The following is a 120,884-nucleotide window of genomic DNA, read 5'->3' as shown; positions in this document are numbered from 1 at the left end:
GGTCAGATAGCTCCCCAAAGACTGCAGGTAGGTGGTCACTGACATCTACAAGCTCAGAGATGGATATAAAGGAATCCACAAAAAGCTGAAGGTAATACATTCTACCCTAATGGCCACTATTAAGAAATTTAAGGCTATCAGTATAGTGGAAGCCATGCCAAGAAAGGAATCCATGTCTCTTTTGCCACAATGAGCTGTCAGACAACCTTCTTACCAGGCAACTGTCCATACAAAGTGCCCAAAAGAATCATTAAAAGTTGCGTGCATGAATGGTGTATTCACTGCTGGGGTGCAAGGAAGAAGCCTCTTTTGAAGGGAGAAGCTACTTGCATTTGCCAAAATAAACTCCAAAGGCAAAAAGAATGAAAATTGAAAATTGAAATAAATGAAAATTGATCTTTTTGGACATGCTCATCAGATTTGTTTGGCATAAAAAGGTAAATCTTGGGGCATGTGACTAGCTCCTCCCAAGTGCAGGCTGAGGCCTATGGCCCAGCTTTAAGGCCATCTGTGTGATTAGCCTGCAATGACCGGGAGCCCACACTGGCAGGACAATTTGGCTTTAAGTAGGAGTGAGTCTGTAGGTTTTGGGTAGCCATGGGTTTGTCAACAGGGCCTCCTCTTGCAGCTCTCTGGCAGCTTGCAACTCTTCAGCCTCCAATGAGGCACTGACATGACATCAGTGGAGACACGCCTATCCTCCAATCTCCATTTGCTGCACTGCGGTGCACTGTGAGACTAGTTGTTGCATGAATGTGGGTGTATCGGAGGATTGCTGAATGAACAGAGGTGGTTGCAGTGTGAAAGGTCTAATATCCAACTAGCAATTCCAAACTGGGAGTGTAAAAAAGCGGAAAGGAAGAAAAGACATTAAAAAGGCGACACAAAAGGCGAGTTTCTGAGTAGCTCAGTGGTTAAGGCGTTCACCTGAGGATCAAGTTGAGCTCTATGGCTCTTGAGCCCAGCTGTGTCATTTAATGATGGCTGGGAGCCCACAGCGGCAGAAACAAATGGACTTTTCTGTGCTGGAGAGAAGGACGGGTAGATTGGCTTGCATGCTCTCAGGCACCCTGCAGCTCATCAGACAGCATTGAGATATTTGCATGAAGTCAGCACCTATCCTCCAGAAAGTTGCTGCACTGCTGTAGTGCATTGTGTGTAGAGCAGTTTGAAAAATATCCGTTTGCTGCTTGCCAGTGTATTGGTGTATGAAGGAGAAGCCATCACCTGTTCCCAGAAACCATTTGTGTAATGTTTGGTTGTGTAATCATTTCTTTATTCATTATTTATTTCTACCGTCTTCCATTTCACATCCAGGTAGCTGTGTAGTATAGTGGTAAGGAGCAGGGCTTATAACCCAAAGGTTGCTGGTTTGATTCCCTGCCGGGGCACTACTGCTGTACCCTTGGGCAAGGCACTTAACCCAGAATTGCCTCTGTAAATATCCAGCTGTATAAGTGGATAACATGTAAAAAGTGTAAACCATGTAAGTTGCTCTGGATAAATGACATAAATGCATCTGCTAAATGACAATAATGTTATGTAACATCCTGCTGAATACCTGATCTGAGCCTTATTGTCTTTGTCTTGTCTTGTCATTCTCTTGAACCAGCTAATTGGTTCATTGGCACTACCTGCTTAATTAGAAGAGTTATATACAGGTGTGTGGGTTTTGTGCAATTTTTTTCCGTCTGTTTGTTTTATGTGTGGTGTATCGGCTAGCATTGTTCGTCCTGCCTTAGCACTCCTACACAAGTGTAGAGGTTGTTTATAGTAATATGTGTCTAACACACTATTGCTGATTCTAAAATAGGGTTGCATTAAGAGGAACAATGTTTAAAAAAGGTGAAGCTTATGCTGAGAATTCATTTCCACTGTGAAATATTGTGGAGAGTTTATTATGTTTTGGGATTGTTTTGTATCCATGTGTCCCGGAGCCCTTGTTAGGATAGAGGGAGTTATGAACTCCAACGCATACCAGGACATTTTGGCCAAAAACCTTGTTTTTATCTGCCAAGAAGGTCAATCTTGGCTGAAAATGAACATTCCAGTATGACAATGATCCAAAGAAATGGTTAACTTAGCACAAAATAGACTTTCTCAACTGATCATCTCACTCTCCAGACCTCAGTCCTGTCGAACATTTGTGGTTCAAATTCAAGAAAGCAGCTCACAAACAGTAAAGGTAAAAGATCTGAAGGACCTAGAGCAATTCTGCCAGGGGGAATGGTTAGAAATCCCACTCAGAAGTGTACACACTGCGCGCCTGCGCAACATTACCATGAGTGAATTCATAAAACACAAATTACAGGGATGTGAATAAATGTGACCTTTATTTTTTGTAAGAAAATCCATTATTTGTGAATGACAAGTCTTTACTCTGTGCCATCCTTGTAAGATTGAAGTACAACCTTTTAAAAACATTTATAAGCAGAAAAAAATTACCCAAGATCCACATCCACATATTCATGTCATGTTTTTGTTGCCGCTTAGTTAGGGGTATGAACAACTGTTGATAGCACTGTATATATATATGGCTGTGTATGCAAGTATGTAAATGTATAAGTGATAGCTCATTAACTTGAAATAGCAAAGGCCACAGACCTATATTTAAAGTCCAAATTGTCCATTTGCAGCTATATGTAATGACCTATTTTTGATATTATCATGTGATTAACAAATGATGCTGGTTTAACTAAGTCACCGCTTTTTAATAGAGATGACCTACCTGACCTTTGAGACTTCCCCCATGTAAATTTAAATTTTAACAATAAATTGATTGGTATAAAATCAAGACTGATCTCCAGTGTCTTTCTTATAATGGAAATGATTTGGTGTAACCCCAGTGTCTTCACAGGGTGTTGTTTCAGACTTGATCCTGCAAGGTTTTAATAGTATTCAAGTAGTATATCAGCTATAATGACAGCTCGTGGTTGGATGCTTTACAACACCAAATGGACAGCAGTTCCTTTTTGCCAGCGATCCCGCTCTCTTATAACGAGCCTTTGCTGCCCACATACCTCAGACATGCTGTCATCCCATGCATAGTGTCTCAGGCAAAAACATCTCAAGTTCTCAATCTATTAGGTAAATCAAATGTTCAGGTGAAGGGTACTCTGTGCTTTTTGTTTACACACCCCAAATGTACTCAGTTTTTCACCCCCGTTCTGTTTCCTTGATAATTACTCCAGACGCAACCAGTGGGCTGACAGCAGAGGAAATCTGAAGGCAGAATATTCTCTGGTTGTGTTTAACACTGAGGCTGTGGTCTTGGGAAGAGAGATCAAATCAAAGCTGTCATGGCGTTTCCCGCTCGCCTGATGCAATAATTCATGCTTGTGGATTTAATTAGTCACTCCCCATGTGATGTCTCTGCTCAAAGGAACTCTTTCCTCAAATGATCTTCTCACTTGAGCTCCGCACAGTCGGTCGACATGTCAAGGCCATGTCGGTGAAGCAAACCTAAAATCACTCCAGATCTCAGCAGATTTTTTCACTCAGTGTTAAACAGACTCAAGCTGATTTTGCTGATCTCTTTGCTGATCAATTACAGGACGAGTGTACGATATGGAGGGATTTCTCTCAGCTGGGAGCTAGAGAAGGACAGATACACGTCCCAGCTATCCAACCCCGCCCCCTTCTGTTTTCCATCAGTCCGGTGGGGTGTCACGAGCTGCCGAGGGCAGAGAATCGGTCCGCAGACGGTGAGATGTCAGGCAGGTCAGAGGTCAAACAGTGGCAAACGAGAAAGCACTGAGGGCAGTGTCCTTGCCAAATCTCCTCCTGTCACCTCCGCCGTTTGCTTCAGGGCCAGTGAGAGACGCTTCAGAGGCTACTTTCAAAATGATCATTTTTATCAGTACAAATTACTCCAGCTTCTATATCTTTATATCTCTTTATATCTCTTTATCTCTCTATATCTTTGATATTTGAGACATTTGATACACTTTTTTGACTTTCCAAATTAATGCTCACAAGTTCTACGGGAGATTTAAGTTAAACCTTGGAAGCAGACAATAAAGTATAGTAAATTAGGATTATTTAAAAATTGTTGTAGTCCACATTCTCTGAATTTTGATGCTTAGGTGCTGAGAACAAGAACACTGTGAAAGATTGCAGCCGCAATAACCATGTCACCATAGCATAAAATGAGTTTTTGAAGGAAAGGTACAGTGTATTGAGTTATCGAGCTTCTGAGCTTTCAAGTGAGGAACACACTTCTCCACCTCAAAAGAACAAAACTACTATTTCAAGGGCTTTCCATGGCAGCTTGGTGAGATACTTTATCATTTATCCCACATAAAACATAAATAATTGGTTTTCACCTGCTATGAGGGAACAGCTCCCCAGGTGTTAGGACAGCTGTGAGAGAAAAAAAAAAAGATTGACTGGGTCTTCACTGAAAATGCATAACCTGCATGGGTTCGATGTCTTTTATTGACTCATCCACACAAAAGCATCAAATCCTGTCCATTAAAATGCTTAAACTGAGCATTGTAAAACCATCTCAGTCAACCAGAGAGAGAGAGAGGGGAAGAGATAGAGGCACACTTCCTGTCTTGTTAAAACGAAAAGGGGCAGCCAAACACATCCTTCCCGAAACACCCACTACAGGGTTATCATGCTCGGCGGCAAGTTGCTGGGATATTGCGCGAGACTCCTGTTAAATATTTAATGCGCTCGCCGACGCATGGGGCCTGTGATAAAAACGGGAATCAATGGGCCTGATATATGGACTATCAGAGGAGGCCTGCCGTAGCTGTGGCAGGCTCATGCTCACTCCCAGAGAAAAATTAGCATTCTTTTCATGTTCTCGCAAAAAAAAAAAAAAAAATTACCTGCCAGCTGAACTCAAACTGCTGTGGCGTGATGTTTGAGGTAGTAGGACAGGGAGGGGGGGATAGGGCTGCTTGTGGTTGAGGGGAGAGGGGGGGGTGTCACTGACTTCCTGGCTTGGCATTCCAAAGACGTTCCAAACAAGACGAATGAATTAATAAGACCGTTTAAGAGAGCAGTGGGGACACGTCTGTGTGGGAGGAAGTGACAGGTGTTGCAACTTCCTTTTGACGTGGAGAGGGGCAAGCGGGCACAGGAAGTGCTTGTGTTGTTCTGCTGTTGGGTGCCCTGGCTGTTGGGCTCGCTGAGAGGATCTTCCCCCTGCCACTGCTGGCTGTCGGCCTTGTTCTGGATGACCCTGCCCCTTTATGAATGTCATCTGTCCCCCTAATGCTCACCACCTCCACTAGGGTGTGTGATATCCATCTCACAATGGCGGACACCTTTGCACCTTTGCAAACGAGCATGTTGGTAGTGCTTGGGTCAAATATTGCATTGAGGAAAGGACCTGTTTCTCTAGGGGCATCAGAACTCAGGTACTCACCATGTCATTCTGTATAGGTATCTTATGAAAAAAGCTTGTGAGATACACACAGCTGGATATTTACTGAAGCAATTCAGTTTGAGTACCTTGCAAAGGGTACAAATGGAGTGTGGTGAAGGTGTGTAAAATTTTGTAAGGGTCCAATCATTTTGATTTTGAATGAAGACGTCTGGTATGCAACTTTCATCAATACATTATTAGTAAGGTAACAGTTGCATTAATGATGGGGTAGCTCATATATTATTTGTGTTATTCTTTCAGATAACTTCTCTGTTCCTTGAGACAGCAGTCCAAACACATGTACGCTCTCTTGCTATTGTGTTAGTGTTTCACCACAGTGCATTCAATCCCATACTGTTTCAATTCTAAGATTGTTTTACAGAACTGTTTACACAACTTCTATCCTGAATGTAGCCCAGCTGTGCCATGCAAAGGACTCAAACTTGCAAACTACTGGTTATAAGTCTCGCTCCCTAACCACTGTCCCATGCTGCCACAGTGCATATGATTGGCATGTGTGGTCCTCCAGGTTGGACCTGTGGTCACTAAAATTGGACCGATCATCCCTGGCACTGACACCCCATCGTGTTCATCGGGCTAGGAAGAGGACAAAAACACAGGCATTCTCACACACACATAGGCACACACATGCACATGAAGACACACGCACAAATTGACATTCCTCAAGGTCAACACACAAACATGTTCTCATAGTCAAGAAACAGCCTTGACTGCTGCTGTTTGGTTCAAATGGGGTTTGTGTGATTGTAAGCGACGTTGGGTATTCGCTTCTTTGAATGTGCTCCATGGTTCATGCAGGAATGCTTTTGTCTCAGATGAGAACCATTCCAGGCACAATGTTGTTTTTTTCTATGGTCCCTCAGCAGCTGGTCATGGATGGTCACAGGAAGACAACACTTACTGTAAGTAAAGAAATACAAAAGCGACCATATATTCTTCAACGTACTGTGCAGTGTTGTGTGGCTTTTTTGCTGTCATTTACATTAAAAATTCTGAAAAAATGCAGGTAGAATAATGCTGAGCTTCAGTAGTCTTGGACAATGCATGAGTACTCCCTCTTGAAAAACACCTTAAATGGTTCATCTGATTAAGTGGAGGTTAATTGGATTTTAATTTAAATTTAACACCAATGAAAGCAATTAAAAAGAACCCCTCTACAACAGTCACTCCTTGTTTCAGGGTTAAGGACGTCAACATTCATTGTTGGAAGTCTACCAACAACTATCTTCTGTTTAAGCACTGCTCAGTGTAAGCTGCTGGCCTCTTGCAGCTTAAAGGTAAATTTGAAATTAGACCTGAATGAAAACAATTGAAGGGTTCTGTAGGTTCACGGAAAGTAATGCCTTTTTAAACAAGATTGCTGCCGACAGGGGACTGAAATGGAGTGTGACTCCTACTTCGTCACATCCTCAATGTGTTCATCTTTGACTGTGGTCACCAGGTTCCCTTAAGAAATGAAAACAGAGATCACATTGTCTTCAGAATACAGGAGCTGCAGGGATATGGTAAATACTGGGAATCGGGGAGGGGGGAATCTATTCACCAGCCAACGAAGGAATAGGTCAAGGATGAAAAAGACAATAACCTTTTTCATACAGTTCTTTGGAGCTTGCACCCAAAAACTTACAACGTACAATGGCCACACCAACAGAGATCTATTTTGAATAGAAAGCCACTTATTTCCACAGCCCACAGAGCTTTCCTTGCCACTGGATACTTAATGAAAAAAAAAAACCTGCCTTTTTCCTTGAGTGTGAGCTTGGAGAATTCAAAACGAATCAGACCTCGACAGGACACAGGAAGAATTGCCCTTTTCCTCCTAGGGAATAATTGCATTTTGGGACATTGTGGAGAACATAACTCCAATAGGAGAAGGGCAGATATATGGAGGATAGGAGAAGGAGTCTATAGATTGGAGGGGGGGGGGGGTATGGTCAGGTGACAGAGGGTGAAAGGAGGGAGGCGTGAATCTGTGCCGCTTCTTTTGAAGAAAGAGCAAAAGAGGGGCATTACTGCCACAGTGCATCTGAGTGGGTATTCTAGTGGCAGTAACAAGTGGAGGGTTTTCAAATGGCTGTCTATTCATCACATTCTCAGCCTTTTTCGATATAGTTAACCGCCAAGAAAAACATACCTTTTCCTCCATTGTGTAGATTAACAAATGGAAAAAACAAACAGCTTGTCTTCACAAAGGAGTGCTGAGAGGACTGTGATAATCATGCTAATAAGCTGATAATTAGATGCATTTGGTCCTCTCATTATGTCCGTCCATGTTCTTTGACAAAGATATGCAAATGTCATTAGTCACAGATAGACTTGTGCTTTACATTGTAAATACCTTTAATCTCTGGAGTATATACCGTATCATAAATTTAAGCAACCTATTTTTCGCATCTCTTGTGTGAACATTTTTTTTAAGTGTAGAGAGCATCTAAGGTTGTGTTCCAATATACATCTGTTAGTTTGTGGACTGTACAGTGATTGTGGCCTTCACCATCAACAATGATACATCACGTATATTTGCAATCTCTATATATGTATGTATATGTATATACAAGTATGTACGTATATGTATGTGTGTATGTATACTGTATGTGTATATGTATATATATCATGGGCATTGGCTGTGATTGCAAATTATTTGAATGCAATTTTAAAAAGCGGATTCCACTGCAACAGGGATATTGGTCCAGTGTAACGTGGAAGTGGTCGGGGGCAGGGCCATGGTCGGGAGTCCTGTCTTCTGACTCAACACGCAGAATGTGGAGCAGCAGTCAGCATGGGCTCTCCAACCGGCCAGCAGCTCAGATACTGAGAGTGTGAGCCTGAGCAGGAAGTCCATCACCCCGGGTTCAGCAGGAAGTGCACACACTAATTTAATTCGGGGTGCCGGTCGGATAGCATTACATCTGCGGTTATGTTTGCTCTGCCTCATCACTTTATTAGATTAATCAACAGCAAATGTTTGTACTGACAAAAAAGGGAGAAATTATGGTAATGGTCAATGGGAGACCATTTATGGAAGTGTCACAGAGCCACCTCTCTCCCTGATATATTTGTGTTGTCTACTGTGTTGCCTGTTCCTTCTTCTCAGGCATAGTCAGAATGCTCACAAAGGAAGCTGTCATTGGCATGTGATATGGGTCATCTCAAGCGGTATTAAAATGCTACTCAACTTCCACTGACGTGCCAGAGCTGTGACTTACTGACCAGCTGCTGTCAGCACAACGGAATCTATGCTGAAGCATCCTTCAGCTCCTGCTAAAGACAATGACGGATGGCTGCAGGTGATGTGGATACCTCTGTTTTAATTTCAAAATTAATTGTATTTTTTTCATGGCAGATTGTTTGTAATGTCAACAAAATCAGCTGATGTCTATGCTTTACCCAGCTGAGAAAAAGAGAACAATTTTATGGCGTTTACAGTTGTGGCCAGAACTCTACACAGGATACTCCACAGGAAGTCATTTGAAGCATAACACAGAGACTGAGGCGCATCAAATAATTTTGATTATAACAAACGAGACTGTGGATAAGATCCTTTTCACTTAAAATGTTTCCTTATGACTAAAATGATTTAATGTGAAGCACTCGTAGGCAGAGCTACCAGCATTAGATGTAATCAAGAAAAAGGAGTCAGCTGCCAGAAGATGACCCTCATTTAAATAGGCATGCTGGTAAATTGTGCAAACCAATAAATAGCAGATTAGGGACTAGGGATTAGTTGCCAGTCAACAGTGTGGCCTATTGTAGTTGAGATAGCCTGTATGAGGTGTAACTAAATTCCAGTACACATTAAAAGCCATTAAATTTTCATACTAAAGTACCCTTTAGCATTTCAGACACTTGACAGTGATCATTTTCCTTGGATGTCCTGTTGAACACAGAATTAATATGGCTTTAAAGAAGCAAGGCCTCAAAGAAATATCAAAAAGTATCCTCAGTTTACCTTGCTAAACAGTTTACCCTAGTCATCATTGCACCGGTATATCTGATTGGAGCTTGGTATATTAGCAGTGTAACCTAGCATGGAAAACATGATCAGCTAACCGCTAAAATGACTTCAGTTGTGAAGCGCAAAGCATGGGCCGAGTCTGTCATGTGATGTCACTCGCAGATTTCTTGTGGACCAGACGCACAATGCTGCGAGGCTTGTTTTGACCTGCTCGTCCCCTGAGCTCATCCAGGCAAAAGTTTTTCCTGCTGTGTGAAGACAACAATAATACTTATGCCCCTGTTACAGGGTGTGGGTCTCCTTCATTAACATTGTAGGAGAGATGATGACATGACCGCATGTACAGTGTGTGTTTTTGAGTGCCAAAATTACTGTTTTCATTTTGCTAAGTCATGGTGTTTTCAAAACACCCCCCCCCTCCGCAAAAAACCCTGTATTGATTCTGACATCTGAGATATCTGTGAATTCTGCAGCCCAGCAAAGTCTGTAACCACCAGACTCAAACGGGTTTATTTATTTGAAAAGAAAGAGTGATTTTCTGAAAAAGAGTAATTATTTTTTCCTTGTATAATCATGACCAATGCCAATCACAACAGGTGGTGTTCAGACACTGTGTCATGTCAATCTAACTTGCATGAAAACATCGAATCTGTAAATCAAGAAAGCATTTCATGAAGAATTATTTCAAATATTTCATGACATCTTACCATTCTGTGTCAGTTACCTATCTGAACATGTTGAAGAATGGAAAAGGAGCACGAAAGCCAGCGAGAGAATGAATTCTTGAAACTACTGAACATTCCTCAACTTATTTTTTCATATGTTAAACTTCCTTCCTTCCTAGACCCATCATTCAACCAGTCCAGACGTTTAAAAAGCAAACCGCCACAGTGACTTCAGCACTACGGCTAAGACGTGTGACGCGACAACCTGAGCAGAGAGAGACTGAGCCGGGGAGAGTTGGTCTGTGAGGCTGCAGAATGCCTGCGAAGACCGCAAAGTAACACCGTGACATTAGCAGCAGCTTCTAAACTCTGGCCAGGATCGCCCTGGAGGAGGAGGACTTCATTCTTGAGAAACTGCCTCCCAACGAATCCCGTCTGTTGTATAAACAGAGAGAGACCCTGTTTTATATTCCTTGACAGACATAATATTTTTCTGTATTCTGTGTCTGTCTTCCAAGAAAAAAAATCCAACACAGATTACCTTAAAAAAAGGGTTGTTGTGACTGTGCTGCACTTGGTAGTGGCTTTGTGCTGGTAAGCCATTGATATAAAAGCTTGAGTGTGAGCTTTCTGGATGGGGTCCTCACAGCACGCTACAAGTTCTCTTATAGCCCTTCATTTTGGTTAGGACGGATGACTCACGTCGTGATTCCACCTGCAGACTTGTGAGGAAGAGGCTGGAGGCAGTGTCTCCCTTTGACACAAGAAATGCCTGGATCCCGTTGATATTAAAAGGTTCCAAGCATTCTGAGCATTCAGATAACTGTCACTTTTTCACAAAAGCACAGAAAGCTTTAGTGAACAAGGGACGCAGGCACACTGAGTGCTAACAGTACGGTAAATGTTTCATACAGCATCGCGCTGGCTGGCTGGCTGGCTGGCTGGCTGGCGGTGGCAGTTTTCATCTCTAGCTGGATGTTACTATCAGTATTCATTGGTCTTTTGGATAGACCGTCTGCCTTGACCGCGGGAGGTTGGAGGTTCAATTCTCAGCCAAGTCACACCAAAGACTGTAAAAATGGAACCATTGCCTCTCTGCTTGGCACTCAGTGTTGAAAGAGATGCATTGTGGGTAATGGGCCTGCAATAGCCAGGGGGTGTGCTTGTATATCAGCTGCTTCGTGCCACAGAAATCGTGGCCAAACCTATGAGCCACCCATACTTGGACACGGCTCCTTACTTATGCCTGCTGTTGTTGATATTAAACCTGTAATCGACCGTTGGTAAACTTGTAAATGAGTCACTGGTTGGCTGCAGTGTGTATATCTAAGGTTTTATCTGTGGAAATTTAGCCCCAACGCTGTACTAATACTCACAGCAGAAAAGGAGAGATTAAATCTAAATCTATCATTGTAAATAAAAACTGATTCCTTCTTGTAACATGACAATGAGGTACAGAATACAGAGGCAAGACTATAACTTTAACTTTTCAAAAACTCTGGCTTCAACATATTGAAAACAACCTGTTATGTACGATATTTGCATAACTAAAAAAAAAAAAGCATGGAGGCTCGAAGAAAAACGCTCTGCCAAACTCTAATCTAAAGGATTTGGTGTCCCTTAGTGTCTTCCCAGATTTGTTATCCCTTGCTGGAATGCAACACAAATCCAGTCACAGCGCGGTCTTCAACCAGCATGCCTTGCCTCAGAGAAGACAGAGCCTGCTGCTGGAAATTCTAAACTGGCACAGCTCAATTTATTCCAAATTCTATTATGCTATCCTATCACTTAACTCAAATAGCCCATGTTTCTTCGCTCTGTGTCGACAAATTCTCACAGCACCGAACAAAAGAGTCCCTCAGATCTTTAGAAACTATAATTACACTCTCACCAGGAACAGAAAAATAAAGGAAATTTAGGGGTGTCAGTCACCGCTTAATTAAAATAATTCTTAAAAAAGTGCACTCTGATCATAGCAGCCTTGTGCGATTCAGCTCCAAAGCGGCACTGAATCTCGGAATGCGTTAATGGGCAGGCTAATGCATTAGTCTAAGTTATGATGTTTCTGGTGAAAGTGATCCTGATTTCATTCCGGTGCAGTGAATCCCGGGTCACTTTTTCAAATGAAGGTTTTGCAGAAAATTTCTGTTTAAATCATGCAGGTGCAGACAACACCATCACACACAGCTTAGTTCCAGTTTTATGTTTATATTCGAAATAAAGCATTTTTGTCTAGTCATATTTCAATGAACACAGAGTACGGTGATGAAATTTTGAGGTGAGCTGGAGGTATATTGTTTTCATTTGTTTGCCCTCTCAGACAATGTACTGGTAATTTTCATTCTGGATGTTTTTTCAGTCAGAAACTAAATCAGGAACCAGGCAAATGGCCAGAACACTCAACACAAATATCTGAGAGATCATTGCTTTACCTGTGGCTCATGTTTAACAGAGGAAGATGGTACGATACATTATAAACCAGTTCAATTAAATAACCCAAGTGGCCTGCCTGACGGATCTTAAATATTTGAAGAGCTGTTCAATTAGTAAATGGACACAGCAGTCAAGAAGAAAAAAAACAGGTCCCAAAAGCTGCTTATGCCACTCGGAGTATTGGTAAAGCCAGATCATGTTCTCGTATTTTAAAAAGCACCTTTGCTTGATGTGTGGAAAACTGTCAAACTTGGATCATGCCTACCAAAATTTAGCTTAGCATTGATCTTAAATTCTCGGTAGAAAAACAATGCACATTTGAAAATGAAATCCAGGGACAGTGTTTGGTTGAATGTATTAACCACACACCCAGTAAACAGATGGTCCTTGAAAGGGTTTCTGATAAACGCTTGATATGTGAGAACAAATGCTATCTTTTAGCTTATACGTTTTCAAGAAACCTCTGAAAGACATGCAGTGGAGCTGAGGGCCAAACATTTCTGGCCTCCTTAGCCAGTTGAAATCTACTGGATTGTGACATATGTGAAAATTAGATATAATCAACCAATCAGACCTGCAGGTCTTTTAAAAGGAAACCACAGCATGCACAAAGGGGTGAACATGCTGAGACAGAGCTACAGGTATCATCAAGGTGTGTGGCACTGTTACCACACCTCCATGCTTTCCAGTCTAAACTCCTTATGTAATTATTATTTTAGAGAGAACCAGCAGTATGGATCACATGGAGGGTCTGAAATAAAAGGTTGTCCAGTGAAAGCAGGCATTTATGCAAGGTGAAGTCTATTAAAATGAAGGTTCCTTAGTTAGTCTTGACATTATGATTGATCACTGACTAGCGCCCCTATTGCTGTGGGGTGGGCCAGAGTCAATTTCCCCCGCGCTGTCCTCCTTTCATTCGATGAAACAGACTCCTGAGACAAACCTTGCCCACAGCATCGACCTGACGCGGTGAAATCACTGCATTGCAACTATAGAATTCCTTACTGTAGCATTCCTTTGAGAGGGAGGGATGGATTCAGAGCCAGCAAAAAGACCCACGAAGCAGCGAGGAAGACTCCCTCAAGCCGGCTCCTGCCCCCACCAGCTGTGCTAAGTCTGGGACGCGGGGTGGGGGGGGGGCATAGAGATGGGGACGGTCGTCCGCTGGGACTGGGTGGAGGAGGACGTCCAAGGGCGGGGCCACGGCAGTGAGGATGTAGGCAGGAAGCTGACGTGATGTCACTGCGACCGGCTGACCCGCGGCTGCCCTCCTGACTGACGGCTCTGGCTTCCTGCACATCTTCCCAGCGCCGCTCCGCTCCCAGCCACAGGAATGCCAACAAACAGAGGGAGCAGGCCAACGTCAACACCACCCACCAGCCAGCCACCACTGGGCCCTGCTCCGGCGGGGGGACCAGGCAAACAATGGCCCCTCGCCGATGTTGACCGAGAGGAAGACGATTACTCTGTCAATGAACTCAACGCGGACAGGAACCCGGGGTGACCCTGCGCACGTACTACGAGCCCCCCGGGTTCACTTCCTCAACATGTCCACAGGGTGGCGCCTTTTCAAATGGCAGCTGAAACCCTGTCACATGACCTAGACATGGTGGGAGTGACCCAGACTCTTACCTTTAACTCAGAGCTTACTATTATGAAAGCTTAATTACCAAACTTTGGGAGAACAGGAAATGCCTATACCCACGCCTACTCTCCCCAAAGCAATCCAAACAGGCAAATGATGTATATAAACCGCCTACTAACCTCTCTTTCCTGTTGCACCAGCTATTTGTGTTCCCCGCCTCCTCCACTCTTATTTGTGTTCCCCACCTCCTCCCCTCTCTGCCTTTTGCTCCTCTCCTCCTACCTGCTGGCCTTCATTCCAGGCAGTGTTCCAGGGTCTGGCTTTGACCCTCTCCCCGCTTGGATCCAGGGTTCCACTGTCCCGTGGGCAGGACTAGTTCCCCCTGATACAGAGGGCCCAATGGGGCGGCCTCTCATTGCCATTCTGCGGCCAGAATGCGGCTGACATGTTTACCTCTCTCCAGGACTGAACTCCAGCAGTCCAGCCAAAGATCCCAGCAAACCTGCTCCACATTCATTTTAATGCTTTACCTTTCAACTAATAATTACCCTTAAATTAAGTTCAGTTGTTCTGGAATGTCTTGACCCACTGAACTACTTGCTTTGTGTGTGAGAGACCCGTCACAGAGGCATAGAGTGTTCAACAATAAGTGATGTCACTTTTCACATGCTTTCTGGAAACTGTTATATCACTGTATGGGCAGCCTGGTGACCCATTAGCGCACTGAGCTCACTAAGACCACAACTGACCCATTTACACACTGGGACATTCCAAAGCACTTGGTTTATCTCACAGTACTAAAATGTTCTAAATTCAGCATGGCCAGGAATTTATGGACATAGACGGCAGTCCCATTTAACACGTCTCCCAAAGTAATGTCCACATGCTGCCAATGAGAATGGCGACTATCATCAGTCCCTCATAGCAGCAACTATCACGTTTTAATGTGGACAGGCAGTAGACATTTTTAGATCTTATTCTTTCTTAACGTCATATTCTTTGTACCAATTAAATGAGAACAAGATGCACATATGACTCTCCTTACAGGTCATCATTTGCATTTAAAGGAGACATAATTCACCTGGTGCTAATAACATGCATCAGCATACATCAGTAGCCTCAGCCCATATTAGGTAGAAAAATACAATGGAATACGCAATAGTTAGACTTTGTTGTAAAAATATTCTGGAAGCTTTCAGACCCAGCCTTTATTTACATTGGTTATAGCTGAGAGCAAAATGAGTAAATGAGTACAATAAGTCTGATCACATATTTTTGACGCACAATTAAGATCCTCTGGCAAGTAGTCTCACACCTTATTGATGTGGACTCTCTTAAAAGTCAAGTAAATTGATTCTTCTTGTTCTAATCAATTGTGATTAAAATTCAGTGAGCATATCAGATAGGCATTATTCCATACATGCAATTAGAGCTCAATCACTGCAGGCAGCCTGCTTTTGTGTTTGCTGAGGAAACAGACAAGCGTGCCTCCTGTGACTGTAAGTGTGTGTGTGCGTGTGTGTGTGTGTATGTGTGTGCGCGCCCGCGTGCATGTACATGGGCTGTGTCACAGAGGGTGTGTGCGTGTGTGTGTGTGCGTGTGTGCGTGCGTGTGTGTGTTTGTGTGTGTGTGCATGTGTGCATGTGCCTGAGTTTGTGTGTGTGTGTGTGTGTGTGTGTGTGTGTGTGCATGGGCTGTGCGAGTGCATGTGTGTGTGTATATGTGTGTGCACGCATGCGTGTGCGTGGGCTGTGTGTGTGCCCGTTGCCTTGTCCCAGTGAACTGGCAGATTGGGCCTCAGTGGGATGCCGCAGCTCTGGCCAAGAGGATCAGCCCCTGATATCTGAGCGCTCCGGCTGCAGCCCCTTTGGCTTACAATGGGCACAAGCAGAAAACAGTCCTCCTTCCACGCTCTGTGGCATGACGGCCTGCAGATTCTGCCCGGCCCTGGCACTCGTTTGGCCCTGGCCAGCGCGCTCTGCCGATGCCCATCCGGAGGAACCCAGGGTGTACCGGGGGCGAAGAGGATGAAGAATCTGTGAGGAAGGAAGCTGGGCACTTCGGCCTGCGTCCTGCTGTAGCAGGGAGAGGCAGAGGCGCTCCAGCTTTAGCCAGAAGAGCTCTCAACAAAAATAAGAGGCTTTACTCCGTCTAATACTGTCAGAATGTATCAGGGAAGTACAGAGAATACCGGCACCCAGCTCTTTTTGTTAATTACTGTGCACCAGACATGTTCGATGAAGCACAGCCTTTTTCCTGGACTTCCTGGTAGACATGTAAAAGCCAGGAAACAAACCCAAGTCATGTGACCATAAGCATGAAAATGACTCATTTGTTTTAAAAAAAAACTCCTGAGTTTGAGGGTATGCATTACATGTATTTAAACCAGCTAATTGCTTTGACTGTGGAATTTTTGTCATGCTAATTATTTATCTGGTTGAGAATGACGTGGACTGAAAATGAAAAATGATCTGTGGGTAACTAACACACTGTCAGCCAATATTTCTGCTTTCTTTGTTTAATGCTGTCATTAGTTAGTGCAATAATTGAGCAGTGATTTCTGTGTATTCCATGCATTGGATTTCCATATCGTGACAGATTATTAATGACTGAGTAAATATTGCACATAAAATCTTTTATAGTTGCTATTTGTAATGTACATGCATACATACATACCAATCCCATAAATGTGTACATGTGCAGATCACTGCTAAAATCTGGATCAGCTTCTCAGCGTCTGGATCAAGTCTCTGAGAAAAATTTTATTTGCATGTATAAAACAAAAACTGCTTTTTTCAGTATTGTATTCTCTGACAAGGTAATTTTTAAGGTATCAGGCAAGTGAATTATTATCTCTTTACAACTCAGTAGTCATCTAACTAGCTAACTAATAAATCAGCTGGCTGGTTAGCTAGCTAGCTATCCTCTTCAAACTAACTCAGTCTCAGAAACCTCAAAGAAATCTGTCATTTTCACCCTCTCTGTGTGGTACAGAATATAATGTTTGTGTGGATACAGGTATTTCTATGGTACAAGCCTCACACCAGCTCTGACTGACTGGAGAAATGCCATGCATGATTGTGTCTTCTACAGTATTCACCACCAGCCATTGACTTTAAATTCAAGAGGGTCATTATATAGGTGTATATAACATTATGCAGTGTGCAGTACAGGAGAACAGGGCAGATAAGTATGGCAACAGCTATACTGGAGTTAATTGGTAAAACCAGCTTGCTGCTGAAAGTGGTGTTGGTGGACAGCTCTCTGCATGGACCAAACAGAAGTTGACCAAACATGTCCCCATGCGGCATTAGGAACATTGCCCTGCTTTGGGTGATTTATTAAATTAAGTTTCTGACTCAATGTGTTTTGTAAAGATTCCATGGCCCTCTAAAGCATTTTGGAATCCTTGAAAGTTGATATCTACTTAGGGATATAAATCCATAATTATTAGTAGAAATACAGATCAGTAGACACCATTGTGGTCACTTAAGAGACTAACAAGCTGGTTTGTTCCAAGCAATTTAAATCCCCAGTGTGACACTGGGCCGCTAAACTTTGGCTCTCATTGACATTTGATCTGAATAAAAGTGTCTTTGTCACTACAAATATCTCATTATTGTGAAAAAAAGAGAAAGAAACAAAACATCTGGTTCGCAAGGTCATCGCTTCGTTACTGTGGCAATTAAAGCCGAATCGGAAGGGTCGGTGGAACCCTGCTGATCTCGCTTTACGCAAGGATTAAGTTGTTCCAGTTAATTAATCCAAAGGTGCATTATTCATGTTTCTGATTTTCGCAACTCACTTCCGGTCGGGCTTTTAAGCCGCCACTTGTTAACAGGCCGCTGTCTGGCGCAAAGTGAGATTTGCAGCTAATTAACACTTGCACACACTACCACCTAATGAAATAAATAACCCTGACCTTGTCGTCATGGCCGCTCTGGCTGCATTGAAAAACACACACAACACTGCTGATTACATCCAGTGCTTAGAGCTCCAGTCATGCTTAAGTTTTTCAGACGTTAGTTCCTTTGTGGACTGAAGTGTTGGAAATCAGCAGAAATTTTGTGCTGTAGATTCAGTCTTGTCGTGTCAGACTACATGTCCCATAATGCAGCAAGTATCATGAGATGTGCACCCACTGAGCAAGAAAAAAGGCTGCTAAAGTTACCCCTAAATGGTGTCGGTCTCCCTTACTACCAGCACAAGTTTATGCTCATTCCAGTATCCAACACATAAACCTTTCAGGCTGTTAGAGGTTGTTGGATCTCATTTTGGCTGTCAGGTCACAGTTATCCAATCCAAATGTAACAGTCTGGCTCCAATTGAAAGCATAGGGGCCAGTGCAAATGCATTATTCTGACGGGGCAGAGCACCTGGTGTGGATAGTGGTGCCAGTGGGAAGTCGGCTGGGAAAAAAGCAACTTTTCAATGAGTTGGAGGTGTGAGGAATGCATGATGGTGTTCTGTCCGATCAGCATGTACAAAACAATCGTTCTAGCACCATGGCGCAATTAACGGATAAATGTGCCCGAGTTCCACGCAAGGAGATTCGTGTCTGGCTCGCTCCAACTCTGCCTTGCCTCCTCATCAAACCACAGTCCTCTCCAGGCTCCTGACTGACGGAAAAAGAAGAGAGCAGTACATGAAAAACAAGAGGAATGAGCCAATTGTTGAATGTCTGTTGTTAATGAAAGGCATGAAATAAGGGATTATACTGAGTTGCATGCTCTGTTGAGATGAAAAAGGTACTTACGATTATGCATGCGAGCGCAGTCGATAGCACCAGGGACGTCAGGGAGACCTTACACATTCAGAAACTCGTGCTCCATCTGTTCTTGGATGCTTGGAGGCAAAGGAAAGCAAACATGCTCATTTCTGTGCCTAACGAAGGCTGATGGGACCTCACACAGAGCAGAACAGACTGCTGTTTGGGAAATATTGGCAGTCCACCCCATGGTGTGCTAGAGTGACCCGGTGTCATGGAGGAACAAGGCCTCAGCCATCTTTTCAGCAACAGGTAGAGAGCTGGGACATTGGGAATGAGTTTGAACATCCAGCACCAGCGCATAGCAGCTCTTTCGCCAGTCCGTAAATCACACTTGTTTCTACTTGTTTGGTGCATGTACTACCATTCCTCTTCTTTCTTTCCCTCTCTGCGATAGCAAGGCAGGTCTGCTGGAGACATATTAACATTGCGCGCGGCTGTCAGCGTTTTAATAATTGACCAACAAAGACAATTTGCTAGACTGATTACTGACGTTCACACAGAAAATTGCAATCTCGGGAACTGTTGTCACTCTTGCCAACTGCACTGATTTCAAATGACCAAAAAGTGCCGCTTAATGCCAATAGTGCCTCTTTTTTAAGCCTCCAAAATTGTGTTCAATATAAGTGTGCAGCTGGACACATTCTTCCCCGGTGTTTATAAATCTGCCATGTGTGAACCAATGACTTGGCAATGTGAGCTTGGTACTGTACACCCAGATTTCCCCAGGAGTTCATTTTCACTTTTATGGGAGTTCATTTTTTGGGTACCTGCTATTTTGAGAAAACTTTTCCCCCACCGGTAAGAGCTGCTCTCATAAGATGCAAAGCGCTTTGCCTCCAGTGCTCCTTCATCAGTGGAACTCATAGAGCAGATTGTAATGCGTTCTTAGCTCTGACAAGAAAACAGTAAATGGGGCAAGGCCGTTTCCCGGAACAGTTTTCGCGCGAATGGGCATTTTAGATACCTTTCACACTCGCCTTGTTTTCAGCGTTTTCACGTAGAACACCTTGGAGGTGAGGTGGGTGTTCAAGTCCTATGTGTGAACAGGGTATTTTTGGATGGGAATAAACTAGTTGCGATCAATTGAAAAGCATACCTATTGTCTGAAGTTTTGTTTTTTGTCACTTGTGTCTCCTCTGCAACATTGTGATAAACAATACTATAAAATTCAAAGATATAACAAGTGCACAGTCATCATAGAGCGAATGGAAAACATTCCATGCCAGAGCTTCAGTTAGAACCATGAGCACTGAGTATATGAGGAAGAATGCTAAGTAAGATGGAGAGGATGCTGATAGACTATAATTGGATTTTCTCAAGCTGCAACCAATTGTAAATTTAGATAGAAAATAAGATTGTTTCCAAGCTCATTCACAAGCAACTTGCACCGTCAATGTGTTTTGAGGAATATAGATCAACTGTAAAAAAGACAGTGAGACCAAAATAATTGTGTTTTTGCTTCACTTGTATGTTGGTTATTAAAGGAAAGGAGGAGGGCTATGTAACACATCAGTTTTCTTGGTATTACCCTCAAATCATGTTCTCGAAAAGAGAACAGCACAGGTAGGACTCACACAACAGATATTCAGTGCTTTTACACCAGTGATATGGACTTGCAGGGCATCGTACCAGCATTAAATCAGTTGTGTTGCTAAGAGAAGAGGCCTCAGTGAATCTGTGCTTGTTCCCAACCAAGAATAGCGCGTTAAGGCGCGTCGCCTGTTGGTTGTGCCGTCGGTCACCTCGTCTCTGAGCCGCGGCCACCACTCTGCTATTGAATCCCGGAGCACGTTTGCGAAGCGCGGGCTCCTTGCCCGCCGCTGAGACTCGTGCGCTTCCACAGGCCCGTGTCTCCTGCACCAGCGAAACACAGGGACAGATGGACTGGTACACCTGACGGACCAGGCTGCTGCCAGATGGACCGGACCGGTGCCAAGCTCGGCATCTGTTAGCTGCACAATCAAAAAAACCCACGCTGCAAAAAAGGCACGGCCAGGCTCCTCCAGAAGAAGCTGATTTTATTCATTGAGGGAGAGCGCGAAGTCCAGCCCAGGCCTTTCAATCCAGGGCCAGGCCGTGATCTTATAGTTTTGCAAGAGGACAATTCATTCCTCCTTGGATTTCTCCTTGCCATAGAGATGAGTTGTGGAGCACACTGATATTGCAAATCAAAACTAGGGTCTTCACATGAGCAACCCCAGGCACATCTCCAGCCATATGCATCAGAACACTACATAACAGGTGTTACACCTGTTCAGCTCCAGGGAGACTCCCTAGCTCCTGAGCTGAGGTAGCTGTGGGACAATCATTACACATAAGCTTGTCATCTCTATGAAATCTGATTGCCATGCAAATCTGAAGATACAGAAATAGAAATAAGAAATTGTGTAATGGGAGAATCTCATCTAAACAGCTGAAATCATAATGTCTGGAGTCATGTGTCCGTATAATAACCATCTTAGCATATGTGTGATTGTGTCTTGTGAGTACACCTTTACCAAGAACATTACATTTGTGAATACTAAGAACCATACTGTAAGTATTTGGTCTGTTGTTGTATTGGAGAAAAGAATCAAGCAATACCAACAGCCTGTCCTTGCCAGCATCCGGGACAGCAGATATAAGCCTGCGATAAATTAACCTGAGCTTTCTGTACACCTGGAATCTGTCCAGCCCTCAGGGGTCAGCAGGGACCAGGCCGTCTCAGCGAAGGGCCGGTCGTGGCTCAGGTGTTGGATGAGCCCAAATCGACAGCTGGATATGCCATACCACCCCTCAGCGCTGCGCAAACCAGACTGAGGCTGAAAACAGCTCTGACCCCTGGGTCACGCTGCCACGCCACTCCTCTTCCTGGTCCCAGCAATCCTAGCCTGGCTGGAGGAGCAGACGCAGGTCCGGGTCCGGTACTGACCCCAATCCAGATGCACACACTTCCAGTGTGGGACTCAGCGGCGGCATTGCTTGGGTGTGTCGAATGGTTCCCAAACAAAAGTTTGATTGCCATAATGCATTTATGACAAAAAATTGTTATTTCAAGGCGTGATCGTGGGGTTGATCCATGCAAGCTTTTCATAATGACCAATCACAAAAATCAAAGTGCCAACATATTTCCACATTGCATATGTCTGTGTATTGTGAATTCCATGTGTTGTGGCCATGTATGTGGAAGTGTGCATGTTTAAGCTGGCGAGTTTTAAACAAGCCAAGCAAAATGCAGCATGTTTGTGCTTAGGCCACACATAAAATCTGTATTCTGTATAATACCTCCGTGCTGGAGTAAGATCACTGATAGAGTGAATTTGGAGTTTTGTTTTATAGCTCTTTGATTAATGATAACCTCGTGTGCTGTAGAGTGCTATATTCTCCACCGTGTAATCACTTGCACATTAATGCCGGTTCTCCTGGGGCTTAATAGATGCAGGTAGGCCTTCCTAACACACTTTCCATTTGAGGAACCAAGCACATATCGTTCCCATCCAGCAGGCCTTCCCAGGAAAAAACATTGTTTGTCCACAGCATTCCAGGGGACCTCAAGCAAACAGACGCAAACATTTGAGGCTTTAACCGCGTTTAAGCGAGGGATGGGTAATATTGTCGCCGTGCCTGAAGGACAGTGCGTGGTATGGAAGGAAAACCAGCAATGCTGGAGTCTTCAAGGAATAAACCAGGCACAACAGCGTAAGACAACGGACGAACAGATTTACTGCAGCCGCAGCGCGGGGGATTGTACGTGCGAGCGGAAAGCTGCTCTTTCTCCGGTGACTGCTTGTCACTCGGGGCTCGGGGACTTCATGTTCCATGAGTTACGGTGCCGTGACTGACATCCAAACGCAAGGGGACCATTAAACAGAAGGAGAAGAACACATGGATCAACTCAGTGATGGGTTATTCTGCTGCCTGCCCGCCTGATGCTCCCACTCTTACACGCTGAGCGCAGTTGCTCCTATCTGCCCCCACTCCACTTTCCCAGCAGGGGGCCATGCTCCACAGACGCTGTACACCGCTCCTGAAAGATTGAGATTTACCAGCTTTCCTCAGCGGTGCCTAGGAACAATGCGGACCTGCTCCAGTGAAATGGACAGGATTACATAAGTGAATGTCTGTTTAATCACTGTTTAAATTTAGCTCTCTCTTTCAAACTCGAATTATACTGGGCATCATGTTACTAGCATATACTAGTGACAAGTAAACCATTCTCCCGGGAGCTGTACAGCAGCAGTGATGTAGGCAAAATCAGACTTTTTCCTTTTTTAAAGTATGTCACGCTGTTGGAAAAGACGTATCAGAGAGAATCCAAAGCTGTCGCAGCTTCAATTGGGCGAAAATGAAAACCTTGACTGTAGTAGCTCAGAAGTTACAGTTTTGCATGTTATGTAATTGAGAAGACCAGAAGACAAAGGGTTTGTGTTTGTATTGTTCATCGGAGTGTGGCTCAGAGACTTTGGTGTGTAGCCTGCACGTGTGATGGAAATTTACCTGCGCTGCGGTAGGGATTAGGTCGCAGGGAAAAGATCTGAGGTACACTGTTGCTTTAAAAAAAGGACACAGTTGTTAGCACAACTGCTGTAATTTTACATGTTGATATGTGCAATGGCTAAGTTCGATTCGATGTTGACATCTGCAGTGATTTCTGTGCTGTTGCTGTCGTTCGATAATTAGCAGTTGGCCGTTGTGCAACTTGTGCTGCGAATGAGTGTGAGTGGGTGGTATGCACAGCCAAACGCACTAACTGCTTTCTTTCTCTCCGGTCTCTCAAGCACTGTTATTATTTTAGCAGAACAATGCTGGCCCCGCGTATGTACATCATAAGATAATGAAATGGCAAAGAGGAGGGTGGAGATGGGGGCGAAGGGTGGGTCAGAAACAGCTGACTTGAGTGGATGGAGTTTTGTGGGATAATCATACAAGGTAGGGCCTCCCTTATTTGATTAAAACCCTTATAATCTTCCATGTGTTTCACCTGAACTGTAGAAAGCCAGATTGGAAACTGTAGCATTTCTCATTCACTTACTCACTCATGCAGCATCCCCTCAGTGTAAGGTCAGTTCCTCGTTTCACCACTAGATGGTCAAAGGATTGGTAAATGTTATAGCCTGTTCAGTTCTTGTTTTTCCTTCTCTCATCACATGGTTGGGGTTCCTCCTCGAAAGAGGAGTGACCTTGGCATAGGGGCGCATCATTTGTGATTAGCAGGCTGTTCACAGTTCTGATTCAATCAAGTTCATGTATTTCAATGGCACCAAACGCTTTGAGCACATCATTCTGAATACCATCTGCATGTCATTAATGTAATTTGCTGTACCTATCAATGTTATTCACATTCATTAATATGCTTTTTAACAATAGTATGTCCAAGTGAAAACTCACTGTAAATGTGTGAGAACACAGTTGTTGAGCACCATGTAATTGAACTGATTAGAATACATAACAATGCAAGCATTCAGGCTGGTTTCTTTGAGCAATATCTAAATTGCAACACCTCTGTGTTAGGATCCAGCTCTTGGTACTAGCTTTTTGTCCACTCCCCATTGAAATGATACTGTATTCCTTTTCATGACCTTTTTATACATGAATACAAAACCGATTCTGTCTTTATTAAACTTCCTGTAATTCCTTTCATGTAAATTAAATAAATCCATAATTATAAACATCAATAGGGAAAATGACACTATCTAGCCAGAACTGCATACATACATTACCCCCTGGGGGTTTAGCTCTTCCAAATTCAGTTCCATGTTATTACAAAGCTCCCACCATTCTTGTTACTAGGAAAGGTCTTTTTCACCCAGCCACTCTGACACCTGCTGGTGTTTGCAAGCTTCCAGCCATGTGGAAATATGTCAGAATGACACTGGAGCCTGATAAAACAAAGGCCACAGCGAAAGGGGGCCGGCCTTCCCCTCTCTTCCCCGCCTCCTCTTTGTTTCACAGAGGCACGACGCCCCCCACCTATCGCCGCATGCAGACCGGCTCCTCCGTCTTCCTCCTCGCGAAATCCCAGCCCGTCCGATTAAGCGCTGTAATAAGCTCTGATTGATTCTGCGCCAGCGGCGGGCAGCGCGGGCCAGGCAGGACACAGGCAGCGGCGCGGCGGCGGACGAGCGTGGCACAATGCAAACAAACCGATTCATTAAGCACTGAATAAGGGAGCGTAGCCGGCTGAGGGAGGCCCGCCGTGACCATGCGGCTGCTGCTGCTGCTGCTACTGCTGCTACTGCTGCTGCTGCTACTGCACAGGGGAGACAGGCCCTCCTCTGATTGGAGGGATGGAGGGCTTGTTCGGCAGGAAGGGTGTTACAGACACCATGAGTCCAGCAGGTGGGGAATGACTGGAGGAAGATGAGGGATTTTAACACACCTCAGTGCAGGCTGTCATGGGCAAGGGGGCACCTCGCAGGCCAAGGAGAAACAGCCCCCCCCCCGGCGCATGAAAGCAATGCCCAAAAGCATGTGCAGCAGCAGCTAGCGCAAGAGGCCCCCATTCCCCCTTTGCCGAATGCCCAAACCGAACTGAAGAGGCGTTATGCGTTTAAGGCTCTCGGGGAGAGAGCGGTGACTTGCTGAGTAGTGTAAGAACAAACAGGAATACAGCACAGAGAGATGGGGAGCGCTGTACCTGAGGCAGCGTTCACAGCACCCCTGATCAAAGACCCCCCGCCGGTGCTGCCTTACTTCCTCGTGTCGCCATTGGTGAGTGTTCAAGCTTGGCGTGCGAGGACTCCTGAAGTACAATAGCGTCTTGGAACCTGCTCTCTCAAACACTGCACAATTTCCCCCCCTCGGGGCAGGGGTGGCAAAATAACACCAGGGCTGTTTCCACAGCAAAACCGCCCTCCCTCCAGCTATTGTGCCTCTGAAACGACTCACCCTCCTGTTGACAGTGTCTCAGCATGCGTGAGGTAGCGGGAATCTGCGTGTGCACTGAACGAGGGCACTCCCACTGCACAGCGATGGGCTGACAGGCTCTTGCCCCGTGTGGCAGGACAGAGAGAAGGCATTTGGAATTCAGCTGTGTAATTAATATGGGGTCTATGATTCCAGGAGGGCGGGCAGGGTCGGGGAGTGAGGGGGACTCATATCTTCAGATGAATGAAATAAAGATAGAAAGAGGAGAAGTTACCCCCCCCCCCCCCCACTCCAATGGAATAGATACTCATGAATATGCAAGACTGAGCTGACACTAAACTTCAGCTTGGTGTACCTGCCAGTGGCAATGTCAGCCTGTGGCAACAATGGCAACACTGAAGGATGTGTGATTATAGCTAGATAGATAGATAGATAGATAGATAGATTGGTTGATTGTTTGATTGATAGAGTGGAGTTCCTTTAGATACAGGATACAGGATCTCATTCTTCATTATTACAGCTGTTTGCATCACTTCACATTGAGAGTTAATTTATTGCAAAATGAAAGCTTGTCTTTAGCTCTGAACCAGCCTTGAGGGCTTCAATAATACCTGATCCCACTGAGCTTCCCATCTTCCCTGAACACCCTGATACTCCACACAGGGTGGTGAGCTGAGGAGGGTTTTCTTACGAAAAAGTCTGAATGGGTTATATAAGATACCATTCTGGAAATCCTTACAGTTTTAATATCAGTCCACTGCTGAAAATCCGTATATGGACCAGGGAAAAAATGTAGAGTGAAAAATCTCCATAGTGATAAATGGTTTCTCAGATCTTTCTACCTATGTTAGGAGGAGGTTTGAAGTGTCACTACTTGTGACACTCCTACCTTAGCTGTGCTACTACTTTCACACTATGCCTGATCTGATCAGCATGGGATATTATTCTGAGGATATGCAGACATGACTGTAAGATCACAGGTTCTCATTCTGGGTAGAGCACTGCTGTTCTACTGTGGAACATGGTACTAAACCTCAATTGCCTCAGTAAATATCCAGATGTGCAAATTGGCAAGGGTGATGGCCAGGCAGATAAATCTACTTAAAAAGGTATGAGAAAGAGGAGCTGGGCCTCTGGCCTCCTGGTTCTCGCTCTGTAAACACAGCAGAAATGCTCTCGCTGCACTTTTTTTAATACTCCGCCGTGCAGGAGGAAGCTCTCATTTATGACGCCTGCGTCTGGATTTGGCTTTAACTCGAGGAGGGTTAAACTTTGAACCCAGCTCAGACTATATAGCTCCACACCTCATTCCCTCTCCGTCTTGTCGCCTTCGCCGTTTCCCTTGGCAATTGTGTCACCCGAGCCACCTGTCAGGTAGAGCAGGTACAGTGGCTTTCAGCTCTCGCCGGAGCGATTTGAATAATTTAGAGGAAGCGGTTTGACAGCAGCAGCAGCAGCAGCAGCGGCGGAGGCCAGGGAGGGCGGGGCAGGAATCTGAGACTGAGGGAAAAGTCACGGGCGTGGTGAGGCCAGGGAGCTGCGGCGACAACATGGTGGGAGACACGGACGAGGAAGATGGGGCTTTCACCAACATCTCTCTGGCCGACGAGTCAGGTAAGGCATGCGTTCCAGGGCCCACACACACCGGCGGACCTAAAAGACATCCTTGTGAAACGGGAAAGGGCGAGTTTAGAAGTGGCTGTCTCATTGTCAGGTCTTTACACTCAGGCACCTGGCCAAGGTTCCAAACCCAGAGAAAGGTTTTCCTTCTTCAAGGGACAGCGGAGAGAGCAGGAGAAAAAGACCGCAGAGATCTTTTATCATTACTGAGACTGTGCACACTGGATTACTTCCTGTTATGGCTGAGGAGATCCGAAGTGTATTCAAATCATTGAAGCGAGCAGTTCCCATGATGGAACTTTCTGTTCAATAATTAAGCTACCAAACTTTCATTGGGGAGGTTGTAAAGATAGCCTGACATCTTTCTTGCTACTAATACAGTCATCTTGGCTGATCTTTTTTTTATATTTCATAAAAAAATCCAACCACCACATTCTCTTCACAATTTGCGTTGTGAGTTTTGACGGTAGTACTGAAAGAGAATGAAGAATATTAATAGCATTAGGTAAACATTTTAATGTGAGTGAAACTTCACTGTATATAAACAGATAACACATGCTATACAAGTTATTGTGGTCCAATATTCGTTCTAAAAAATGGATGACTTTATCATAAACCCGTACGCTCAGTGCTTAGTCTTTGTAACATCCAGAGCACTGCACACGAGGCCTTTATTTAGCTATAAACAGGACCAGCAGTGTGGCATAGTGGTAAGGAGCAGGGCTTGTAGCTGAAAGTTTGCTGGTTTGATTCCCCGCTGGGACGCTGCTGTTGTACCCACAGGCAAGGCACTTAACCCAGAATTGCCTCAGAAGATATCCAGCTGTATAAATACGTAACATGTGAGAACTGGAACCTATGTAAGTCGCTCTGGATAAGTGCGTCTGCTAAGCAACTAAATGTAAATGTAAACAGCATAACTGTCAGCAGGATACAGTCCATATTTTGGCTCCGCGCCCCTCAGTCAGGCCTCCTGTGCACTCCTGTGCTTGTGGTCCACAGCCATCCATTCTCGGAGCGGGAGCCCGCGAAACCGGCGGTGGCAGCCCGGCGGAGAGTCACGCTGAGGCGGCCTACATACCTCCACAAATGCCATCCTAACATAATGACATTCTCCTCCGCCGCAAAATAAGGCCTCCCCCGGGCCAATCTGAATTGTAATTGGAAAAAGACAGCGTGAGGCTGAACGTGATCCATTGTGGCTCTCATTAGGGCTCGGAGAGGGGGAGGATTAACGGCTAATATCGTAAGTGGCGCGTCTGCGGAGAGGAGCGGGGCGCTTGCGAGCACAGGGGCGGGGAGACATGCTCGTGAGGAGGGGAGAGGCGGCAGAGAGCATTTCTGTGAAGATGACGTCAGCGTAGGCCTTTCTCCATCAAAACCATTAACAAAAAGCACAGTGCATGTGATAGCACTTACGGCTTCTTCACACCACTTGCGTATTGGGTAATGGAAACATTTTGCACAATATTCAAGCTCTGTCACTGTCTTTAAAAAAGGGATAAATCTGGCAACTTGGCATTTCAATCTTTTCAATAGCTAAAGGATCTCCTTACCAGGACCAGGAAATAACACAGAGTGTATTGTCTCTATTCTGATACACAGTCTCTGCTGTAATTCCCCAATGGCAGCTTAACAAAGCACAGCATTACCTGCAATGGTGAGCACTAAGAATCAGTGGAAATTGGGGGACATTTCAGCACTGTTATGTGCAGGGACACAAGCAGACTTTTACTTTGCCTGATCCTGGTCTCTAATGGGTCTAAAACGTAGAGTCAAAATGGGCCACAGTGACTCTGTGGCCTCCCTGAAGCCAGAGTTATTAGAGAGCTGACAAGTGATTCTGCTGGGGGAATCCCTTTACAAACGGCTCCAGAGATAAAGATACTGTGCATGAGATCACTCAGTACAAATACAAACGTGTAAGATTCTGCCCTCTTTGTCTGACCAGAGTCCTCCAAAAACTGGGAGGTTTGCTCATAATAACGTCCCCGAATGCACTAAATTCTCTCATAGGCATAATCAAACCACTGCATTAAATATGATTTGTTACATGACAACAATATCCTGCTTTGTAAAGAAATACACTCTTTAGAGTCTTCTTTGAATAAACTGTCAAGCTAAAAAAAACTTCATCAAGCTTTTGAGCACAAAATTAGTCTAATTGTGTCCAAACAGACAAACCTTGACATGTGGATTTTAAAGCTATTTCAGAATGATTTGAAATTTTGAATGGCTCACGGCAGTCATTTTGTCCAGTGCTGAAACGACCTGTTAAGAACTGTCAAAGAGGAGCCTCCGATGAACAAATTCATGAGAGTTGCGTGTCAAACACCTCCAGCAGCCTAGCATGTCAGTATGTGGTCATGAGAGCTGTTGTAAACTGCTGTGTGCTTTTGTGTATTGTTTTTTTGTCACCGCCTTGGCACTCATTACGCTGTTTGAAGTTGTTGAAGTTGAAGTTGCTGTTTGAAGTTTGAAGGTGTATCTTATTAGTTGCCCTATACCCTGTAGTTGTACAAATTGGATAGTACTGTCCAAAACAGACCTTGCTCTCAGCTGAGAACTACTGTCTCATTGTGGAACTGTACACATCCTGTCCCCGTACTGTCGCTATACTTACTGTATGCACTTTTGTATGTCGCTTTGGATAAAAGCATCTGCTAAATAAATAATTGTAAATGTAAACGTAAAGGAGAGCCTCAGACTGACAGACGCTGAGGGTCATGGGTTTGAATCCATGAGGCCGTGCTTTTTTACCTTGCGGTGCCGTGCTTTACCTCAAAGGCCATATGTACACTGTAGGAAAAGGGGAAACGAAGAGATGCAAGGTTCATACAACGACAGCGTTAGAAGTTACTCTGGAAAAAGTGGCTCACAGAGGAGATGAATAATAACTAAATGACAATAAACATGGCATGGGCCAATGAAGAGCCTTAGGCTACTCCATCCTGACCCGTCGGAGGTCCCACCAGAGGCCCGCAGTGAGTCACCCCCTGCACACAGGATCCCAGACAATGAGAATTAATGAGACGGGCCGCGGATACCCGGAGGCAGGGGGGCTGGTACACACAGATCAGACATTAGGACAGGCTCCTCTTCCTGTGTGATTAGGGAGGCCTTGATTCTACCGGTAGCTCCGCATACTTTATGCTGCCCACAATTAAGCGCGCTAATTTGGAATACGTTATGCAATCAGCTCCTTCTCCGCGGCGTGATTAGCGCCAGCTTCCTGTATTTAGGCGGATACACCCAGCCCTACCTGTGCCGCGGCTGAGGCGATCTCATTGCCACCTCTCCCAGGTGATGTTTCGTCTGTGTCTGTGCAGACCCCCCCAGGGACAGTGTGTCTGGGAGCCTATAGGATTTTGCAGGCTTCCTCAGGGCAAACAACTGATGATACCACACTCTTGCTCTGTTTAGTCACTCTGACAGCTCCGGCATCCTGTCTTGCTGTAGACCTGAGTACAGCTTGACCAGATCTCACAGTGTTTGGACTGTATTCTCAAGCATGTGGTCTTGTGGACTTTTTTGGCATTGACTTTGAGTGTTAGGATTAGAACATTCAAGAGGAAGATAGGCTTTCTAATTAGTGATCTACCCTCTCAGAGAGCATCGCATTTTAAAATGGGTCAAAACTGGCGTCGACAAAGGAAGTGTTCAGTATGGAGACATTTTCTCTACTAGCTAGCTTGTACCTTGTCTGGCCAGCTATTGAAACTTGGTTATGCATCACTTCTAATATTGTTGACTCATACTTGCTTGTGTTGTACTCTGCCTCACCTGTAAGTTGCTTTGGATATAAGCATCTGCCAAATGAATAAATGTAAATGTAAAAGAGGGTCAGCAGAACGTTCTCCACCAGATACGAGGCCGTTGTGAACAAACTGCTCAGCAGTGGTCCACCAGCAAATGACTGAAAATATGAGGCCTACATTTCATCCAATTCCATACCTTTATTTAACAGCACTGGGGGCTGTTCTCTGAATATGTTCCATTAGTTTACCAGTTATCATTTGCCTGCATATTTAATTGGACCTTGAAATTAATTTCCAGGTTTCTGGAGAAAAAATCGGTAAGTATAGTATTTCAAAATATCCTCAAGGAAAGTGTTTAGTTGGACATGCCAAACACACAATGGGCCTTATAGCTGATTTATAATTGCTAGATACATTCAAATCAATATTTCCCTGAGTTCTATATTTTCACAGAACATCTTATGGTGGCTTCACAGTTGGTCTCCCCTGAATTCCCATGGTTCCCTGGGTCTGAAAATGACCGTGGCCCTCACAGTGCAGCCAGTGGTCATCTCAGTTTCTCCACTTACCCTGAAAGGAAATCAAATCTGGAATCACAATAATCACATTCAAGTCTCAGTCCAATGGAGATTAAATACCCTCAGATTATGTCTGGGCTAAATGGAACTCCAGGAAAATGACATCTGGCTGATATTGAAAGAAAGCAACAACGTCCACTTACAATTCATGTCAGGCTATGTGCACTGCGGTACTGCGCAATGTCTTAAAAGAGCAGGCAATATTAGCAATTTATTCGAGTCATCATGGACATCATAGACATCATAAAAATATGAACTCACATGCTTCACAGGAGAAGGATAGGAGTTTGTCTGCGGTGCATTTCCCAGTGCATATCTGGTATGCATGTTCCAAATTTCCCACACACAATGCTATGTAAAGGATTTTTTTTTTATCTAATATGAAACTCTCTCCCTTGCTCAAATTCACATACATGGAACTGGTTTCAGTGCTTCAATATTTCACAGCTGAAAGCAGACTGGTTCTCTCCAGTTCTGAACATCTGGCATTCTGCAATTCATTTTCAACAAGTGGCAGCGAGGAAAAGCACTCAAGTCGCACGATGCTCCATAAGAGGTTTTAAGAGAGAGGCCTTATAAAGTGCGACCAGGCGTGTCCGCCACGTGGGTACATGTGCGGCAGGAGAGAGAGACATGAACCCTCACAACCGCAAACAGAAAAGACAGAACCGTTTGAAAACAACATACAAAAAAATTCACAGAATGGTAAACAGCTACCGCAGCGTAAACCATGGTGGCCGCCGAAGCAGAAAATGAAATCAAATTTGGCTGCTATCACTAACGGCCAGGTGTCATTCTGTGGGTGTGGTGTTTAGTTGTGTTGCCCCTCAAACTGCTACAGACAAAATCATTAAAGGAGGCACCTCAAAAAACTAATTTCATGTGCTGTTTCTTACCCGTTCAAGTGTAGGCATTATTTTTATGATATTGCACATGGTACCCCAGAACTGGATTACAGTATCCTTGTTCCTACACAAGTCAAATATGAAGGAGCTCTTCAGAGCAGTATATTAATAGAATTTTCTGACCCTTGAAATTGATTCATAAAATAAGAGAATGGATACTTGTGATATTCCAGGGGAGGAGGAACACGCAGTGTTAAAAGTGGTTCTCGTCTATAACAGCAAGTTAATGCATGCTTTGTTGCCCTCTATCTGCAAACTGAGTAACAGCAACAGAAGGCTGAAAATGGAATCTCGGTTCTAGTTAATCCAGTTTCATAGCAATGTTCTTTTTGCGTTATTATTTGTTCAGTATAATTTGAAAGGAGCTGAAAATAAAAACAGAAAATTACAAGATTAGTGTTAACCATGCATTCATGCATATTTCAAAGAGTCCACCTTTTCATGGAAGTCAATAGAAGAGAATTTATGACCTCTTATATCAAGCCAGAGTAAAACTATAACTCAAAATCATGTTCATGTGCTGTGTATGTTATTTAAAAAGCACAAACAGGTAAATTGATAAAGCAGGTAGAAAGAAAGGGAAAAGTAGCCAGAGCCAGTTTGCCAAAAATCAGCATTCCCCAGATAACCCACCAGAGGGCAGCGGACAAAGATCACATGCACAGTGAAATAGTGTGTGTGTTTCAATGCATGTGTGTGTATGTGTTTATGTATATGTGTGTATATGTATGTGTGAGTGTAATCAGTCAGAAAGTTGGATGGCAGTATTTGAACTGGTTAGTCTGGTTAGTCCTTGTAACTTTACAAGGAAACACTATGCTTTGTCAGGGAAAAAATAAGGCTTGGTGCTGAAGAACTCACTACATGGATTTTCCACTCCAAGAAAGGAGGACTTAAAGAAAGAAAGAAAAGGCCCTCAAAAGATCAAATCCAGCTAGGGTCGTCTTAGTTGCATGTTCAAATCTGAAAACCCTGAGAAAAAAAATGTGCCACAAACCTAAGATGTGCGTCATTCTAACATCACATTTTAAAGAGTTTCATCTTCGCTGAAATGAACCAATTTCCCTCAGTCTCCAACAGGTAGCGTGAGATGCTTTCCCCCTCCCTGTAAATGACTTGATGCTATTACCCAGGCGCAGCGTATTACCTGCCTGCATGACGGCAAGCCTGCTGTCGGCGAAATGGAATTACGCGAATCCTCGGGGTTCTGGTCTGACACCGCCGCAGCCTGCTCTCACCGAGAGCGGCATATGGGATTCTCAAAGCGGCATAACGGCACCGTCGCACCCGTGCGCCGAGCCTTCCGCACCACTTAATCTGGTGCCACCAACTGCCGCTGAAATATGTTTTGCCAGGGGAGCGGAGCCAGCATCTGCCCGGCGCTGCGTTGCGGCGCGCTGGCCGCGGGGCCGGCGGTGTCCGCGGCACCTACGATACGCGGCGCCAGTGACCCTCCGTGTGTGCAACATGTGTATACATGCCTCTTTTTTTCAACCGTCGACGAGGGGGTACCGCGTGTGTAATATTGTCCTGCACCAGGGAGCGCTGTTGTTGCCATCTGTTATCTGAGGGCGTAATCTCACCATGGTCTGAAATTAGACCACCCCTGGACAGCACGTTCTGCCCGTTCCGCCCCCACCTCTCCCTCCCCCCTAACAGCACGGGAGGCGCGAAGAGACATGGCACTTGAAACGAACATAAGGTGTCCAGAAGGGTCAAAGTGCACAAAGCTGCAGCATCTCTGTGAGACCTTTATTAGACCAGCACAGGGTCTTTGGTCTGCCTGCTCGTCTCCTGCAGACACAACCTCATGTGAGGTATCTTTATTGCCACAAGGCTTCTGCCTAGACATGCAGTCAACTGTATTTTTGGTCTTTCCTGTGAATATAGGATTGGAATTTATATTTTATTGTTCAACCCTACCATGACCACCTACTGGTTTGCAATGTGGTTGCTTTGGTTGAAAGGGACATGTACTTACTAAATGTCAAAAACAGAAGTGCTGCATTGCATTATACATTCACAAAGAATTCTGAGTTATCCATTCAGATATTAAGATTAATTTGGGGAGGGCATACTTAATCATTGAAAGTATGAACAGTTAAGCGGATGATCCCTTTTCAGTGCTCACATTTACTATTCTTTACAGATTATTCTGTCTCAAATATTAAGACATAAAAATAATGTGACAACAGAGATTATGAACCTCTCTGTCATGATTTTCTTGTCTAACCACTGATTGCTCAACGCACATCCTGGTCACTGAACGTCTCTGAGAACTGAAGATAATTTTCCACCAGGTGGTGCTGTTGAGAGTGTAACCAAGGAAAAGGGTGTCGCATGACAATGCGCCCTAGTCTGTCCACTGTGATTGAGGATGATTAGGATTCCTCCTGTTAAATACACAATCTGACTGGCAGCAAAAAGCCACACCAGAGAGGAACCGTGAGGCATAATAGTTGTGCTGTGATACAGACACTGAGAACATAAAACATCCACTTGTGTCCGTCACAAGTTGTTCAGAAAGTGTCCCCTTTGTGAAGGGCATCACGAGCAGAATTCCAACCTTGTAAAGACATTGGCGAATGCGTTTATTCGGTGTCAGCTGTCCCGTGAGCAAGTGAAAGAAAATTATTTCGGACGTCAGTGTTCTTTTCAGACAAATGTATGCCAATTAAAATGGAAAATGAATTCACTGAGCATCATATCTGTCGAAAAAAAAACTGTTTAACATAACGCTCCTGTCAACAACCGCAGATGTGTGCTTACAGATACTGCGTGTATCATCAAATTTTCTTACATAATTCAACAAAATAGGCAACATTCCGGCCGGCCGTGAGCGTGTGTTGATGTGTGATGCAGGGGCTGAAAGCTATGTCGTCATTGTTTGGAGACAGGATTTATCCGACTGCGATTGCGTGTGTTGCTCTCTGCCGCCCCCTGCCGGAGAGATCGGTACCGATCCGATCAGACAGTGGGAAGCGCCTGTGAGATTCAGGGATATCCGCAGTGTTTGGGCTTGTCAGAAATTTCGCTCGACTCAACCAAACCGTTAATTTATCATTTCCTTGATTGTTGAGGGTAAGTGGCTGATTTTTTTTTGAGGAAAGTAACATGAGTTTAATGAGTTAAGTTCGCTGGATTCGTTCGATTGTGAAAATCGTGTGGATTTTCAGCTAATGTTAGCCAGCTAGCTCGTTAGCTTAGGTAAATTGGCAGTAAAATGCCTTTTGCTGTTACAGTAATGCGTAGCTAGCTGATTAGCTAATAATATTGGAACCAGGTAAAGATAGCCTGTTGACTAGCAAAGGGTTTCTCGCTGGTTAGCGGTTTTTTTACTGCCAGGTTTGTTAGCTGTCTTAGATAACATTAATTCAGCTATAGCTGCCGATTTTTTATGGCAAAATATAGCTAATAGTTAGCTCAACTACCAAACAAGCTTGTCAGAATCGGGCACGTAGCTAGGCCTCCTATGGACAGGAAACTGGTGTAGATGTTTTGTTTTGTACTGTCTTTTCGTTTACGAGCCTCCATTACATGATTCAAATTGAAACAGTTAAAACAGCACAACGTGGGCACAGTAAAAATACGGGTTTAACAAAAAAGCACTGAGCTAGTTAGCAAATTCACTAATGTGTCAGTGAGCTAAGATGCCGTTAGATCTAACGTTAGCTAACATTAGCAGGCAGGCTATCATAGCAAACATAACAGCAAACAAGCTAGCGTCAGTCGTCCCGATGTGTGGGCTGGGAAATATTTTCATTTCATTATATTATCAGCCTAATTAACGTTAGCTAAGCAATGTTCCAACCCGAACAAATTGGCTGATTAAATTCCAGTTCGTTTGGCTGGCAGGCTAGCGATCAGTTCAGTCAAAGCAGAGCAGTTTAGCTAACGCCCGGTGGGCGAAGGGCTTGGTACATCACCGGCGTCACAGCTGAGGACTGCAATATCATCAGACAGCTAACGTAAGCTAGCTGCCTACTAACGCCAGTGAGCCTTCATCACCGATTTGAACCGTGGATGTGATAGAGCTAGCTGGCTTAAGTGTTATATCTACAGACTGGTTTATCTTAATCACAATTCAGTGTCGCTTGGTAGCTAATTGGACCGATGTGAGATGCTCTCTGGAACTTCTGTTGCCCTGTCTAATGCTTTACTATTAGGATTAACGGCTCACGGATGTAGCACTGGAAAGGAGTCAGTTTAACCTTAGTTTTTAAATAATTGGACACATTTGGCTGTTTCAGTGATGCTCTATAGAGAACTGTGTTTGATTAAAAACTGGCAAGCAAACAAAACTTGATCAGAACATTGAAGAGCCACACCATCAAGGTCTTGTTTACATGAAAAAATGCCATAGTCTGTCAGCTGACTTAGAGTGACTTGTCAGGGTTATGGAGTGATGGTTAAGGCAACGTTTTTATAAAATGTAGGAACTGTTTTGGTTTTGAAGTCTCATTGTCATTCCCCTGTTCCCCCACAGTGGACAGTGGAACTGCAACCCTGCATTCGAAAAAGGAGGACGAGTATTTCGCCATGAACTGCGACATGGACGGTAATTGGCTAGACATCCTCAGTAGTTGTGCTGACTGAGCTAATGCATGTTATATACGTATTCCTGATGCAGCCTGAAGCAGACTGATCCGTAGTGTTTACTGAGAGCACTGGTGGACATCCTCTGTTATGACATGCTTGTGCTTGTTGTGCAGGTGATGTGGAGAACCAGGTGGAGCTTGAGGAGAAGACCAGGCTCATAAACCAGGTCCTGGAGCTGCAGCACACGCTGGAAGGTGAGAGAGTGCTCTCAGACACACATATAGAACTAACCCCTGATCTCCACCTTGCTGTGATTAGACTCTTTCCTGTGCCCCTCAGACCCCTTTTCAGATATTCCTTGTTACTGTTTACCTAATATTATGTATCATATTACAGTCCAAATGTGGTAATGCAGTTAGTGTAGCAGTGATCAATTAATGTTCATGTACAGCACTGGATTTAGGAATCAGGTATTAAAGAGTACCACATGCTCTGCTTTGAAAATATTAAAACTCCGGGAAAGAGTTTGCACAATCATACGATGCATATTACATTACATTATTGTCCTGTAGCATGTAGCCTGTAATTACACGTTACAATTGTGTCCGTTCATACAGCTGGGTATTTACTGAGGCAATTGTGGGTGAAGCCCCTGCCCGAGGATATAGCACCAGCCCCCAGCAGGGAATCGAACCAGCAGCCTTTCAGTTATCAGCCCTGCTCCTTACCACTGTGTTACACAGCTGCTAGTATTTTTCTCAGTAAGGAGTCTGTGGGAAGTTAAAAACCTAAAGAGGGACTTGCCTGCTCTGTTTGCCTGCTCACTCTTCCTCTCTCACCATTTTCCGGCCGTCCCAGACCTGTCGGCGCGGGTGGACGCGGTGAAGGAGGAGAACCTCAAGCTGAAGTCCGAGAACCAAGTGCTGGGACAGTACATCGAGAACCTCATGTCGGCCTCCAGCGTGTTCCAGACCACCGACACCAAGAGCAAACGAAAGTAAGGGACTGCCTCCCTCCCTCCCTCCCACCCGCCTGCCCACCCCCCCGGTCCTGTCCACGGCCGGCCCGGTCTGCATCGTCTCACCCTCATTAGGCACATGCACATGAAGCTTCCTAAAGCTTTACTTTGGACTATTTGTTATGTTAACATGTCGTCATTGTTTTGGCTAGTTTTTCAGGTGCTGTGAATTTAAAGCATTGTTTTTTTGAGTCATCCCTTTAACAACATGTATGTACAAATTTCCCCCGGGGGCAGACTTTTTACAGGGGACTTTTTTTAGACTGTACAATTTAAAAAAGTTAACCTTCTTACAAACCTTGCAGGAGCAAGCTTAGCCTTCACACTTCACGGCATGTCAAATTCTGTCATACCTTTTGTAGCTGCACTGGTTTACTCTGGAATGGAAAAGACTGTTTTCAGGCAGCAGGCAAACCAAGTGGCAGAACAGCGTAAGGGGAAAAAAAAGTTCTGCAAAGGTACGCAGTGTAATGTACTAATGCACTTTGCATCTGTTCTAAAGTGCTCAGCGTCAGCCGCTATGTCTGAGCACGGTATGGCTAGAGTGAGATATCACTCTCCTTCTCCTCGGTTTGACTGCGTTACAGTGTTCAACAGCTGTTTTAGCTGATCATAGATTTTACAGACCCGTGAGAAATTATGTTCTGTTCAGAAATTATTGATGTTACTGCCTCATACTTGATTTTGTAATTTTGTGTTAGTTCTGTAAAAAAAAGTGCAGGTGGATACACAGAAAAGCACAGAAATTTGCTCTGAGTTCTGTTAATGGATTCATCCCGTTTCCTGCTGTGGGCAGTGTCCGTTTGAGAGTGTAACAGTGTGGGCGGATGTAGAAATAGCATGAGCACAACAGCACCTGTGTCAGCTGCACATGACGAGTGGATACGGCCTCCAAAGTCATAATGGAAAAGCGTCTGTTTTGCCTAGTGTCAGTAAGAGGCGAATTTTCAGCTCGACAAGCAGCTTGTAAGTACAACATCTAGAGTGTCGAGGGAGGAAGAGGGGGCGATGTACTGAAGTGCTGAACCTCAAATGAGAACTGAATTAGTTTGTCTCTGGACACCACTCTATCCCAAGTTACCAGAAGTGCTCATTTAGAGTCAGGGATTCAATGAAATCTAATGGGGAAAACTTTGCTGTTTCTGTAAAACAGTCAGTTCCATTTCAGATGTTCAAATTCAACTCAAGAATGCCAATTTCAGTGAATACCCACATCATTAGTGATTTCTCTGATCGCTAATCAGTTGCCACTGATTGCTTATGAATGCAGACCCCTCTACTCTGAAGTAACTGTCATCGATGACAGGTTAATAGCATGTGATGGACAGTGGATAAAGCAGTGCCAAGAGTCGATTTCTAAAAAATATTATATAATAATATTTATCAACCACTGAAGTTGTAATTCAACGTGTCTCTCAAATTGGACATTAACATAAAAATATCTAAATGAAATAAGTACATGTAAAATTAAAATTAGGCAAAGTGTTCCGTAGAAGGTACTAAGTGCTCACCAAGTAAGCAACAGACACACCTTCATGTGTGTTGGTGAGGGTTTGCTGTGTCTGAAAACACGCACTCCCTGGGCTCAGTTTCTCCAGAAGGCTGTGCCCTTGGTGGTGGAGAATGCAGAACTCTGCTGAAGCGGGCTGCCGGGAGGATGAGAGCTCCTGTCACTGCTCTCCGGTCTGCCCGGCATCGACCACGAACAGAAAAAAAAATGCAGAGCGTCAAGTGATATTGATCGGTGCTAGCGTTTCAGAGCGTTCTGTGCATTAACATAGATTTAGCCAGCGGAAACGGCGGCACACAGGCTCCATTTACTGCGGTGGAGGGATATGGGTCTCGCAACGCCCTCAGTTATTGCTCACCTTTCAAAAACAAGTCTGGACAGTGTGGAGAGGGACGGCATATCTGCGTTACAGTATTGGCGCTGTGGTTTTCTTCTCTGTAGGAGAGGGAATCGTGGGATGGACTCATAACACTAGTGAGATCTTGTAATTTATTTTGTTTGTGTACTCATCATTTAGTATTATTATGGTAGGTTTTTTTTTTCTCTGTGAACATGTAAAGTATGCTTACACATCCCAAAACATGACTGCCTCCTGTGTAGATTGTGTAAATTTTATGACTGTGTTGCCTTTTAACAGTTTTGTTTAAATAAAAACATTTTTGGTTTTGCGTGAGTCAGTGAGTCTGCGTCATTCTTCACTGGTTGACCCTCAAGCGAGTGACCTCTGGGCTCACAGTGTAGCCCTTGAAAGAAGAAATCATTTCTCCTCAGCATGAACAACGGTTGCCTCTGTCAAATAAATCTGCCATGAACTATGTCCAGTACCAAATGAGGGCAAGTTTGGTACACACTGAATCAATTGTAAAAAATATATGCAGGAAAACAAAAATTTGCTGCAAATCATAATTAAAGGACAAAGTTCATTGTAGTTAGATTGAAAGTGATTAGCCTGCATCAGTAAACCTATACCCCTCCAGTCACAAATGAAATGTTATGCTGTCACAGTACACCAGCAGAGTGTGTAGATAGGGTAGGATTTAAAGTAAGTGTCCTAAAATCACTTTTGGACATCAAATTTTGGACTGTGAAGACCATGAAAAACCCTGCATGTTAAGTTTTTTCACCTTTGTGGTACGTTCTGTGCCTCCTTCAATTTATAGCACATGGGTGGTTTGCATTTATAGTTTTGGCGGAAATCTAGCTTGGCATTGATGTTAATGCTGTTGAAAGCCACAAAATTCTAACAAAAACATTTTCAGATGATTGCTTCCATGCTCAGGGAACAGGACATATAATGAGACGTAATTGTCCTGTCAATTTTCTTCAAGCAGTTCACTCAGGCCAAAAAAATCCAAAGAATCCTTTTGAGCAAGGGCAAGTATGCTCATTTTGGTACATAATATTTTAGTATGCTGCTTGCCTTAAGTTACCTGTTGGGGGGGGGGGTGATATTGACCAATGAAAACTACGTTTACCCCTGCTAATCAGAGAACCTTTTTGAGATTTTGAGGTTCCAGTTCCTCAGTGAATACAGAATTGTGTGCACATCAAACTGTATCATACTACAACTAACAGGCTAAATGTACTAGTGTTAAAATTAATCATTAGGAATTATGAGACATTTCATTTACAAGTGTTGACTGTAGGTACCAGACAGGAATCAAAAGAAAATATTTGTATTAAATATTTTATTTCCAAGAGCAATGTACAATTTGCAAACATTTGTAAACAGGGGTCTGCCATAACCTGGCAACATTAAAACTATAAAAGCTGGAAAATCGTGGGCTGAACACCACACTTTGTAAATGCAGAAAGATGCTCCGCCTTTAGAGATGAAGTACTAGTTTCAGAAATTCCCTAGAAACGGCCGTCTGTGAGCTTAAGGTTTCAATGCAGATGCTTCCTCCTGCAGGGGTACCCTTGGCTCACAAACAAGCAAACAGTGGTAACTACACATGTAAAACTCCCTAAAATTCATTCAAACTGCATAATTAAGAAAAACAAACAAAAAAATCTAGAATAAGAACAATATATTACAGACTCAGTGCATTTTCGCTCTTCAGTGCAGAACCAGACCTAAGATCATTTTAAAAACACTGAACTAACATTGACTTTATTTATAAGTTACTAAAGCAACATTTTGAATCTCTAGAGGTAAAAGTTAATCTGCTTGCAGGCTTTTACAGCTGCAAATGTCCTTTGTCTCTGTACACGGTATAAAACTGCGCCCTTTCAAACGTCCTGGCCAGTCTGCGTTACTGAGTACACCTTGGGAGGGTGTGTTCGACGTTTACAACTGGAGTTTGCTCAATTTGAATAAAAACATTCCGAGGGTACCAGTAAATGAACTACGTCCGGAGAGGAAGACTGATCGGCAGTGGGGTGGAGTTAGGGCGGTGTCGGGGTAAGCCACTGGGAGGAGCTGGAGGGCGAGGGGGGGAGTGGTGGATGGGAGCCAGGTCGGCCATGTCGGGCACTGGCTGGAGAGCCTGCATGCTGTGGAGCGTGCCGCGGAGGGGCGGCCGCAGCGGGGCGGGGCCAGAGGGACCACTCGGCTGCTGGGCGGCCCCTCAGTCCTTCCGTACCCGCCTCTTTCTCACCGCCTGTTTGGGGCCCTCCGCGGTGCTCTGGCTGCCCTCGTCCGCGTCCTTCATCTGCAGCCACACGCGAGAAGCGCCATGCGGTTCACTCTCAACAAACGGCCGTTTAACAGTCTCCCTAGTTGTTGTTGCAGGTACCATTCAAGTTTCAGTTAATACAATGACTCGAAACTGTCCTCTCTAGCTTGTTACTGCAGCTGTTCTGTTCATGGGAAAGGTTACGTTTGATATACTGAAATAAATCGGGATCATTTCTGCAATAGGAAATCCCAATAGGAAATCATTTTCCCAAAAGGAAATCATTTGACTAATGATTCCTGAACGGTTGGCATAACGTTAGACATAAGCTCTGTCATTTAGTCTGTGAAACAAGCTACATGTTGGACATAAACGTGTGTACCTGCTATATCTGGACGGTGGATGACCTTACCTCATCCTCAGACGCAGTCTCATTGGACTTGCTTACATCCTCCTCCTCCTCCTCCTCCTCCTCCTCTCCCTCCTCTTCCTCATCCTCATCCTCCTGACTGTTGTCCCCAGCGCCTCCGCTGATCTCCGCCTCCAAAGGCTTACCTTCCCCGTCTTCTAAAAACCGCGGGAGAGAAAAATGACCTATGAACGTACATTCCTACAACCCACAAAAAAACCAAAGGAGGATTTGATCTCATGCCGCTCCTCGTCTACTGTGAAACAGGTAGGGCTGCAGGTCCTACTGGACAAGGCGCATCGGAGGGAGAGTACAGTACTAGTTAGCGAAATAAGCTTCTAAACAGAGAGTTGCAGGTTTGAATCCCCGTGAGTGCTGCTGTTGTACTCATGAATGAAGCATTTGTAGTGAACAGCTTCAGTGAGTATCAAGGTGTGTACATGAATGACATGTAAGCCTGATGTCAACTGGGCATGGTAATGGGTCTGCATAACAGATGCTGTAAAATAATGTAGTGATGTTAAATTGCTTTTGAAGGAACCTTCACCATGTCCCATGTCCTCTGGCACTTTGGCCTCGGCCTCTTGCTCGCCCCTCTCCTCCTGCTCATCTTCCTCGTCTTCGTCCTCTTCCTCCTCCTGGGCTGTCTCTGGAGGTTTGTCTATCTTCTTGTATGTGTAGTCGTCATCTGATTTCTAGAACGCACAGACCCGACAGTGCATGTTGTACGGCACAGCTATGATAGGTCCAACACTGCAAACTCAACATCGTTTCCTCACAGTATATGTACATTGTGTAGAGCCGTGTTTCATTCTCAGTTCATCACAGCTACATTGTGAATTCGCACAAACTTTAAATCACAATCATCTGAATTGAATTTAAATAAATACATTACATAATGTAGCAGCATATCAGGAGCCTATGCAATTCTGTGGACAAGGACAAAGATTGCAGAAACAAACAAGCATCATTTTGAAACACTTGGTACTGCACCACAGAGATGAGCTTCCACTCTTTATCATGCTTATCATGAAAACATTTTTGCCATTTCTGTGAGAACTTCCAAAATTGGATCTGGTGCCAGTACAAATATCAGTTGCCAAAAGTATCTCTAAAAAGGTCTATGCTCACAGTACAAATATTCTATTTTAAACTACTTTGTTGCTCCAACTTCCTTCATGTTCTTATCACGAGAACAGGAAGACCGTGTCATAAACTGCCTGTGCTGGGAACGAATGACACCGAAGCCTGGAGGGTATGCAAACGAATGGTGAGGACTATGAGCAGGGGGTTGCTGATAACTGGCCTCCTGTCCACCAGGGGTCACTGTCTCACCTTTGGCCAGCAGAAGAGCACCACCAGGCCCACTGGCAGGCCAACCGTGAGGATGTAGATGATCCACAGCCAGGGCCGCTCCTCCGCTGCCAGCATCAGCTGACTGATCACTCCAGGCTGCAGCACGAGCACAGAGGCTTACGATGACATGACCTTTAAAGCCATACATTTCAAGGGATTTTACCCCACCCACGCATAACCAGGAAAAAGCCCTGAAGTAACCAGTCACCTACACACAACTGAGACTCCCATCCAATAACCAAGCAGAACATTTTTTAAATTATCCTTATGTGATGCGTGTGACAGTGAAATTTTGAATGAGTCAATCTCCTTTCAGGGAGAGGGTAGAGGGTTTCACTGTCCAGAAGACAGGCTATACAAAGAGAGAGGCCAGGGAAAAACTGCTTCAGTGAGAAAGCAGTTTTACAGAAGCTGTTCCTTTTCATCATCCACCCTGAACCTCAGACTGAGTGCTAGGGAGGAGCATTTTGATTCATGTGGGCGGCAGTGTAGCATAGTAGTTCAGGAGCAGGACTCGTAACCGAAAGGTTGCCAGTTCGATTCCCGCTGGGACATTGCTGCTGTACCATTGGGCAAGGTATTTAACCCACGATAGCCTCAGTAAATACCCAGCTGTATAAATGGATAACATTGTAAAGAATTGTAACCTATGTAAGTCGCTTTGGATAAAAGTGTCTGCCAAATGAATACATGTAAATGTGATTTTTCACAACCTATGTAACCCAAGATTGAACAGTCATATAATCAGTCAAACTTTTTCTACCCCCTTATCGCTTAACGAAACAGGAAAGGAATCTGCATCCGCTCCATTTCTCAGATTTTGTAAGTAATGCTATCAAAATGGGGGATCTGTACCTCGTTGGCACTGGCCACCAGCTTCTTCAGCCCCCAGCTGTCCGAGGCCCAGCGGTCAGCCACCTCCTTGTCCTGGGTGATGATGAAGTTGTCGAAGTAGATATCGGAGGTCATGGACCACAGCTCCAGCCCCACCGCACTGAACGGAGTCATTTTGAAAGGGTGGAGGTCCTCAAAGTAATCCGGGTTGGCGATCTTCCGCGGTCGCCACACCCCCTGAGAGGAAGACAGACACAGTCTCCTGAAGGTCGGTATCAACACAGAACAGCTGCAACTCCTGCACTGGATATTAAAGGCACAAGACTGTGATCATCCATATATTGAAACCAGGAGCATGTGCAACACTAGTGATGAAAGAGTGATGCGTCAGAATAGGTGGAGCCAATCATAGGTTACCAGTGATTCACTGATTTGAACCAATCAAAGTGTTCTGCTTTAGAGAACACAGGCTTCTGATTGGTTAATACATGTTAGTGATAGAGAGCACCTGCCTGGTGCACCATAGATGGGGTTCATAAGCCCTGGCATTACCAACCCTAAAGAACACAGACCTCTGTACTCTACCTGGTAGTTGGGGTTGTCAATGAGCGGGGCCTTCCACTTTCCCTTGTACGTGGGGTTGCTGATCATGGGTGGCTTCCACTCTCCGCAGCCCGGGGCGGTCTCACATGCAGGGTTCGGCACCTGGGGAGCCTCCCACTCCCCATCCATCTCCTCATCCCTGTCACATGGCGAGGTGACCCCATCAACCATTCAGAACCTACAGCCTTCAGCCAGTCAGAAACTCCCTCCCACCCGGAATCTCAGTCTTTAACGGAAGACACTGTCCAATTCTACACCATCCAATAAACTAAGATGCCCAATTAACAATGTTAAAAACAAGATGACTTTAAATGTCTTCCTGTGGGTTCATGGTAAATTTTTCCCCATAATACTGTATTCTGACTTGCTAACATTTGAAATACTGTATTTCCAACAGTCACTGCAGTATCTATCACTACAAAGGAACTTTTCAATGGGCACTGTTTGTGTGTAACAGTTTTGTTAAAAGGTTTCTCTGGGGCAGATGTGCTTGTGCAGAGTACCAGTCTTCTGGTTTCTCAGCACTGGGGTCAGAAACAAATTCTGGCTCCTCGTCCAGCCAGCCCTCGGGTTTGGAGGCTTCAGGGTCTTCTACCTTGGCTGGAGCGTCTTCGTCCCTGCATGGCAGAAACAGGAGTTACTGCTTCATCCTCCATACCCCCCGCTTTGCATTACTTTCCACGTGTTCAGTGGCAAAAACAACTCAGATAAGCTTCAGTTAAAGTGTCTGTGGACAAAAGTTAGAAAAGATCCAAATGTACTTCATCCGACACTACAATATTTTGGTAATTCAGAGCGCTCACTGCCTCACTACAGAAAACAGCTCCAAAATGGCAAATTACACTGCTCATATGCTTAAAGATCCCCCACCTTATAATACAATTAAAAAAAGGTGACCAGTAATTTAACATGCAGCTAAATTATAATTAAGGAATAAGTGTGTTTGAAGATTAAGTATGAGGAAAGTGTCTGACTGAACATACCAGGTAGAGCACTACTCATTCAGCAAGTTACAATAAATCATTCCCATGCCTACGGTGCATACGAAAACTTCCTACGCATTTTACTTTCTCCAGAAATTATTTGACGAGTACAAAAAATTCACTGTATAGAACATTTCGAGGGGAGTTTGACATGAGCAGATGAGCCACAGCTTGTGTCAGAGAAGGAGCTGACCAGTCGTCGGGTTTGACGGCCTCAGGGTCCGGGATCTTGGCCCGCTCGTCCCAGTCCTCCGGCTTCGCGTCGTTGGGGTCGTCGATCTCTTTCAGGGGGTTCACCGGGGGGACCACGTCTGTCAGCAGACTCCCCTTGCTCACCCTCGACTGGTCGATGAAGATCTCGTAGGTGTTGTCTGGGCTTAGCACTGAAGCATAGGAGACACATGCCACATCAGACATTTGAAAAGAACAGCGATCTCCTATTTTTAACTATTTTGAAATACTCCTTAAACCAGGCTATAATGACAATCATAACAATACACTAAATAATGACTATATGCTGATAAAATGGGTAAGAACATGGCTTTTAACAATAAAAGCAACAAAGGCAAAACCAGCATCCTTTTTTGGCTCCTTCTGTAAATTAGCAAGTTGTCTCAAATGTTTATCACTGCTTATTTGCCAGATGAAAAATGAAAGAGCTTTCCTTCTGCTGAAAACAACATTGTTGTACAGTCAGCAGGTAGGTAATCTCGTGTTGCAAATACTGAAGATGTGTTTTGTGTCTGTACCCAGGGTGTAGAGGTGGGTCTTCTTGTCAGTGTAGAACTTTTTCAGGTCCACATCCGGCCGCTTGGCGTGCTTCTCCTCCAGGTCCCCATTCAGGGGGTTCTTGTGTCTGAAGATGAAGTGCAGCTTATAGTCCTCTCCACACTTGTCTGGGCCAAACATGATGGTGTACGGAGTGCGGTCGTGGAACTGTTCCTGGAAAAACACCACCTCCATAGTGAGCGTCTACAGTAAGCACTGAAAATGGGCTTATGTCTAGGGCCCTGCCCTCACCCCAGGAGGTTGTGGGTTCAAACCCTTGTTGAGTGATACCAAAGATATTAGAAATGGTACTCACTCCCTTTCTGTGTGATATTCAGCATTAAAAGAGAAGGAATGTGGGTAATGACACTGTGATAGGCTGTCCTTTGTGTCTGTGTGTGTGTGGGGGGTGTACTTAAAGGCTACATAAGGTTACATCATGCCACAGAAATCTAGATAAGCAAGCAGTGTGTGAGCCATCCCAGATCAGACAAGGATTCCTTTATGAGTGAAAGTGTGCTTGTTCACAGCACACATATACAACAGTCTGATATGAATGAAAATTGCCTGCAGAGGAGGAAAAATGCAAATACAATTTGAAAATTTCATGACAAGTCACCACATACCAGATCCAAGTCTTTTGCTGAAGAGAGAAGTTTAATGTATGCCCCACCACAGTCAATTCCATCTTGAAAGTTGACCTCGTACCTGAAATAAAACATCAAGCCGCAGACATGTGGTTTGGGTTACCAGCCTCGCTAGTCTACTAAAACTTGTAAACTAAGAAAAATGAACTAGGAAACATCTCATGTAGTTGTGTGGTGCAAAAAATGGTCCAATGCCCTTCTTTCCACTTTTATTTGTAGACTTGTGGTTTGATGTTGGTAAAACTACAAACATGCTGCATGCCAACATAAGTTAGTGTCACCTATGTTGGCTACTGCAGATGAAAGGGTAAGCAATGAAACTATACTTCTACAGCTAAAGCAGAGAGGACACACTCACTGAAGGACCAGGGGTTTGTCCTGAAAGATGAAGGGTTTGTCCAGCAGGGCGGCGATGGCGTGGTGCTTGGCTCTGGATTTGAGCACCAACCCCATATCCCCAGGGACTCTGTTCTCTTTCAGGGGTTCAACCTCCCACTTGCCTGGATAAAGGAGTCACAAGTCACACAACATACACATACTCAGGGGTCACAGCATTTCAATGAAATTATACTGTAAGGCTATTCTTTTTTGAAAAGATGTGCCAATAGCAGTGTGGTATAGTGATAAGGCTCAGGGCTCACAAAGGTCGCTGGTTCTAATCCCAGGTTGGGCACTGCTACTGAATTGTCAGTATAAAGACCTTACAATTACAGCTCTGGATAAGAGCATCTGCTAAACTAAATATAATGAAATAATAATAATGTATAGTTACTGTTTTTTTAATGTAAAATCACTACTGACCATCATATTTTGCAATGTCATCGTCCGCATCTTCTTTCATTGTTTTTGACACCTGCCACCTGGGGGTAAAGATTACAACATCAGTTTTGCCTGAAGTGCACGTTGGCTGTCCATTTCCATGGTTTTAGATCTGGCAGGACACATACCCATCGAGTGAGCCTTCATCAAAGGTCGCGGAGAAGTGGACCTCACCTGTGGGGACCGGAGTCTTGTATGTTACCTGCAGGTTTCAGAAACAAGAACCAAACAACCTCCTGGCAAATCAAATGCAGAAAAACGCACAGCACATACAGGAACCTCTGACAATCTTTGACACTCATAAGCGTGTGAAGTAAAATGTACACATTATAACTACCATGCGAGTAAATATCAGGTAAAATTTCAGCTAAATTTCTAAAGATGTCAAAGTCTGCAATCAGCTATCAAAGTGCATTACCACACAAGATTGCTCCTGCTCTCATTATTATTCAGATTGAGCTGATGCAACCCTGACCTAGATGGGACTTCCAATGTACACACCACATCCCATAATTACATCCCTTTTATCCTTACATCTTTAGAACTGAGTAACAAAAATTTAACATTTCCTATACATACAGTCTGGTTATTTCTCATTTGTGTTCTAATGAAGAAATTAGTTTGCATGTCCTTGCTGTTTGAATTGTTTTTTTGTGACAAAAAATCCCTACCACATATGCCAAACCCCGATTTCAGTCCAAAACACCAATGGTAATGTGACCTGTAGGGTGCGCTGCTCATCACGTCAATAGAGGGCGGGCCCTTGAGACAGCCCAGCACCACACACTCTCTGCCGCACACTGACCTGGAAGGATACGTCACTGTCGGGAACAGGCTCGTCTCCCTCGGCCTCCTCAGAGTCCTCCTCCACCAGCGCCTCGTCTGCCTCATTATCCTCCAGGTCTTCCTCCTGGGCCCAGACCGCTGTGGCCACAGAGAGCAGCAGCAGACCCGTCCATCCCCACCGTAGCTTCATCCTCGCCGCGTTCTCTGATCACACACACACACACGCGCACACCCGCACACACACACACACACACACACACACACACACACACACACACACACACTCATTCAATTATGAAGCAGCCATTCGGCGCTCCTCTGCGGTAATAATCAGGGGCTGTCAGGGTAAGCTTTCTCAAAACAGTGAAGTGATGCACTGCTCCCATAGATACTGCCATAATTTCATGCACAAGGAAATAATAAAGACTTGGTGAACTGCCCGGCAGATCCTATCATCTTTTACAGCTCCTAATAGTGTATCTCACAGTGCATCTTCCCTCAACATCCTGTGTGGGCATGATGCAAGAGCCTTAATATCCTGCAAAGCCTGAGGAAATGACTTTCCCTCAAACGGAGGAAAACTGTAACATTAGAGCCCCATGCATTATAAATGAGTGTAGACTGAACTTTCATGGGAGTAACAGTTATATAAAACAAGTCAAAACTGCATATAACTAACCAGCGGAGAAAGCATTTGTTTTTAGAGCAAGGACATTTGTTGAATCTTTCTATCTGTCTACTTTACCAGCCTCTGCAGCAACCATGTTAAATGGTAAACTAAGAACAACATTCTCCAGGTGGCAAGTGGAAAGCTTCACAACAATAATTATTCAACAGGATATGCTAAACCCACAAATTATGGGGCAGAAATAATTATAAGATCGAACAGGTTTTCTTAACAGTTCTGTCTGTAATATCATGTTATGGTGTGCATTTCGTATTCGCTAGGCGACGTCTCACTATCATCAACGGTTGTTATCTACTATGAACACTGTGTACTGTTAAAATGGTAGATGTATCGTATCGTACCCCGGCGCAGCTGTCAAGGAAAGAAACCAATATCCGTACACCTGACTCTATCAACCACGTATTGTCATCACTATTGATCTGACCATCTGGCGCACACAAATGGCCTTTCTCCTGTAATGGAAATTTTTTTTAACTGCTAGCTGGCGAAAGCTCAAACGTAAAACCAACTGGGGGCTAGTGCGTATTTCTCAACGGTGACCGCCGACTAATTCCCAGCAGGCTGACAACTTTGATCAGCACGATGGTATCGCCAGGAGAGAGAGTGATGCCCGGGCAAAGGGAAGAGAGGGGCCTGGATGCCATCTTACAAAATAGCGATTAGTCAGCACAAATATATCAAGGAGCAGACAATACTCTAAAGGAGCTCATAAACAAAGCTCGGGCAAGCTACCCCTTGGGCTTCCCCGTGATGCATTCTTCCACGGGGGATAGGACAAGATTAGCAACCAAGGCCTCCCCAGCGGAGAATATTCTAGCAATGTGCACCTCGCTACCTATTCTACCAGGCGACCCCCTTGTTAGCCCGTGAGTCGGCTAGCTACATATCCACCCCCTCTTGCAATGTCACTGATCTCGCTAGTGAAGCCACCCCGTTAATGAGGGAGACGCTGCTGCAAAGAAAACGAGGGACGCTACTGTATCAGTACCAAATCGACTGGTCAATTAAATAGCTACGCTAAGTGACGACGTTACCTCAAAACGTGCAATATCTACCGGCTTGCCGATTACCAACATGTGGGTCCTTTCATACCGTTTGGTGGATCCGTTAAAGCCATAGCTACGCAGCTCGCAACCAAGGCCAGCCTGATGGATTGACTGCATTGTGAGATCTGCGAATTTGGCCGTCTTAGCAACGGAAACAAACACAGCGAGCTCGTAGCACGGTACAGGAGCTAGCAAGATAGCAAAACGTACAACGATCAGAAACAGCCACTGCGCTACCCCTAGCTGCAGGAATAATGAATGAGGAGCAGTGACAAGCAAGATGTCCATCTACTAACCTTGGCTTGCAGGTGGACAAAAAAAATCACAATATCCCGGTCTTTCTGTCACGACTATCTACAATCTACCTTCCTTTCGCTGGCTGCTGCCGACTCCACCGTGTCCGAGGGAGGTGAGGGGAAAATGAAGACGTATCAAAGCCCCTCTTTGCTGCTGGAATGGCTAGCAGGCTAATAATCAGAGGTGTCCAACTTCACATTATCGTCGCTGTTACCGCGCATGCGCAAGTGGCCCCCCACATAGACCTGCCAGTGTCTATTACAATGCCCGCCTCCTCCAAATATTCAATTTTACATTTTACGTGTAAATATGAAAACTTCTCACTAGGCTGCATAAAAATTTTGAATGTAAAGCCAAAAACTATCTCTACATGTCGATATCGCTTTCCACTTGCTGCCTTTGAACTGCACTACAGTAGGCCTGTATTATTATTGGGCAGATAACGTTCTTTTATAATTTACAAACGTGGCCGCGCACAGCACTCTGGGGGCGCGCGCGCGCGGTTGACGAACAAAATGAATAAAATAGCATTAGCTACTGTTAGCTAGCTACATTACGCGTATTTTCCTGAGGTAGTTAGCTAGCTAATTTATACGAATGTTTTATTTAATTGCAAGAGCTGGTGATGCCACATACCATGCTGAATTATTTGATCACAAATGTAAACTATCTGTTGTATAAACACAGCTAGTATGCTTATACGCTAGGCAGCTAGCTAGGGTACAGATTGTTATAAGATATGGCTTGCTAACGTTACAGTACCCGCTACTATGCAGCTAGATAGCTAATTGACTAGCATGTAGAAATGCAGCTTGCTAGCCAACTCCTGGATAAAAGCACGGCGATATTAACACAGAATGTGTAACGTTACATAATATTATTTTTATTACATCCAGACGCACTTACCACTTGATTACACTGTGCTGTATTATGCGAGTTGACGCCGAACCCGTTTCACTTTCTGAAATCCCGCCTCTACGGACAGCTCCTGCTCGTAAGGAAGGAGTGCGGCTGCGCAGAGGTGTATGCGACAAAATCGTCTTGTAGTTGGCAAATGTTTGACGGTTGGGTAGTTAAAGCGCTTGTCAGATGAAATGTGCATCTTGTCCAACTGCATTTAAGTTTTACCGATACAAAGATGGAAAGTGGAAACATCCGGTTGAGACTGTTGACAGGTTGCTCCCGTGTGTCTTGAAATTGTTTATTTAGTCGACTACCAAAACAGTAAAACAATAAAGTGTATAATACAGTTTCACTTTACTCATTGATCCACATGAGTTTCTTGTAATACAGTTACAGCATTTTAGTAAATCTGCAGAGAAGTCATTACAATTAACGTACATGGTCAATGATTTACATTTAGAACTGATTTAAAATTTCCTTGAAAAGTACACAAACTTTGCTTTGCTACCTTGTGGCGAAGGAATTGTGGTATGTTAAGAGATGTAAAACAAAATGAAAAGTGAGAAAATATTTTATGATCAATCCTATCATTATGTATTACTCTCAATATGTAACAAAAATTTCTGATAACTGGTTTCCACTTATATTCATGTGGTGTTTGACACCCCTGTCAGAACAACTAAAACGTAAATGTTCAGAGAGAGAAAGGCAAAGTTCAAGGAATGTCAAGAACTGGTCTTTGAATTTTAATAAGAGTCCCACACCAATCACACCAAACTTTTTTGTACGCTAGACATTTTTATAGGTCTGTACAACTTGGCAACATTAGCATTTTAATAACTCTTCTGTCCTTCTTTTACCCCCTTCAGCTCCTTTTTTTGTGAAGGTTCCCTCTCTTAGGACAGAGCTCTGCAAAGGAGACCATGCAAAACATTTAACTGTGGTTTCATTTATAATTCATTCATGCAATGTCAGTTGAGGAGAGCAGCACATGTATTTTAAAGTTGTCTCCTCTGTATTCATATGGCTGCAATACACTATTGTTTCAGAATTAAAGGTACACATGGAGAAATTCTTATTTTGATTCTTACATTAGCATTTCAAGAGAGAGATGCCTACGTCACATTATTGATTGTACGTCAAGCAAAATTCTTGGGCCCACTGGTTTCTTTGTGAGGAATGGAGTTTAATGGAAAAGAGAAAAGTGTGCTGACCTTTGTCCTTGTCCATGAACACTGGGGGATGTAAACTAAGGCACTTTACTTGTTTCTTGTATAGGTCCAGTTCAGAGGCACTGAGGTCTGCCTTCTTTCCTGTAAATAGTCACAATCAGGATGAAAACACACACACACACACACATAATGTTAATGTGTGGTATGCAGATTAACAGTACCTTCTAACTTTCAACACAGTTCAAATAGCATGTTTTTTGCCGTATGCTCAAATAACGTGATATTAAAATAATCTAATATTGAGCAAAGTTGATTCCATATGAAGTCATAGAACATCATTCTTTCAAAATCTAATTTTCTTTGGAAAAGACAAATGCACAGCACTTTGACTTTCATAAAGGAAAGTGTATGTAGTGAAAATTTTACCCAGGAGGTATAAGAACCGAAAGGTCAGTTGTCCAAACGTGTTGCTGTAGCTCATGAGCAGATAGTCAGGGTCGGCACGCAGTAAGACCCCAGTGCTGACGACCGTGTCATCTGTGGAATGTCACAAAATATCAGGACACCTGGTCTGTCCCTCCATCTTATGCCATGACATTAATGAATGAATCAATCACATTCACAAGATAAAGCTTTGGAATGGTTATATTTTACATTTCAAGCCTTAATATGTTTGAATATTCACAGCAGCAGGTCAGATTACAAGCATAAGCATAAGGGATGTCAATGCTTTCTCCAGCATAAATCAGTGTTTGCCAAAAAGAAATGAAAGGTTATTTCTCCAAACGTGTTGCTGTAGCTTATGAGCAAATGGTCAGGGTTGGGTCAAAGTTAGTGTGAACACAAAGCTGCAGTTACTTACTGATTGTGAACTTGTTGTTTTTGATGGTTGTTTTGGCAGAAGAATATATGCAGTTCTGTCCACTGAAATTGAGAGGAAAGAGGAGCAGTGAAATGTGGACTCAGGGTATGAGGGCTGGCTTTTGAAACCAACTAGATACAATGAACGCAAATCCAGCTGTAAACATCACCTCTCAGGTGCAGCCCACAGTGGTTTATCCAATATCAGAACAATCATTAGATCTACCCTGCCTACTGTCAACATTAAAATACAAGCAAATCAAAAGACATGTTGCAGGCCACAAGCAGTCTCTGATATTGATTGTGCGTTACTCACAGCCTGACACCCTGGGTGAAGATGGCGGTATCGTTGTGAGAGGTCGGCAAGAATTGCAACCAGGCGCTGTCTATGTTTCTCAGAACATCCACATTATTCGGATTGTCAGCAGTTCCAGCAATTAAAATCCATTTACCTAAAATCTGCAAAAGGGAAAACACTTGAAGTCAGTTACCACAGAATCAGCCTTTAATGTCCTGTTGGATGAGATGTTTCCTAAAGTTCTGACTCACTGAGTTCATTAAAGATCCAGTGGCAATTGTAGACAGAGTAGGGTCATTATTAAGTGGCCGGATATGAGAACCAGCACTCCAGGGTTAAATTTCCCAGACTGGTTCTCTGCATCTGGCCACCCTACAATGATCAACTGCACAAGCCCTTGCATTTCAGACTGGTTCCTTGGGCTATCAATAAATTAGTTCACACTCTGCCTCCCAGTTTAAATAACAGTTAAACAAAAAAGTGCCGGTGTCTGAATGTGGCTAAACATATTCAAAGGAGACTGCTACATCAGACACTGGTACATAACAGTCTAAACAGGTGCACATTTAAAGTCCACTTTCTTGTCACCCTGCCGATGGGCTGCTCATTGGACCATCAGATGTTACAAGGCATATTCAAAAGCTCATCAGGACCTGCCCGCTCATGTCCCCCCCCACTGACCTTATCCACATTATCCAGGACCAGAGGTTTGACCAGCTCCTCACAGGGCAAAGGGGCTGCTGCAGCCGCTGAGAGAAGGCTGAGGACAGTGATAGCATACAGGGCGCACATTCTTCAGACAAGGCGATCTGACTGTGTGCTGTGCATGGGAAGCTCTTCCATTTTATAGGATTCAAGTGTGGCAGCAGTTACTCCACAATGACGCAACGTCCGATTTCACAGAGTTACAGCACAATCAAAACTGTGATGGAAAAAAAACATGCTTTCAACAGCAACCACCAGTTGTTGCAACAGAAAAAGAGGACAAGGAGATTATTAACCTGTTGTTTACACAGTGTACCTTGTTTCATGCCACATAGCATAAAAGACAACAGCTTTTACCCAAAATGGTTTAAAGTACAAATTTTTACAAGTTTGTATTATATAAATAAAAAATAGTATCACGATGTACAGAAATACACCACAGACTGCCATTATTGCGATGTTAAGTGTTTTTTAAATTGCTATTGCTAATTTTACTGGAATATACTGTCCATGGCTTCAGTGATGACTTTAAAGTGAGAGCATTGCATAGGTTTGTCTTAAACAATTCTTGCATTTTAAATAAAAATGTAACAGTACATATAATACAGTCATAATAATGAAGCATCCATCAAGTGAAAACTCAATGATTCTGTGTCAGCAGACAAATTGCTTTTGCATTTGTGTATTATGTGTATACTACACACCTGAGAATTTTTAACATGGACACATTTTCAGTTGATTGATAACTGAAACTTCATACTTGAGTTGTTCATTTAAGCTTGTTTTTAGAATTTACAAACTTTTTTATAATTGGTTAAAGGCTCACCAATTTTGTCTGGAAAATGGACAATTTTTGTCATGTGAAGAACATAGAGCAGCTCATGAAATCTGAGCTTAAACTTTGTCTTGCACATTGGGTCTTATGGGCAATTCCACAGACAAACAGCTCCATGGTGGCCTGCACTGGAGAAGGAAACAGATCTTGCTTCCCCCCAACTGCCATTATTGTGAAATTAAAGTGATGAGTAAAGAGCTTACAGTAAAGCAGTGAATCCAGTTAATTGTTTAGTGATGAATCAGGTGTGCTGCTTAAACTATATTGATTACCAGGAGCTCTGCCACAGGGTCCACAGGAAAAAAAGAAGAAAAATATTTGTACTGTAGTGAAGGGAGAGAGCAGTCACCCCACCCAGCCTCAAACCCTCCGTGCATGAAGCACATGGGCGCGCTTCCTGAAGGGGAGGGCAGTGCGACAGAGTGCTGTCACTACGGTTGAGTATGCGCTCTGACTGCCATACGAACGAGCCTGGCTCTTTGGTGTTGCAGTCAAGCTGCAGGGTTGATACCCCGTAGACCCGGGTGCAAGGCCGGGTGGAATGACTGCTCTTGCCCTTTGCTACATGTTCCAACATAATTTCTCAGTTTTTCCTATTTAGACCATAACCATATTCGGTGAAAAAACTTGGGAATAAAAAGTGATGGTGTCATGTTTTGGTTTATCAGTTGTCTTCCACAGAGCATACCAAATATATACATTGGTGAACAGATTGGTTTGTTTTTTTGTCTGATTCATATTCTGTTTTACATTACATGGGGTTGAAATGGTCAGTCAGAGAAAATGTAGGGTCTAAAGACTTCCACGGAGTGTAACACTAAATGTCTGAGTTTTGTTTCTGATAAACAATATAATATCATATAATATCCCTGATTGCGCTAAAGCATAATAAGCCCATGTCCTTTATTTAACTGCTATGACCACTAGGTGACAGCATTGCCAATCTCAAATTTCTCATTCTGGAAAAGCCTCCTCATCAACATTTAAGTCCTGCAGCTCAACTACAAAGTATACCACACAATCTCAACAAATATTAAATGGACAGCTGAGTTACATCCAATGCACCTTTAAAGGTAAGCCTTTGTGTTAAAAAACCAATGTGTGGCAGGGGTGTTGTACTTTCAAGCAAACAATTGCTTTTGCACAACTGGATTTTCGGTGAACTACTGTATGTTATAACAAGGACATCTGTTCAGCAAATAAATACACAAATAAATAAATAACAATATAATCATATAGCCTCTTTCACAGGTCTCTTTCGTGGTGTTGTTCATGAACCTGTCATTAGGACGTCATCTGCTCTGATAAATGGCTCTCAATTGTTACAACATTAGACAAAATCAGAACTCCAGGCATGCAGAAAACTGATCTCAATCTCGGGATTTCCCAAGTGCCTTAAAGTGTAGTTTCAATGAATAACAAAAATAAAGCAATCATTTGGACTTACAAACAGATAAAGGATGCTAACAAGTAGAAAAAAAAAACAAGTGGTTGAGAGAGAGACTTCCTGCACTATGACGTCACTGCTTCAGTTACATTGAACAGGAAAGCCCCAATATCAATGTTTTCCTAAGTGCGGGTAGAGGACAATTAAGCTTTGAACACGTACCTGTGACCATATGTGAACAAACGTTCATTTTAAGAATTTCTAACAATGCTGTCAATCAGACATTACTTTCTCTGGAGAACATATCCTTTATTTATGTACTGTGGATAAGGGCAAGTAAACTAATCGTTTTGTTTATTGAATGTATCAGTAATTGTTGCAGTTGCGTTGTGTTGTACTTGTCAGTGTTGCATGTTGGCGTTAATTGATCCGGATGCTTCAGTGCCAGTATTGGAATGCACCTCTGTCAGCTTGGGTATGTGTAGCTTTTTAATGTTTATACTGTAATTGCATTGTCTTTTCATCTTTGCTTTTACAGGTTTTCATTTTGCATTGCTTAGTGACAACACCGTCTTCATGGAAGGGGTATCGCCATGTGCCAGAGCCCTCGATCCTCCCGTTTGGTCAGTATGGTCTGGAAGCTGCTGCTTACACTGTGCTACCACCAGGGGCACTAGTCAAACATACTACAGGTTTCACAACATTGTTACAGTTGCATGCTTGCCATCTGTATTGCCTCAGGATACTTAGGTGGTCACATTGGCCGACTGCAACGACCTTAACAAACATGGAGTTCAGACCACAAGACCACTGAACTCTATTAAAGAGGAACAGCTGTTCCTAATCAGTGAGATTAGGAACAGTCATTCCGATTCCAGTAGGGTTCAGTGGTCTAAACACAAGGTTTAAATCTCGGGTAAGGTCATTGTAATTGGCCCTTGAACTTGTGCATTGTGCTGTTAGTTGTACTTATGCTTTGCTATTTGTATTCCGTACTTGTATCTTCTAATGCCCTGATTGCCATCCTGGATAAGGGTTTCTACCAAATTACTTAATGAACAGCAATCGTGTGAAGCAAATGTCATAGTTAGAAGAAGACAATGAAGAGGAAGACACACAGGTACTCATCTGCCATTCCTTGACACTAATTAAACATTTCTAATAAAATGCAATGCGTGGCTGCAACTACCTGACAAGGGTGTCTCAGACATGTAAGACCTTTAATAACACAGCAGGAGAGGAGCTACAGCATGCTTTATTTAAGCTTCCTAAAATGAAACACACTAAAGTCATCAATCCAATAATGTAACAGTTGTTCTTAGGATCAAAGGCATGTACTGTATTGGATCTGCAATGACATGCTTCCCATCGAAGGATAAGCTGCCAAGGGCTACCTTCTGTAACCTGAGGTCTTATAAGTGCAGGCAAAGGTCCCCACTTCATCATGTTTTATAATCAAAGGATCTCACATTAAGTTCTGCTAATCCATGAAACCATCTCCTCAGGCTAAAATATTTCAAACAATACTAATTTAAGAAGAGAAGTTTATAAGATGGTCAGATTTGATAATGAAAAGGGGCTTCTTAGTTAAAAAGCCCCCATTATTCAAAAGAGAGGGTTATCTCTATCCTCTGAGATAAAGAAAGCAAACATTTTCCCACAATGAGTACTCTTTTTCTCAGATTATACTAAAATTACTCAGAAATTAATGCCTTTACAATGATACACAGCAATACAAAACACAAAGAACAGAATGCTATAAAGCAATGCTGCTCTTCGGATTGCTCTCTATGTATGTTGGACCAACTCCTATTACTGTCAGTGCTGTATATATGTTCTAACTACTAAGAACTTCTGTCCAATAATGACAAAAAAAGACACAGCATTTCAACATTTTTCAGCAAGCAAACATTTATATACACAAACTCAAGCAATGAATTGATTTATTGATATTGAGTCCAAGTATTTTAGAAAAATGGGTGCAGTATTACTTTCAGATAATTTCATCCATAAATGAAAAAAGGCAAATTCAGTGTTGATACCACATGGATTGAATTATAAAACCACTTTCTAACTAATATGCCTAATTAACATACATGTACAAAGATAATTATTTCTCCTTTTCCCCAGGTTTTTTTTTTTTTTTTTTTTGAATTTAGACAATACCAAATTATCTGCACGTTACCACCCAGTATTTCGACCCGTATGTAATATTTGCTAGGTCAGCATGTCATGTCATTGTGAATGTCATTGCGCATTTATGTAGACATGACAGACCTATTGAAGTTTATGATCGTGACGTCAATGAAACGAATTCGTGTTTCTCATGAAATTCAATGATGCTGACTTAAGACTACAGAACGTAGTATGCGCGGGCACTAATTGAAAGCTAGGCACTTGCTGTATTTCACAAATATTCATGTTGATGAACATGCACGAAAAATTGCAAAAATAGTTGCCAAATGATTGAGTACAAGCGGGCCATTCCTTAAAAGCAGTTACAATCCGAGTCACAAGGTGAGATCACTTGTTAGCTTCCTAATTGTTGTGGTGGTGGGGAGAACGTAGCACAACTAGAATAACGGTTTGAGATGCAACGAGATGAACACCTAAGGTATGTTTTGCATACGAACCAAGCACGGGGCAGGAAGTGTAAAATATTCTTCCCGTTTATCGAAAACCGAGATGTCAAGGACGTATTTTCCGAATGATCCCCTGTACACTTAGTGGTAATGCCGTTGCATTCGAAGGAAAATGAAGTGTAGCCTATACAATTTTCATATAGCTGAGGCCATACATTCTCAAAGATACGACTATGTAATGTAACTCCCTTAAGGCTGCATTTTAATGCACACGATTCCATCCGACTGTGTATTTGAAGTCATATATGCTGTGCGCCGTAGCTAGTGTTGATTGTGTAAATACGCGGGGCTGTTAAGTGTGTATAGGACTGTAAGGTTACACTGTGGTTGTAAAGTGATCCCTCCTACTCTCGGGTTGCCTGTGTACGAGAGAGGGAGTGATCCAAGCAGGAAGGAAGGCAAGGCATTGAATGCTAACAAGGAGAGTTAATGCTCAAGCACTGCTAAAAGGTGTGGGGGGGTTTTTAACATCAAGCAATGGAGAAGTACAATTAACCTGGTATGTGCCAGATCACAATTTACGCTGATCGTCATCATCATCATCGGCACAACCATCTTCATCTTTCCCGTTGAATGAAATGTATCAAGCTTGCATGGGATCCGGATACTGACAATGGAGATTGAAAATATCGTGGCCAACACTGTGCTGCTAAAAGCAAGAGAAGGTAAGCAACAACATGCAAAATACGGGGGGGATTGAGACATCCAAACCACAACAAAGGCTCAATTCTGCCATTCTTGGATTGTACATTCTACGCAGTGCTTTTCGTCAGTGCTTGCCTCTTAAACAGATACCGACGTCCCCAAGAAACGAATTGCAGTTCGGTGTATATTTGTTCCCGTTAGCTAGCTAGCGAGGAAATATACACAAGATTCCTTTAATACATCAATACAACAATGCGATTGCTTTTCTGTATCACACGATTTGCGTTTAAGGGTATCTAATTCAGATTTGGAATTTATGTACGAATTTCTTGTACACGCTTATGGTAATGTAAATTTCTAGCAACGAAAGCTAACAACAGGTATATTTATTTAGCTGTGTAGCCGTATGCAGTTGTGCATATAGTTAGCTGTCTTGCTAGCAAGCAACATAATCCAATGTTATGTAAAAAAAAAATAATAATCGTACGGCATTGTTTTGTGTGTGGTGTGTAAAGCTACCCATACGTGATACAGTAGCTGGCTTGCTAGCAACATCTATGTTATGGGTTTTTTTTTCTTAAACCACTGTGCACATTTGACGCAGAAATATGAATTCCACTGTAATGCCATACATGGAGAAGCTGACCTGACCTATGTTTTTTGGAGGGGGCATTCAAAGGTTTACATTCAGGCCTCGTAAAGACTGAGCGAGGCAAATTTTCATATGTTATACCTCAGCTTCTTGGTCTTTACCTGGGGAAAGAGGTACAACTGCAGCCCCAGGCTTCTGGTTCGCCGACATTCTAAAGAAATATCACCTGACATGAATGTATGTCCTTTCGGAGACGGGCGGTAAGGAAAAAACAGGCGTTAGGCTTACACTTTGTTAAGGTTTAAGATGCACAATTCAGATGCATCGTTGCCTGCAAGCGGGTGTAACGTACGGCTGGGGGCGCTCTGTTGAGTTCTGCGTCGATCAAAAGCACACTTTGAATTGGATTCCGTTCAGTAATTAATTATGCCGTAACTGGCCAGAGTATGTTGTAGTCACACACGAGTGTCGAAGATGGTCATGCTTCCTTTGCTGGACAGTAAAACATTATCTCCTGAACAGTACTATGCATTAATGACGTGCGCGAGTGTGATCAGTTGGTGAAATTAGTTGAATATGTTTGCCAACATGTCTTGGTAATGTTCGTACGGTTTTCACTTCTCACTGTGGTACATTGCGTGATGATTTTCACTCGCAGTGTTATGGGAAAGGTTGTAAATTTATCTTATTTCGAGATTTGTCACTCAAAGCTATGAGGAAGCATTTGGAGAACGGTCTTGTTATGTTGTCTTGTCCCGCAATTTTGTACTGCAGAAAAATAAAATTAAAACAACCACTTTTCAAGTTCGTATCACTTAAGACACTTTCAAAGCAAACCACGTTTTCTACTATCAATATGCATTTCTTGTTTGTGTGTTTTTTGCTCATTATTGAAAAATATCACTACTGATGTAAAATATTTGTGAATCAAAAATCTTTGTTGCTTTTTTCCTAATTCCCTGGCAATGCATCTTTCTTGAACTCTGTTGTAAAACAAGTAAATGAATGCTTGATGCTTGAATGCTTGAAGTGTTCGACACATGATTTAACTGGAAAACAAACATCATCATAATTGTTTCTGTAGAAACACGATTGCTGAAAAAGCCTAGTGTCTTTTTTCCTGGCTTGAGTTAGGGAAGAAGTAAGCACTTCTTCTTTCAAGAAATTCAGAAGTGATTTTTAAGGTTCTTCATGTAGTGCACCTAGAGAGTGTCAGGTATTTGCACCTACAGTGTTATCCCTGCCAGAGTTCTGTAGTTACCAGTGATAAAGCCAGGACTGCAGTATTCAGTGACCCCTGGTGAAGGTAGCCTAGATTTAATATTTATTGTGGCTCTTAAAATATTGTTACATAATGCTGGAAAAATACAGCACATAGATATGATTGCAGAAGTTATTACTACAAATGTTACTTAATAAAATAAAAGGATAATCCACTATTGATGACATTGATAATAGGACTCCACTGATAACATTGTTGTTAGTCAAATAGAGGAACCCCTGAAAGCTGTATAAAAACTCTGAGTTCATACTACAGACCCACGCTTGTCTTGTAAAAGGGAATAATGGGAAACACACTTCCTTCACTGGTCTGGATTCAGTTCCTCAGTCTTGGTGTAGGCATTGGCAAACATTCAACATGATGTAGATGTACTCTACTGTACATGAAAGTTAAGGCACTGATATTGGTTTAACATCAGTTATGTTTAATGTATACCTTTGTGAAAGACATTTGAAAAACTCATCAAACAAATATAATTTGCAGATATTGCACACATTGTGTCCTTTATGTAATGAACCACTTAAACAGAAATGTAATATAAAGGTATTACAAGACAAATTACCTTTGAAGTTCATTGAGTTTTGGTCATAAAGTGACACGACTTTGATTGTGAAGTCAGCATATTCAACTCTCTACTCTATGTTCCTTGTAGTCTCGGTGCAGCTTGAGTTGCACGTGTGTGTGTGTGTGCACCTCTGATGCCACTACACAGGAAAGGATGCAGGCAGGGCGTGTTGCTTTCAGGAGGTGGTGATGAGAATTGAAAGCGGCGGTTGGAGGGGAAGTGGTTTCTCTACAGTTGAGATGTTTACCACTTTGAGATGAGTCCTGGGCGGGGCACGCTTTCGCACTCTGCCCGGGTGCCTCTTAAACCCCCTGTGTCTGAACAGCACTTTCCCAGAATGCTCCGGGAGCAGTCGCTGCTCTGCTCATCTCGGGTCGAGAGGGAGTGGGCTGCAAACTGTTGTAATGCATGAAAATGTGAGAGATTTGTTGTTTGCACCAACACGAAAATCACTCCGCTGTTAGTTATCATTTAAAGCCCCCTTATCAATTAAGGCAACACCCTTCTCAAATCACAAATTTCCAAATAATCAAGGATCGGTATTAAAGTACATAGAGGGTATGTGGTGAATACCCTCTATGTACCATTTCATTCTACATTATGTGTCACCTTTCCCGGTATAGTTTTTTTTTTTGTGAGCTAGACTGTCAAGCAAGCTCAAAGAGAAGAGTTGCTCAATTGGAATCACATGACTCATGATGAGAGGAGGTGCATTTGGTTCCTCTAATGTAAACTGTTATTGTGAATACCTTCCTCAGATAAACAAATCCAACAGAGAGAGCCCTCCGGTGTGCTCTCCGAACCCCAGAGGAATGTCTGATCACGAATCCTTTTAATGTCCAAAAGAAGGTGGCGACCCGTGGACTCCTAGATTGTGCCCCTGTCTGTTTATTTATGGTCTGTCTTAAAGCCAGTGACATATGGGTGCCGGAATGGCACAACTCCGGTATCATTGAATAGATGACACCAGGCATGCCTGGATGCCCTGGCATGAATAAAGCACGCTGGCATGCAAAACACGTCTAATCTGTATCCTCTGAAAGTCTGCATTGTGCTCTGGCCGCTGTCCTTCGCTTGACCTTTCGCACGGAATGGCACTGTGTTGTGTGTTTGCTTTGCATGTGTCTTTACATCACTTTTTCCATGGTCATTTATATAGTCTGATAATTACTGAAGTAAGTCAAGTTAATCATTTTGATCAGGGGTGTTCCTGAAAACGGAACCTTAAAGTATTTATAGTTGACATTTGATATTTACATCTGATCAGAGGCTGATTCATTGTAGATTGATTGTATGTTCTCCAGAAGTCAATGACAGGTAGTAGTTAGTTGGCTGTATCAATCACGCATTAAGACAGTGGCCCAGGGACAGTAGCCCAACCAATTCCCCTGCTTGTTATTTCCCAGAGTCCTGTATAAATACAGTACATTAAGTCACCCTCATTAAAACTTTGCACACAGTCCTCAATAAGCATGCGTGCAAAGTTTTAATGAGCACTATTTGTATAGGGGACTGGACCCGCATGGGTTGTAACTGGTGCATAATTCTAGGAAGTTGCATGATGCTGAGCAAGATCTCGTGGGAAATGCAGTTTCCCAGTGTGTGTGCAAAGTATTGAAAGCTGTTGATTTTAGGGAAATCGCTGTGGACTGTAGCTTATCCCCCATGGCAGATGCGCAGCATATATGCCACTGAATATCTCCCATCAGCGCTTCCTTTGCTGAAAAATGACCCAAAGAATGAACTACTGTCATTGTAGTGCTAAATCACCCTCGTGCCTTTGTATTTCATCCCACCTTGATCTGTATTTTATGAAATCACAAGGTCAAGAAACTGACCTAACAGCAAACACACTTGCACCTGGCACTTTTGGCATTGGTTCTTATTTCCCCGATAACTGACATGCCTTTTCGTCATTCCAAAAAATAAAATGGCCTAAGTGCGTACTAACTAAATACGCAAATTAAAATGAGCATCTGTGAAATGACTTGGTTTGCATTCACCATGTGTCAGTGAGAGGAAGTGAAGTGCAGTACTGCATAGCACCGGGGTGTTTCAGCATCCATAAAACACATTACTTTTCCACAACATCCATGCATGATGTGGCCAGGTTTTAATATCATACTATCAACCGGCAGTTGGTGCTTGATAGATAATGCGTACATCCTATTGGTGTTGCACAATGCTTGGCCTATTAGTTTGCTTATTTAACAAATAAATATCATAGATAATTTTGTGACTTCCCAATATGGCAGTATGAAGAGCAGCCAAACACATGGCTTGCTGTTGGAATCCTTCAAAACCAAATAGACCTTTTAGTACAACATAAAAAACAACTGATTGCCTCTACAGGTTTTGTTTGATTTATATTTCACACTGAAACCAAAACCAGTGAAAGTTAAAAGACAGGAAAAAAATGGAATGGAAAATGAAAAAAAAACTGGTGGTGCTCCATTTGTGCAACCAGTGATATTAAAACAATGTCAAACAAACAGTACATCTGCTTATCTTCTCTAATATTAGAGGACATTTGTCAGAAGACAGTTAATCTGTGGTACATTGTAAACTGTATATTCTAGTTAGACTAATAATGAAATAATAGGCATTTATTGTAATGTGTATATAAATGGATAGTTTTATAAGCAGAAAGAGAATTATGCCCGTGGTAGTGACTCTACCCCTGAATGAAAACACACAAGGATAATTGGTAAAGCTAATGTAGTGGACTCACAGCTGTTTACATGGAACGTTCTCCCTTTGTATTTTTAGACTGAGAGTCCTGTCTCCAGTACTCCTTTGTTCAACAGTTTAAACAAGAATGGGTGCTCCACTGCCAGACATACTTATGCAGAGAGAAATAAGTTATTAGGAATTTGAAAACAAAGAACTGGTACAGCAAGTACTCGGATGGTTACAGCAACATGTAGAAAGTTGCGCAAGGGTATAACACTGGGCTCTATAGGGTGAATTCCTTCCGATACATTCCTTTCAGCCCCATTTATCGTCCGAAAACATACTGATCTTCTGCGGTCAGTTCCAGCTCCAATGTACCCTTGTACAAGCAGGTCAGTTTCAGTCCATGAACTGATGGCTGAGTCCTGGAAAAACATCCCCTTTTATTCTGAATTCATCCCAACTCTGACCTCATCTCATAGTGTTGTACAATGAATGCAATTGAGGGGAAGCCTGTTTTGGTCACGTGCCAGCTTATTGAATCATTGCTTGCTGAGGCTGATCATATGGAGCATTATGCATTTCTACATCAAAGATGTGAATGGCATGCTTGAAGAAATGTACTTTCACTGCAGGAAGTGAACTTGTCATTTCCATTATGCAGGAGCCTTTGTATGGTAGACATTAACTCAAGTTCTGGAGCCCAGCCCCAGATACTCTGCTAATTATGTGTAATGCTAATCCAGTGTAATTTTCATTGTTAAATCCTGATGTAATAATCAATGCCCAGGTATACACCAGTGTTGTAAGATACAGTTAAACCAGCACACCACCGAAGAGCTCACAGCAAATCTTCTCCAAAAGACCTAATGCTGTGTCCTCTTTCAGGTACGATTCTGTGTTCTAAATCTCTGTATTCCCATATGACACTAGACCAAATATTGTTCATTCTGGCTAGGATTAATAATTACTTATTGCATAAAATTAACTCCCATTGTTGGCTTTTTGGTGTGCTTTGTGATTCCTAGCCTATGCCTTTTGAAAATCCTTGTATCCTATGTGGGTTTCAAGGTGCATGCTGCTTAGTGAGATGGACTTGTTAAGAGAGGTCCAGGAAGCCATTAAAGCAGAATGGAATTTCAGGCTTTAGAATGAACCTAAGATGTGGTTGGAGAAGGTCAAGTCAAAGCCCCTCTTCTCTCTATATCTTCTCATTTCAATCTCATGGGCACAAACACAGCACACGTTGACCTTGACCTGCACATGCACTGGTGATCCTTTGCGTTGTTTCAGAGATGAGAAGGCCTGCTTTGAAGTTGCCATAATGACACATGTTTAAAATGTTGATGGTTCTGCTATGACATTAAAGAAGAGCCATGCATCTGTTTGTCTGATCTTTCCTGTTATATAAAGAAGTATGATATATAATGGCAAACGTATGGAAACGGGAAACCACAGATATCCTGTGGTGTGTTTTATGTACCGAACATGTTGACAGTTCTGAGTTAAATTTATGCGCCTGATATGGCTCTCAGATGTTAATCAGACAGTACAGGAAGGGAAGGCTTTTTATCATATGACCTCTGATATTATATGAATTCTGAGGAAAAAAAAATCTGTGCAGAGTCCAAAGTGCTTTTTCATGAATTGTTTATGGTGTGTGAGGGTGTCACAGATTTCTGGATGGGAAATAGGATGTACCCTTCAAAAAGCCCTCTTGGCATAATTGCCTGGGTGGAAGTAAAATCGTTTCCCAGCTGCATTTGAGTCTTAGAGGATGCAGGTCCTCATTGTTTAATGAACTGAAACGGCACTTATGCCTTGATGAGGGCGTGTTGGGAGCCTCCTTTGATGGTCTGAGAATGGAGGCCCCCTCTTCCTCTTCCTCTCTGCATTCCACTTCCTGCTCTCTCTACAGTCCAGGTGCTCCCACACCTCCTGTCAAATACAGAGGGACAGCTCTGATTTGTGTGCCGGGTTAGGGCTGAGAAAGAGATATGAATGGTGCGGGTCACAAGAAGCCGGGGGAATTTAGAATGGTGCCTGTCTCAGTTACAGTCAGTTTTGTTTTCGTCTGAAAATTCTTGTCTCTCTTGATTACGGGATTACCTCCCACTTGTAGCGTACAAGTCATTAAATAATAGAGAACCTGCTACCTTCAGGTCAGCACATCAGTCCACCTTATGTTCTGTCAGTTAATGGCTCAGACTTTTCAGTATGACTATCATATAATTATTAGTGGTATAGAATGATTGCAGTAATGATAATTATCATTAGTTATTTATTGGATTATTATGATTAGATAAGATTAGGTAGGAGAGCCAAGATTCATTCTGAACAAGTGAGTCTTCACTCTGTGAGACTTAAGGCCTGTATACTAACTGAACTTGGCAGGGTGATGTTGTCCAGACCCTCCTGTTATAGTTGGCTCCAAGGATAACTTGTGGAGAAAATATGTCTGCATTAATCCCAGGACACATGCTACCATGGCATGTATCCATTGTATATTTGAGATGAAATTTTGATAATGTTCAAGGAAATGGAAAGGGCTATAGGAAAGAGCTTCTAACTTAACCACATGTTTATTGTGGAATATGCTGTTTTATAATGAGACAGGCATGCCAGTGTCAGCTGGAATATAGTGGTCCTGGAGAGGGCCTGATCAAGCAGAATCACTGAGTTTCCTCTGTTGTGCATTTTGCTTCTTTAATGTTTGGTTTGACCTGGTTATTCTCCCAAAGGTAGTCACATTCATAGCCCTCTGTGGTGCCATTTTGGGTGTGATGGGTTTGTCTCCCAAATGACACTCTTGTCCCTTGAGAAGCATGACTTACAATCAGGACATGTGATTGTTTTTTTCTGCTTCCCATCATTTTTCAAGGTGAGGGTAGTGTTCCTTGTAACCAAGATAGAGCAATATTGATAAGTAATTCCATGCTTGTGCTTAGTGGAGGTGTACAGTTGCCAGGTGGTAAGGGAAGTGCTTTCTGTGGTGACCATGTTATTGATGTCTACTTTGGTGTACACTCACTCAGCCTGATCACCTGAGTTTGTTCTGTGGAACAATCCAATCAGGTGACTCTGTATTGATCTATGGTCTGGTTTAGGCAGAAGTGAACTTGTTTGCTGCAGAGCAAGAAGCTGCGGTTTATGAGGCACTGAGGGGGATCAGTATGAAGTGTGGCTCACCATAGTCACCTTTCTGGATGAATTTGCACTGTGAAGTACCTTATGGCCCTGCTGCCAGTGTACACCCATATGGGGCTCCTCTGGTACCTTACTGAAGGGGTATGATTTACTCATCGGGTGGGTATAACCCTTTTCCTGGAACTGGAGAAGCCAGCGGGATGAAAAGGCAGACTTCCTCTGGTGACTGAAGAGGAGGTGGTACTGCCCCTCACACGTGTGTTTCTCAGTCCCTTCACATGCGCTGCTTTTTAAAGGCACTTAAGGTTCTGCATTCCTTATTATTTTACAGGAGTCTCTCGACTGCCTTTTCCCAGGGTTTAAGAATAATCCTCCAGTTTTGTCCCACCTTTCATGGCTTTTCATGTTTGTTGATTCCCTCTGTAAAATGTGCAGTGCCATATGGGTGTTGTGACAATCTAGATTGTAAAAATGTGCTATAACAAACAAATATTGATTGATTGATTATTTGTGAAATGCTTTCAGAAGCATTTGAGAGATTAGACTTTTTTTTTTTTTTTTTTTTTTACAAAAACTGTGGTCATTGTGTCATGGCATTTGGACATGGGTGTTGGAGAAATCATGGTATTCTATCCCATCATATACTGCAATTGCCACTGTGTTTGACCAGTGCAAGTTTACTGTAAAATAGGTAATGGCCTAGTATCACTTCAAGAATGATCTCTAGATGGAAAACCTTTTTGCAAGACAAGATTCAAGTTTTTTTATGACATTCAACAAGTGTTAACACTTCTGCCTGTTTCAATCTGGAAAACCCAGAGAGTGTGGCTTCAGTGTAAACTTATGGCTCAATTAGCAGAAGACTGAAGTGGATTTGGACTAGATGCTGCCAGTGTTTTTGAATAGGTGAGGTGGATTTTTTAAATGGATTTGGGGAAAAGTATCAGTGGCTTTGACCACTTGATGAATGTGAATTAATTATCTTAGACTCAAGCATTTCTGGTAAAGTTCCCACTCGCGGTCATCATGATTGGTAACCTCCCCCTTTCCCCCATCATGAATCCTTGAAGTCCTTTTCATTGTATGTAGATAAAAATGAAAGTATTGAACCCAACTCTCCACCCTAGTCATAAAAGTGTTTTTGCACAGACACACACAACAAATGATCAAACACTGAATTCATTGTTTGCCAGATGAAGGGTTTACCTTATTATTGATATGCTGTGAGGAGTGCTCATGATATACACTGTACAGCTGTGTTAGAAAGCAGAAATGTTGGCACTTATTCATTATTATATATATTCATTATTATACATAATAAAGGCTGTTCCCTCTTCTGCTTGCCGTGGTTATGCAGTTTTGATGTGGATCTGCTCCTGCTACAGTACAGTCAATCCCAGAGCTGCTAAGGCTAAACTGACTGAGAATGGTCTCTGAACCAAGTGTGGCTGTTGTTCAGCCGTCATGTACATCAGTGCTGTGTTCCTTTTTATCAGTGGAGAAAACAGAATGACTTTTGAACCAAGCAGTCGTCTTTTCTGGTCTTTCATTCATTTAATGTTGTTCTGATCCTGAAGTGTTCAACAGTTTGCAGATACGCTCTATAACTACATCAGTCTATAACATCAGCTGTTTAGTTTATGAACATGTTTCTTAGCATACATGACTGATGAAATTAAACAAAATGCAAAACCATAAATAGATGTTAAGGTATTGCATTTATTACTTATGGTAGGGCTTGAATAATGCTATTCTCACTCTCACTGGTCCAGGAGTGTTGTCAGGCTTGTCTGGCACTGTTGCTTGTTTAACTTGAATGGTTGAATGGCTTATGTTCTATTGTGATGGAAGCTCTGGATAAGAGCGTCTGCTAAATACATGTAATGTAATGTAATGTATGTAGTTAAAATAATACAATACTTGAGTAAAGATTTTTGCAACATGATTTCAGTCATTTTTTTTGCATTAAATAGGAAAAATAAAAGTAAGTGACGCATTAGCTATCTGACCTTGCCTGAATACCAGGTAATAGCTTGCTCCAACTGATGTCTTTGGAGTTTAGTAGCTGCAAGTTACTGTTAAAAAAGCTCCAATGATGACCAGGAGCCCACAGCAACAAAGCCAATAAATTGGCTTTGTTCTGCTGGGGATTGTTGGGTGGGGTGGTGGAAGAAGTCGCTGATCTCGGAGCGCATCGAAGGATTGCATTCGCTACGCCCCAGAACTCCTGCATGATCGCAGTGGTCATTGCAGTGAGACAAGCATAACATACCCAACCGGCCATTCCAAAGAAAATAAGGCTGCATAAAGGGGAAAAAGTTTTGGTGTTGTTTTGAATTTTGTAAAACCTGAAAGGCACAAAGTTAGGTGGGCAGTGTGAACGGGAGAGAGCATGTGGCGGACATATCTTGGCACTGTTCCACTTTTGTAATGTCTGTGGCGAGGCAAAATAAGAGAACTAGGCCCTATGTCTACAAAGTGTACACCATGCCTAACTGAAGTATGTAGTAAATAGTAGTAGTAGTAAATATGTCTGGATGAGAAGTGAAATCTATACATGCTCGTGTTCCTTATATTGATCATTTATGATCATTGGATCATAATGTCCTTAACTGTATAAATATGTAATGTTCCAGAACAAAAAAAGAACAAAAAACTTTCTTCATGAAAAAACAAACATCTCCACTTTTTTCCATAATAGTTATAATGCAAAAAGATACAAGCTTTTTTCTCTAAAGTCATTTTGTCACCACTTGTTTCGGCTGGTTTCAGTACAACCAGTTCCATCCGGCTTCAAGTGTCGTCAGCATGGAGTGTTAATGAAAGGCATGCTGCTCAGTGCAGAGTTGGGGAGGGTTTAAACCCAGCAGTCAGGATTCCTGAAGTCATCGATCCATTTCATAGCTGACAAAGTCATATTCGGTTAGATTATCATTTCAGTGAACTGAGCAGCGCATCTATCTACAAAAAAGTGTGTGTGAGCGGGGTGCATTCCTGGTTTTCATTAGACTTAAACCAACCCTGCTGGGTTGTGTGTGTGTGTGTGTGTGTGTGTGTGTGTGTGGGTGTAACAGGGTGACAGCAGGGGCCCAGCGCTGGCGTTTATATGGTGGGATTTTATTTCAGAAACCAGTCACAGTTCAAATAAAGGCCAAAAAAAATTGTAGGCCTGTCGGTGCCAAGAGGGTGGTGCTGAAATAAAGCAGAAATAAGACGCAATGTTTTAATGTGCAGAAAAAAACACTGCCAACTGGCCCTTGTGTTGACGAACTGGCTCTCCGAAGACCTTGTGAAAATATGGGTCAATTTGCAAAATATGTCGTCTTCCATGAATTGTCATTACTGGAAGATGCACAAAGAGATCTTTGCAATAGTCCAAGGGATGCGATAGATATATTCTGTATGTTTATAACTGCCATTATTGTGTTGCCTATCATGACCTCTATGACACAACGTTGTGGTTAAGAGAAACATGTAGTAAGCCTTCTGATGAAGAATTGCATAAATAAGTCATACATTTGTATCATTTCTTACATGTTGGATGTGTTTTCTCATCTTTTGGCACCAGTCTGTCCATGTTTGATCTGGGAGGCAAGTTTTCTATGCAACAGAGATGCCTAAAACTTTGTGAAACATGGGAAGGCAAATACGATTACAGAGAAAAGTAAAAAGTTACTCTATAATGGAAAAGGTTCAGATGAGAGTTAATTTGCCATTGTACAGGAGTAGAACATGGACCCAGTGAGAGTGAGGAGCTTAGCTGGCTAGTATGACCTTCAGGCAGGCAGTTGTGGTTGATTAGGGACAGTAAATGAGCCAGTTTGAGACCACATAGATCTTTTCATGTGGTACGTACAGGCTGAGAACAGACAGATAAGCAAATACCCATGGCTGCCATTTTTAAAGGATGTCGCACAAAAAAAAAAAAAATGCAGGATGAAACCCTGATCACCGATCAAACAAAGAAACTTCACATATCTCAAACCTGTTTGGAGGGACCAGCTTCAGCTGCCTGGTTGCATAAAGGAAGAGGATTGTTTACTGGTTAAGGCTAGCAAATAGGACACTTAATCGGTTCACTGATCAGCCAGTAAGAGGACAGTCAGCCACACACACGGGACCACTCCTCTTAAAATGTTGACACTGTGGAATGTTGAACACTGTCAGGTGACACTTTTATTCCGGACCATCTGACGCTGGCAGGTTTACAAAGGCACTCGTTTCGGGCACCGTAATTTTAAAAGGTTTTAGTGACTGCTGGAATGTCGCTGCGTATGACCGATCAGTAATGCCTCTTTGCAGAATTCAGGTTTTCTCATTCGGTGCTTATTCTGTTTTTCCACACAGCATCTTGACTTCAAACACAAAAAATGTGGATGGGACTTCCAAAGCTGGATGTTTGTTTTCCATTGTATGCATTTTTATGAAGGCTTTTTTTGTAAAGATCATAAAATCACCAGATTTTTAAAGCTGGATTCCCAGTGCTAGGTTTATGCACTGATTTTCAAAGGAAAGTTTAGTTAAACTGCAGGTGAGGGTCTGGAGATGTGAAGACAGGCAGTCTATGATGCCATGCTTAAAGTCTGAATGTTTAAAGTCTATGTATAGAAGCGTAATGCTACGCCTCTTATTGATAGTACATATTAGACTTGTGGCTTGCCCCAACCCCCTGGCTAATGAACACAGTGTAAACATAGTTCTCTGTTTGAGGTGTTTTTCATCACCACAAGTACATCAAGCAGTCATTGAAAGACCTTTGATGTTTATCAAATGTTATGGTGATCATTCATTCTCATCCACCTATAACAAACTGCCCCTCGAAACAAAAATCCCAGGGTGACTGTGCGTGTTTATTTTCATGAGCAAAGGAATGCGTTTTTGAACACCGTGGATCTCAAACACCGAGGGCTTCTTCCTCTCATCACGTGGAATGTTGTGCCGTTGCCCGGCAACACGGGAATCGGTTTTGTTGTTGGAAGTCTCGCCTCTGCCTGCGCTCTGATGGGAGACGGCACAAGAGTAATGGCCAGCTTTGGAGCCGCGCAACCTGTGGTGCTTTCTCAGTTACTACAGCGCTGCCTCGATCCCTCATACCAGCAGCATAAACAGTCTTTCTCCCTCCCTCTCTCTCACTCTCTTGCTCTCTCTCTCATTCAGTCTCCCTCTCCCAGTGTTGTGTTGGGACTGTCTCAGCTTGTCTTTCTGTCTCTCCCTTACTCTCTCTCTCTCTCCCCTGCTCCCTGTCCCTGTCTCCCCTGGTCTCTCGCTCTCTCCTTCTCTGTGGGCCTGATGCACAGGCTGCATATACGGTGTCACAGGGCTGATGCACTTTCTGAGGCACACCAGGGAGTAACCTTTACTCCGTTTCCTAGCTTCAAAAGCTATTGATATCAGGCTTTCACAGCCCCACATCCTCAGGAAAGTCGGCATGAAAAAAAAAAAAAAACTCAGGGTCGTTCCGCAGGAGGGGAGATGCCCAAAGCCTCGCTTTCTTCCCTTATTTGGCGAGACGTGGTCCCTCAAACAACAGTATGGTGCCATCGGCTTCGTTTTAATGTCATATTTGGTCTGTGTGGTGGCGGCGAAACTGTGTTTTTTGGATTCGACTGGGAGTTTGGTAGCTGAAGTTTTTCAGAATGTGCAGCAGGCTACATGACTGCTATAGTGGTAGTGGGTAGTCTGCTCAAGCCTGTTTTTCAGGGACTTGTTGGTATTCGAACGAATTGTGCAACAACCACATTTTAGGTGGAGTATTTATTTAGTTATCAGGCAGCAGGCGCGTAGATTATTTCTCATTTCCTCTTTGCATTTATTTGTGTTTATCTTAATGTATATTTAATAGGATGTTATCAGCTGAAATTATGTAACCTCATGTAATGTAGCTAGGTTGTGGACTGAGGTCTGAAGTATGCAATGTATAGAGGCATTTAAAGGCAGAGTGTGGGTGTGCTAGAGCACTAACTCAGCCGACTGAAACCTGTAGGACACCGCTGTTAGACAGATAAAATTGTCACAGTAGTCCTATTATTGCCCTTCCCAGAATTCAGACTTTTTTTTGTCAGCCAAAAGCGAAGTGTCCCAACCAGACTGACAGGGGACGCAGGGGGCGGGAGTGTGGGGGTGGCTGTGCAGATGCTGCAGTTCCTCTAAAGTTAAGAGCCACAAATGCAGCACACTTGGAAGCGGATGATCCTGTAAGATAAGACGTAGCATGTTTTTAGTACTTGTAGCTGTTTTTTTTTTTCCTTTTTTAAGGTCAAAGCCGCACAATTACAAATTCAAACAACACTCTGTGATGCTTACAAATCTCCTCCAGCTGCGGTCTGCTGTCGAGCATGACTCCATAAAGCCACTGAAACGAAACGCTAATACAAATCAGGCCATGAACTTATAAACTTTTAAAATGTGACGTCTTACTGCCCCTAAACTGAAGGAATAATAATCATCTCACATGCCAGTAGTTTTGTTTCTTTTTGTTTTCTCATTGGTGTATGGTTTACAGCTTATTCTGTTGTCTTAATTGAAGATGAAGTTATTTGTGATCAAAGTAACATACTCGTAAGCCTATATGCCATTGAATTTCCTGCCTGCTATTCCTCCTGAAATGGCAGCGGCGCTCAATAAAGGCGTGAGTTCTGTCCTGTTCAGCAGTCATGGATAGGCCGCTTCCTGGTGGCCAGTGTCCAGGCTTTATCGCATCAATAGAGCTCTCCAGCTCAGGTTTCAACACTCTGAAACGGAAGACGCCTTGACCACAAAGAAAAGTGACCCAGCCCTTTGGAATGATCAGCATTTATCTGTCTCATTTCCTTGGGAAGTAGCGTTTTTTTTTTCGGGTGGTAGTTTCTGGTAAAATTTTCTGTCCTCCTCAGTGTTGCTTTTAGGATTTTGACGGTAGGCTGAGGGCTGCATGGACAGGAGGGAAGAAATGAAATGCAGAGCCAGAAGAACTGTGTGTGGTTTTGTCTTCCAAGGCCCTCCTGCAATACTGAATTTATTGATATTAGCAGTTATTTACTTTATAAAGGCTTAATGGTGTGGTAGCAATCCACTGGGATTGTTTCTTGAAAGGGCACACTCTGGAGATTGCTCTTATCTTTGCTAGCCCCATCTGTTGACCTGGATAGCCGGTAGTTGGTAACCATAAACTGAGCTGTTTTTGCAGGGTGGCCATGTTGAATTGTAGTGATTATGCTGTCATATCACAAGGCTGGGGGGTTTATGTTTCTCAGAGCATTATCTTTGCACTTTAATTACTGAGATGAGCAGTGAAAAAGACACATTTTAGATTTTATTTAAGTGTAAATATACTGGTGAAGGAGATAAAACAACAACACTGATTTGCAAGAGTTGGATCAGAAACTTCATCAAATTCCCACCATCTTCCCTTTGCTGTCTTCCAATATCCTTCATAAAGAGATAGGCAACCTCACATTATAAATGTCTTAAAGTCTAGCTAACTGAAATGGTTCCTCTTGACCGATTTGAAATAACGTGTGATATCTTTCTCTCTCTCTCAACTCAATTTCAATTCAGTGAGCTTTCTGGGCATGTTGCGAAAGTGAAACAAACAGAATACATGCGTAAATAGTAAAGAGAAAGACGAAGACTAGATTAACAGAACAGTTTTGATCGGTTTCACCGCTTGCACCTCAGGCTGTGGCAGGTGGCAGGGTACTGGGGCCGCTAGTGGGGAAGAGTCCTCTTCCAGCATGACTTCTTTTCCCGGTCAGTCATCTGTGAAGCTAAGGGAGAATAATATTCAACTGAATAAAGTATACGTCTCTTGTTTGGCGGTATGATGGCGCGCAAGCCTGGCAGCGTCTGCTGCCTTCTCCTTCCTCCCAGAGAGGACACGTATTCAGCTCAGCGTTTCTCTCCCTGGTTGGGATACTTCCTCTAATTGCCATCACCTGACCCTGTCCCACAACACCTCAGAGATGCCCGTCTGCAACGGGACTGGCAGAATTCCCGAAACAACACCGAAGGGATCAGTGACTGAGGACCCGAGGGGGGCATGGAAGCGGGGCTCAGCACCGAAGACCTAAAATAAAGCGGTCGCTGTGCGCCGGGTTTTTGTTACGGCCTGCTGAAAGCCTTCGCGATGAATCCCGGTGCTGTCGACCCTCCTCCGCGGCGTGTTTTGCTGTGTTTAACGGCCCGCTGAGTCCCTGCCACGCTTACCGCGTGGTGTGGCTTCACGGCGGTTGAAAATGCAGGCGTTAACTGGCCGCGTGCTGTGCCCCTGCCGTCTGCCTTCCTGCTCAGACTCTTTAACTGCTAACCCTGTTTTCTCTCTGTGAAATCAACACTGGATCTCTTCTTTGGAGCCGACTGACTTATGAAACAGATTAGCGCTGGAAGCGCAGCTGAGGCTGCGCCGAGGTTTTTGTGGAGCCGGAGGGCCAGAAAAAGGGCTATGTCGGTGGAGAGCGGAGGGACTGTGGTTAGAATGTGTGTAAGTGTGTGTGTGTGTGTGTGTGTGTGCGTGTGTGTGCGGATTAGAGCAGCACACTGTTCATCACAGCCTCGTGTGCCCACCAAGGAAGATGTTGGGGGAGTAACGGATGCTTAGCTCAGGCTGACATCACTCGCATGCTCCAACAATCCAGAACAATAGAGCTCGTCTCACCTCTCCATTGGCGTTCTGTTCCCGTGCTCTGGTCACGTCTGCACATACTGAATTACAGTACATAAAGCATCTGTGAACCGAAATGGGTAAGTACCTGATAGTTATACCAATGCCCGTGTTCCAGATCTTCATATCGGGTTATTTGAACATTTCAACTAACACGTCTGCCTTCACCCTGATTTTTCCGGTGCGTTCTATCTGTTCTCCAGTGTGTCCAAAGATCCTACAGGTTTTTGGTGGTGATTGCCACCATAATTATCGCATGACATGCTGTGAATTCAGTTTACAGCCAGACATTGACTGATGCCATGGTGCAATTGAGGAAAGAGTACCTTGCTTAAGGCTACTGCTTTACTTGCTGTAAATTATCTTCAATGCAGGTCTCCCAGTTTGAGCTCCCCAGATATAATCAAGCTCTTTAATCCGTTAATTAATACATTCTGTGTTCCCCTACAGCTTTGCATCCTCTGTATGTTCCATTCTTCCTCTGAATGTTTCTCTGGTTACCTCCATATGTCAGCCTATTACAGCCTCAGTCCCGATCTTTCAGGGCCAATTAAATAAATTGCTTGATTAAACTGACCTGGGCAGGAAATGGGTCCATTAAACCCATCCTGGCCACTGGCAGGGTTAATAAACGTGATCATCCTGGGAAGAGGCTTTAAAGTCCAGCTGTGTTTTTTTTTTTGTTCCTGGAGAGTTCACTGTTACTTCAAATGCAGTTTCACTAAGATGAGTAAAACTCTTCCTTTAAGAAATAGTTCGTGTGGCTTGTGGAATTAGATGTACAGTGTTGAATAATCAGAGAACTGAGAGACTAAGAGGAGTAGCATTGAGCCCATTGAGTTCTTGGTGGTTATTACAGTGCCTATTTCATTTTAATGGTGCCCTTTCGTGGTCATGAATTAAAAACACAGCTATAAGGGTGACAACAAATGGGTTTCATTGGGCAGAATCAAACCCACTGTTCCTTGCCTATTATTGTCTTTTATTACAGCTAGATGAAGGGCGTTACCATGTGATTACTGTATGCAGTGATTTCTACGAAGGCATCGGCAGGCGGGAAGTAGACCTGGGTGGGGGTAGGTAGGTTGGAGTAAGTTGAGCGTGTTAAGGGTTACATCGTTTCACTTTTGACCCAGGGGGCTGGTAGACCCATTTTGGCTGGGAATGTGGGTTAGTCAATTGCAAATAACAAGCTGCACATTCCAACCCCCACCCCCCACCCAAAAAAAGAGGAACTGAACAGATTCCTTTCTATGGTCACTGTTTCTGGGTCCCAGGAGGTAGTATGCTGGTGTTGGTGCTGGTGTACATGTTAATCAGTTTTTAATATGCTCCCTGCTATCCATGCATGGGCCCAGTTAGAGGAAGGGTGTTAATTCTGCTATCTTCGGAAACATAGCTTTTCACAGGATCATGTGTTGCGTTTCATTTCATTGCGTGTGGTACATTTTACTTTGAGCTCCAACAGAAATGTTGAAATGTTGAAATGTTCTTGAATCATTGCTTACTTGACTGAAGTCAGTCTCTGGTGAATCAGCTGTATTACTCTCTTTCCATTTATGTCGCTGTCGTTGTTGGGAAAAAAATACGCAAATGGCGACACCCCTAAACAGCTGTTGAAATGAAGGAGGATTTGTTTGGTTTAGCTGGATCTTCTGAGGAAAGGTTGAATGCCTGCGTAAGAACAACATTACTGGTGTGTGGCCAGACTTGATGAAGTGTGCAGTGTAGATTCATAAAGACGTAGGCTCACTCTGAGCTCCGCCTATAACCGTCCCCCTCCCCAGTCCCAGCAGCACTTGCAAAAGAGCAAGATCAACTTTTGGAAAGATGTTATCTCCTCTCCTTGGCAAGCGGCTGGGAGACTTTGAAGCGCTTTTGATTGTGTTAGGTGATATGAGCATGCTCGCCGCTGTGCATGAACAGGCATGCAAGACTTTACTGTGGGGTACTCTGACTGATTTCTCCCCCGACAGCCAAGATAAGAGGCAGGTCAAACGGGTTTGATAGAAGAGTGGTTCTGATGGTACTGATCCCAGGCCTGCATTTTGCTTGAAAATATTTGCTTAGCTGGTTTCTTGCATTCTTATGCGATCTTCAGATAACGCCATCAAACGTCAGCGGCCCAAAGGGCCTCCCAGCGTGCTTCAGGACAAAAACAAATAAACGTTCTTTCACTCCATATGAAGAGTGGATGTGCTTGGCGTTTCCTTCAGAAATTCAATACTGGCTGTAGCCCTGCCTCCCCCCATTCCTTAATTGTGAAAACATGACATTGTTTGTTTTGTTTCTGTCTATTTTAGCATACACTTGTCTCTCTGACGTCTTTGTCTGTCCCATGGTGTGACTGTGATACCCAAATCCTCTTTATTGGTTACAGATTTAATTTTGACAAGTGTATTAGAGCATGGTTCAGATATGTATTTTTAGCCTGAAACTGACCCAAGCCTGAAAAAAACCTGAATTGAACACAGGCCTAATGGCCTTTCTTAATATTAAGAATATAATATTACAATATTAGAATATAATGTTAGAAGAATATAATATTAATCTTTAAAATGTGTATACATGGTCCTGCCTGAGTATCACTGACAAATGTTACATGCTTATGCTTAAAACATTGAGCGGTTGGGGAAAATATCTGCCTGTCACTTTCAAACTTGTCGAAATGCACTGCCATGAGACCCTAGACACGCTTAACCAACTGTAATAACTGTTGCTAGGTAACCACAGAAAACAAATCACTCTACCCTGAAAATTAGCTTACCAGCTAGCTAGCTTGCTGGCTAGGTAGTGCAAACTGCGTAAGCTGGATAAAGCTTTCGAACTGATGATTTAGGCCTACTCATCTGGTTTACAACCAAAATCAACTCTTCCGATAAGAACCTTTTGATTGCATCGGCATCAATTTCACCTAATCATTCTGTATTAGGTCTGTTTTAATTCACAGTTTCATGTAAACACATAATACCCTACCTGACACTGTTGGTATACAAACAGGTTTACAAACCTTATGTGCCAGGTCCTGTACATCTTGGCTCAGGTATAAGGTGTTTTGTGGAAAATGTACATGACAGATTTTTAATTCGCCATTTGTGTCCTAACATGCTAAGGTTCTTTTTGAGGTATTCCTAAAGAGTACCAAAGCTAACAGAAACCCACCACAGGCCTAGTATGATACAAGCATTTTCTGCAGTTATACTTTAGACATCTGTCATAACACAGTAATCGTTTCAAATCATTTGTCTCACAACCCCTAACGCGGGGAGAAGTTTCCATTTGCGGGCATTAGAGTGCAATTTGCTGTCACCTCATGGCATGAAAGTGTGAAAGCTTAGCTTGTTCGTGCCGTACATATCCCAGGTACCGTAGAACTGGTTGGGGGCCCTGACTTGTAAGTGCTTCATCTTCCTCGTTGCTGTTCTTCGCCTGGGATTTCTACCTGCCACCAGCATCAGTGTCAGGAACGCATGTGTGACGTGTTCAGTTGACGTCGTCAGGTAGGAAAAAAAAACCTGCCTGGTCCTCAAAGTCAGCGTTTTGTGCCCATTACAGAATTCCCTGCCCGTGTATTATAAACTCTAAACACTCTAATCAGCGCAAGGCAGCCAGGCATTTATTTACTGAGACTTCGAGCGGCCCGTCTTTCAGGACCGACACGTCGCACGTTAGTGAATGGCGGTAGGGATTGTATACCGGTGGAGTCCATTAAAAAAAGGTTTTCAAACCCCAACGTGCGTAGGCTTATGGGAGTAATAAGGAGCCATCGTTATCTGTGGAGCCAGCTGTAATTCATGGTAAAATGCATGCAGCCCACCACCCTTTGTGTGTGTGGAGGAGGCGGCTTCTATATAAAAACTAGGAGGAGAATGACATCCTCATGTGAAAGGGGTTGGTCTGACCTGGATTAAATTGTCAGTTACCCACCCCAAATTTGACTGCTTTGTTTGGTTCTTCTGTATGTCAAGGTCATTGGTCCAGCCTGTTTTCAGACTCTGCTTTAAGGTCATATAAGAGACAGTAACAGTTAAAAATCACTTTCAAATCCCAGTGCTGATAGCAGCCACTGGTTATTTATTTTTTTATTGCCTCAGGATATTGCAAACAATAATTTATGCATTTGATCTCAGGTTTATTTTTTTGAATGAAAATTCTGGCTTCAACATTTTGCAGGCTGCAATATGCACAGAACTGAAGCTTCAATTTGAGATGCCATTTGGGCACCAATTGGACAATAGGCATGACTCCACTGATGTCATTCTGTAGCTTGTAGGTTCCTGAAGAGTCACTGGGGGCCCAAGAACAGTGAGATGAGGCAGCCATGTCAGAGCTACCCACCCCAATCCCCATCTGTAGGAAGCCTGATTTTTCCATCACTGTGGGGTCCCCGTTATTCTCAGCAGATGATACAACTGGTTTTAAACCCTGGCTGTATGGCTCAGCCTGCTCTCAAAATGAGCACCCTGGGAACTGAGCCACTCAGGAACCATAGAAAAGGTTTATCAAGCATCCCCAGGCCAGGTGCTTTGGTTTGATGAGCCAATTATATTGTTTAAGTAGTTGTTCTTAAGTTGCAAATTCGACCAGTTAGACACAGTGGAAGTCTGTACCGTGAAAGTTGCATGGCTGTGAATGGAGGATTGCGACAGCAGTTATTATGGTCTTGGGTAGCCACAGTTGTGGCCAAAATGATGATTGTGGCGCTCACTTTCTCTCATTATATTGCATGCTTATATTAGGCTAATATCTAACAGGACTCATAATGGAGGCAGATTAGAGGCCCTTAGAGTGTTAAGGCCAGGCTTGACACTAGATACTACGTATACCCTGGTCTGCAGGCGACGTGACGAGTCTCGTTGAGCCGAATGGCCTGATCTCATCATTAAACTTTGTATGTGTGTCCACTGCAGCAGTGACCAGGCATCAGTGCACAGCTCCTATAGAAAATCAATCAAGATTTGATACAGCACTCTATGCAAATACATCTCTACAGAGCACTTCATAGAAAATGTATCGTATAAGGACCGGTTATATAAATGTGCTTCAGAGGCCAGGGCATGAGCTGGTGAGCAAAAAAAGAAAAAAAAATCAGGAGATTCACAACAGCCAGCAATGACTGCAGCTACACCCACTCACCAAACTAGTGTGAAGATGATTGTGCAAGAACCAGAATGTGAGTTTCAGATCTCCTTTTCATTGCCAACTCTGTTATCTTTGGTGTGTAATTGACTCTGAGTGAGATATAATCATCTTGAGGTTCCGAGCCTTGCTGAAAAATACAAAACAAAACATAGTTCGCCTTTTTGTTCTGCTGTCGGTTAAAATACAAGTGACTGTTGGGCGTGGTGCCAAATGCATACAAAAACTACCCATTTTGGTACTGTTGTCGATGTCCCCTGGTATGCTGTAGTGTTGAGTATAGGGGAATACTTGGGAAGCTGTTTGTGTGCTGTTTCTTAGGACAGAGTAAGAGAATGTCAGGCCTGGACTGGGGTCAGGAGGCCAGTGCTTTGGGGGAGGAGCTGATGGACTGATGACCTTAGGTTGTGGGGCAGATGGACTGTCGCCATTCTAGCCCTGTTGAGTAAAAGATACTGTCGTACCCTTCAGGCAAATGCCTTAGATCTTTCCTCGTCTGTAGAGTCATAAGGTAGGTTATTGGAGCCAGACCCCCCCCCCCCCCAATCCTGCCTGCTTCAATAGCTGGAGCCTGGGGTTGGTTCTCTTGTCGGGGTTATCACTGCAGTAGAGGGTCAGCCTGTGGCCCCTAGCCGCTCTCGTTTCATGCTCTGGTTTTGCTAAAAGGTTCACCATGATCCTAGTGAGGACTGTTTGTATTACTTGAGTACTATTTGTATTGTGAGTGCTAAGAGAAGGTGTTTAACAAAATGAAGCTGAACTGCATACAACATGTAGGGTTGGGCCAGATGTTGATAGTGCAGGGAATTGTGAAATTTTAAACTTTTGGCCAATGTGATTTTCATACCAGCAATGTTTGTTTATTGTCTACTTTTTGCAACGAGAACCAGAGCTGATGGTGCTTTTTTGTGCATTCTCGTAGAGGCAAGAGTGGAAAGCAAGTAAAAATACTCTGTTATCCTAGGCTGGTCACGTGCCAGATATGGGGACTAAGAGGAACTGATAAGAGCACTCCTCAATCCTCACCAGTGACAGACCCATCCTGGGGATGGGGATCCTGACGACAAACACACCAAGACCAGAGGAATGCGTGGCGAGGAGATGACGACCCTCTGAGGGATCTACATACGGACTGTGAGCGTCAAGGCAGAGGATAGCCAGGGAGTTGAAAAGCCTCCTCTTGAAATGAAAAAAAGGCATCTTGGGAAAAGGGAAGTCATATCAGCAGCCTGTCAATCCACTGCCATGGGGGGGGGGGGTCCACCGAGGTGACATTGTACCTTCAGGAGGTTGTGATCAAAGGAGAGGGTCCGCAAATTTGGTGGTGAGGCAACGAAGCTCGCTTCCCTTTGATGATGTAACTCGCCAGAAGGTACATCTGTGTCATGAGCACAGCCTCGGACCGGGGTTTTAGAATGGCAGACATCGTCATGACTCGATTTTAATATCACATTAGACCAGAGGAAGCAGACACATGCGGGTGGGTTTGGCTGAGTGCAGGCGTATGAAGTCAACAGAGTGAATCCATGTATCATTGTACAACATGCGATTGTACTAGACTGAGTGTATTATTTTTTACATTATTTTTTATTTGTTACTTAGGCAGAGATGGAAATAGGAGTTTGAGCCATTCCGGTTTTTACTTAAGGCACATCAGTGTACTGAGCAAAGGCCACTATAAGAGGTCTTCTGCTGGCTACACCAACGTTCTTCAAGTAAGACATGGAATGGATCAAATTATAGAATGGATAACTGTTTAGATGCCTGTCTAGATGTGCAGGTGAAATATTAGTGCCTGTGTGTAGTATGGTATATGTGGTGTTCTTGGAAAGAGTAAGGAGAATGCAATTACAGAGCTCTGTATTGTTACATCTAGAGAGTTTGATAAGGTTTTTGTGATCTACAAACGGACACTATTCTGTGAAGATTTCCTTCTGTGTAGCTACTAAGTGTCACCAGGCCTCCCACCCTGAAGGCTAGACTGCCCATGACATAAGATGATTTAAGATACAGTATATATCACCACCACCCTAACAGTACACAGTTCCTTGTAACACTTATCAAATAAGGATGTTTTTGTACTTGGCTGCCTTTCAGTGGAACTGCAATATGTTAAGAGCGCTTCTGTGCTTGTAGGCAGGATGTTGCACAGCATCCGAAGAGCTGCTTTTCATGCTAAAGAAGGCAAGAGGCTCGGTTTACTCTTTGCTGTCAAACACATCTCACATGTTGACTAATGACGCATGGGGTGAGTGGATCAGCAGAAGGGAATCTTATCACCACTCGCAGGATTCAGACACGTTCTCCAACGGGCTTTCCCTGTCACGGCCACTTGTAGCTTCCCAAAGCCAACAGCTGTTTCGGCATCCCCTCTAAGAGGAAGTAGGCTCCGAACATGAGAAGTCTATTGCTACTCTCTGCTGTTGGTTCGCATGTCGACTTGCACATGAAGGTGGTGGAGTGATATGGCAGAAATTGTGGATGCTGGCGTTTGAGGTTTTGCCGTGTGTGTTTCTCTTATCTGCTTTTGCTTTGAAGGAGGTGTACACCCTCCTCTTAACATTCCAGTAGCAGCTCTTTGCTTTGGCGTCGGAGTTCAACCCCTGGACACAAGGGCTGAGAAGGGACAGCTGTTTCCCTCCTTTTCTTGGCAGAAGAGCACTGTGTAGCAAGCAGGACTTTAGTTATCAGAGGAAATTGGGTGGACTCCCTGTGACTTCTGTGTGTTAGCCTTAACTAGAGCGTCAGTCCCTGTTTCACTGAGCCGAATAGTTATATGCAGTTTGACCCAGTGAAACAGGATTTGAACCCTGTGTGTTTGCGTGCAGTTGGAGTGAAGGTGCTCTGTACCCTGGGGGGGTATCCCAGTGCCAGATGCTCACCTGTCCCCAATGCTGTCCCTGTTCTTGCAGGTGGTGGTGGGAAGAGGAATGGCCGGAGCAAGAAATGGAAGGAGATGCTGAAGCTGCCACACATCAGTGTGTGCGAAGACCTGAGACGGACTATCGGTGCGTACTGGAGTGGGAACTGGGCTGGGGTGGGGTGTGGGGGGGATGTATCGGCATGTACAAAAACACGGTGTAATGGGTTGCTTGACTCACACAAGACTGTAATGGAGGAACAGCCGAACAAACTCGCGGTCATCCAGCAGCATTGCTGCCATGTTCTGCAACTGTTGTGAATTAGTTGTGAGGGCGATGCTTTTGAGAATGATGTCCAGTGCCTCAGTGTGATTTTACAGATCCAGCAGCTGAGGTCATGACTGAGTGGGCTATGGGTCTGTCACTAAATTGGCTCAGTTGGTCACATTGGTTGGTGAAGGGCCTGTTATGAGGTTTTCTAGCAAGCAGGCCCTGCCTTGGCAGGACGGTACCTTCACATGTGTTGGTTTTGTCTGAGTCAGAGAAAAAGACGCCCTCAGTTCTTCCCTCCTCCTATTCCAGTTCAACGTCCCCCTTCCCCAACCTCACTGAGCAGGGAATGTGAGGCCTCTCCCTCCACCGGGAGGAGGGAGCTGCTCACTTAGCATATGAGCAATACGAAAGCTGTTCACTCTCATTGTGGCCAAAAAAGGCGAACACATATTATTGAATATACAGACTATTCTATCCACTTTTAACTTGAATTATAATGTTAGGTTAACTGGAGAAAGTTGATACGGATTTGAAAATTAACCCTTGGGAATCAGGGACTCAACAACCACACATAAAGTCACTGGCCCTTAAAAAATGATTTCAAAATGTTTTGTGTGCCCCATTTTCTGATCTTGACTTGTTCATACAGCATCCTCAAGTACCCTTTTAATGTGGGCTTATCACTCTCTCAGTTCAGTGGTGATGCTTTGGATAAATACAGATCTCATGTGCTCCACTTGTACACTTAATAGTTTGCTCATGTAGAAACACAGTATGTGTGCAATAAGCGATATAAGCCCCAGAGTGGCTTCAGAATGCCTGGGACTGCCTTTCCCATGATGGCCCTGACGGTTGACTCACTTGTTATCAGGGTGTTATCGGGCCTCACCTTGGACACTAGCGCGGCCTTATCTCCACAGCTGAATATGATACGGGCCGCCGTTGCTGACCCCCCCCCCCCTCCCCTAGTCCCCATCCCCGTCCCCGTCTCTGCTGTGTCACTGCGACCGTGGCTGGCGAGTGTTGCCTCTCCCTATCTGCCAAGCTGACAGGGTGCACCACGTGCTGAGGGGGTACAGACCCCCCTCTGTGAAACCCCCCCCCCCCACATGTGTGATGTAAGCAGGAGGAGGCTCCAATGGAGAAGCAGTAAGAAGGTCAGGCTGCGTCCTGGTGGAAGAGCCGCTGGCGGCCTGAGCGCTCTGTTTACACCCGGCAGCCACGGGGGTTTTGTGTTTATCCGGATAAAACAGATGTTGTTGGGGAAATTACGCCCCAATTAGTGTAAAATCGAGTGAGCGCCCCGGCTCCCCGGCTCTGGCACGGGCGGCCTGCAGCGCTGTGCATCGGCTGTCACTCGCGAAACGTTGACAAAAAGACAAAATGCCTCGCATTATAACCGCAAGGAGGAGAAGAGTGCTTTCGGCGATAAGTATGCATGATAGGGATTGAATTTCTTCCTAGATGGGCTGATTACATTATCACAGCAGTAGACACGGAGTCTGCAGTCGCTTAAATAGCTTTGGTTATTGATGCAACTGTCGGAAGCATTGATGTTAATTTGAACCACAGTGCATTACTGTCCCGGCCTGTATGGATGACCTTTAAATCTGGAAGTTGAAGAGCTGAGCTGACTGCTAAATGCAACTTCCTCGGCGGTTCACGACAATATCCAGCCCAGGTGAAGAAAGGGGTGACTCCATCAGATTGGTCGCGGGTACCCCCTTCTCCTTTTTTAACCAGGAATGTGGATTTCAGTCCTTGTTATTACAACCACGGTCTGTTTCCACCGCTGAGGCATCTCGCTCATTTAAAAATATCCTTTTGAAGTGCCGGAGCGAGCCATTGGTTTGTACGGTACATTTGACTATTGACAGCTGAAGTGAGACTTGAACCTGGGCAGAGGTCCCCTCCCTGAATGCATGATTTCTGCAGCACATGTCTGAACGGTGCGGAGAAACAGGCTCCGCCTGCCTTTTAAAGACCCCTTGAAAAAAAAAAAACCGAGAAGGCAATCATTTAAATGGGTCTATCCTGGCGAGGACTCGCGTAGAATAACAACAAGGTGCTGCTGAAAGGCAACTGGAGCCGCCGATCCCAGCTGGAGCCGGAGTTTATAGTAGGAAGAGTGTGTTCAAACAGACAAACCCTTAAACATTCAGGCAATCAAAGGCCGTCTTAGGTCAGGGGGAAAGAAGCTTAACTGAATAAGTTATTTACTGATACTTAAGGGCTTTTTTTTAAAAGGGGGAGGCTTACATAATGATGTGTCTGAAAGCTTTATTTCCTTGCAGTGTCGCTAGGGGTCGAAGCCAGTCCCGCCAATGAGAAGGGTTTGATCCACCCGAGGCGGGCAGGGCCCAACCAAAATAGCCACCCCCATTCCCTTGTAGCCTTTTGCTGCTCTAAAATAATACAGCTTGTACTTTCACGTACATCTTTATTTATCTTTGTTTATCTGTTCATAATTGAGTCAGGACTGTGCTGGAGATGAGCTCCAACTCAGCTGAACTCAGGTGGGGTGGAGAGGGTTACTGCTGTCTGAAATGCAGAGTGGTTCGTTGGAGTGGATTTGACCATTTTGGGGAGGTGCATGCTTTTTAATCCAAAGCTTCAGGAGAGTATTCACTCCAGGCCGCCACCATGCATCACATCTGCTAGGAGAGCAGGGTGTGTCTTGCCTCTGAGTGTTCAGAGCAGCTCACTCCTGCAGACCTCAGATCAGGTTTTGGTGTCTGCATATTTTTAAAAGAGCATAGGGATGTTAGTGCAGCTGATAACTCGCATTCTTTGTTACCATGTTCTCTGTGAACCCCCCTGATTTATCACATGCCGCAGGAGTAGCACAAAGGGCTGCATTTTGTCAGGGTTTCCTAATGGCCCATCAGTGTATTTGCTAGCCTACACTGGCTAGTAAGGCATTTTGTACATTCAAAAGGCACATCAGGGCTGGTGGAAAACTGTAGCCCAAATTCCAAGTTGTCTCCACTGTTTCTGTGCCTGCGTTTCCTAGCTTGAGAGGAGAGGGTTGTGGTAGACACTGAAGCACTGCAGATAGAGCATGCATTTGGGAGTAGTACTTTTATTTTTAAGGCCCAAACCCTGCCTTCTTTTTGAATAGAAGGTAGCAGTTGCTTGTGATGGGGCTTTGGCACCTTATGCTGGTAGTGTTCCTCCAGACTGATTCTGTGAAGGCTGTGTGTCTGAGCCCGGCACCAGATTCCCTGGGAGCTGTGGCACTGTGGCATGTGGTGCTGCTGCTCAGCCTTGTCACTTCCACCCAGACGGGGTTCAGAAAGAGGGAAACATATCAGCAGGAAACGATCAGGAAAAAATCTGTTTCTTTTGGAACGGCCGCGCTCAGAATCTGGGCCTCTGAGTAGTGTGAGCCTGGGTGTTGGGTGCATGGGTGTGCGTTTGTGTGTCTGTGTGTGTGTGGCTGTGTGTGCGTGTGTGTGGCTGTGTGTGCGTGTGTGTGTGCGTGTGTGTGTGCGTGTGTGTGTGTGAGCACCGTGTTTGAACGTGAGCAGGGAGTCATCTGGACAGTGTGATCCAACATGCTGTGGGGGGGGGGTTGTGGGGTGGAGCAGGAAGCCGGCTGTATTCTCCCAGGAGGAGAGCTGGAGGAGCTCCAGGCTCTGAACCACAGACAAAGAGTGACGGACTCGCCCCTGCAAAGGCCCTCTCACCCGTCACAGTCAGCGGCACCATCTTCGAAATCCCAAAAAAGGGTGGCGAAAAGCCTCCCTCCTTCTAGGTTTTCGCACGAAAACGAGCGAGCAGCTTCTCACCCGTTGAACCCAGCAGGCCAGGTGGCCGACAGCTGGAGGTCTCCGCGAGCCTGTCTCTATGCCTGCGTCGGTGGGGAGGGCGTCGGGGGAGGGGTTTTGCGGCGATTGGCAGCGAACGCGGCACACCGGTGGGGAGCGAAGGGGACACGCGGCGAGGCGGATGACGCACGGGCTCTGGTCGTTAGCGAGGGCGCTCACCTCCCTCTGCGGCTGAGTGGAAATGGAGCTGGAGGCAGGGGAATAAGGCCTTCCTTCCTGTGCCGGTGCTATGTGGGGTCAGCCCTGTCACACTCCAGAGCCCAGCTTCAGTTTAAAGGCACCCAGCGCTGCTGTATGAGAGAATAAAAACCCAGGAAAGGTGCTTGGTTGTACACTCCAAGCAATTGTAAATCTGCCTTGGTCCAGCTAAATTCTTTTGAGGGGGTACAGTTTAAAACCCTTACTGACATTTGTTTTTCCTCAGAAAATCTAAAATTAATATCATGCTTGAAGCGGAAGCATGTGTTAGATGAGAATTGTTAAATGTTTATATTGGAAAGTTTGAGCAGAAATCGCAAGTTGATGTTAACTTTAAGAGATAAAACTGCTGATTTATTAGGACCAGCTGTAGGTGGCCTTTTACATCATTAATTCACAGAGAGAAGCTGTGTTGAAAACCAGCCGGCCTCCTGCCTGTTGGTTTTCAGTTCCTCTGCCTGCCCCCCCACCCCCCAGTTCACACGGCTTTGAAGCCATCAATTCATCAGGCTGTTTTCCAGGCCCGGGGAAAACTGTGCCATTCGAGATGAGGTTCACGGGTCAGAGTGAGCCATAAAGACAGACCTTTTTTTCCATGATGGAAAATCCTCCCACAGAAGTATGTCGGATCAGGTCTTACCTGCTCTGACCCCATGGGCGTGGTGTGTATGGCTGCCGTCTAAAACCTGCTTCCCTGCAACTCCATGAATCCACCTGCCCAGCTGTACAAGTCACCGGTCTCCTCTTCTGCAAACACTGGCCTGAAAACACACCTTTTCCATCTCTGTAATGAAGTAATGTAATGTTATCTAAACTCTTGTGGTTTTCCCATTTCAGCCAGAATGGGAAGGTGCCATAAACCTCAAAGCTACTCAGACCTGGAAAGGAAAAATGACTGATTATGAAATAAAACTTGCGAATCCAGGCATTAGTATTAGTAGTAGTTATTAATAGTAATAGTAGTATTAGTAATTAGTAGTACTAATACAAATATGAACAGTTAATATTTTGACTTGATTACCACGTCATAAATTCTGCATTTTGAAAGCAAACACAAGGACCTTTGCAGTTGTACACAGTTCCGAGAACCATCAAGGTTGTTTTCCCAGGAATGAGTGGGAGGCTGCTTAAGCTCTGATGTGGGGACGAAGGTTTTCATTCATGTGCTGCGAGCTTCCAGGATTGTATTAGCATGATTTAGATACTATCTGAGTTGCATTTAGAGGTTTAGACCTGAGGAGCTGGAGGAGTCTTGGCAGCCCTTTCAGATTTCTTTTTTCGTGAGGGATTATTGTGCCCCCTCTCCGAGCCGCAATGTTGACGGGCAATCACATTTCATAATATACAGTACTTCAAGTTTGACAGATCAGTGTATAAAAAGAAAAAACAGAACTGAGTGAAGGCTATGAGCATAATTTTGTGATTGGTGTCTGTCCCTATGTAATGAAATGCTAATTTGAATGAAATCATTTAGACAGGGAATAACGGGTGTATCTTGAGGGAAGTGACATGAGAAAAGACTCTTTACACATCTGTTTACCAGCATTATGTAATTGACAACGCACTCTATGAAGATCCATGAACAAACAAATTATATTTGGCAACTACAGGAAATTTCGGTTGACAGAATCACAGATCTTGCCTCGGTCCACAATTAAACACACAGTGCTGCATGCATTATCAGTTTTGTGGCGGGTTGGTGCTTTAGACAGCACATTTCCACGTTACCAGCTGCTGGGGCCCTTGTATGTGTGGTGTGCTGTTGAAAAATGGACATATTTGTGCTTTTGGCAAGCTGAAATTGCATTAATGGGGGATTTCAGGCGGCTATGCCTGTGGCTTTCACGGGCTCTGCTCTTTTAAACCTCGCCGCACCCACTGTTAATAGCGTTGCTGTAATGTTCGCAGAGGTATTGCTCTCGGCTCATGTCAAAGTAGCACAGCTGGAAAACCACACCGTGCGCATCTCCTCTCTTTTTTAGGCTGCCACGTGCTTGACACTTACTGTTTATGAAAACAAGTTTCATAAAATAATTATTATCTGTGAAGAGACGCCCCTCCCGCTGCAACAAGTTTGGCGGCGTGTTATTTTTTAACTTCCCCTCTCTTGCCTGGACATGCCTGAGGTGTTTGGGGCCATACCCTGCATACTGCACTGCACAATGGAATGGTGCAAGCCAGTTTACTGTATGATAAAACAGTGATCTCTGTCCTAATCTTTGGCACACAGTCTGTTCCTGGCATTAACTATGTACTGTACCCAATGCACTAATGCCCAGTGCATACCTAATGCCTGGCTCTTACGAGCCTCCTGTGGTGGCATATACATACCCATCTCCTCTCTTCTTCTGCACATAACCATGGTTATTCAGTGTGCCACAAGGTGACCTGTGGGGACAGAAGGAGCCGTATGATCTTGTAAAAACCACAAGGGCCCCGGGATGTTGTCCTCATTGGCTGTGTTTGTCTAAGTCTAGGAACAGAGACTGTGCGAAGTGGCAGACCGTGCCGCGCACTGTTTGCCCGGCTGATTATGCCCCGCGGTCCCGAAACAGGACGTCAACACAGCCCGTGGCAGCGGAGGGACTCCCCTCATTGTTGCGTTACCTATTTGCTGAGCAAACTTGGTATTTACCGAAGCAATTCTAGCAAAGCGCCTCGCTCACGGGTGCACCCCGGTGCCCTTCCCCGGGAAAGTGAACCTACACCGTGCTTCTCTCAAAAAAGAGCGGAGGTGTTCGGTGTCACATCCCCAAAACTCTTTTATGATTTTACTCTTGGCACACCCAGCCCTCAGGAATTCTGTATATTTGTTCAATGTCGTGTTTGTCAAACCTGGGAATTCACCAGGGGTGTTACTTGTTGCGGTAATGTACCATATGAGTTTAGTGCCAGACCCCCTGCACTTAGGAATTCACTGATTTGGTGTCAGGAGTGCTCTGGGTAGGCTTTGCTGTTGGTGAGAATCTGGCTTGATGTTTTATCTTTGGAAACAGTTGTGACAGATCTGGGAGTGGATCAGGTTGGTGGTCTACCCTTTGCTCCAGATTTTGTAGTGACTGTAGGCAAATTATGCTGTTAAATGGTCCTGAATGTGACTCTTGATAGATCTGACTCTTGCTCTAATGTGCTATTAGGAAAATAATGCATATATTCTTTTTTTTCTGGGCCACCCCTAAAAAAAATTAAAAAGTAACTTCTTTGAAATGCATATGATACCATTATACAGTCGATACTCTTCCTTGTCATGTTGTTCAGGTTACAATGTCCTCCTTGTTTCTGCCAATAGAGCAGCTGTATACTAATGACCAACTTGCTCTTGCCTGTCTAATGATATTACAGTCATCCTTAATGTAAACCATTTGATTTAAATTTCCAGTAATGCAACATGCAGGACCAGGAAGAATTCGATCGGCGGCAGACAGCATCTGCAGCCACACAAGCACTTTGATAAGAGGGCCAGTCGCATTATCAAAGACTGGGCACATGTCCCATATGAATGAATGCATAGAGCATTAATAGAACAGGCCTGACCATAAAGTGTATTTGGCAAGGCGTATTAAACATTGTAAACCCCCCCCTCCTCTCTCTCTCTCTCTCTCTCTCTCTCTCAGAAAGGGATTACTCCAGCCTGTGTGAGAAGCAGCCGATTGGCCGGCTTCTGTTCCGGCAGTTCTGCGACACTCGGCCGGAGCTGAGACGATGCATTGAGTTCCTAGACGCTGTGGTAAGACCTTTTCCCCTCCAGCCTCACGGCGCCGCGTCCGGAGCTGAGGCCCGTGGGGGACGGAGCCGGGTCTGGACCGGGGGAGGGGGCGAGGGGGATTAATCCAGCCCACACCTCACACACCGAGGGGGCCCGTTCCATTATGTCAGGCCCGTGCCAGAGCCCCCCCGTCGCAATGCACGATGTGGGCCACACAGGGCTGGGTCTGTGTCGGGCGTACGGCCGTCTGAAAAAAGGCCCTGTTTAAAGAAACGCATGGCACTCAATCACGGACGACGCACAATAAAAGCTATTCAGGAGAAAACACTGGGTGTTTAGTTTGTTTTGACTACTAGATGTGGTAACAGCCTCCCTGAAAGATCTGCTCCCCGGTGTGAGAGCCGAAGCCCGGGCAAAGTCAGACTGTGTCGCCTTATTTTTGGAAAATATGCCGGGATCGTGAAGCTCTGAGTGTGAAAACACCAGCCACTCCCGCAAGACGTGCGTAAATGTGGAAACCTCCCCCCCCACCCCAAAGTTCAGGCTCCGCTGGAATTCCAGGGTGTCTTGATTTAAGTGCCCTCCCAATGCATGCTGGGAACTGAGCGGATGGAGGGGTTCATGTGTGAGGCTAGGGGCAGAGGAGCAGTGACCTGGTCAGGGCTACCCTGGGGAGACGAGTGTCAGGTTCCCACAGCCATCCTCGCCTTTGCTATGTCTGGCAGGCTGTTTTCACCACGCTATTGTAAATCTAATCACAAGTGTTTTGATAATCCTGCGGGTTTGACCTGGGTCGTTGATCTGTGCTGTTTAGTTAGTCATTAGTTCTGGAGTTCAGACAGGGACTCTCTCGGTCCCTCTCTTTCTGCCCGTGCCTCTTCATGACTGATGTCACTGTTCTGTCCCTGAGGCAAATATCCCTGCTCTTCCTCATGGGGCTGTTTCTGCCTCCGCTTTTATAGACTCTCTTGTCTGTGTGCGTCCATTGGCATTTCCTCATGTTTTCATACTGGATCAGTTTTCCCAGCTAGCGTATAACTTTGATAAGTGACCTCACGCCTGCACCCCACCGTCACTCCCTCGGCTCATTCCAAGTGGAGATAGATAGCGGTGAGAGAGGAACGGAGAGATAGAGGAAAAACGGACAAATGAGGCATGGAGAAAGAGAAGCGGAGATGGTGTGAGACACAAGGTGTTTGAAGCCTGTGGCACAAAAAGCAGCAGAGTGTGGGGCTGCCGGCCCTCTCTCACCTGCCCCGGGCCTGAGTGGCCTCTCTGGCCTCTCTCTGCCTTACACACCTTGCTCAGCGAGACAATGGGAATGCCGTGCGCCGCTCAAGTGCAGGCTTTCAGGGCCGAACCTCAATAACAGGCCATTAGCGGAGAGTAGCGGGTATTTTTAGCCGGATGCTAACGTCAGTTCTCTGTCTTCTGCAGGCGGAGTATGAGTTGGCGCCAGACGAGAAGAGGAGAGACTGCGGTTTGAATGTTTTAGACACATACTTTAATAACGGGGTAAATATCAACTCCTGCTGTATCTGACAAGCTTCCAGTGCCACAGCTCCTTTCTAATAGGTAGTGGAGTGGCAGTGTGGCATAGAGAACTGGGCTTTGTCCAGCAGTATGAATAGATCATAAATACTATTACTTAAAACCACTACCACTACCTAAACTCCTAATAATGATAGTAATAATATTCATTATTTTATTATTATTATCAAAGACTTTACTCAGATTTTCATCTGCCTAAGAAAGTTTTCTTCTTTTCCTCTTGGCTATACCCATTATGTTTACTGTTTTTTTAGCGGGCTGTACTGTTGTCAGTATATATTTGCTTTAGTCCCTTAAACCAACAGAAACACCTGCAGGCTGTAATCTAGCCAGCGTGTAAAGTTTGATACTAAGAAGATAGATGTCACTGTGCAAATCATGTGTCTTGTGTCAGCGCAGAGAGGAGGGGCTAAGCAGGAGACCAAAGCACTGCCGTTGCCCTAATGTCTGGCTTGCTTGCCAGCCGCTCACCTGCGGCGTCACGTGTAGCTTGTAGTTGTACTGTTGGCATTGCATTGTTGACATCAGGAAGAACAGTCTCTAAAGAGGAAAAAGCTATTCATCTTGTACTTCTCACACTAAAGCACTAAGAATGCAAAGGAGGAAGAGGCAGGGGAACTGGTCTTAGGCGCTGTGACTCGCAAAACACTGAATTGAAGACCTGGATCACATGAAAAGTTTCTCAGGCTTGCTGTGTGGCTGTTTCCATTTCCCATTATGTAGTTTTACATATCTTAATGATGTCCAATGACTATTTTAGAGGACACTTTGGCCAGTTATTAAAAATTGTCATTGGTTTACCTTTGTGAATTCAGGTGCATTTGATTGGGGCTCAAAAAAATCATTTTTTTCAGGTATTTTGCCAACAAGTCAGTTAACATTTGAACTTGAACCCCAGGGTCTATCCACCTAAACCTGATGAGATACACTTTGCTCTTTTTCTTTGTAGTTGCTCTGGACCATCTGCTAAATGATAAGATGTAAATGTTAACACTTTAACCTGTGTTTTTTTTTTTCTTCCCCTCTGAGCACCTCCGCTGCCTTTTTTGCTTTGTTTAATAGTTTAGAAGACATAAAAATTGATTTTCCTGTCCACTCATTTTCCCTGTCTTTAAAGTCGACAGCCCATTTACCAGAAATACCTCATGAAGTGGTGGAAGAGTGCCGAGACAAACTGGAGCAGAGTCCGTGCAAAGAGCTCTTCAAGGAGTGCACTAGGTGAGCCTGTCAATCAGCTGGGGGGGGGAGGCGGGATTGAGCGCCGTCATAATAGTCTGAGCAAAAAGGGTGGGTGTAACCGTGAGAACCGTGAATTACAGTTGCTTGACAATGCAGAATAGGTTTATGTGCCTGGAAGCACGTTCATGTCCTGCCACTCACATGACCTTTACATCTTGGGAACTGGTTCATAATGGAAATGTCCCTTTTATTTGTGAATCAGAATGGGCCCGGTCACTCACTGGCCACGTTGAGTGTTTAGGATGTATGTTTGATGCTCGACATGCTCGAGCGTAATCTTTGGGCTTTGCACTAGTACTCTCATTACCTTCAGATCTTGTAAATTGGGCCCTAATATATGGCCACATACTGTACATGCGTGTACCATAGGTTTTGGCTCAGAAGCCTCAGGAGTTTTAGCAATCTGTACTTTCCTATTTGTTTTCTTTTCAAGGAACTTGGGGCAGATGGTAAAATGTTCTCTTTTCAGCCATCACTAGTGTGCAAAATAAAATGGGAAAAAAAGCTAAATAATTCCCTCAAATCTCTCTCATTGTAAAAGTAAAGGAGTGTAAACAAGTTTATGCACCGTGTCTGTACCTTGTAACAGGGTGGTGGCTTTTTCATTGTCTGTTTTGTGTATCTTTGGACAGTAACCTTTGGTTATAATTCACACTTTCCTCTCTGCTCATACTTCTAAATCCTAAAATGAAATAAAAACTAATAAAAACTGCCATACATTGAGTTATGGCTTCTTTTCATTATTTGAGCAGACGCCTGTGTGCAAGAATGTGATTTTGGAAACCACTCGAGGTATGCGTGTGTTAACATTAGGAAAGGGAGACTTGTGAGTAAGCTAATGGAGCTATAATCTATAAAACCACAGGAATTGCTTCATTTGTGGGATCCACTGTTTGAACTCCTGCTTCCCCTTATCAGTGAAAGCGACTCTGATAACTCTCTGGACACTGAGCTCCAGCACATTTCTGCCTGTCTCCAGAACACGGAAGTGTGTGAACCGTCCTTCTAGTCAATAACAAATCGTGCAAGAAAGTTTCTGTAATCCTTGCTTTGGCTTGGCATGCGGCGAGCTTCCTGTTTCCTTTTGCATTTTTTCAAAACAAAAAAAAAAAAAGAAAATCTCTGCCGTTTACTTGGTGCAACATCTAGCCAAGTTCGAAAGGCTGTCGTTGATGCTTTGAGTGAATGTTGATGAAACCCAGGTTCGCTGTCGGGGGCTGAAGGGCCAGCCGTGCGGCTCGTTCCGTGCGGAGCGTCGCCTGCGATCGTAACCTTTCCTGCGCGCCTCGCCCCTTCCCCTCGTCCTCAGGCGGCTTCCTCTCCGTTTGTCTGTTGTTGTTGCTGCCGCACGTGATCCGGACATTCCGATGGTGGCCGGAGCCACCGGCGCGGAGGTGTTGATTGGTACCCCGCAGCCCCAGAGTCCTTTACGCCCTGCTTTCCGCCAGACCGGCCCCCCTCCCGGGTCCCCCCCGGTGTCCTGCAGCTCGTCTTCCTCGGCGCCCAGGCCTGACGGCGAGTGACATGCAGGAGCGGGGCCCCGCCAGCCTCAATCCAGGTACATTGTCAGAGGCGGAAAGACAGTTGGCACGGGGAGCCCGGTTTGAGCTGGTTGGACGCAGCCCCAGACTGGCCATCCGGTCCAGCCGGGGGCAAAGGAAACAGGAGCCCCAGTGTTCGCCCGCGCGGTCCTGCAGGTGTTCCGGGGCGGCCGTCCAGCCAGGGGAGGAACAGGTCGGTAACTATTACGCAGAGTCCGGCCCCCCCTCCGGTCCCCTGGGCACGGCCACGTACTGTGAGGGCCCGGACCCCGCTCTGAGATTCCCACAGCGCTCCCCCGGCCGGCACACTCGGACCAGGCCGAACAATGCGGCCCATTCACCCGCAGCCTGCCCAGTGTCATTTGAAAGGAGCTGGGCTGTAACTGGAGCGGAGGGGTAGGTCTGTGAATGGAGGAATAGCTGGTCTGGCAGTCATGTCAGAGACAGTGAGAGACTAGGGGTGAAGCTGGACACTCTTTCACATTTACAAAACAAGACTCCATTTGATCACAGGGACAATGTTGCACATGCAGGAAGATATAGACCCAAAGAGAGTTTGATCATCTATAGCTAAACATTTAAATTAAAGACTACCAGTCTGCAGAGGCATTATCAAGGTACTTTACTATTATTTCTACTTTCACTACTTTTAAATTACAGTTAAATTAAAGTGTGTCTTTACAAGCAATGTCTTGCAGACCTAGATCTAGTCTTGTTGCTTTTTATTTTCTGTAGTCTTATTCGAATGTGATTACCAAATCTGAACTCTATTCTAAATTCAGTCTCACTAAGACACTTAACATAGCCACAGAAGTGCTAGTGTCTTAACTCTTATCCGATTCTTGGTTGTGATCTTCTGTGTGGTGACACACAATTTTTGTGGAATGTTAAGAGGTCTTTTATACTTTCATCACAATGTCCTGAGTCATTTGTCAGTCTGAGACAGATGGTATTCTGTATGTTCAATTCCAATTTTACCATTGTTAAATATCACAATCTGTCTCAGACAGTAATTTAGTGTAGTAGTTTGGTCAGTTGGACTTGAAACCAGGAGGTTGCAGGTTCAAAGCCAAGGGAGTGCTAGTTTTGTTAATTATGCACTTGTAACAGTAGTCTCTCTCTCTCTCTTCATATCACATCACACCCCCCCCCCAATGTATGGACACACACATGCACACGTACATATACACCCACAGACACACCTCCTTCGTGTTGCAAAGAAGCAGTGAACCATCACAGCACACACTGACTCCTCCCTGACTCTCAGTCATCACAGAAACAGAAGATAGCATCACCTCTCTCTCGTTTACGCAGCTTCCCCTTTAAATTAGCTAACCTGATGAACACTTCAGACTCGTTACAGTTCCATACAAGCAGGTGATTTTTTTTTTGTTAAATTATAAAACAGCATACATTTCAGAGTCTTCCAAATGGCATGGTGCCTTACGGGCTCCTGTGTATTTTTTGACACAGGAGCAAATTTCTGTTTATCACTGAGCCAGTACGGAAAGTTTGAAATTTTCTTGCTGTAAAAGCCAAGCACAGGAAGAAGGGGGGTGAGACGAAATGGCTTTGAACATCTCTGGGGTCCGTTGGGTCGTCTTCAGAAAGTTCCAGGCCCTGCGGGATTGCCTGCAGGACTTGAGAGGTGTTTTTGATGGCGGTTCTCAGCCACATTGAGTTTTTTGGTGCACCCAGCTTTTATGAGACAAGGGACAGACTTGCATAGGGTGCCTTTGGACATACAGACGTGCATGTATGGTGTGGAGGTGTCAGGCACGAAGTTTCATTGAGCATTGTTGTCTTTCCCTGTTCCCATCACTGCTGTAGCCACTCAGGCGTTTTGTGTCCCATCTGATCAGGTTTGTGTGATGCTGCTGTTGAGGGACCGTTTGTAGTTACGCCCCCCTTCAGGTCAAAAGTGGGAAGTGCCAGGGTGTCAGATGAGGCTGCAGGATATTGTGTGAGTGCGTGTGCAGAGCGAAGGCACCTGCTTTTACCAGCGGTGCAGCCACGCCCCGCTCTCGTGACTCTCTCTGTCCCCGGAGCAAGCGCGCGGCCGTCCCTTCCGCGAAGCGCTCGCCCCGTCCCGCGGCCGTCACGGGCGAGGCGCGCGCCGGGCGCCGTCGGCCGCCCCGAACGTTTTCATTCTCCGCGGGCGCTGATTATGCATGCATTCATGAAATATTTAAAAAGCGCTGTAAGCTGTAAGCGATACTGCAGATGGTCTGGCAGGCCTGGAATGAACAAGTCTTGGCAGAAAATCCCCCACACCACCTCCCTCCCCCCGAATAACGTCCTCGTCTCTCTCCTCGTGCAAGGCGATGGTTGTTTTGGTGCGGCTGTGGCTTCTGTTTCTGTGGTGTTTGAAAACACCTCGTAAACACTTTGGAGTCTGATTTAGAGTCTTGTTAATGAAGTCCTCACAGGCCTTGAGTTCATAAATTGGTTAAGTAGCGGCAGGGGAATACAAGACGAAGGCTTATCAGAAGAAATATTCTTATATCTTTAATTTAATTTTTTACCTACAGTTTCAAACCAAATCTTGCAACACATACATGGAAGAATACTCCCAGTGCAGCTCCTTCAAAAATGTTGAACCGTTTTCCAATCAGTTGCATGCGTGCATATGTGTAACCGTGTCTGATTTATGCTGGAAATGTTATGTTTCGAATTTAAAAGGTAAATGCAGTGTGTCTTTTCCATTAATCCTTTCCGTTAGTCTGAGGCATATCTGGATACCGCTGGCGCGTTAAAGAAAAACAATATACAGCGCATACGCTGCGTTTTTGCGTATACGTGGTGCAATCAGCACCGCGTTCTCTGAGGGGCACTGATTAGTGGGCCAAGTGTTAAAACATCACCTTGATTTAAGGTGTTTGCCTGTTCAGGTCCATTAGGGAAGCAGAATGCGCTCCACAGAGAGGCTGGGACCGGGCAGCTCCACCGTGGGGGGGGTTGGGGCTGGGTGGTGGTGGGGTAGTCTGGGTGAAAGCTGGATGGAGCGGTGCCACCAGGCCTGGGGGATGGCGCTAACAGCAACCATGTGTACGGGACAGGGCTGGCTCCGGATGCGAACCCCAGGCCACGGGACGGGAACACACTGTGCACTATTCATGCGTCAGAGATGCTGGAGCTTTAGCAATGACTGCCCGGTGGCCAGGAGCGCAGGGGAAGAAGTCTCTAGATGGGACGGAACCGCGTCAATCCCTGTGTGTTTTTTATTATTTTACTTTATTATTTTTTTACATCTGGACAAAAGACAGTATTGTGGTATTTCTGTGTGCTCTGGCTAGTGTCTTGGCACTGTGCTTGCGTAACGCTTGGCGCGCCAGCACCGGGGGCCAGGATCGCTCGGGCAGGTCCCAGGCGTGCAGCTACCATGGGGCCACAGGGCCACCCGCCCTCCACGGAGCCCGACAAACCTTCCCTGTTCTGAGAAGAACTTCAGACGGAACGACCGGGCACGGCCACGCCAGCGCGGGGCGAGCGTTTCTAAGCGCTTTGAGCCTCACTGCTGGTTCGATCAGGCGCTCCGAGCCACAGGTCCTCTCTGCGGAGTGCGCCGCATTCCTGAGAGGTGCCGACACGCCACGTCTTGCTCTCCGCCCTTTCACGTCAACCTTGGATGCCACACTGACGAGCCTCCGGGGCTTTTGAGCTTTGAAAATGGTAAACCCCGTGCTCTGGGGCGAACGCAGGGGGTCAAGGGGGTAAAAGCGAGCCCAGAACGACGTGTTAGTTCCTGAAAAAACAACGAAAGCGGTGCCGTGCAGCCGCCCCTGCGACCTGGCGATCAGAGCGCGGTGTTCGCTGCCGTGGGGGGGAAGTGGAGGGGTGGGGTGGCCTGACCTTTCCTGTGGGAGCTCCAGGGGCAGGCGGCACAGAAGCCGGACACGCCCTCCGATAGCTGCGTCCGCACTTTCACGCCTGGGGCTCACAGAGAGTGCAAGGTCATGCTTGCCGTCTGTCGGAGTCCTGTGACAGAGAGCCTGGGCCCGTAACCGGTCCCCCTGTCCGGCCTTCCTGTCTGAGGATGCCCAGATTTTCACTGCCTTTTGCAGTCTAGACACCCCTCGTGGTGCCACCACACCTTCCCAGCACTACTAACATTTCTGGTTTCCAGGAATCTGCGTTTTAGCGTGAATCCATTCCATTTTCCTTTTGAAGTCTCGTTTTCGGGATGGAATGCACTATTCACGCACAGTTCTTTCCGTCTTTTTATTCATTCCATTTATTTTAAACATCTTTTAAAGAGCCGGCCGAAAGTCGAGTGTCTGTTTCTGATTAAGCGTTTTGTAGCTGTGCTAGCTGGGAATGTTTCGGCTTATTATTTTACTCTGGGGGTTATAAATTATGCATGTTCCACCTGCTGGAGGAAGGAGAAACTTGGCCTCGTTAAAAGGCGCAGAGGGGGTTTTTTTTCTATGAGAAAATAAAACCCAGGGAAAGTATTTAGTTGGATGCACAAAGCATTTTAAAAATCAGCCTGGCAGGGGCCGCTGACCTGATGTTTGTCTGGTACGTCCAACTTTCCTTGGGGCTCATCCCGAGGTCCGGTTATATGTGCTTGTTAAATCATAATCGTAAGGTAAACTATGAATCTGTCTTTGTCAGAGAAAAGAGAAAGTGTCTGTGTGGGGGAGGGTTGGTGGTGGGGGGGGGTGGGCAGTTTCATGGAGTGTTTGAGTGCACATACTGAGCCACTGCGGCGCTGCGCACGCATCAAACGGCCGCCCACTTCCTCTGCATCATCGCACAGGGCACTGAGAGAGGAGGACAAGAGCTCTCAGGCCCCCATCAACAGCTTTTCCACCAGCTCGCTTCACACGCAACGTCATGTGACCGCGCTCCCTCCCTCGTTCCATCGGGTTTTAAATATGCAGCGTGCCACGTGTCTGCTGTTCTGCATGGCTGTTTATTCGTGTCAGGCAGGAAGAGTTCCCTAAAAGTGTGTCCCCAAAGCGGATCGTATGATTGGCAAGAAAAAAAAAAAAGCTCTCCTGTGTTCCCAGAATGCATTGCTGTGTTGTATGCCACGGTAGGCTGTCATTGTTCAGGACAAACTGAGATCTTCCGCTTAAGAGTAGCTCACGATTTCTCAGTGCCAGCTGCGTTCCCTAAGTCTGCCATCGTCCTCTGCTGCTAGCCCTCCAAAGTGCGGAATACGTGTTGAGGTTTGCTTTGTTTTTTCCTGTCAGACTGAGAGACAGGTCCGGCTGTGGGCCCCACGCGCTTCCTGGCTCCAGCCGAGTACTAAGGTCTATTATTTTATTCACCCTTTCCATTTCAGTGTCTTCCTCCTGGATTCAGTGGGTGGAATACCTCCTCCTTCCAGCAGTGCTTCAGCTTGTCTTTCTCTGTTTTGCGCTGTCCCGGGTACCTTAATGTACACACAGAAAGCGTGCCTTGCGCAAATACAGCTCATACCACATAATTCTTCTGTCCTTTTCAATGTGTTTAGCATAGTTTCCTTGGTCTGCTGGCATTGATTCAATGACTGTCTCTCTCCAAAGCTTTGGAACGAGGAGAACTTGACCTTATAGCGATGATAGCGTGCGGTTTTTTTGTGTGTGTGTGTAGGACTTATCTGGTATCTTTGCTGGAGGAAAGGAGTTAAAGCAGTGCAACGTGCAGACATCGCCACGTTGACACAACTAGCTTTATGGATGACCATTCCACGACATACCTGCTATATTACCCCTCACACAAAATACCTCTCTCTACCTGCCCAATGCTCGTCTGCTCATGACTACACTGGTACAGCACTGTCCACTTCCAAACTCTCTGCCCTCCCAGCATTCCTCTGTCACCGTTCCTGTGGCATCTCAGTGTAGCTCTTTTTTCTTTTTTTCCCCCCACAGAATTGTTCGTGAATATCTCAGCGGCGCGCCGTTCTCCAGCTATCAAGACACAATGTATTTCTCTCGGTTCTTGCAGTGGAAGTGGTTAGAAAGGTAAGAGGCCTTGCGTGGCGTGTGATTGGCTGGCAGCTCTGTTGCGGGGAGTTCCAGCAGATGCCCTTGGTGTGTAGCCTTTCCTCGTGCACACACTCAAAGCCACGTGTCACTGGATATGCAGTCTACATTTATAAACTAACTCACAGGGCACAGTATTTCCTCCCCTAGTTAAATGTGGTATTACAGTCAATGTGCTAGTTCCTTGCTATTATAGTATGTATGGAAACATGGGCAAGAGAGAGGATCTTTCTCTGAAACACAGAAGTTTTAATACATCGTAGAGCTGAACATCAGTGTCGTGTAGTGGTTAGTACACTGGATTCTCTACCTCAGTGGTGTCCAAACCTCTCCTGGAGGGCCACTTGTCCTGCATGTTTTAGCTCTCTCCCTGCTCCAACACAGCTGATTCAAATGATCAGTTCGTTACGAACTCCTGAAGCTACTGAATAACAAACTGATCATTTGAATCAGCTGTGTTGGAGCAGGGAGAGATCTAAAACATGCAGGACAAGTGGCCCTCCAGGAGAGGTTTGGACACCCCTGCTCTACCTGAATGACACAGGTTTGAAATACAGGATTGAAACCTAAGTGGGACACAGCTTTTGTGTCCTTGAAAATTGTTCTTTACCTCATTTGATGCTGTAATCCAGCTGTATAAATGGTTTACAGATTGTGAAATTGTCAGTATTGCCTGTCACCATGGATGAGTGCGACTGCAAAGTAAATAAGGAATAATAGTACAAATCAAAAGATTGATTGCTCTTTTAATATTCCTAATGGTTGGTGACACCCGACAAAGATAACAAACTCAAATGCACTAATCTATAACTGGATCTATTGTGCAGGCAAGATTGTTTGGTTTCCCACTGTAATTGGTAAGGCACTCAATTAATTAATTCAATGATTTTTCTTTTTTTCCTCTAGGCAACCCGTAACCAAAAATACCTTCAGACATTACAGAGTACTAGGAAAAGGTGGATTTGGCGAGGTAAGTTCTATAACATACATTTTTTAAGCCACAGTCCTATTAAGGAGCATTTCTCCATTAAAACTTCATGCTCATGCCTTGCACAGGCCCTGATTGAACCTGATGCATTCTCCGGTGGAGATATAATGTACTCACGGTGCCAAACCCGCGTAATGTTATATCCATTTGTGTCCTTCTGCAACTGGTATATGGTTTTCTAAAAGCTTTGCACCTGCGTGTCCTTCTCCATCGTGGTGCGATAAAGACTCATCTATTGCTCCCTCTCCAGGTTTGTGCCTGCCAAGTCCGGGCCACGGGTAAGATGTACGCCTGTAAAAAGCTGGAAAAGAAAAGAGTAAAGAAGAGAAAAGGTGAAGCAATGGCATTAAACGAAAAACGCATTTTAGAGAAAGTTAACAGTAGTTTTGTAGTAAGTACTACCCTTTTTTTTCATATTTGACCCTCTGTCCAGATTGGTGGGCTTGTCGTTGTCATTGTCGGTTTTGCTGTTGGAAAGGTTGCGGCTGTGTGGTTTCTGAGACTGTGAAGATGCAGGCTTTCATTGATAACGAATTTGGCGTAGCTGGAATTGGCTTTTGTTCGTGTCGTTGGACATCCGAGAGATGTAAAACTTGAAAACTAAACATTCAAAGCTTTAATCACATGTACGCTGTACACCAAAGGCTGCATTCCCAAAAGTGCCCCTCTCTGCACACCGTCAGACATACGTGGGGAGAAATCTGTTTCACTGAGTTTCGTATACGGACTCTCAGGTTCTCGGCCAGAGAACTTTCTCTTGGCTCTAGGTCTTCATTTTTTGCGGCGCAAAAAGACAAGAAAATTGGCAGAGGTGTTTATTTAACATTCTTGGAGCGGCGGTCCGAGTGGATGTTTGCGCGGCGCGGTAATTACAGCATGTGAAAGGTTGTTTTCCTTTCCTCGTGTTTGTTTTCCTCCTGTCTCCGCGCTCGGACCGCTGGCGGAAAGGTCACCCACTGCACCTGCGGGCTGCCAATTAGAGGCTGGCACTCGGGAGGCCTCCTCTCTCGCCCCTCGGCGTGCTGGCGGAGCGTGGGGCCGGGAACGCTTTGGGAATGCTGCCTCCGGCGCGGTGTCGTTTCTAAACCTACATCTTCTCAGGCCTCTGCCGCCGGCCTGCCCCGTCACCCACCCTGTGCACGTCGCTCTGTTGAACTCTGGATAGGTTACGCCCCGTAACCCATCCAGCTGAGATGTGGTTTCGTGCCTGTGGTGCTGCTGAAGCCCCCGGGTGTGCGGCGCGGGCCGCAGCTGGTATGAGTGGCCGCCGTCCGTCCGCTACTTCACGAACGGCGCCCGCTCTGTCGCCTAGCAACCCTGGCCGAACGGCGGTAGCAGGAGAAGGAGTCAAGCGCTCCGTGGCAAAGCTATCATGTTTTCCCTACCCCACGCTGTCATTGTTGCCGTGCTTGTTGTTGCGGAGTGTTTTAACTCAGGGTACTGGGAGCTCTTACTTTGAGCCTGGAGGGTGGGGAGGGTGGTGGGTGGTGGTGGGTGGATTGGGGGTAGTTAGCCCGTTCAATACCATCTCTATGGCAGCACAGACCAATTTCATGGGATGCAATAAGTTGCGTTTGCAACTTGCAGCAAGAGGCAGGCGATTATCTGATAGCTGGAATGATATTATCTCCTGTGACGGGGCCGGGGCTAGGATACATAGACATGACTGAAATGAAATGTTTTTTTCAAAAACCAGGACACTCTTTTCCATGTCCAGTGCATGCTTATGTAATACTTGAAGGGAGTTGGAGTTAGCTAAGAAAAATGACTACTTATGTAAAGTAATTATTCGTCCCGGGATGTGCCAGTTCAAGCCTGCAGTATATGAGTGTATTTTTGTGGGGTTAACAAGACTCCACTGTGGGACTTGATCAAATCCATCCCTCTGGAGTCTAGCGTTGCCTGAAAGGGAGGCAAGGGACAATATTTGATCTTGCAGAAGCACACATTTATCAACAGAATTTTCTGCAGATTTGCTTATGCTAATTGCTGTGTGCCGTACAAGGGAGTTGTACACCACACAAGGGAGACTTCAGACCAGGAGGTTGCAGGTTCAGTTCCAGCAACATGGCTCTGCTACCTTACTCTTTGGTGAGGCACTTAATCTCTATTGCTTCATGAAATATCTGGCTGTACAAGGGCCTAATGAATAAAAATGCCAGGCTTGTATGTTCCACTGGATAAAGGCACTCATTAAATACATATAAGTAGTGTAGTATACAGTGTGTCACCCTATGCCCCTTTTCATGGACTGTACTCCCGGTGAGACGCCGCGCCGGGTAGCAGCGGAGCACGGCACGCAGCCCCCTCGAAGGCCACCAGCGCCCCGCGCGACAGGCGTCCTTCAGCCTAAAGAGGGCTGGGTGACCCTGTCCCTCTTGCTCACAGGGTGAGGGTGGGTGCAGGGAGGCCCCTCGCTCTGAAACATCTGCGTTTGGGGAGGAGGGGCTCGGGTTGAATGGTAACAATCAAAAAACAAATAAATAAAATCGTTCAACATGAATTGCCATTACTTGTTGTGGTTGAATCCAAATGAAATCTACGGTTATTACCAGTTAGTGTTCAGTGCCCTTTCAAGCTGTAGTGCAGTTTTGCAGGCCTTACAAAGTCATTACCCACCGAAGCCCATGTAGTAAACTCTGAGGGTGCTCCGTTTCCATTGGGCCATTTGTAAAATGTGAGGGCAGCATTTCTTGCACTCGGGCTCAGCAGTCCGGTCGGCATTTTCCAGAGCTGCCCGGAGAGCGTTCCTCCTGGAGTTCCCAGCGCTGGCGAGCCCGCGACCGTGCACTCCCACTCCCGCGCAGCAGCGACAGATGGGAGCTTTCCCAGTGGCAGGCGCATCCTCTGGAGTTTTAAACAATCCGGGACGCTCGGGGGGGCCGGCGACCTCTGGAAAGGTTCCCCGCCGAGCGCTCCGTTTTGCGAAAGCATCGCACGGCCCCTCGGGCGGGCTGAGAGCCGCTCTCTCAGTCTCCCTGACACGCTGTGTACATTCTGTCAGGCTCTGTTTGGTAGCGGGTAGTTTAGTGTCACCGTAGACTTCCATTTGTTTCCCCTTTGTTTCCTTTTTACCGGAAGACGGATGGAGGGGCGCACGAGTAGGGCCTGTCTGGATGCGGCTTAAGTGTGATTCACTCGCATGTGTGTTCGCGCTCATATATTCAACGCGAAAAAGCCTCGGCCTCTAATATATGCCTGGTGCTACTCTAAAACATGCGAAAACGGACGCTGTTTCTCACTCATGTTGGGGCTTGATGAGCCTGTGTGGTCTTTTGGGGCTTCTAACTTGACCCCTGCTCTGAGCTTGCTGAAAAATCTCTTGTCCCCGTGCATGAGCGCATGCTGTCTTCTCCACCTTTCCACAGGTTAGTTTAGCCTACGCGTATGAAACCAAGGACGCCCTTTGTCTAGTGCTCACGATAATGAACGGCGGGGATTTGAAGTTCCACATCTACAACATGGGAAACTCGGGCTTTGAGGAGCAGCGGGCCATCTTCTACGCGGCGGAGATCTGCTGCGGGCTGGAGGACCTTCATCGGGAGAGGATAGTCTACAGGTAACGGGATTCCACTGCCTCCTCTGCATGCACCATGCCCTGTTAACCGTCGCACGTGAACGTGAAGGGGAGGTCCTCGGCTCTGTTTGTGTGATTGCCATGTCTGTCAGTTGTCAGCTCGTCCGGGGTGGTTCTGTGTATACGTTCGCCGTGTCTCTGCGGTGCCGTGAGAGATCTGGGCCCCATGACCTATCCGTAACGTATACACACGTTTTTTTCCTTCATCCATCTCACTCATGTCCTGCGGATCGGACGGCTCCCTTTGACAGAAGCTGCGTGCTCCTCAGCAGTGCCCTCCGGTGGAGACATTTGCTGACACAGTTGTAGAATGAAGTTACCTGTACGATTCGTTAAGGATCACTTATTACACCCCCTCAGTAGTCCAACTTAGCAACTGTTTGCTCCCATGTCAAACACTGAACTGTAGTGTGTCCCTGTTGTTTAAGGGCAGTAAGTATCAGTTACAAAAATGTGTTTTATTTTCCCTCAGGGACCTGAAACCTGAAAATATCCTTTTGGATGACCGTGGTGAGCATGAATCTTTTTTCTAGATTGCTAACATTCAGTGACACACCCACTTCTCGTGTAAATGGCAAATCTTGATATCTCCTTGTATCTTTTCCTCATAGCTTTCTTACTTTTCTTTCATACACCGTGCATTTAATAGTCTCATGTGGCCTTCTCTTTAAAATGATTGTGTTGATTCGAGCCTCTGAAGACCAAATGAAGTGTATCACAGTCATGCTGTACAGAAAGACCCCTATAAACAGATGCATTTGCCCATGACTGCTCCATTGAACAACTGCAGGTCATCTTCGGTCAAATAATGATGCAAATGGACTATGCTCCCACAGCCAGGTAGCGTGCATGACAGAGAGGTGACCCTGTTGGCTCTCTTCCTCCAGGGCACATCCGAATCTCAGACCTGGGACTAGCCGTCCAGATCCCGGAGGGAGAGACGATACGAGGGAGGGTGGGCACCGTGGGCTACATGGGTGAGTTAGGGGTTAACGCGGAGGCACCATGTGGATCCATGCCCTCTCTCTCGGTTTTGGGTACACCGATCAATCGATCACTGCAATGCTGTCAACTGTGGAGGCAGTGTCAAGCGCCGCTTTAGAACAGGACAGAGTGATCACTCTCAACATGGCGAGGGAGGCCAGCGGTCATGCAGCAGGTCTAAATGTCATAACCGGATCTCCCTGCTTTACAGCTCCGGAGGTGATTCAGAATGAGAGCTACACCTTCAGCCCGGACTGGTGGGGGCTGGGCTGCCTGATCTTCGAGATGATCCAGGGCCAGTCTCCCTTCCGCCGGCGCAAGGAGCGCGTCAAGCGCGAGGAGGTGGACCGGCGGGTGCGCGAAGACCAGGAGGAGTACTCCGACAAGTTTTCGGAGGAGGCCCGGGACATCTGCAGATTGGTGAGCATTGTGGATCTGATGTGAAGATGCGGTCCTTCAAGCTGCACGTGAAGGCTTCCTGACAGCCCAGCCAAGCTTTGGGAAACCTATACATTACATTATATTACCCATACCTTGCATGATATGTTCATCAGTGCTTACAGATTCACGCATCACTCATTTGTGGCCCATGTTTAGGTCGATGTGATCTGCATCAGTTGGGTAAAAGCACCTTGTAACTTGCAAGGATACATAAGCAGTGTCCTACATGGGCATCCTACCCATAATGTACTGCCATCTACCGACTGTGGCCCCTAGTTTTCTGTTGCACCCCTTCAGGAAATGTTCATATCCTGTCCTGTCACTCATAGAAAAACATAAGAACACAGCACAGTAAAAGTCTTAATGATGGGAATAGGCCTTTTTGCGCAGTTAGGCCTGTTATTTCACCTGCAATCTGGAGTGTGTCTAACTCCGTATCAGGTTTGAGTTTGTTAACATTACTGCTTCCACCATTGTGAGTGATGTACATACCCATCTGAATGGCTTCTTATGATCTGAGCTGCAGTTTAAAGTCAGGAGTGTCCCAGATGGGATTTTGGAAACCCTTTTAATGTTTTGTGTGATAGAAGCCATGTAAGAAACAGGAGTAGGGGCTTATTTTAACATGAAACAGTCTGAGCAGCACACACACCTGCACACCCCTCTGAAAAGGTGCCATGCCGTCCCACGGGCTGTTTTGGGGAGTTTTTCTGCTTCCGCTTGTTCATCTCATTTCCACACAGGGTTGCTTTTCCTCTCTCTCTGTATCCCTGAATGTGAGTGCTTTTATCCTTCAACGACTACGTTATTTATCAAGGACCGTGTAGAAGTTCCCTTTCCAATACTTCCAACCGCCGAAGCGGCACCCCCCCCCCCCCACCCCCCGCGGCTAATCTGCCGGCGCACTCTGTCTCCGGAACGCGGTGTGTTCCGCGGCCCGGGTCAGGGATGGGATGATGTAATGTGGTGTCTAATGGGAGAGGAGGAGGCTCACATGTGAGGCCAGTCGTAAACATTCCCCTCCAGGTGTCAGATGCGCTCGTATTTCTTAATGATTCGTGGTTGCGCCGCAGATGGCGATAAACCAAACAGAGCCGCGAGCGCTAATATTTACTTTAAGACGAAAGGCTACTTGGGGTGGCGGCGCGCTAGCTGTGGGCCGGGTGAACGGGCCGAACGGCGTGAGGGCCTCTGGTGCCTGTGGGAATTTACTGCAGGGAGAACCACTTCACTCAACCCCGATCACTCTTATGACAGAGACGCAGCTGCATAAATTAGATGTGGAATGTTTTTGAGCTGGCAGGGGCAGAAGCGCGGTGCAAAACGGTAAGTTGTTGTCAGTTGTAAGCTGTTGTTTTGCGTAAGGGTGTCTCCAGAAACAAGAGATAAATTCTAATCATTCTCGTTAGTCCTTTTAAAAGCTCCGGCACTAAGCGGGGTTAGTCTTTAGGATGTTCCCCAGATGTCCCACGAGGACAGCTGCAAGTGCTTTTATCACTGCCTAAACACTTCCTCCTTACATGGGTAGCAACCAGCCATTTGGCTCCACACATTGAAACAAAATTCCGTCTCCCATGACCAGCTAGCAAAGCATCACTCACCTACATCCTGTATCCTTGTATTGTTTCAAGCAAACCTAAGATGCCATTCACCACTTGACTTGTCTGATGAGCAAGCTACTGCTGATATATATTGGGTTGAGTTAAAGGAGCCAAATGTGCCACAATGTTTACTGCATGTGCTGATGGGAATTGAAGTCTAAAGCTGTAAATGCTACATAGCCCCTAGTTCTGGACTTCACCTCCTCTTAGCACCACTGCAAAAGGTTTTGGCAACCCACCTGATCCCTAGTATGACAGGTGGAGGTGTTGCAGGTGCTCGGATATGAATTTCAGTGGATCAGCTGGAGAAAATACACACCTGATAAGCATGGGAAGCAGGTGGCTTGATTGTTCCTGGCCAACTGTCAGCACGCAGATAATGAGTGAATGATGACAAGGCATCCTTTGACTAGATGTTGTTTGTTGTCCTTCCCGTCAATGGCTTTAAGTATCAGCACAATGAGAAAGTACAAAGTTGCTGAAACTGCACGAGAGAAGGCTAAATTAAAACGAAGTCCTCCCTCGACTTTCCAAGAAGAAGCAGAAGAGGTCTTTAAAGGGGAGGGGAAATGTTTAATTGCTCTGTTTGTGTGACTGGATGGAACATTTTGACCTCGGGAGCAGTGCAGCTGAAGGCTCTCATGGGATTTGGTGGAACTTTGTAGTTCGGGCCTTATCTTGAGATTGATATCATCTAGTCTCAGAATAGATCTTCTTTGGAAAAACGAAGAAGCAAAGAGGGCATGAGGACAGTGCAAAAATGTTCAAAATAAATGTTTTTTAATTTTCAGTTTGCTCAGAATATAAATATCTTATTGGCAACGTGTTGTGTGACTGCCAGTTCAGTGCAAACTGGCACCCATGAAACAGTGCTTCTTTCAAAAATAGTTGAAACAGTACTGGAACATGAACATTTAGCTGTTTATTTGCGAAGCAGATGTCTCTGTTCAGGGTGAACAAAAATGTTTGCAGTTTTTTCCGTTGCCCACTCCGTAACCCAATAAAAGTGATTGTTTTTTGTAATGGGTCATTTAGAGCAGTAGCTTGCTCAAAGGCGCAACAAATGTGACCCACCCAAGATGTTAAGCCGAATGTCCAATGTCCCACCTGGGATTCAAACCAAAAACTGTTAGTTCAGTGGCCTGGCCACGACACTGCATACTGTGCTGAATTTTTTACCTTGTCAGGGTCAAATGACATTGGAATGCGTTGTAATAAAAATATATATATTACTCTAAATCCGAAGGCAATTTATTATAATCATTGTAATAATATATGGTTATTGTTTTAAATCCGTCCTTGGGTTGTAAAGAATGGGGAACGGTTGCTTTGAATGAGTCTCTGTCCACCTGGTGGTCTGGTGATTTACTCCACTCTTTACTAGAGGTAGTGGGGGTGGTCAGATGCACCCTGGGATTTTTAGGAGCCATAAACCTTCACACACTGACGGGGGGGGAGTACAGAATCAACATGTACTAAGCAAGCCTTGGTCATATTTCTCAGGAGGCAGCCTTGTCGCTGCAGCTTATCTCAGTGTGCACACTGAATGCTGCTGGGTATGGATTGTGCATGAAGGCCTGTCAAACACTATAGTATGATTAATGTCCAAATTCTCCATATTAGTTGTTCCCCTTCAAAAATGTACCTGTTGATTAAGCTCTAAAAAAAGTGTTTTGTTGCCATCCTCCGTCCTGTTGCATGCTGCTCTCAGTTAGTCATTCAAAATCACTGCTTAGACAGCATGTGAACATATATTAGGAATATAGTATTGAGGCCTGGAGCAGTTAATGCAGAATGCAGTTAAGCGGTGAGAGTGCTGACTTCCCAGTCCTGTGTCTGACTGTACCCCTCTTCCTGTTGGCAGCTGCTGGCAAAGGACCCCAAGGAGCGTCTGGGGTGCCAGGGCCGGGGGGCTGTGGAGGTGAAGCAGCACCCTATCTTCAGGAACATCAACTTCAAGAGGCTGGAGGCAAACATGCTTGACCCTCCCTTCATCCCTGATGTGAGTGCCATCCTTTCTCCCCGCCTTCCTCTTCTTCTTCTTCTTCCTCTTCCTTCCACTCTAACCCAAGCCCACGTACGCTTGCTGCTCCTTCATCCTTTTTGAAGAAAGCTCATACACTGAATTTTTTTACTCATATCATTGTCAAATTTTAATGAAGAAAGAGCATGAATTGGAGAATTTTAACAGTAAAGTACATGCACATGTTACTCCAGCTTGCAGCAATGACAGTTATTTGGTGGCATTGCTTTAATATGAACGGTATCTCTAAAAAGTTTGTTAGGAGTTGTTTACCACTGATTTTCCAGCATTAACCCTTGTAACTGGGGGAAACTTTGTATTATGAGGGGAGTGCACCATGTCTATAAATCCTCACGTGTAAATCATTACATCAGAATCACAGCTGGGGCGACATCGTGGTCGTCCAGGGCATCCAGGATGATCTGATTCCCATAAGCAGTTCGAGTGTCCATAACCAGATTTTTCAAAAATCGGAACAGTGTATTTAAATGTTCAGTATTTTTAAACAGTTCTTTATTAAATTATGTAGTCCTTAGTAGTTCTTAATCATTATAGAGTCCGTGATCATGTGTAACACTGCGTAAATTGTAGGCAACTGTGCCATAGCACTATTAATGTCCTTAACTAATTTCTTTCAAAAAATAAAATAATAATTTGACTGTAATTATTTTTCAGTGTCCCTGTGAGATTTGGCACTGTAATCTGCAGTGCCCTACTGCGGTCCCTGTGTGATCACAGTCTTATCTAGTGTCGCCTCAGAAGATGCCTTGCTGATTTGTATTAAGTTTCTCTCTCGTTCCATCTTCATGCTCCTCTTGTCTTAGCACTCAAGAATGTCGTGTGTTTTGTTTGCAGAAAGTGACGTCATCCTTTTTTTATCTGCCATGGGGACTAAGCTCGGAGCCTTTTGCTAAACTGCAAAGCTTTCTCTTAAAATATACCAACTAAATGATTCAAAATCCATGTTGAAATTTAAAATGTTTTATGTCTTTCTTAGGCTATAATGCACCATTGCACTCGAACGAGTGTCATATTAATGACTGAACCCAAAAGAATTATGTCATTTTTCCTGCACAGTAATAGTCCATTAGGTCAGATTTAAGCACATTTTGCCATTATGGTTTTGTTGAGGCTGTTTGTTTCGTTTGAAATCTGAAGGTGGTAGAACGTGTAATAAAATAGAAGTGTGACACGTATTGTAGATAGCATGAGTGAGTGTGTTAACTGTGCCCTTAATGTTGAAATTCTTTACCTACGTCTCTGCATACCTCCTGGAAATATTTTGATAATAAGCTAGTTTAGGAGGTATTGGTTTTAGTGTATACCTTGAACCTCAAAGTATACAGTAAGTGATACAAACGTAAGTGATGGAAGCAATTTGGTTGCATGGTGTTGCAAAAGTGTGAGAAATGGTCATTAATGTTCAAAGTTTTTAGAGCTGGAGAGAGGTTGGACTGTCATTGACTCTACTGATACACCATTCTCCCTGAGGTGTGTTGGGGGTGTGGCAAAAATAAAATAAGTTGCATTTCCTAAAGGCCACTTTTGTCTCCTGTCCCTCAGCCACGAGCAGTTTACTGCAAAGACGTCCTGGATATTGAACAGTTCTCCACCGTCAAAGGAGTGAACCTGGACCCAACGGACGATGACTTCTACCACAAATTCGTCACAGGAAGTGTCTCCATCCCCTGGCAAAATGAGGTATTGCACCTTTCAGAAAAAATGAACCCAAACCAGCCACATCCAATCAAGGGACATACATAGTCAGTTTTCAAAGAAAACTGACTCCCATTATGCTGGGCTAACATCCACACAATTGGTGTTTAACAGCTGTTGTCATAAATGGTGCCTTCAAGATTTTACTGACTGGAATAACCTCATGTATATTTGAGACTTATTTCCTGTGACATGGAGTTTTTGTAAAAAGGACAAATTTCAAAAACGTCTGTGTCCCAGCTAATGTCACATGGCTAAGCAGAAACTGCATTCAATGGAAATTTTCCTTGTCATGTATTATTAATTCAGCTACAAACCCACTGGGCTCAGCTCTCTGCACCTCTTTGTTTCAACCCATAACTCCTCTGGAAAATCCCCTGCAGCCAAAGTAAAATCTATGTGGTATATACTATCTCTAAAAATATTTAGAGAAATATCTTTCCCAGAGATCTTTTTCTTCTGATAACCTCAGCCGTTGTTTATTTATATTTCAGATGTGTGTCAGACATTTTTGCATAGATTTTCAGAATGGTATACAGGTCCATCTCTCTGCCCCCCTCCTTGGCTCCCTCCCTCTCTCCCAGGGGTACTTTTCCTGTAGCTTAACACCATGTGTGAAGTGTGTCTGCAAATGTGTAGCACAGAGGCCTGGTGTTATTCACATGCTGCATATGTGCAGGGGAGCTCATCTGTCTGTGCTGTTGTTAGATGATCGAGATGGAGTGCTTCAAAGAGATCAATGTGTTTGAGACGGACGGCGTCCTCTGTCCAGACCTGGATGTAAATAGACCCAACCCCCCGCCAAAGAGAGGCTTCTTCTACAGGCTCTTCAGGAGAGAGGCAAGTTCTGACACCTCCCGGGGAGTGGGGGGATAGGGCTCGTTCAGGTATGTCAGGCTTATCCACCATGGCAAGTCTCTGAAAGCCACACGATAAAGTGCATGAACTCATATAAAAATGCTCCCTTGTTCAGTAAATTACTGTAAGGTTTGGCTATGAGTTAATGAGAGCTTGAAATGAATGATTATTAATGAGTAATAGTAAGTGAATCCATGGAAGAAGGTTTGGTGGGAAACACCCAGCATGCTTCAAGGAGACAGTTTTCAGAAAGATGGCTTGTAAACAGTAAGCATGACCAACCAAACACTGGAGGAGAAACCCTACTATGAAGAGAAAGTAAGGTAGGATGGTTTTAGAGATAGTGCAGCTCTGTTGCTTAGCATTTTAGGACCTGACATTTTCACTCAGTTAGGTCCTGTAAGACCTGCTCACAGCTCTCAGCAGATGAACTAATGTGGACAGAGTGAGGCCAAGCATTTCACAGTGGTTAGAGGCCCTAGGACAGGCAAGGCCCCACCATTGTTCTGTATCACTACTAACAGGGCCTTCGCTTCTATTGGAAAGTAACTAACTAACTGCTTCCCTGTTCCCAGGTCTGTTTTAAGAGTGGCTACAGTGATGACGACGAGGAGCCGTCCCGACTTTAAACCACTCTTGTCCGCCAAAAGATCGCAATCTTAACAAAATGAATGTTTTAACTGTATTTATGAATTGTATTAAAAGTGTATTATAATTAAAGAAAAAAGTATGAGTTTAAAGATTTTGTACATTTGTACTTGAATTATGTCTAGATGTATATTTTCACTAAAGGTTGTATTGTACAAAAAGCCATATAAGTACCACTTGAATGCATACATACATTTTTTTTTCCTTTGGAATGAGTATGACAATGTGTATTTAAGGATTTTTAAGAAGCACAGTATGGTATCTGTAGTCTCTTTTTTATGTAGCACAGGGCTTAATTTTTTCATCTGTATTTGATTTGATTTTTCAGCTTTTGTGCATAATTAGCACATTTTGTTTTACTGGGCACAGCTGCAAGATCTGTTATCAAATTGGTGTGGCAAGCTCTGAGACGTTAAAGGTACGTTCGACAGCATTGTCCAGGGGAGGTTTGAGGAGGTGAGTAGGGGTGTTTTTGAGTGTCAGGTGCGTAGGGCCACATCCAAATAGTGCATCATCATAAGGTATTTCCTAGCAGGTTAGCAGCCCTGTGACTGTGTCCGCTCGGCCATAGTAAACAATACCATCCAATCATTTGTTTGTTCCTGAGAAGCACACATTGATAATATTTCTTTAGAACCCTAGGCTCATGAACATGCATTTGCCTCCCCCGATCATTATGAAGCTGAAAGACTGAGATTACGGGAACAAAACTTCCTTGAGTTGATTGACCATCAAGTGATTGTTTTTTATTTTATAGCAGGAGGAGTGTCGTTCATGTCTTGTGAATATTCAGGTTTTGTTTTATTTTTCCTAATGGGACGTGGATCATTTAAATGATCTCTAGCAGTGATCTAAAAGGGCTTCTAGAAAAGTCCAGAGGAACTTTCCTATCTGTGAAGGGTAGAGGTATATTACAAGTGTCAGGGGTTCTAGAATACTCTGTATCCGTTTCTGCGACTGACTCGGATATCCATGCCTTAAGCACCGGTCATGAAGAATTGAACATCATGTCTTACGCTTGCAATCAATCACGTCTGACCTTTCTTACAGAGCACCCAATCACTGTCGCAAAAAAAGACGAGGCTTCACCATTTTTGAAACTGATTTTATTTCATCTTTATTTAATTTTAGAGACAAGACAAGCAACGTGATTTCGGTGGGTGCACAGTCTGAAGTAAGACTGTATTTACATGGTGGAAGTAAGCCTGATTGTTGCTGTGCAGGACAAAGGTTTTTTACTTTTGACTTGCCAGTCTTGACCCTTTTTAAAGGATGTATCAGAAATCATTGGCCCTCCCACCCACTCATCACACACACTGTCCGCACATGCCTTGTGCACAGAGATACATACACAATGAGCAGGCACACATGCGGGTTTGTTTTTCCTTTTTTTTGTTGCATTGTTCTATAGGCCGCCTCCAATTATTGTGCTCACCAGTTTGGGTACCACAAAGTAAGAGACTTTGGGTGCCTCTGTTACGAAAAGCCACAAAAGACTTCTTCCTGCTCTGATTTGTACAGGAGAGGGTGTCAGCGCTTAAATCAGTAGAATACAGTTTACGGAGACTTAATATCTGTCAATTCTGTTATCACAGAGGTCACTTAAGGTCACTGATGCATTTGCAGTCTATGTAATCAGTGTATCTTAAATTTAAAAACATTTTTTTCCATATTTCTGAGTACAGATTATGCCCTCAGTATGTCCTAACAGATAATTAGATGTTCCACTCAGCCACTTTTGCTCAGGCTACACTGATACACAATCTACTGAAGATAATTACTTCTGTTTGTGGTCAGTGTGGCAGGTATATTCAGAGAAAAGCCAATGAGAAGGCCTTTTTAATCTTTTTGCTGATTATACATATTTTCAGCTCATGCCATTCTGACTAAAAATAATATATACAAAGGAAAAACTAAGACAAAAAGAGTCACAATATTGTACTTGCACTTTGTCGTACTCGAGTAAAATCTCGAAAGGAAGGCCAGTGTTCAGGTCTGATTTCGGGAAAGCGCATTGTTGGTGTAAACCATGATGTCACGCAGCGCACCACCATCCTTGAGAGTGTTTGTGGAATTAATGCCAAGTCCATACTCCTCAATGTTCCCCTTTTGATCCACCCTGAAAATCCTTCATATTGATTGATGCTTTTAAGCCCTTTTTTCTCTTTAATGCTGTGAAAGACGTGACAATCTCTATTTACATTACAGCTGCATGTTATACTATTATAATGCCATTTTGTTTTCACCAATTCAGTACACGCCATCTGTGAGCAGATTTATTTGATTTTAATTGACAGTTCAGCATATGTCACTGTAAAAAGGAAACAAACTGAAGATAATGGTGAGGAATATGTATGAACAGCCTTTTACCACAAAGCAAGTCATGCCATTATGTATTTAACTCATTCATTTATACTTCACATTATACATTTAGGATGAAGATGTGTTGAAACTGTAAACATTATGGAAATGCACAGTCTGTCATCTGTTCTGGGTTAGCTTGGTTATTTCAGCTTTTTGACAAAATGCCCCTTAAAGACTCAATTGTAATAGCAATTTACCTCAGTGGAGCAAAATCAGCAGTTTATTCTGATACAGCACCACTGTCACATTGTATCACACTCTAGTTCTTATTTTATAATTTCTTTTTTCAACCTGTTTTTTCCCTGAATGCCCCAAATGAGTGTTACTGTGGCAACCTGTCTGGCTAGATTTATGATAGGTTCCAAGCACATATGTGAAATGTCTCCTCATACGCATAAATACATTGATCATAGAGGCAGTTTAAGTAACGGTTTTCTTGGAATATGGAAAAAGTCCATGGAACACCATTCTTGAAGTGCAGATTAGAATGCTTTGCTTTCAGTAGTGCACAGTAGAATAGATAGCTACACAGCTGTAATAAAAAGATAATTTAGTCTCCTAAACATCACAGAAACAGCAGAGTTTTTAACAAAGGTTTTGATGTAGTTATTCTGCCTTCATTAGACTACAGTGGTATATGTCTTTGTAGAATGTCAGAACCATGTTCACAGCTGCTTATTACAGCTAGCTCTGCATGCGGTAGAGTAACAACATGTTAGGTCGTGATTCATATTGCATTTCTGGGAGGGATCTTTGCTTTCTGTAAGAGTTTGCAAAGTCTCCCCACCTGCCTATCCTTTTGTTCCACTGTTTGTCTTATAAAGTGTCATGTAAGCAGTGAGTCTGAAACATCAGCATTTTACAAATGAAGAGGTAACCTTTTAAAGCAAGAGCAGTTAAAGCTTAAAGCCCCTCCCCCCAACAAACACACACGCACGCACGCACAGACATATCAAGCTGTTTGGAAATCCATTGATATCAGGAGAATAATGTGTTTGGTTTGCACTAAAGTTTTTGGAAATTCTGAATGGGAAGTGTAACTCAAATTGCTGCAGACGATGCTAAGCACAGCATCAAAAGGGAATTGGATCATTTCATTTTTTAGTTTAATTTTATTTTCTTTTTCTTACATGTGATGTGTCAAAGACGGACTTAGGCCTTTACCGGCGTGCCAATTACCAAATCCCAAACCCTTACTGCATTTTTGTCTTATTTTCTTAAACGAAAAAGGCTTATTGGAGGGGCACATTCAACTACACGCAGTGTCCCCTCCCTTATTTTGCTGGTAAAGAAATATTTTAACAGTTTGAATGTCTGCACAAAGTGCATTTTTAATGCCTGTTTTAAACTGTTTTACTAATCAAGCATGCATTGGTAGTAAACTTCAGGTTTTTTTTGGTTTTTTTTTTTGGTTGTAAATTATATTCCGGTGCCAACATATCAGAAGTATCGGATGCCGCCTTTATTATTGCAAGGTGACCGATTTTGTAGTTGTACAGTCATGTCTTTCAACCACTGCAGTCAATGTAATTCTTGTACAAGTTATATCACTGGGTGTTGTACCATATCTTACAGTTGTAATTA

The 120,884-nt window shown here is 44.4% G+C and overlaps 3 protein-coding genes across 7 annotated transcripts; 2 read left to right on the top strand and 1 right to left on the bottom strand.

Annotated features, from left to right (window-relative positions):
• Positions 1–27,190: 27,190 nt before the first annotated feature.
• On the top strand, positions 27,191–39,045 carry LOC118769610 (short coiled-coil protein B). Of its 2 annotated transcripts, none has more exons than XM_036516808.1 (4): positions 27,191–27,271; positions 37,005–37,076; positions 37,231–37,311; positions 37,916–39,045. In XM_036516808.1, the coding sequence occupies exons 1-4, from the start codon at positions 27,208–27,210 to the stop codon at positions 38,056–38,058; spliced, it is 360 nt and encodes a 119-aa protein (XP_036372701.1). In that variant the 5' UTR covers positions 27,191–27,207; the 3' UTR covers positions 38,059–39,045. The 2 variants fall into 2 exon arrangements, with proteins under 2 accessions (XP_036372701.1, XP_036372702.1); XM_036516809.1 differs by lacking the exon at positions 27,191–27,271 and adding an exon at positions 35,484–35,599.
• Positions 39,046–41,296: 2,251 nt separating this feature from the next.
• On the bottom strand, positions 41,297–52,423 carry clgn (calmegin). 4 transcript variants are annotated; one of them, XM_036517097.1, is made up of 15 exons: positions 52,346–52,423; positions 49,428–49,612; positions 48,751–48,824; positions 48,605–48,663; positions 48,162–48,303; positions 47,783–47,864; positions 47,138–47,330; positions 46,582–46,771; positions 45,909–46,022; positions 45,388–45,544; positions 44,824–45,039; positions 43,948–44,064; positions 43,154–43,307; positions 42,616–42,770; positions 41,297–42,239 (listed from the first exon to the last, which is right to left on the bottom strand). In XM_036517097.1, the coding sequence occupies exons 2-15, from the start codon at positions 49,596–49,598 to the stop codon at positions 42,156–42,158; spliced, it is 1,908 nt and encodes a 635-aa protein (XP_036372990.1). In that variant the 5' UTR covers positions 49,599–49,612; positions 52,346–52,423; the 3' UTR covers positions 41,297–42,155. The 4 variants fall into 4 exon arrangements, with proteins under 4 accessions (XP_036372990.1, XP_036372992.1, XP_036372993.1 ...); XM_036517099.1 differs by having other exon boundaries at positions 43,160–43,307; XM_036517100.1 differs by having other exon boundaries at positions 42,616–42,767; positions 43,160–43,307.
• An 8,212-nt stretch (positions 52,424–60,635) lies between these two features.
• grk4 (G protein-coupled receptor kinase 4) lies at positions 60,636–116,938 on the top strand. The gene is made up of 16 exons (XM_036516449.1): positions 60,636–60,907; positions 85,836–85,931; positions 93,700–93,812; positions 95,229–95,306; positions 96,460–96,560; positions 103,987–104,079; positions 105,007–105,070; positions 105,339–105,479; positions 108,457–108,647; positions 109,138–109,175; positions 109,553–109,642; positions 109,861–110,069; positions 113,556–113,693; positions 115,278–115,415; positions 116,139–116,270; positions 116,864–116,938. Exons 1-16 carry the CDS (start codon positions 60,856–60,858, stop codon positions 116,915–116,917), a joined length of 1,728 nt encoding a protein of 575 aa, XP_036372342.1. The 5' UTR covers positions 60,636–60,855; the 3' UTR covers positions 116,918–116,938.
• Positions 116,939–120,884: the final 3,946 nt, after the last annotated feature.

Source organism: Megalops cyprinoides, chromosome 22, assembly GCF_013368585.1.
Source record: "Megalops cyprinoides isolate fMegCyp1 chromosome 22, fMegCyp1.pri, whole genome shotgun sequence".
Lineage (NCBI taxonomy): Eukaryota > Metazoa > Chordata > Actinopteri > Elopiformes > Megalopidae > Megalops > Megalops cyprinoides.
The sequence above is the reverse complement of the archived record's forward strand: the minus strand, read 5'-3'. Positions and strand labels throughout refer to the sequence as shown.

What these genes read in the sequence shown, in the direction of transcription:
- grk4 (XM_036516449.1), top strand. Translation starts at nt 60,856, where the DNA reads ATGGAGATTGAAAATATCGTGGCCAACACTGTGCTGCTAAAAGCAAGA. An exon ending in CTCTTCAAGGAGTGCACTAG is followed by an intron (nt 96,561 to 103,986) that starts GTGAGCCTGTCA and finishes TTCCCCCCACAG; the next exon opens with AATTGTTCGTGAATATCTCA. An exon ending in CAGTGGAAGTGGTTAGAAAG is followed by an intron (nt 104,080 to 105,006) that starts GTAAGAGGCCTT and finishes TTTTTCCTCTAG; the next exon opens with GCAACCCGTAACCAAAAATA.
- clgn (XM_036517097.1), bottom strand. Translation starts at nt 49,598, where the DNA reads ATGAAGCTACGGTGGGGATGGACGGGTCTGCTGCTGCTCTCTGTGGCC. An exon ending in ACAGTGACGTATCCTTCCAG is followed by an intron (nt 48,825 to 49,427) that starts GTCAGTGTGCGG and finishes TGAAACCTGCAG; the next exon opens with GTAACATACAAGACTCCGGT. An exon ending in GATGAAGGCTCACTCGATGG is followed by an intron (nt 48,664 to 48,750) that starts GTATGTGTCCTG and finishes CTTTACCCCCAG; the next exon opens with GTGGCAGGTGTCAAAAACAA.
- LOC118769610 (XM_036516808.1), top strand. Translation starts at nt 27,208, where the DNA reads ATGGTGGGAGACACGGACGAGGAAGATGGGGCTTTCACCAACATCTCT. An exon ending in CATGAACTGCGACATGGACG is followed by an intron (nt 37,077 to 37,230) that starts GTAATTGGCTAG and finishes CTTGTTGTGCAG; the next exon opens with GTGATGTGGAGAACCAGGTG. An exon ending in GCTGCAGCACACGCTGGAAG is followed by an intron (nt 37,312 to 37,915) that starts GTGAGAGAGTGC and finishes CGGCCGTCCCAG; the next exon opens with ACCTGTCGGCGCGGGTGGAC.